At 60.7% G+C, this 131048-nt stretch overlaps 4 protein-coding genes and 1 long non-coding RNA gene across 15 annotated transcripts; 1 reads left to right on the top strand and 4 right to left on the bottom strand.

Moving 5' to 3' along the window:
- Positions 1-12084: 12084 nt before the first annotated feature.
- Positions 12085-37079, bottom strand: SLCO4A1 (solute carrier organic anion transporter family member 4A1). Of its 5 annotated transcripts, none has more exons than XM_057529653.1 (13): positions 36962-37079; positions 24739-25568; positions 23668-23758; positions 22523-22644; positions 22014-22122; positions 19001-19155; positions 17469-17664; positions 16352-16517; positions 16078-16250; positions 15767-15831; positions 15231-15379; positions 14251-14329; positions 12085-13255 (listed from the first exon to the last, which is right to left on the bottom strand). In XM_057529653.1, the coding sequence occupies exons 1-13, from the start codon at positions 37030-37032 to the stop codon at positions 13029-13031; spliced, it is 2433 nt and encodes an 810-aa protein (XP_057385636.1). In that variant the 5' UTR covers positions 37033-37079; the 3' UTR covers positions 12085-13028. The 5 variants fall into 5 exon arrangements, with proteins under 5 accessions (XP_057385636.1, XP_057385637.1, XP_057385639.1 ...); XM_057529654.1 differs by lacking the exon at positions 36962-37079 and adding an exon at positions 35983-36590; XM_057529656.1 differs by lacking the exon at positions 14251-14329.
- On the bottom strand, positions 32066-35963 carry LOC130704916 (uncharacterized). Its single transcript, XM_057529658.1, has 2 exons — positions 33549-35963; positions 32066-32612 (listed from the first exon to the last, which is right to left on the bottom strand). The coding sequence occupies exon 1, from the start codon at positions 34891-34893 to the stop codon at positions 33898-33900; it is 996 nt and encodes a 331-aa protein (XP_057385641.1). The 5' UTR covers positions 34894-35963; the 3' UTR covers positions 32066-32612; positions 33549-33897.
- Positions 37080-38117: 1038 nt separating the features above from the next.
- LOC103020716 (uncharacterized) lies at positions 38118-47049 on the bottom strand. The gene is made up of 6 exons (XR_451270.2): positions 46525-47049; positions 43022-43104; positions 42703-42807; positions 41773-42029; positions 41355-41460; positions 38118-39372 (listed from the first exon to the last, which is right to left on the bottom strand). It is a non-coding gene; the product is annotated as an uncharacterized LOC103020716 (long non-coding RNA).
- A 6235-nt stretch (positions 47050-53284) lies between these two features.
- Positions 53285-100395, bottom strand: LOC103009349 (uncharacterized). 3 transcript variants are annotated; one of them, XM_057530221.1, is made up of 4 exons: positions 100296-100395; positions 56614-56792; positions 55590-55830; positions 53285-54914 (listed from the first exon to the last, which is right to left on the bottom strand). In XM_057530221.1, exons 1-4 carry the CDS (start codon positions 100385-100387, stop codon positions 54764-54766), a joined length of 663 nt encoding a protein of 220 aa, XP_057386204.1. In that variant the 5' UTR covers positions 100388-100395; the 3' UTR covers positions 53285-54763. The 3 variants fall into 3 exon arrangements, 2 of the variants coding, with proteins under 2 accessions (XP_057386204.1, XP_057386205.1); XM_057530222.1 differs by having other exon boundaries at positions 55590-55650; XR_009005560.1 differs by lacking the exons at positions 53285-54914; positions 55590-55830; positions 56614-56792 and adding an exon at positions 64122-64612.
- LOC103020911 (uncharacterized) lies at positions 98204-106024 on the top strand. 5 transcript variants are annotated; one of them, XR_451272.2, is made up of 3 exons: positions 98204-98655; positions 102851-102917; positions 105078-106012. XR_451272.2 is itself a non-coding variant. In XM_057530220.1 (2 exons), the coding sequence occupies exon 1, from the start codon at positions 103152-103154 to the stop codon at positions 104136-104138; it is 987 nt and encodes a 328-aa protein (XP_057386203.1). In that variant the 5' UTR covers positions 102931-103151; the 3' UTR covers positions 104139-104695; positions 105078-106024. The 5 variants fall into 5 exon arrangements, 1 of the variants encoding a protein (XP_057386203.1); XR_009005559.1 differs by lacking the exon at positions 98204-98655 and adding an exon at positions 99101-99920 and having other exon boundaries at positions 105078-106010; XR_451271.2 differs by lacking the exon at positions 98204-98655 and adding an exon at positions 100655-100759.
- Positions 106025-131048: the final 25024 nt, after the last annotated feature.

Genomic DNA, 131048 nt, shown 5'->3' with positions numbered 1-131048 from the left:
TTGAAACTGATGGAATAATCCCCCCCACGTGAGGCCACCACCTTCCCCCCTCATTCCCCTCCCCCTCCACACCTAGGTCAGGCTGCAAGGAGGGTCCCTAATTACTGGCCCAGGAAAGGCATTTTCTTTTTGAGATTTGCTCTTGGGCAAAAGACGACAGCACATCCAATGCAGAAGGACAAACAATTCCATCTGTTCAATTTGCAAAGAAAAGCAGTATTTTGTCAGCTCTCACCCGGGGAAGCTGAGAGTTTATGCCTCTTATAAATTTATCAATTTCTGGTTAAATTTCCCAGAGGTGCTTGTGAATGCACTTGAGACTTAAGCTGAAAGAGTCACATTCAGCTAATACGAGTCTCCTGGCAGCTGCTGGGACCCCGCCGCACACCCTTGTGCCTCTGGCCTTCCTCCGGGGGCTTTGCCAGGCGGTCCCTCTGGTTGAGGCGGGAGGGGCAGCTGTGTGTCCGCATGCCTTTCCTCTGCCTTTGACATTCTCTTCTCCTGGAGGGGGGGTGGCATTTGCATAAACACGACTCCTGACGGTTCCAGCTCATCCTCCAGGGATCCGAAGCCTGTGCCCTTTGTCTATAATCAGGAGTTCTAGTTGCCTAGAAATATTTAAATAGAAAGACATGTCTCCCATTTCCTAATGACTTCATATGAGTTCCGAAATAAAACCTGAGCCATGAACCCTTAGTCATTCCTGCCGTGGAGCTTCGATGGCCCATTCAAGGGGCACCCTCGGAAACGAGCACGTGCTATAAGGGCTGAGAGCAGGTGACCCACTTGCCGGGGGCGGCCCCTGCTCCACGGGAGCCCTGGAGGGAGGAGGGGGTCCCACAGAGGCGCCAGCAGCAGGCCTGGCGGCCTGTGGATTCCGGGGTGCAGTCCCCATGGCAAGTTTGGGACTCTCTTGAGGGATGACGAGGCAGGGCGGGGCCAAGCATCCCTTCTCCCCTCCCCCCTGCAGGTGGGTGTGTCATGGGAATAAGTTCTGGCCAGCAGGTGTGCGGACAGGGGGCGCCCCTCCTGTCAGGCCTGGGTCCTCCTCTGGCTTCCACTGCCTGGCCCAGTGCTCACGGTGGCGGGAACCCAAGACAGAAGCTACGGGAGAGATGCCAGCGCCACTGACTGGTGCTGGACTCCCGCCTCCCTGGGAACCCAGCCTCCCTCACACCATTTCTGGAGTGAAGTGGAGCCTGCAGCTCCCGAGGACGTGGTCTGAGGCCCCGGACCAGCCCCGGCTGTTCCTGCAGGCGTTTTGGAACAATGAGCCCTTTGTGCCCTCCAGCTGGTTAGACTTGGGTCTTGGCCACTTGCCCCCAAAGTGACCTGAGAGGGTCATCTGTGAACTCACCAGATGCCTCCATCATTTAGTCACCTATGGGATGAGGAGGCCTGGAGGTCTGGGGTGGGGGGGACAGGGCCCGGTCTCCTCTCAGGGGGATCTGATCCAGCAGCAGAGGCTGGGCAGGGGCAGCTGTGGTGAGGGCTCCTTGCAGGGACCACACACCGTGGCCCCCGGCGGCTAGCTGTTCCGCCTCGGCTCTTGGGTCAGGAGTGCAGTGGGCTGGCCAAGGTGTCACCTGCTGGGCCCTTGATGGGGGCTCTGGGGAGAATCGCTTTGGCTCACCCTGGTCCTTGTGGCTGTCAGATGGAGGTCCCGTCCTGCTGGCTCTCAGTGGTGCTGCCCGGCCCCTGAGGCTTCCACGCTAAGCCAGCGCAGCACTTTGCAAACCTCTCGTGCTTCCATCCCTCTGCGTCCGGGCAAGTTCTCAGCTCTCAAGGACCCAGGACGGGACAGGCCCACCCATAATCCAGGATGAGCTCTCTCCCATAACCACATCTGCAAAGGCCCCTTTGCCAGGTCTCATTACAAACTCACAGTTCGGGGACCAGGGCCAGAACTTTAGAATTTCGGCTGAGACCTTCAAAGTTCTGTCCCTGGAGGTGCCCCAAGCCCAGAGCACCAGCCAGAAGTGTCTCGGGTTTTCACTCCCCGGGGCAGATTTCATCCCATGACCCACTGGTGCCTTGGCCCTTGAGACAGGATACGCTCTGAGCTGTAAAAGACACTCTGGGCTCCCTGTGGGATCGGGGTGCCCCGCTTGCACGGGGTCTGCTTCTGAAACTGGAGCTTAGACGGCAGCCCTTCAGAGACTGCCAGGCAGCCTTGCTCAGGGCGGGCGAGGCGCACCCTGGACGTTGGGGTGACAGTAGGATGGTGAGGTGATGCTGTTTTGTTGAAATGAATCAAACCTCTGAAGAGGTGGAAGACTTGAAGGGCCCCTGGGCTGAGATAGACCGAAATGCAGATACTTCCCAGATACACCCACCAGCGGAGGGGTGTGGAGGGCAGAGCTGGCCAGCACCCGGCCCAGGGGGCTCAGAGGGGCTTCCTCCGGACCTGCTGATCGTGGGTGGCTGAGGAGTCCCTCTTTGGGCCCCGTCAGGGTCCAGGGCTGCCGTAACCAAGAACCACAGCCTGGGGGGCTGCAATCTCTCAGTGGGTGAACACAGGGTGTGCACGGACCCCCCTTCTCCAGGGGCAGCAGTGATACACCGTCACTCTGCTCGCGGGCGTCCCTGTGGGCACTCGGAGCACAACCCAGCCAGCGAGGGCGAGGGCGGACCTCCTCTGGGGCCCAGTCCTGGGACAGCCCTTTCCTGGGGCAGGGCTGAAGGCTCTGCAGACACACAGTCTGTCCCCCACGTGTGTAATTCTGGGGGAGCGCAATGCCCGCGCACGGAGGGCTGCTTGTTCTCCCCTCGGAAATCTCTTTCAGCGGGGCAGTACCGCGCTGCAATCTGGTTTTTAAAAATATCATCATTGGGGGAAAAAAGAGCATTAACATGTTTGAGGGAAATGTGTTCTAGTGTAAATGAGCAATTAAAATATAATCAGATTATGCATGCAGAACCAACGCAACCTGCTGAAATCACACCCTCTGTCGGGTCCATAAATACACGCGTGCTCGCCTGTGCAAATACGCTGCCTCGTGGCCGTCATCGGAGCTGGGATCTGCTGCCTGCATTGTTCTTTCCATGCACCGTCTCCTTGAATCTGCTCCCTCCCTCCCCTCCCCCTACACACACACACACACACACACACACACACACAGCCGTAGATCGTATATTAAACACACACCCGTATATCATGGTCTTGATGGCTAAGAGAGATGACATGTTATTCTATTTTTCCTTTAAAAAGGGCCGAGGCTGCTGGAAGCCGCCGAGTGAATAATCTTGCAGTCGGCAACCATCCCAGCCCTTGAATCTCAGAGTCTGGTTTCTATAATCTTTTTTTCAAATGCCATTTTGGTTGAAGAGGCTCGTCCTCTGGACGGGAAATCTGTTGCTCCTTTGTTAGTCTTCCAACAGGCCAAACAGCACTGCTTTGCTGGTGACAGCTGGCACTGACTCAGGAGGGGACATCTGTTGGTTTTGCTTGTCCAGACCCACAGTGCCCCCGGCCCCAGGCCGGCCCCCCTGCTGGACCCCAGGGGTCTCTGTTCCTGAGAGCCCACCCTGCATGGCCTTATGTGGGGGCTGGTCCTCTCCTCCCCACGCCTGGGAATCAGAGTCGCCATTCCCACTGCCCCAGGGACACTAGGTGGATGCCCAGAATCGTTCCCGCTTGTTGGGAAGGGCAGGCCCCTGTCACTGCTTGCTAGGCTGGTTCCAGCAGAGCTGGGGATGGAAAGAGGCCCAGAGCCCTGATGACATTGCTCTAACCCTTGATCCTGCCGTACCTGAAGCTTGCCCTGCCCACCCCCGCTTTTTCTCAAGCTGGTTTGACTTGCGTTTCCATCTCCTGCACTCGAGCGTCATGACTGTGGGTGCTTGAGCAAAAATGGACAGGCCAAGCTCTCCACGGGCCCTTCAGACATCACTCTCTGGTTCCAGATCCACTTGACTGCCGAATCCTTCATGTGTGAGGATGGAGAAAGGGCAGCAAAGCATTGAGAGAAAGCCCAAGCTCTCATTTTCTGTAATCAGTTGGAGAATGATGACGGTACCACGCGTGAATAGATTCCCGTCTTCTCTGTAAATTTCAAGGCTGGGTAATGAAGACATTAGTTCCTGGGATGCCTCGGTCTGATGGGAGCCGAGTGAAGATAATTTGCTCCTTCCCGAGACAGCTAATGATTAGCTTTGTGACAGCATGTCGCTGTCTCAGACTGATTTGCCTACACAGTCAGCTACTTACAAAAAACAAGTTTTTGAGAAAACATAGTTCTAGGGCCCTAGCGATGCTTCTTTCAAAATATTCCAGAAGCTCCACCTGGCATCTTCCTAGTCTGAACATTCCCAAGCAGCTGGAGTCCGCTTCCTTCCCGCCTTGTCGGCAGTGGGTTCCCAGCTTTGTCATCCAGGTTTAGGGGGGCCGGGAGGGGGCCTTCGGCTTCTCTGCAGATCTCCTTTGCCTTTTTTTTAAAAAATTTATTTATTTATATTTGGCTGCGTTGGGTCTTCGTTGCCGCATGCGGGCTTTCTCTAGTTGCGGCAGGCGGAGGCTACTCTTCATTGCGGTGGCTTCTTTCGTTGTGGAGCACGGGCTCTAGGGGCGCAGGCTTCAGTAGTTGTGGCGTGTAGGCTCAGTAGTTGTGGCACACGGGCTTAGTTGCTCTGCGGCATATGGGATCTTCCCGGACCAGGGCTTGAACCCGTGTCCCCTGCATTGGCAGGCGGATTCTTAACCACTGTGCCATCAGGGAAGTCCCTCCTTTGCCTTTAAAATAAGAGCCATCAGGGAAATTACCCTGATGCCAACATTTCACTCCATCCTTCACCCTCCGATGGATGGATGAGGGGTCTTTGACTTTGTCAAATCATGTTAAAATAATAATAATTTAGTGGAGACGCCAGGTTGACAGTGGACGAAACCGGATTGTCTGTGAGCCCGTATGGTGGAAGTGGGGGATGACCACACCATTCTCTCTCCATTTCTGCACGTTTGGCAGTTTCACAACAAAGTTAACAAAACCAAGTCTGGATTAAATAAAAATGTGTGTATTGAGTCGCAAGTCTCTGCTTGCAAAGTCTCTGAGCTGGAAATCAGTAGGCTGAGAATAAATCTCAGAGTTAGTCCAGTGAGGTATCTTGCCGCCCTTCCCGTTCCTCTCGCTGGGAAACGAGTGGAAGCGTTTATATTACAGACACGGAGCCAAGTGCGCTAAGGCACACTGTCCCGTGTGGCTGTCTGGCCTTTAGCCGTCTCTATAACCTCTGGAGCATCGTGAGGCTGAGCCACGCCCAGCCCAAATTAGGACGTGAAATGAAGACATTTTTCTTCAGAGGTCCCGAGGTCCTGTTTGGGGGACGTTTCTTGCAGGTGGCACCCTCTCCATCTGCCTTTTCTCTGGGGCTCTGTGTGCCCTGCCTCCCTCCCGCCTCCTCCTGCATCATCCAAATCTGCCCTTGGGGAAGTAGCTGATGCTAATTCAGACTAAAGGGCAAATGACTGCTAAGGCTTCATGTTCCCTCTTTTCCTTTATATCATATCACAGTAGATTTTTTTTTTTAAAGAGAAAATGACAAAGATCTGACTGCGGTGTGACGGCAGCTGAGGGGGCGTGTGCGGGGTCTGAGCTGCGGGGCTCAGGAGTGGGGCTTGGCTTTCAGGCCGCGCTCTGTCCCCTCCCCGAGGCTGGCGGATCAGGCGCCACGCCCCCACCTCCGCCCGCAGAGGCGGCAGTTTTCTTCATTCTGCAGCTTCACGACGTTCAGTCACAACCTGGTTGTTAGACGAGCCCACGGTGGTCCTCGGTAACCAGAGGGCGGTGTCCGCTGCAGGGGGAGAAGGCTTGTTAAGCCAGTGCTTGGAGATGACGCGACCTGGTGAAGAGCTGCTTGGATGTCACCTGTCACCTGAGCCTGGGAGGCTCCTCACGGGGCCAGATTCCTATTGAGACACTCAGCGCCTTTCCCAAGAAACAGTTCGGCGGGGAAGGCCGCTCCGGGGAACATGACCCCTGGGGCAGCCCACCCCCACGCAGCTCTGGTCTGAATTCAGTAGCTCTTGCGCTGGGCAGGTTCTGTCATCAGAGATCAAAGGTGGCCGGGAAGAGAAGGCCCAGCTGCTGCATTGACTGGTCCCACCACCGCATCGTGGAGGAGGGAGGGGGAAGAGGGGGAGGGGGCGGGGGGCGGGGCTTTCCTGGAGGAAGCTTGAGCTCTGTTACTTCCGTAGAAAGCAGCAGGCTTATCCGCAAGTTCGTTGTAAAGCCTTCAGCGTAAGCGATCGCACCTGGGGGTTCCTGGGACGAGAACCCCAGTTTCCTCCACGGGAGGAATTGTCTGCATCTTACTCCTCTGTCTCTGGGCATCAGAAACCAGTGCATTTCCTTCCCAAGGAGAAGGCAAGCAGGCAGTTCACCCTCCAGAGAAAAGCCGGGCGTCGGCGTGTGGATGGGACCTTCCCCGTGGCCTTGGTGAAGCCCCCGCTGGAGGCAAGCGACGCGTAAGGCCCACGATGGGTCTGGCAGCTTCCCGAGTTCACTCCTCCTCAAGACAAAGCAAGACTTCCTGCCCTGCCACGCAGACAGAGAGCAGAAAGGGCTGTGTACAAAGTGGCCCCCGTGGACCATCCCTGGGGAACCAGGCTGGGGAGGCCCCCACCCACCTGCACGGCACCCCTGTTCCCACCCCTCCCCCAGCCCCCACGCCCCCTTCCCCTCCCTCCTCATCCCTCAGCAGCTCCTCCCTCCTCCAACCATCCCATCCTTGCTAAGACTGGAGGGTGGTCACCCGAAACCTGACCTCGTGTTCCGTGTTCTGACCCCCTGCTAGCCCTGTCCTGGCCGGTGCTGCAGGCCTGCAGGTGGCTTATGCATGCTGCCCTCAGAGCTTTCCTGGCGAAGGTGGGAGATAAATACTCGAGGAAATTGCCGTTCTTGTGGTGCCTGCCGTGAGGACGAAGTCATTAGGTGCAAACCAGACCCACGATGGGGCCTTTGGGGCGAGAAACGGAGGCTGTGGGACTAATTAGGCTCCTAAGCAGGGACTCCAGGCACGGTGATGGCCTGGGTAGCCGTGATGAATGGTGGCGGGCTTGGCACTGCTCTCGGGGAGGTGAGTGACTCCCGGGGGTGCTGACAATACAGCCTCCGGGCTTGCCTGCATGCTCGGGGGTTGTGTGGGCGGGGCTGGGGGGTGGACAGAGCAAACACCGGTGGCCTGAACTTGATGACAGCCCCCCCCCGCCTGCGGTGCTCTTTAAATGCTGGGGGCAAAGACCCTCCCCAGCGATTCTAAACCAGCGCACGTGCGGGCAGTGCTTTCTGCCTTTAAAAGTAGGTTCTCACACGGTTCTGGTGGAGGTGGGGTCCCAAAGCCCGAGAAAGGCTGGCACAGTGGACAGACGTCCTGGGGATACCTGAGTTCCTGGGAGAAGCAGCGAGTCCTGGCGGGTGTGTGTGTGACGACTTATGTCCTGTGTCAACCCGACTGGCCACGGGGCGCCCACGTCGTGTGACTGGGGCTCACACCGTCAGCTCCCCTGGTCCTCAGGCCTTCGACTCAGACTGAACTCGACCACCGGCTCTGGCCTCCAGCCTGCAGACGGCGGACGTGGGACTTCACGGCCTGTGGCCGAGAGCCAGCTCCTCGGAACACATTCGTATTCGTGCGTTTATACGCACCCTCTGGGCTCCGTTTCTCGGGGGAACCCGGGCTGGTCGGCTCTCCCTGCCTCAGTGTCCCTGCCTGAGCAGCAAGGACGATGAATATTGTAATTATTTAAAAAACACTTTTACTGCATTTACTATAATCTGGGAACTCGAGTCCTCGTGGGCCCCGGTGAAATTGATACCGTGGTCTCATCCCCGTTTCGGAAGTGGGGAAACCAAGGCACGGAAAGGTCAAATCAAACTCCCAGGACCAACAGAACTGAACCCACAGGTCCGCCCAGGCCCGTTAAACTCATGCTGAGCGGCCAGCCCTGCCTCGAGGGGGTGGAGGGCGGGGTGAGGTGTGCACACGTCACATGCAGCTACTCAATTAAGTAGGAAATTGTTGACTTCATCATCACCACTCTCCGCCGGCCCCCGTCCTGGCCCAGAGTCAAGCCGCCCACTGGGAGCCTCCACGGGAACCAGGGGGACATTGGAGGCCTCGCCTCTTCCCTGCATGGCCAGGGTGGAGGCCGGGCTCCTCCAGCGGCACCTCCCTCCAGCCTATGGCCCAACCCAACGTGACTTGGAATAAATGATCGAGTTCTGAATTAAACACCGCAGAATGTAATTACCGTGGCAGCCAGCTGAGAATAAAATGGATTATACGTATAACAGTCATCAAACAGTTATTGCATGTGCCCGGCTAATGTGCTGCCGATTAAAATAAATCTAAGTGCAAACTCTCATTCAGAGCAATTGCTCTCCAGCTCATCGTTGTGCCCCCAGGAGCTGGCATGGGGAGGAAGTGCCTCAAAGTGCCCCCCAGCATGACTGGTCCTTCAGGGACCACCGACCCCAAGCCTCAGTCCACAAGGGACACAAAGGGTCCTGGACCGACCAGGATGATGGCAGTCGAGCACACTGTGTCCAGGAGCGTCCTCGGGGCTCTGCACAGAATTGATCCATCCTCACCTCGCCTTATGAGGTGGGTCCCCGTATGGGCCCCACTTACAGCTGAGAACACTGAGGCAGGGGTTCGCCATAACTCTCCCAAGGTCAAACCACTTGTACGTGCCAGAGCCCGGGTGCAAACCCAACTCCAGGACCAGGTTTGGAACTCACTTCATGGGACAGCACTTTAGAAGTGAGCGAGCGTCTGTGTGTACATGGTCACGCTTGCACACGCCCACGTGTGTGCCCGCACACCGTCATTCGATGGGGTGAGGCCCCAGATGTCAGCAGATGCCCCAGAGCCCTGCAAACCCATGTAGCGTCCCACCAGCCCCCTGAGGGGGGATCCTCCCCAAACTGGAGGTGGGGAATTATGGGAAGGATGGGCTGGGACCTGGGTCTCAGAAGACCCCACCCCACCCCCAGGGGAGGTGTCCTGTGAAAGGTCTCCTTGCCTGGGGGCTGCGGCAACATGGCCACAACCTGTGAGAACATGGCCCCCCAGGCGCCCCCAGGCCTCACCTGGCTGCTCAGCTGGAGGAATCTCTGGGGGAGGGGGAGGGGGCTGCTCCAGCCCCTGGATCCAGGTGTTTCTGGTTCTCCTGGGGCTCGACCCCAGGATGAGACCGCACCCCAACCTGCAATTTGCTCACTTGTATCTGGGCTAATTTCTGGGTCAATTCACACCTGTACCTTGTAGTTTCAACTGTTGTAGCGATGACCCCCCCCACGGTTCCCTGTGGAAGGACACTGGGTGATTTCCACCTTTTCAATGAGTCTTGCTTCTTCCTCTGGTGGCATTTCAGGAACTGGCATCTGATATCTGTGCCGTATCCCTCCTGGGGAGCTGCCACATCTACCTCCTGCACGGGCGGGACTCAGGCCAGCTGGCCGGCCGGTGGGGTGTGCGGTGCCGCCGCCCCATTGGGAGAGCCACCAATGCCGGCCTGTCCCCCTGCAGCTGCTTCTCCAGAGTCCTGGCCATCGGGCAGCGATAGCCACTGCCTCCTGGGTCCCACTCTTTGTCCTACGGACACTGATGAGCACCAGCTGTATGCAGGCACTGCTGCAGGGGAGCAAACGAGATCCCAGCCTTTAGGGCACTCACATCCCGGCAACAGACGGCACAGCTACTGATGACACCGTGGTTGGAAGGTGTCGGGCACCTTGGAAACTGTTATGGTCGGGGAGCAGGGGTGCCAGAGCGGGGTGTGGGCTGCCATTTCCCCGAGGCCATCAGGTTGGGCCTCATGGCGAAGGAGACGTTTGATCCAAGACTGAGGGGGAGCCGTGGGGATGTCTGGGAAGGTGGAGCTGCCCGTGCAAAGGTGCTGGGGCAGCAATGGGCCTGGCGCGTGTGTGGAGCTGCAAGGAGCCGGTCTGACGAGGACCAGGAGTCGGGTGTGGCCGGAGGGTGGGGCCTGGACCTCAGCGGCCCGTCTCAGAGGGAGTGTGTGACCTGCCTTTGTCGTAAAAGGATCCTCTGGCTACTGGTTTTTGCTCCAGATGGAGGCGCTGGAGATGTGGATCCTCCTTCCCCCCTGAGAATCCGCCTGTCCCTCCTCGGTGTTCACTTCCTCCTCCCGGCCCCGGCCCACAGGAGGAGGTGGGCTTGGAAAGCCTCCCAGCTGGGCTTCTGTCTCGGGCAGTTGTCTCCCCTTCGGAGAGGTCCCCGCGGAGAGCTGAATCTTTGTTCCCAGAGGCTCTGCGGCTCCGAGGGCCTGGCTCCCTCTCTGCCTGTGCCCCTCCCCCCCACCCCCAGGCTGCATCTCCCTCCCCCGCCCATCCCCCAGGCTGCATCACCCCTCCCCCCGCCCATCCCCCAGGCTGCATCTCCCCCCCCCGCCCATCCCCCAGGCTGCATCTCCCTCCCCCGCCCATCCCCCAGGCTGCATCTCCCTCCCCCGCCCATCCCCCAGGCTGCATCTCCCTCCCCCGCCCATCCCCCAGGCTGCATCTCCCCCCTCATCCCTGCTCCCCAGCCCACCAGCCTGACACGTGATGCTTAATTACTACGGGACTCGAGAGCCCAGAGCTCCCTGGGTGTGTTTGATGTTCTGATGCTTTAATATCTGATTCCAGTTCTTGGGGTTTCTCTGCCTTTCATTTCAAATTCTGCTTGTTTGTGTCACTTAAACATTGATGCACGCTGTCAACAAGGAGGGGCTGTTTTGTATACTCTTTGAAACATCCCAACCTGCCCACTAAGCTGTTCACCTCAAATGGGTGAATTACACGCATGTCATTTATATTTCACTAAAGCTGTTTTTTCTTAAATGTCATTTTAAATAAGTTCCCACCCAACTCAGTGGGTGTACACACCACAGACACACCCCTTCCAGGGCAAAGACAGGAGTAAAGGAATCCAGAAGCCTTGGCTCTGCCAGGTGTCCGGGGTCCCGCCCCCCGAGGGGGTGCACCCCAGGCCTGGCTGGTGGGGCTCTCAGGCCTGGTGCAGGGCAGGTGCGTGGGGCAGATGCTCAGTTAATGCTCGGGTGTCATCTGTAAGGCCGCGAGCCTGTCTGTTCCTTGCTTCCTTGCAAATAGAGAGTCAGGATTTGAGGAAGGATTGGTGTCCAGCTCACGTCTCAGAAACATCTCCCAGGGGAGTGGAAGGGAGAGACCCCCATTTTGTTTCGGCCTGCATTTGCGGGGCAGAGGACGCTGGCTGGGGAAGGGACTGGGGTCCACGTGGGCAGGTGGGCTGGTGGGCCTGGATTCCTGTGCCCAGGACACGTCTGTGCTGCCCCCGGTGCCTGCGGCCACAACTGTGGATCCTCTAGGCTCCCTGGTACCCATCTGGGTGGCGCGGGGCTGGGGGCCAGCTCGGAGCTCACAGCCAAAGCTGGTGCTGGGGGACCCCCACCCAGATCCAATTAAGCAGCCCATTCCGTCCACACCCCTGGACTCCGGGGACTTCACAGACCCCCCCAGAGCGGGAGGCAGAGGCGCCTGACGTGCCCCGTGTGATGAGGCCCCAGAACGGGGAAACCACCTTCAGACAGCAGCCACGAGCCAGATCCCTCCTCTTCTGCGTCTTCCAAGAACCGCGATTGCTATCCGCCGGCCCTCAGGAGATGAAGCAGACAGGGTCACGGCCCAGCCTGGTCACGGCTCTGTCACATTTGGACATTTAGGGAAAGAGTAACCCTGTGCCGGGTCTCACCTGCGTGCATACACGTGTTCACACACATGCATGCTGACCGCAGCGCCGGCCACCCTGACCGAATCCCAGAGCTCCACGACAGTGGCGGGAAGTGGGACACTGGCTGAGGACCCAGCCCCCCACCCCCACCAACCTGGGCGCTGGGCCCTGAAGGGAGGAGACTCTTGGGTCACAACTGCGGAGGGGTCATTTCGAGGGGTGGGGGGTCGCCCACCGGGGGAAGCCAGCCAAGCGAGTGCTCACCCCGGGCAGCCCACGGCGAAACAAACTCACAAAAGCCCACTCGGAGGACTTGCAAAACTGCCGAACTTTGCAGATTTGTAGAAATAAAACACACGGGGTAGGAACATATGCTTTAAATATTAAAATATATTTACATACCCACAGTTTTAACTGAGGACACCAACAATAAACGTTCCACGCCAGTCCCGACGCCCTCCGGGTAGAATTCACAAGTGCTTAGCACACCATCAGGTAAAAAACAAATTCTATAAATAAGTGTTTCCTTATGCAAGTTGCTGCCGTCCTGCTGCAGGGCTGTGCAGCCCCAAGGAAAGGAGGTGACAGCAGGATTAGAACACACGCAGGAGAGGGGTCCACGTGGATATGCCCCGGGGACGGCAGCCCACCGGCCTCCTCTGCATCAGGAGGAACACAGGAAGTCAGGGCCAGGCCGCGCGCAGGATGGGGTGGACCCGCGCAGAAGCACCGCCAGCGCCAGCTCGCCTGCGGGGGCGGGTGCTTTGTCCCTTCCGTGGAGCAGCTCCAACAGCGCCAGCATCACCAGCCTTAACGTCTCCAGAGAGAAGAGAGTAAACCGCCGGGCGGCCACCGCTCCAAACATCCGCCGTTCAAAGGAGAGATGAAGGGATGCCGGAAGTGTCTCCCCGAAGTCCACAGGTGGTTTCGCACTTCTCGTAACTACTGACAGAGTTACGTAGGAATCGCACAGGTTGCTTCAGAAGCACCGCTGTTGGTGTTTCCGAGGGATCCTGAGGCCCCAGGGGATGCTATTTGGCTAAGTCCGTGGGAGAGGGCCAGAGTGTGAGCGGACCAGAGGGAGGCAGCCCTGCATCCGGCCGGGAAATGGGCCACTCCTTCCGAGCCAAGAGCTGGTCACCCCACTCCCTCTGGCGAGGTCTGGGGGGCTGGGGCAGGGGTGTCCATTCGGACGTCTTGCATTCTTTCTCCTCGGTGCCTTTGAGGCTCAGTCCCCCCAGACCCAGTGGCAGATTTTTGCAGGGTCCTCAGTGCTGGGTATCAATTGGGGAGGGGTCACCCTTTCCGGGGAGAAATTAGACAGTGTTCCTGGGACATGCCGTGGCAGGCCCGTGCCCCTGGGCAGGTGGGTGGGCCGTCAGATGTCGCTCTGGATCTGGAGGGCTGAGGGGGCTTCCTGAAGGTCCGTGGGGTTGTCGGAGGCTGAGGACTGGCTGGGCAGAGAAGCCTCCAGGCCGTCTGAAGACCCCGACAGGGGCTTGTACAGGAAGCAGGCAGTGGTGAAGAAGATGAAGCCCAGGACCTGGGGAGAAGGGAGCCACTGGACCTCTCCTGAGCCACCTGCCCAGAGGCCCTGGGCACTCCCACTCTGAGCCCCCCGCCCAGCCCCGGGTTTCTCACAAGGTCCTGGGGAGCCAACCCTGCTCTGGCCAGAGGATCCATCCGTTCTGCATAGCCAGTCCCTAGCCTGGACCCCAATATTGTTAGGGGGGAATGAAAAGTATGATTTGACCTAAATACAGAGGCACTGGATGAAGTGGAGGTGCTTGTCGTGGGCTGAACAGGGTCCCCCCAAAAGATGTGTCCAAGTCCTGACCCCCGGAACCTGTGAATGGGACCTTGATTTGGAAATAGGGTCTTTGTAGATGTAATTAAATTAGGGATCTAGAGCTCACTCTGGGTTAGGGTGGACTGCAGATCCAGTGACGGATGTCCAAACAGCGAAAGGGGAGGAAGGTTCAGCACGGTGACACGCAGGGGGCAGCCCCGTGATGACAGAGGCAGAGACGGGGTGAAGAGTCTACAAGCCCAGGGGCCCTAAGGATGGCGGAGCCGCCAGGAGCAGGGAGGGGCACGGGACAGAGTCCCCCCTCAGAGCCCCCAGGGGGGACGGGCACTGCAGACACCTTGATTTTGGACGTCTGGCTTCCAGAACGAGAAAAGGTGAATTTGTTTGAGCCACGTGGTGTGGGGTCTTTTGTCATGGCCGCCCCAGAACCTAAGTCACAGGCGGTCACTCCACCGCAGCCGCCACCTTGAGCCCCCTGGGAATCACGCGCAGCCTGGAAGACGACAGTGTGGGCACGCGTGCTGGCCTCTGTATACGGGTGTATGCGTTCAGCGTGTGAACCCTGGGTTTCCTGGAGCACCGCCCAGGCCGATGGGCCTGAAGCCACAGGAACGAGAGGCTGTTTCCACTCTGTGGCCCCGTGAGCGAGCGGGATAGCACTCAAGGGGGTGCACCCGGCTGCCCCCACCCCCGCTAACATTAGCACTGGCTCTGGGAGCCGATCCTACCCCAGTGCCGAGGCCGCGGGGGGACTATCTGGGCAGACAGCCGTCCCGGGGTCCAGCCTGCTGCTCTGGCCGAGGGACCCTACAACACAGGGAGAAAGAAAAGCCAGGGCCGGCTCTCTGCGCGGGGCGCGTCTATTTGAACTGACCCGTTTGTCCAGAGCCGCGCAAATGCCTTCTCACACTTGGCTATTTTTAAGCTCATCTTCGGGGAGATAAACGCAAGGGTCACTGAGAATCCTCTGTCTCTGAGGCCCCTCCCGAAAAGGCTCTGCCAGTGGGACATTCCCGAGTCCACCCTCCACCCAAAGAACAAATCCGAGACATTCTTATATACCAGCCCTAGGATTTCATTTTATTTGGGAAGTTGTGTGCCTTTTCCTCCAATGGGGGGAAACTCAAAATATAAATACTATGCTTCTCCCCACGTAGCATACGCCAAGAGATACAGCAGGAAGTTTCCATTAACAGCTTGAAAGCAGAGGGTCAGGCTAAGAAGCAGGACGTAACTCAAGACCCACTAAGGATGGAGAAGGAGAAGCGCTGCTTGTGGACCCAGCCAGGCGACCCGGCCCAGAGCAAGCAGGCCTGCCCGGGCTCTTGCAGGGGGAGCAGTTTTGATTTCTCCAAAGCCTTAGCTGACCAGAGCCCAGGGGCAAACCACCAAGCCGGGACGGTGAGGGCCCTGGAGGGCAGGGGGCCTGGAGAGTGAGCCCCTGTGACCTGGGCCTGCTATCCCATTGTTCCCGCCACTGGCATCACATCATCACGGTCCCCAACAACAACAGCTCGAAATGGGGAAGGATCCCACTTCTGGAAACCGGGCTGTAGGATGACGGCCAGTGGGGGTTTAAGCTGTTGGAAGATCCCAGTGGCACGCCCGGACGCCTGAGCTAGTTGGAAAAGACTCTTGGTCCTTTGGAGTAGACTCTGGGACTCCCTCCCCCCACCAGCGCACCTGGGGGCGAGGCCACCCTGCTCACCTTGTACGCCAGCCCTGCGATAAGCAGGTACTGGCTCATGGCCGAGTTCTGGTACACGAAGCAGGAGCCCCGCTGGCCGCACTGGTTCTGCCAGAGCAGGCATGCCTTGTCGATCACCCAGCCGAAGGCGATGGGGCCCGGGATGCCCCCTGTGGAGAGAGGCACACTCAGTACCCGGACACCCCCGGGGGGGCGTCCAGAGACCCAGACCAGGCGGGCTCTAAGGAACGTGACTTCGGCCACTGGTGTTCACGGCGGGTGCAAAGGGGACTTAATGTTCCTTTCTCTGGGGGCTCGCCTCCATGCCGGGAGAGTCCCCACGGTCTTCGACTCTGGTGGAGCCTGTGTGTTAATGAGGAAATGGGGGCCTCTGGGCAAAAGCATGGCCATGGGTCCCTCTAGCGGACTGTTAGGGAATGGAGCCCTTCCCAGAGGTGGGCACAGCCTCGTGCTGGGAGGCACACCAGCCTGGCACGTGCCCTTGTGCGGTGAATGCACACCACAGCTTTGCATGGCTTCCTCACACAGCACAGTACCTAGAGTTCTAACCACGATCCACTGGATCCCTAGTGCGAAGGATCGCTGCCGGTCGCAGACACACCTGCAATGGAAAACCAGCCCATCAACGCCCGGGAAGCGTGGCCAAGTCACACCCCACGCCAGCGGCCGAGTCCTGGCCAAGCCCCGGGCCGCATCCCCAGGTGGCAAGCACCTCACAGAGGCAGTTAGCTCTCTCCTGCCACAGCTTTCCGGGGGCCCGGCACGTACCCCGCAGGGGTCTGCAGAGCTCCGCCTTGGCTGCAAAGGGAAAGGTTCTGGGCCAGAGTGAACCCAGGCCGGGGCTTACCGTAAAGTTGCCGTTAGTGCAGGAATGCTGCTGAGGAAGGTAAAGATAATTACAACGAATATGAAAACCAGAAGGAGGGGCTTTCTCTGACAAGTTGAAGTGCATTTCCCTGCGGTAGCATGGCCAAAACCAGAGGAAAAATTCTGAGGGACACAGCTACAGTCTCGGTACACCTGGGGAGCGCAACAAGAGCGCTGATTACAGGAGGAAGGGCCGGGGGCCCCCCAGCGTCCGGGCGCCACCGACCGCCTGGGCGGCAGCCCCCCACACTCACCTTCTGGCCACCGGGGCCAGGCGAGGCCGCCTCCGGGCACCCCGCGTGGCAGGGCGAGTAGTACATGAGGCCGTCGGGGCCACACACGGGGCTGTAGTGCTCCGGCTGGCAGCCGCAGGCGGCGTTGCAGGCAGCTGTCAGCCCCAGGTGGCCTTCGGGCAGGAGGCTGCAGAGGGGAGAGAGCGACGGTGGGGTGCAGGCCAGCGTGGGGTCTGGTCCCTGAGGGCCCACGTCTGCAGGTCTCCAAACTCGCTGGGTTTGCTGCACCGAGGACCGGGGCTTCCTGCGTCGCCTTGGCTCCTAGAATCGCTGGGTGTGCTCAGAGCGAAGCAAAGCAACCCTGCGCAGCGCACTGCCTGCCTGGCTTGGTTTTGGGTCGGCAGTGCGTCCACAGGGCTCGAAATGCAAAAACTGCTTGAGTGCCAGGTACGAGGCGCCCCACGGCACCGGGCCCTGCTCTGCAGCGCAGGAGGGCGGACGTCCCACAGATCATTTGTCCGCGCCCGCACAGACACACACTCTCCCCCTCTGCGCTCAAGTGGAGCACGCTGTGCACGCCGTTCTGCTCCCTCCTTTTCCCTCTCGACACTACCTTGGAGGCGCCCAAGGACTAGACTCCTCCCTCCTCCACGGTACTAAGCCCTCCGCTCAGCACCAACTCTTGGCTAGTTTGGTTGTTTCCAACCCGGCTGTCCCGACAGTGGTACGATGGCATCCTTGCCCTCGGCGCTCACACTGCCATCTCTGCGGGGAATTCCCGGCCAGCAATCGCTAGGCTGCGTCTACTTCAGTTATTCCCAAATCATCCCCAGCGGGCTGTTCCCCTCACGTCCCCAACGCAGTGACGCACGGGAGCCGAGGCTGGGCCACTTGCCAAGACAACACGCAGAGAGGAGATGGGGCCGGGACTGTCCCGTTTTACAGACAGGACTGGGGCTCAGGTGCCGCGTGTGAGTGACTGGCCATTGGTCCCCGCTGAGGACACCATCCTTACTGTTATGACCGTCTCCAATGACCTCGCCCCAAGCGCCCAACACCCCCTCCTCCCCAGGGACCACTGGTGCCCCCAACAGGTGTGCAGAGGTCTCCCCTCGCCCAGGTGCCACCTGGCCCTTACCTCCCGTTGTAGCTGGCGGTCACGCCCGCCATGGGCACGTTGGGGCAGTGCATGAAGAAGACGAAGAAGGCCAGCATGCTGACCAGGGTGCAGAGCAGGCAGAACTTGAAGATGCCTGAGCCTCGGAGCTTGCACTTGTTCACAAAGAAGCCCCCCAGGAACGTGCCTCCGCCACCTGCCGGCACCACCAGGTACCCTGTGGAGAGGGAGGGGCTCGGTGCCGTCCCGGGGCCACGGGGGTGGGGCCAGCAACCCCCTGGGCCTCGTCTCCGCTTTAGAGATGGGAGCCAGAGGCCCACAGCCATCGGCCCCAATCTGCGTGGCAGCACCGGGCTCTGCACTCAGTGTGAGGACCCTGACCGGTGCTCACAGGGGGCCTCGGAGCCTGGGGACGCCACCCGGCCAGCTGCTCAGAGGCCCAGGGGTGCAGGGGCGGAGCAGGAGAGGGAAGAGGAGAGGTCCCTGGGCCCTGCCCCTCCCACTGGGGAGACCCAAGGACAATCGTGCTCCCCTGGCCCACACGGCCTCTGCGGAGTCTGACCACAAGGGGGTGTTTGGAGAAGCTGGTGGCCGCCGTTTGGTAGGAAGTTGGGCTTCATCGGCAGGTGGCTTCCAGGCCCGCCCTGGGATGGGGTGCCGATGGGAGGGGCGCTCTCCAAGGGTGGAGGAGACCTCAAAGACCCTGGGTGCGGTGAGCCCGTCTCCCCAGATGGAGACCGGCTCTGGGGGCAGAGGGGGGACCCAGAGGACACGGCTGACCCAGGAGGGGTGTCGGCCGCTGTGGGGCAGGGAAGCAGCTGGCGGGGGTGGGGCTCTGGCAGGTGGGGTCACAGCCAAGAGGCCGGCAAGGAGGGGAGTCTGGGGCACTAGTCACTGGGGACCCCCAGTCTGACACCGTCCTCCCTCGGGGGAGGCGCCCGGCCAGGATCGACCCACACACACCTCCTGCCCGGCAGGTTCTCGGTGAGGCTGTGGCTGTCCCCCCCCAAGCCCAGCACTACCCGTGGACAGGGCCAGAAGGAGGGGTCTGAGGAGGACCTTCACTCTGGCCACAGACGCCTCCGGTCGGGCAGGCCCAGGGCTCCAGCCTCAGGGAGACCCCAGGACACCCACCGCCTGGCTCACGGGGACCGCCAGGCCCGAGGGAGTGCGGTGGGATCTGCCACCCAAACCCTCTCCGCAACAAGCCAGGGACGACGCAAAGGCCCAGGCTCTGGGTGGCAAGGGGGGCGGCAGAGAGAACGGGTCAGCAGGCTGTGTTCAGCACTTCCCAAACTGCCCTCAGGAAGGACCATCCTGCCCACCGCGGCGGCAGCCTGTGTAAGTGTGATTAGAGCTGTTGTGTAAAAGCCCAGACACCTGCTCCAGGGTCCCTGCCTGGGGGGACCACACGCCCAGGATGTGCGCCCCGTGTGGGGAGCACTTGCTGCCTGGGGGTTTCTAGAAGAGACTCTCAAAGGCCCCTCAGTCTCTGAGAACCAGTGAAAAAATGGAGGACCCCCACCACCACAAGATTCAGGGAGCGTTCTCACCAAACAAGGTGGCAGCTTCCGAGGCACTGAGGCTGAACTGGGACTCGAGGAACTTGGGGCCAAACGTGGACATGCCAGCGATGAGCGTGGCCTCTGTGGCCCCGGCCAGGCAGAGCAGGATGAACGTGGGGTTCTTCAGGAGGAGCCAGATAGAGCTGGATGGGGGAGGGGAATGGAGACCAGAGAGAAGAGACAGAGGGTCAGAGTGGGCCAGAGCCCTGGCCCTTCCCAACCGAGCACAAAGAGCCTGGTTCTGAGAGGGGGGTGGAGTGGGGTGTGGGAGGGCCGGGGCACCCCAATTTACTCCAGAGAAACCGAGAGTGGGTGTGGGGCTGGGCGGGGGCAGGGGGAGAGGTGGCGCCAGGATCCGGAGCCTGTGGCTTGTTGTGAAAGCCGCTGTCACAGAGGTCGGCTGCAGTGGGGAAAGAGACCCTGAGTGACCGTGACACTGTTGAATCTGCCCCAGGGGCAGCCGGGGGGACCAGCAGAGGGGCCTGAGCCAGGAGCGGGAGGCTGGGGGGGAGGCGGCTGTCACCAAGTCCAGGACTGGGTGGCCCCCAGGAGAGCGGAACGGGGCCTGAGGGGTGGGACCACTTCTCAATCGCCAGCTGGTGAAAAGGAGGGACAGAAATCCCTGAGGGTTTGGACCAAGAGGCCCCTCCAAGGAGACCCTGCGTGGGCTTGGCTGGCTCTCCGACTTCTCTTGGTGTGCACCTGGGGGGCAGTGGCCGGTGTAGTGATGCCAGGGGCCTGAGAAATGGCCCTTGGACCTGGCCTAAGAGTTCCCCCTCGAACGCAGTGCACATGGCTCTACACCCCGCCTGCCTTTCCCGGGCCTGGCCCCTCTCAGCCACTGGATGGCAGGTCCAGGACTCGTGAGTGATGTGGGCTAGGGACAGTTTCCCCTGGAGCCCTGGGTCCATCTCAGGCACCCATGAGCAGGCAAAGCCTGGTGACAAACGACTGTGGTCCGACCCCTATCACAGCGGCTCCGACAACGGCTGCCTTTGCTCACATTCTCTGTGTCTGCAGCTAAGGCCTCCCACCCAGAGAACCAGCTCCCACCGACCCTACGGGTCATCTTCCACCAGGAGGGAGACGCCCGCCCGGCCCAGCCGTCAATGCCGACGCCTCCCTGAGCGTGTCAAAGCAGCACAGACACCTTGACGCTCCAGTGTTCTTCGCTTTGAGGACACAGGCCAACAGTAAATTGGATTCTGCCAAGTAGGAGCAGGCAGGGTGGCCCCAGTTAGCCTTTGCGCCCTGGGAGGGAACTGATGCTAATGAAGTCGCCCCCCGCCCCTGCGGCTTCTCAGGGTAACCTCAGAGCGGCCTCCTTCCCCATCCTGCTTCAGACAGGGACCCAATTCCTTCGAAACTGACTTTCAAACTCAAGGACTGAAAAGGTTTCTTTCTGGTCAACAGCCCAAGTCCCACATCCATGAAGGAAACAAGATGTGGAGGAAATGCCATCCTGGTGGGGCTCTCTGGGACCAGAGAGTGTGTGTGTGTGTGTGTGTGTGTGTGTGTGCGTGTGCGTGCGCGTGTGTTGGGGGGGAGCCCAGGGTGTGGCCAGTCCCTACCCGGTCCTGCCCAGACGTTCCAGGCTTCGGAGATGCTCGCCTGGGCTCAGGAGCAGGTGACTCTCCCCAGAAGTATGTGAACTTCCTTATTTCTTAATCTCAGCCTGCAGGTTTCTTGGCTGAAACTCCCATGTTGAATTTGCTCAGAGAGCTAGTCATGACCTTGACAGAGGGCCCATGTTCCGGTATTTATTTTACTATCAGCAACCGGTTTGGGGAACCAAGCCTGGGCATAAACCTCCTTATCTCGGGCTTCGTCCCCGGGTCCACCGGGGACCAAGCTGTTGACGTCCTCGGTGCCAGTGTGGCTCAGAGGGCGCAGGTGGCCCTGCCCCGGCTGGACGGGGCGAGCCCACCCTTGCCTGGATGATCCCGCCTCCCCGGCCAGCGTGGCCCTGGGCCCGCTCTGCCAGCCTTGGTGGCAGCCTCCTGGGTGGGCGGCTCTTCTGGGGGGTCTAAGCTGGCAACAGGTAGCCGGGGGGTGGTTCCCTGACCCCACGTCACCCTCCCCGTGTTGAAGACAGACGGCGGGGGCTCATTCCCGCCACTAACAGCCTCCACCTGCCACGTGGACATTCGTGGGCTCAGGAAGCTGCGGGGCAGGCGGGCGCTCAGTGAGGCCGAGGACTCGGGCAGGTGACCATCCGAGGGCCGCCTCCCCCTGCCCAGGAGAGCCCCCCGTGGAATGCCCTGATGAGGGGCGCTGGCCGGCCAGGAGCCCCAGCCCCACGCTGTCCCTCTGAGGCCCCGGCAGCCCAGGCTCTCTTTGTCCCAACAGCGTGTGAAGACAGCAAAGTAAGACCAGGTCAAGTACAAGATAAACAAGAGGTCGCTGCCCAAGAGGAGGACGGGGAGCTGGATGGTCCCCTCCTTGGAGCCCTGTGGGCACGTGCAGGTGACTCCCCATGAAATGGTCAGAGAACGGGGTGGAGGGGTGACTCCTGGGGAATGATCTTGGGGGGGAGCGGTCAGTTGCTTCCCTCGGGACCGTGGACAAGCTGGCTGTGGGGCAACCCGCCGAGCGTCAGGGATTCACTCCGTGACCATGAGGCGTCAGGCACAGCCCCCAGAGCCTGCCGTGCGGGAGCGCAGACGGGTCCCTGCGTGCATGTCCCTGGGTCCCCGCAGGCCCGGGAATTGGGGGGTGGGCACCATGAGGCTGAGGCCCCGGCCCTTCCGTCGGAACCGGCCCTTGGCGCCTCCAAGCCAGGAGGCTCTGTCCGCCGCTCCTTAATCTCTTAGCCCAAGTTTTGGAGCCAAGCCCCGAAGATTGTTGGGTCAGAAGGAGGTTTAGGGGCTGTGGGCTCCCCATGTGGCTCTGGAGGGGTCACAGGACTCTCCTAGCTTAGGGTCAAGACCCAGCATGTGTAGGACCCTAAAGGGTCTTCAGGACACACAGACACAGACGAGAGGCCCCCCAAGGTCCTTACAGAGGCAGGTCTCTGATGGTTTTCCCGAAGTCAGGGTTGCTGGTCACCCTGTGGCTGCTGTCTAACTGGTGTGTTTCAGATGCTCTCATGACCACGTAGCGCTGGGAGCCTGGAAGGATGTGAACATCTGTGAGGGGCAGAGACCAAAGGCCCCTATGCCCCTCCTCCTGGGTGTGGGACCAGCCGGTGGACGAGGGCGCCCAGACAGACATCCCGTACGGATGCACCATGGTGACGGGTGGCAGGGATGGGGAGGTGGGAGAGAGCCCACGGGCCCAACCTGGGACCAGAGGGAGACGGAAGGTATTGAAAGGAGTGCCCATCCCCCGTTGAAACAAGCCTCTTCCGTGGTCCCCCAGCGGGCAGAGGCCGCAGGGGTGGAGGCAGCACACAGGCCGGGCCGCCCTGCCAGATGGCAGCACCCGCCCAGAGGATGACGATCCCGGCCCCACCGCTCCTGGCGGGGAGGAGGAGCAGGGCATGGGTGTCCTTCTGCGGGAAGCACCCACCTGGCAGCTGCCGCGGGTAGCCGAGGATGGGCACGGCGATGAGGAAGGCGGCAGCTCCAGTGCCCAGGAAGCCCACCCACCAGGCGCCGACCCACAGCGGGCTCTCGGTGGTCAGCTCCGTCCTGCGGGAAGAGACGCGTGGGGTCAGCATTGTGCTCGCAGTGTCTAGGGCACACATGCTGGGCGACCTCCTGCTTGCTGGTCAGTGAGAGGCGGAGACCAAAGGCTCTGCTTGAGGCCCCCGCCCTGATGCCCCACCACCCCCGGTCTGGGACCAGCGGTGGACGGAGGGCATCGGGATGGACAGGAGGTGGGCATGCACCAGGGGACCCTGCCCAGGTCCACCCCTTCCTCTGGGGCCTGCGAGCCTGCCTCCCGACGGGGCCACAGGGGCTGGGGGCCCAGGAGGGGCAGGGCAGAGGGTGGGTGTCTGGTGCCCTGGCCTCGTGAAGCTCAGGGGGCTTGCCTGCGACCCCCATCTGCACACAAGTGCACCTTTAAATTCAAAGGTACATGGGAAAGAACCCTGGGCTGGGCAGCCAGGTGGGCAGGAGACAAGGGGCTGGCAGAGGCCAGCCGGCTGCCCCCGCATTGTATTCTGGGAAATAAACTGGTGACTGAGCCAGTGCTGTGCTTTCCTGAGTTCTGTGAGTCATTCTAGCAAATTACTAGAAGAGGGGTCCTGGGACCCTCCGATTTGCAGCCAAGTTGGACAGAAGCGTGGGTAACCGGGAGCCACCACCGCGGCTGGCGTCTGAAGGGTGGGTGCTCTCGCTCACCTGTGGGGTCTGAGCTGACTCCGGGAAGTCAGTGTCAGATTGAGGTGAACTGGGGACACCCAGCTGGTGTCTGGAGAGCACTGGAGAATTGTTTGGCGTAGACCCCCCCCCCCAAAAAAGGAACCTCCCGGTGGCGGCAGGAAATCCCCTCTTGGTTCCGCAAAGGGCATTGGAGCAATTGCGGCCTGGTCCCTTCCAGCTTCCGGAGGCCGTCCATCCATGCTGTCCCCTCCCTCAGGCCACACTCTCCAAGCTGCCCAGACTCCCAGGTCCACCAGAGCAAGGTCGGCCTGGACCTCCCCCACCTGGGCCATCATCCTCCTGCACCAAGAGTGGGCGTCTTCTCTGTGGGCCCAGGTCACTCACCGGTGGCCTATTTCGGTGTAAATATTCAGCAGGGCACCTCCGACCAGGTAGCCGGCTGCGGGGCCGAGGATGGCCGCGGTGTAGAAGATGGCTGGAAGGGAAGCAGAGCCGTCAGGGACCTGCTGCACCCTCTGCGCCACCCCTCCGGCCCACCTAAGACAAGCGCCCTTGCATTTCTGCACCTCCACCCCTACCCCCAGGCATGAACTCCTTTAAACTGGGGGTTTGGTTGCACAGTCTCCACTGTGTCTGGTATCGGCTGGTGTCAGCCTTTCAAGGTGTTTTTTAAATATTTCCCTCAAAGCCCCTATAGACACCATTTGGACTCTTTCCCCCTCGAAAAAGCAAAGATCCTAAGACTCATTTTGCAGCATGACGGCGGCACCCATGCAGCGCTGCAGGCTCACCCGGGTCCCAAATGCCCCCCGTCCCTGGAATAGCAACTGCTACGTGACTCGGATGAGCAGAGCCCAAGGTGGACGTAATGAAGCAGAGCAGCGAGCAAATCTGGCTGGGCCGGGGCGTCGGCCGCGGGCTCTCCACTGACCCCGACCCCTTCCCTGGGAGAGCTGACCTCGCAGGAGGGACTCGGAGAGGCGGCTGGCCTGAGGCTGGGAACGCGGAAATCTCACCCCAGATGAACGAGAGGGTCTCGGGGGCAGCTCGAGGCTCGGGCCCGGCCCCCGGGGGCGGCGTGGCAGCACCCAGCTCTGCAGCCCAGCCACCATCCGAGCCCAGCTCGCGGGGTCTTAGTTCCCCGACCAGGGATCAAACCTGGGCCCCCTGCAGCGGAAGCGCAGAGTCCTAACCACAGGACCACGAGGGTCCGCGCGCTCCAGACCCCGTGGGACATGCCAGGGATCGGGCTGAGGCCGGCGAGCACCACCTCCATCACCTGCGGTGTCAGGTGAGACGCAGGCCCGTGCTGACCTGTCACCTCACCTAGGAGCACCTGGGGCCATTTGGAGCCACGTGTGGCCAACAGGGACATGCATGTAGGGGGCTTGGACGGGGCAGGGCTCTGAGCAGACGGCCGGCTGGCGTCACCACCATCACACCCGCCCCACTCACCGATGTAGACAGGCGAGTAGCTGGACTTGACATTCTCGTCCAGGTAGGTGACGCCCAGCGTGTAGAGCGGGGTGGCGCCCATGCCGTGCAGGAACTGGCCCAGCATGAAGACCAGCTGGTAGCTGGACAGGCCAGAGGCGCGGCCCCCGCAGGTCGCGCTGCGGTTGGCCCGGCATGTTCCGACGGCCTCGTCCACCTGCGCCTCGTAGGGGCCGGTGGTGAAGTGGGGCAGTGAGAAGACCAGCGAGCCGGCGCCCATGAGCAGCACGCCCCAGCCCAGCCAGCGAGGCTTGTGGCCGTGGCCTCCGAAGTAGCTAACGAAGGTGAGGCAGAGGCAGGCGGCCACGTCGTAGGAGCTGGCGATGAGGCCGCTCTGGTAGCTGTGCAGGTCGTAGCGCCGCTCGATGGACGTGATCACAGTGTTGATGAAGCCGTTCACCGTCATGCCCTGCAGGAAGGAGGCCGCGCACAGGAACAGCAGGAAGCCCCGGGGCGTGTTGAAGGCCTGCAGGCACGTGGGCGCGAAGGCCCGCCAGCCGCAGGCCTGGTCCGGCCGCCCCGTGGCCACGTAGCGCACCTCCCGGGCCGCCCGGGGCCCGCGCTTCTCAGGCAGCGGCTGGCACAGCGGCTGGCTCAGGGGCGAGCCCAGGGACGCCCGCCTGCTGGGGGGCGTGCAGTCACACTCGCTGTTGGTGGCCAACGGGAGGCCGGGGAAGACCAGCTGCGGCATCGAGACGAAGTGCTTGTCCCCCATCGAGTGCTGCGGCATCTCCGAGGGCATGACAGCGGCGGCAGCGGGAGTGGGTGCGGAATTCCAGCGGCGGTCCGATCTGCGGGAAGAATCCATCTCCAGGAGAACCCTCCCCCGGCCTGTCCCCAGGGCCACCGACGGCTCTGCCTGTCCGCTACCCAGCCTGGTGAGGGCAGCCTTTCTGACCAGCCCCCTCCCCGAATCCAGACCCGCACCTTCAGGGCAGCCCCCGGCCTGAATGAGGCCACAGAGCTGAGAGTGGAGCTGAGACACAGCAGGACTGAGTCAGATGCCATGTGAGCCCCTGGACCACCCCGACCCGCACCTGCCCCACGGCCTTGGCTCGCCGGCCTGAGCTGTGCACTCCGCCAGGGGCAGCTGACCGCTCCCGCCCTCAACTCCAATCCCAGCCTCCATTCTTCCCTGAGCTCACACCCTGCCGGCCTTGTGCTCTTTAGCATGAAAGGGAAATCCAACTCAGCCCAGCATGTGGAGAGTGTGGGAAATGAGGAAGGGGGTACAGGCAGGCCCACCCGGGCCCCCGGGACGGCACCGGGTGGGAGGGTCGGCTGGCGCTGGGCCTCGCCCGTGGCTGGTCTCTCGAGATGCTGAAACCGCTGCAGGTCGCAGCCCCGCAGACAGGTTCAAGGGCCACTGTGCCAGCACTCCACCTTTCTGCAAATTCCCAGCCCTGCCTGTTCCCGTTGCCCTCTCTGGGCCCTCACTTTGACTCCCAGCCCACGGACCAAAAGGAGCTCAGTCGGGGCTGAGAAATGGCTGCATCTCGAGGTTCCCGGGGCTCCCACACACCCCCAACACCCCCAAGCTTTGAGAAAAGGCGCGACCTATTGCCAGGTAAACAGATCCTTCTGGACCCCCCAGGCGGCGACAACCACTCTGCATCTTAAGAGGAAAAATGCTGATTTTCCCAACAGAAGTAAACGGCCAGCACAGGTACAGTCGCTGTGATAGGAAACACCTGATCTTGGTTGTACCCACAGCCCCTGGGCCCCTGTGCGAGGGTCTTCTGCCGAACTCAACACACTTCCATCGGGTTACCTCTCGCTACGGGCTGAACTGTGTCCCCAAAAGAAGATATGCTGGAACCCTAAGCCCCAGCTCCCTGGAATGTGAGTGATTTGGAGGGGGGGGCCTCTAAGGAGGTGACAGGTAAAATGAGATCACGGGGGGAGGGGGCCTGGTCCACTACGACTACTGTCCTTTAAAGGAAGGACTCTGGACCCAGACAGGCACACAGGGAGAACCCGCTGTCGGCCACTCAGGGCCCCGAGGCGGCCTCAGACCCCCCGCTGCGCACGGTGTCAGTGATGTCGGGAGAGGCCGCTGCCCAGAGGGCTGACGTTGCCCCCAGACGTGTCTCAGGTTAGACTTGGTGGACCGAGTCCTTCAGACAGCTAGTCACAGAGCCCCACTCTGCTGGGCCCCGAGCTGGGGACGCGGAGGGGCAGGATGATGGTTCCCCACCCCCGGCCCGAAAAGATACATCCTCCCGACCCTGAGCATGACCTTATTTGGAAAAAGTGTCTTTGCAGATGTGATCGGTGATTTGAGATGAGGTCCTCCTGGCTTGGGGAGGCCCCAGATCCAGCAACAGTGTCCTTATTAGAGAAGCCACGCGATGGCGGAAGCAGAAACTACAGTGACGAGGCCACAAGCCGAGGACGCCTGGGGGAAGCTGGAAGGGGCGGGAAGGACCCTCCCCCGGAGCCTCCAGAGGGAGGGCAGCCCTGCCCCCACCCTGACTTCAGACTCTTGGCCTCCAGAACTGGGCGGGGAATAGAGTTCTGTTCTCTTAAGCCCCCAGTTTGTGGTCCTTCGTTACAGGACACTCACGCAGCCCCCGAGGAGGCCCGGCTTTCAGGAGACCGCAGGCCTGGAGGGAGGTGGAGTCTCACAGACACTCAGAACAGGACGTGAGCCCAGCGGTGAGTGCAGAGGGCGGTACCACCGAGTCTCCTGGGCGGCGGGGCGGGGCGGGAACATCGGGAGTGCCTCTGGGGGAGCTGCGCCGGGCACGGGCCCTGCTGGCAGAGAGCAAAGAGGACTTTCCAGCCATCCTGGCCACAGACAGAGCCTTCAGCCCTTGCGACGGCAGGTTTTTGGCTTCTGAGGGCTGGTTTTCGTTTGTTTGCTTGTTTTGTTTTGTCTTGTTTTTTGTTTTTCGGCCGCGCCACGCGGCATGCGGGATCTTAGTTCCCGACCAAGGATCGAACCTGTGCCCCCTGCAAAGGAGCTCGGAGTCCTAACCACTGGACCGCCAGGTTAGGCCTGTTTTTAAACAAAAGATTGGCTTTATCTTGTGTTAACCTTGCAAACTGGGAAGCAGTCCAGGGTGAGGGGAGTGGGCCGTGGTGGGACCACACCCGGGTCTGGGAGGCAGTTTTGCGTTGGGGGGTCTGGGAGCACCGCCTCTCCCGGTCCCCTCGCACTCTGTGCGTTGAGGCTGGGGCGCCAGGTCTTTCGGCCAGACCTCTGCCTGCTCCTCAGCCGTGCGGTCTTATCTAATTGTAGCCTCAGCCCCGCCTCCTCTCCGGCCTTCCCTGGGGCCAGGCCGTGGGCGCAAATGCCGTAAGACACTGCAGCATCCCACTTCCCGGCGGAGTCTGAGCTCCATGCACAGCCCATCTTACAGGAAAGGGAAGTGGGCCCAGAGGAGTCAGCAGTTTCCCCAAGGCCACACAGCCAACCAGGGCCGGTTAGGACGAGACCATGTGGCCCAGCTTCAGAGCCCACGAGTGCGTTGGCTGTCCTCGCCAATGTCTTATTCAAAGAACCACGACCAACTGTGTGGCATTGACGCACGGGGCCAGCTCTTTGCTCTGGAAACTGGCACTGCCAGGTGATCAGCAGCCAGATCTCGAGGCCGAGTGTGGGCAGGAGTCACTCCCCAGGGCCCGCGACCACACCCAGGGCTGTACCTACAGAGTCACCACCTCCTCCGTGCACCCTGGCACGCCAGGCTCGGTCACGCGGGCTAGGAGGGTGCCCACGGAAGGAGCAAAGTTCCCGCCGCGTGAAGGATCGCCAAGCCTCCTGGAGGGACAGAAAGCCACGCACCTGCTCCCGGGCCGCCGTGGAACAGCGTAGACGGTGACAAGCGTGAGCCCCGAGACGGCACAGCGCTGCTTCCCACCAGCCCCGCGGCTCAGACGGGCTCCCGAAACAGAAACGCGGAAAAAGCTCGGCCTTGCCCAGAGGCGGCTGCGTGTTTGTGCTGTGGGGGTGCATTCCTCCACAATGTGCACACACACACACACCCATCTGTGCACACACCTTCCACACGGAAACACATGAACGCACGCACATAACCAGCAGGGCCCTGGACCCCTTCCCAGCTGGGATGGACCCGAAGGGAAGGCGTCCAAGCGAGCCAAGGGGCAGCGGCTGCTCTGAGAGGTCGGTCCGGAGGCCTGTGGGGGTGGACGGTCAGCACTGGGCTGGGAAATTATTATTGGTGGGTGGGCCTTCCTAGGAGGGACCTGCAGAACCGCCTCCCCCCAGCTCTGAGCTTGTTCAACCGTCCCGCCGATCCCCCGCAAGGAGGAATGCAGGGGCCGGAACGGGAAGGATCGGGCCCCCAGCAGGGCTCAGGAGGCGGCCAGATCGCGGAGCTATTGCGACTAGGAACGGTCATGAAGAAACAGAGTCCTTTCTATTTGAAAATAAAGCCCTTAACAAGACTCCAATGCCAGTGGTGTGTGGCCCAGACAGCTCCACGTCAGCGTAAAGTCTCCCTGAGCTAAGAGCTCTGATCTCTGACATAAACACGTAAAGTCAACCTGCAATCATGCACATCGCTTGCTTGTTGAGTCACAGACTGAAAATCCCATTTTAGACGCCAGCCAGGCGACCGGCGGTGGTCACCACCCGCACGGGATGAGAAGTAAACGGCGTCACTCGGGTGGGCAGCCCCGGGGTCTCCTCCCCGGGTCCGTCAAGAGCGGCTGTGGTGGCCAGGACCCAGCAGCCTGAGTGCAGACCGCGCGCCCCTGCCCCCCTTCGAGGCAGCGCGATGACGGCGTCTGCCCAATCTCTGACTAAGCCCAGACTCTGCTCCCCCTGAAGGCGTTCACCCTTATCAGCAGCGTCTTGATCAGAAAGCAGGCCGGGCCCTCCCATGACGCAGGCGCTGAGGTGTGAGGTGCAGGGGCCGGGAGGGCAGACAGAAACACCTGCGACGTGGAGCCAGCGTGTCTGGAATGTCCCCTCCGTCGGCAGGCAGCGCCGGATCCTGGGTCTGGGGCTGTGTGACACCTGGAATCTCACAGCCACGAGGACGGTCCCACGTTCTCGGGTCTTCAGGGGGAGATTCCTGAGTTCGTACCCAGATCTCACGCGGCTGTGTCCGGGCGACACATGCTGGGCGTGCACGGTGTCAGGAGACAGCTCCAGAAATGGACACAGACGGTCATGTTGACGCCTGCCCCAGACTTAAAGGACGCTTTGCTGTGTGTGCAGCTCGAGGGCTGAATCTCACGGCAAAGGTCTGCTGCATAAACGGGCCTGCAGGAGCCGCCAGCTCCAGCACGAGGGCCTCTCAGCCGGCGTGGTTGAGCCCAGGACGCAGACTCAGCTGTGGACTGTGTGGGCACGGCCAGCTGCTCCGTCTCGGCCTCCCGCTCATCAGCGCCCTCACGACAACGCTGCTGGGGCCTGGGGGTGCGACCCAGGCCACTCAGGGTGATTTCTTTCCTGGACATGCTTGTGAGATGGCCAGAGTTGACCCCCCGCGGGGCTCAGCCAGGAGAAGGTGACTTCACGGCTGGTGACTCCCTGCAGGTGGCCAACCCCCATTAAGGCCAGGCTGGTGGCCCCGAGGCCGTTGCCTTTTGTTTCTCTGTCTCAGGTCCCTGTGGTCAAGCTGGTGGGAGGGTGACAGGGGCTGCAGAGTCCAGTGGCAGCACCACTTAGAGGCCAGCTGGCTCCCCCAAGGAGTGGACACCACAGCTGGGCTTGGGGAGGAAGTCAGGCCTCCCCACTGATTCCTCTTCTGGGCACTGTGAGTGTGTGCACGTGGCCTACGGTTTCTCTCCGCTTGGAAATTGTTTTAGCAAAAAAGTGTATCTGCTTCCCACCTGCTGCTGAGGCCTGATCCAAGGTGTGGCGCCTCTTCCGGGACCTGAATTCTCAGGCTTGGCTGATGGTTGAGCGGGGCCCTGGTGACTGCAGCCAAGCTGGGTGGAGACTGCACCACAGGAAGGACGGGCCAGCTCCCACCAGCATCCCAGGTCCAGTGCACAGGTATCCTCACCTGAGAGACCCCGACGCCACCTAAATGCCGGCCTCTCCTCCCTCCCCTCCGCGGAGCCCATGCCTCAGAGTCTGGAGACCGGTCCATGATCTCAGAGCCTGGAGCCCGGTCCATGATCTCAGAGCCAAGAACAGAATGATTGTAGATTCTACCTGTCAGTTTGGTGGGTCCCAGGGTGCCCAGACATTGGGTAAACATTCCAGGTGCAGCTGTGAGGGCATTTCTGGAATCAATTAGCATTTTTAAAAAAAATTAATTTTATTTATTTATTTTTGTCTGCGTTGGGTCTTCGTTGCTGCGTGCGGGATTTTCTCTAGTTGTGAGCGGGGGCTACTCTTGGTTACGGTGCGCAGGCTTCTCATTGCTGTGGCTTCTCTCGTTGCGGAGCACGGGCTCTAGGCGCACAGGCTTCAGTAGTTGTGGCACGTGGGCTCAGTAGTTGTGGCTCACGGGCTCTAGAGCGCAGGCTCAGTAGTTGTGGAGCACGGGCTTAGTTGCTCCGCGGCATGTGGGATCTTCCCAGACCAGGGCTCAAACCAGTGTCCCCTGCACTGGCAGGCGGATTCTTAACCACTGCGCCACCAGGGAAGCCCTCAATTAGCATTTGAATCGGTATATTTAGAGCCCGTGGGCCTCATCCAATCAGTTGAAGGACTGAATAGAACGGAAAGGCTGATCCTTCCCTGAATTGCCCTGCAGGGCTGCCTTTGAACTGGGACACGGCTTTTCCCTGCCTTCACTCACACGGAAACATCATGGCTCTTTCTGGGTCTTGAGGCTGCTGAATTTCAGACGCCAACCACGACTTCATCTCTGCTGGGTCTGCAGCTTGCCGACCACGTATCTTACAAAGTCACGTGGGCTGAGTTCCTATAATTAGTCTCTTTTTATAGCGACCTATCTGCTATTGGCTGGGTTTCTCCGGAGACCCCTGACTCATGCAGCAGGTAGTCCTGTGCCGACACCTGCTTGTGCGAGGCCTGTGCTGGGCGGCGGGTTTGGGGACCGCGAGACACCGTCCTGTCCACAGGAGCTCACAGCCGCCACACCCAAGGCTGTCCCGAGCCAGCAGCAAACTGTCCCAGCTGCAAATCCAAACAGCACAAGCTGCCGAGAGCCGGTGGCAGCAAGACACACACAGCTTGGAGCCAACAAAGGCCCAGGAGCCGGGCTGCAGGGCAGGGCATCTGACAGGACGCTGCCACCATCACATCGACACCCGTCCCATGGGCCTGGCTCAGCTGAGCCCCCTCCTGCGCACGGCAGACCCGTGAAATCCCCCACCACGGGCGCACCCACGTTAGGGATGTAACTTTCACCCCCGAGCCGGGCACCCTCCCCCCCGGCCCTGTGCTGGACCGCTGCCCTAGGACAAAGTCTCCGGGGTGCTCCAGCCATGTGACCCCCAAACTGGGGCAGCAGGGGGCTGGAGGCCCTGGAGCACCCGCTCAACCCTCAGGCAGGCCCTCCCTGCTGTTCTGCTGCCTTCACTCTCATGGAAAGACGTCTGAGGCCGGGAACAGCTCTGATGAAGCCTTTGACAGCTCTCCTGGCCTTGGAGAACCCCCTCCTTGTACAGAGAAGAGGCTGTCCTCCTCGGCTACGCAGGAGGCGCGCAGCTCTCCCCAGGGAGCCCCCTCTCAAGGGGGAATCTTGTCCCACCCTCCCGGCCTGTCCCTGGCCAGGCGGCAGCAGGCCAGCTGCAGGTGGAGGGGACCGTGGGAGTATGCCCCACTGCCAGAGGCCTTCCTTCCCTGTCCCCTGGGGCGAGTCAGAGCCTGCGGGATTAGGCAGGCTGATCGGCAGGGAGAATAATGTGTACCCGGGGGCCTCAGGCCAGCAGCTCTGCACCTGGGGCTTCAGCTGGGCGAGTGAGGGTGTGTACGCGTGTGCACACGTGTGAGCGTACTTTTGTGTGTGTGCACGGCGATCTTAGCAGGAAACCACAGGTTTCTTCCGACTCCCAAGCTGGCCTGGCCCATCAGCTGAGCCCAGAGGTGTCTGTGCCGAGGAACTCCAGGCCCTCTCCCCCACTTTGCCTCCCCCTCCTCCTCGCAGCCTCACGAGCCCCCCTGACAGCTGTACTGTAGGAGGTCAGTGGCCCCCACTTGGGTGGCTCACCGTAGCTCCATCTGTGAGAACTGAGATCCTGGTGTCAGTCAAGGACTGAGATGGTTTTCATATTCACATGCTTGGCTCTGCCTGCTTCTTTCCTCGGGTCTGATGCAGCCATTTACTTCTCTCCTAGTTGAAGGCTGTCCGCAAAGCGTAGCAGGTGGGAAGGGCGCAGGATTACCCAGAGTAACATATTAAGCCTCAGGTGGCGGCCCCTGGGCCCCTGGGCCTCCTCGGCCTGGGTTCCCGTGGGACAGTCTGGCTGCAGCTGGAGCAAATGCCCCAGGGGGGCCTGAGGCTGAGGGTGAGCCAGGTGGGGCCCGTCCCCACGCCAGGGGTGCTCCCGGGCTCTGTCCTGGCCACGCTGGGAGCTTGGCAGCCAGGGAAGAGCCACAGGCTTCATTTCTCCTCTGCCTCGCGCTCCAGCCAGCAGATGCCTCGACCTGACCGCCCCGAGGCCGCCAGCCACAGTCACACGGCCCCCTCGGCCGTGCTCCTGCCTCCCCGCCTCCCATCCCTGCACCTTCAGTACCCCACGACCCCTGGGACCCTGCAGGCAGCTCTCTCCCTCGCCTCCCAAACTCAACCTGCTCTCTCGTCCTCCGAATGGGTGAGTGGAGGGGGTCTTCAATTCCTGAAGATGAGACTCAAAGCTATTTATGGAGCAAGCACCGGGTGGCAGGACCTGGGCGGCCACCGCAGGGCTGGCGCACCCTAATTTGCATACCTGATGGCCACACACAGGTGAGTGGGCAGGAAGCTGGCTGCTTTGCATGGAGGCCACAATGCAGGACTGTCTGAGGGAGACCAGGAAAGACCCGTCCCTCAGGGAGTGTCCTGCTGTCTCAGCGTGGGTGTCCCTACTTCCACCCTGCCTCCACGGCCCGAGCCCGGCGTGTGGGAGCGTGGGGTGAGCAGACCTGCAGAGGCCCTCACGGGTTTGGGGGTGCCGGGGAAGGTTCCGTCCACATGAGGGGCCTGCCCTGGCGCAGGCTGGACTCTGCCACTCCCAGGTGGCCGCTTAGGCCCTTGGGTCCAAGTACCAGGCCCACGGCACCTGCCGAGAGGCAGGGCCCCGAGCAAGCTGGGGTGGGAAGGGGGCGTTGCCCTCAGCCCAGCGATCCTGAGCCTTCTGTGTTTTGGGTGGAGGGGCAATGCCTCCGGTACTCCCAAGGCTTGCTGGATAAAAAAGCCACGGAGGAAAGGCGGCCCCCGTGGTTAGGGTGCTTGTGTGGTGCCCGGCAGTGTGGGCGGAGAGGGCCTGCTGCAAACCCCCAGCCTGGGAGCCCGCGACTCTGAACCCAGATAAGCGGACCCAGCCTGCCTGGTGCTTGGACCTCAGTGGCCGCACCGGCCGCACCGTGAGTGAGCAGCTCTCGTAAGGGACATGTGGTTTGTGAATGCACCTCCCCACCCCTGGAAATGTGGTCCAAGAGGCTAATTCTGGGTAATGCTGCGGGAAGGGGGCTGCGCCGTGGCCAAGGGCAACAGGGATGTCTGAGGACAGCGGGCTGAAGGCTGAGCCGGGGCAGCGGCAGGAAGAGTCCCCACGAGCAGCCGCAGGAGACACAGCCCGGGCCCCGCGGGCGGCACTCAGGCTGGTCCCCGTCCCCCGCGGCAGGGCCTGGCTAGCCCTGGTCACCTGAGGCCTGAGCTGGGGCCCCCCTCCCGCTGCTGGGGCAGGATCCCGGCAGGCCTGTCCGATTACCTGCCATGGTGAAGACGGGGGTCCTGCCCTGATGTGGACGCCCATGCCCACCACGACCACACCGAGGCCACACAGCAGCTGAATGTCCAGGAACAAAAGCGGCCAAGAGTCCTGAGGATTATTGCATATGTCCCCCCATAAGCGGGCAGTGGGCTCTTTGCCATGCCCGAGGACGGGAGGCTCGGGAGGGAATATCGGCGTGGTCTCTGTCCACTCCCCAGTTGGCAGAGACAACGGAGGAAGCGGGAGTGTGGCCAGGGCGAGTCCTCCGGGTCCCCTGCCGGGCCCTCTGCACTGGCACAGCTCCATCCAGACCGAGAGTACCAGGCTCTGTCCCACTACCTGCTGGCTCTCCAAGTCGAGGTGCTCGGAATCGGGCACTCAAACAGGACTAGATGCCAGCCCCAAGACCTCATTCACGCGGCCCTCATCCTCGTTCACACGGCCCTCATCCTGACCTCCAGGCTCCCAGCCACCTCACCACGGCTGCGGGGAAGGGCGTGGTTGGGATCTGCCCAGCACCTGCTGCAGGGACTACACCCAAGGAACCAGGATTAGGTCATAGCCACCCGGGAGGGAAGCAGCCACGTGAAGAATTTCCAGGCAATATCTGCCAGCCCTGCCCAGCAGCACGGGTCCTGATTCAGGGCAGTCAGGGGTGCGGGGGTCCAACCAAGAGGCCTCTGCCTTCCCTCCCTCCAGCAGCACGTGGGAAAGCTGGGCTGTGGAGGCCCAGAGGCGTCCTCCCTGCATCCCACAGGCCTGGACTATCCTGGCCAAATGCTCTTGTCCCCTTAGGTGCCGCCCATCTTGTGGTGGACAGCAAAAGACACCCTGCCCTGTGTCAGGACCGGCCCTCCTGGGCTTCCTTCTCCCCCAGGAACAGAGCTGTAAAACGTCTGGACTCACACAAATGTGATTCAAACCTCTCCACCATGTTCTGCCTGTGTGACTTTGGACAAGTGCCTCAGTTTACTCATCTGTGGAATGGGAGCGATAGTAGCTCCCTCGTGGGTGGTGGTAAGGATTCAATGAGCTGATGTTCAAAGCACGCAGCACAGGGCCTGCACATTCTAAGTGACCAATAAAGACGCCTGAGGTCATTATGATTACTTGCCGGTGTTAGATTCACCCTCCAACCCGGCTAAAACCAAGTGCTTTCTCTCCTCTGAAGTCCATCTGCCCCAGGCTGCACAGAGAAAACCTCACAGCACCACCATGCTCACGGTTCACCGCCCCACCAGCTCCCTGGAGCCCGTTTCTGATTAGACAGAGGAAACCCAAGTTCCCCAAAGCACCGCGAAAAGCGGCCACTAGGAAGCTGGTTCCTTCACTGTGGAAAACTACTGCAGCTCCTAGCGGCTCCAGACAGAAACAGGCCCCATCACCAAGTCTGACCTTGGCAGCAGGAGCCTCCAGGCACCCACATGGGGGATGGGGCCTGGACCCCACTGCCTGATGGGCTTCTCTCCACCGGATTCCACACCGCCCAGGCTTGCTCCTCCGGGTTGGAAATCTCAGCATCTGCCTAGGTTTTCCCGTCCGGAGCCAAGCGTGCCCACTGGGTGCGGAGGGTGGGCCCCTCGTTTCCATCCTCCCTCAGCCTCGGCCTGCACCCAGGGGCGCCCGGTCTTCCAGTGCCGGCTCTGCGCCGGACGCGGGGACCTCGCGTAGCGGGGCGGGGACAGGGGCGTGGCCCGTATCGCCCAGGCTGGGACCAGTCCCTCGCGCCCACCCAGTAGCTCGGCCCGCGGGGCCGACTCCGCCCGCGCTCCCCTCCCCGAGGTGTCTGGAGCGCGGCTGGCGCGAACAAAGCCCTGCCGCCCGCGAGAAACTTCTGTTCAAGACGATTTCCTCCTTGACTCAGCGGCAGCGGCACCCGCCGCAGGTGGGGGCCCCGCCGCAAGCCTGCAGCTCCGGGAGGCTCATCTGTCCCTGGTGCGACTCTCGTGGCCTGCGCCCGCGTGCGCGCCCGGCCACCTGCCCCGGCCACTAGCCCTGGCCGCTCCCTCCATCCCCGCCTGACCCCAACCACCATCCATCCCCTCCCCCTCGGCCCGCCTCCTCGGAAGCTCCCCGCCTGGGGAGCCGGCAGCTAGAGGGGGCGCATTGTGCAGCCGATTCCCTGGAGGCAGGCGGGCTGTGGGGTGCGGGTCCGCGCTCGGTCCCGCCCTCCCGGCCGCGGAGGGGCTTGGGGCGCACTGCCGGCGCCCCGAGTCCCGCCCCGCGCGGCCTCCCCGATCCCCTGGTCCCCGCCCAACGTCTGAGGGCACCTGCCGCGCTCCTGACATCAGCAGGTCTGGGCCCGGCGCACCTGGGCGGCGCGCCCACGAAGGTGCCCTGACCCTCCGCGGCCCACGCTGCCGCGAGCACTCACCGTCCAGAGGGCCCAGCCGCCGCGCTGCGAACCAAGCTCTGGCTGCCGCTCAGCGCCCACTCCGGCTTCATTCATCCCCTCCCGGGCCCGCCCCGCCGCGGGGAGGAGGCTGCCCGGCCTCACCTACTCCGGCCAATGGCTGTGCCGAGCGGGCTGGGGCCGCCCCCACCCCCCCACCGCGCCCCCGGGCCCGCCCACCGAGAGGTGACAGAGGCCTGAGTGCGCGGCTGGGGAGGGAGCTGGCGAGGGGCGGGGCCCGGGGCTGGAGCAGGGAGGAGGGGGCGCGAGACCCGACGGGGCGAAGGGAGGAGGGGCGGGGGCTGGGACGCCCCTCCATCCCCCAGGTCGCCGCCGCACGGGCGCCGGCGCGCGCCTTCGCTGACTAATCCCTCCCAACCCCAAGAGACCCCGATCTCCGAGCTACAGGCTGGGAAACCGAGAGCCGAGCGGTGAAGCGTGCTCCCCAGGCCGCGCGACTACTCAGTTTCGAACTGACTCGGAATTGAAGCAGGGCGTGTAGGGCCGAGACCTTGGGAGAGGACGTGGGAGGGAGGGAGTTTCCCGCACTACCCCTTCGGCAAGGCCACCTGTGGCCAGGTGGGGGCCCGGGCAGAGGCGCAGGAGTGGTCTGGACCCAGGGCCGGGCTGGGACGCCCACCTGGGAGCAGCCCCTCTGGTGGGCCCCGGCGCCCGTGGGGGTTGGGAATGCGGGTTTGGGGACGTGCCCTGGGCGCATGGTGAGGCCAGCACCTTCCCCTGGGGAATCCACTGTTTTCCGTCTGTTGCCTTTTCAGTAAAACGATCCTCTTTTGACGTCAGCGCTGATGTCAGGAGAGGGGGAGGCACCAGACACACTGCCCTCAACAGGGGGGCCTGTGTGAATCCTCCCAATATTCCTGCTGTGTGACCTCGACAGCGCTTAATTCCTCTGAGCCTCAGTTTCCTCATCTGTGAAAGAGGAGTGATGATGGAGCTTCCTTAAAGGGCTGTTGAAAACATTGAATGAAATAAAACAGGGCCAGAGGTTGGCCCCATGTAAGGGCTCATAAGAGCTGCCAAGAAGTGAAATATTAATAGCTGACCACAACAACACTCCACAATTTTTCCTTTTTATTTTCCTTAAAATCAATTTATTTTAAAAAGAAGCCTACAAAAGTCAACCGTGTGTGTGTGTGTGTGTGTGTGTGTGTGTGTGTGCGTTTGTGTATTTGAATCCTGAGATAAGTTGGGTGAGGGAGAAATGACCAGTGTGACCTGAGCCTGGTAAAGCCCGTGGAACCACAAAGGAGATGCAAGAGGCTGGCCTCTTCCTGTGCGGGGGTGGGGAGCCAGAGCCAGAGAAGGAGGTGCTGGGGCTTATGGGAGAATGTCCCGTTCACACAGTTATTTGTGAAATGCTCTTCCTTCGGTGCTGGGCTTTTGCCCACTCACATCTGGTCCTGGGAGTCCCTGGTGATGTCTGCAGGGCTCCCGGCCGCCTCCATGCCTCCACTCCTGGAAGCTGGGGCGAGGTCCAGTTACTCCTAGAAGACTGGTCTCCGCTCCTGGCACTACCCTTTAAGAGTAGAAAACCAGCAACTGTTGTTCCTGGTTGGAGAAGTTCCCTCCAAGAGGATGAGGAACTGCTGGGGAGTCGGCCGTTCTGCCTGGCAGAGGAGGCTGCTGGGAGTGGACGGGTGCCCGCTCCATGAAGATTTCCCCATGAGGACAGGGAATTGAGCTGCCCTGCAGACCCGGGCTCAGTGTGGAAGCTGCTGGGAGCAGCATTTCCCAGGAGAGCCGAATGGAGATGCCTTTTGTAGGTAGTGAGCTCCCCGTCACGGGAGGTGTGTGAGCAGAACTAGCCGATCTTCTGACGGTGATGCTGTGAAAGCATTTCAAATGTCAGAAGCAGGGTCAGACTTGGTGTTTCCAAACTTCATTTTGGATTTTATTCCTTGAAACCATTATTTACACATTTTGTTCCTCTGAGCAATTTATGTATTTTACTAAAAGAGTGAGTTTAGTTTTTAAAAGGTAAATCTGTGTCATTACCATAGAGAGGTTACCATAAAAAATAGGTAAAAGAGAAAGTGGTATTTGATTTTAGCCAAACACTGCTGCCTGCGAAGGGCCCCTGAGCCTTAGACCTGCTCTTTCCTTGTTTGTAAAGGGACACTGGCGAGTGTCAGACAGGTGCTGGAGATGGGCTGTCACTAAGAAGACGTTTTCTTGGATGTGACCGGCACAGAGGAACGAGAGGGTGGAAGGAGCCAGCTCCCTTTGGGGCATTGCCTCCATTGCCCACAGGCCACAGAGGCCCTCATCCGCCGTGGGGGGAAACACCGGCCCCGAGGCCCCCAAGGAATCTTGTCTTGTTGGACCGTGTCTGCACCGGGGATCCTCCCACAGGACTCGGCTACAGGCACAATCTGAAAGGTAAATCGGGAACAAACATTTCAGGTGTATTAATGCAAAACGCAGATCTCTGGTGCTCAAGGCTAACCCTGAGCTCAGGCACCTTGAGGGGCGCCGGGAACACCTGTGCGCCCTGGGACCACGTGCTGTGCAGCCTGCCACGGGGGCAGCCCTGGATGTCAAGGGGTCCATGATCTAGCTCAGACCCTGGCCACCAGCACTGTGGGGTCGGGAGACTCTCTCCTCGCCTTGGAGGAGCTAGGAGGCGTGGGAGGAGGCCCAAGAGGTCACCCGCAGAGCGCAGCAGCCTTTGAGAACAAGGGCAGCCTGATAAAGTGTCCTGGAACATTCTGAACTCGGTAAGTTCTATCCCGGTGGGGTTTTGTCTGCAGAGGAAGTCATTAAAAGGGAAGGAAAGCACGAACCCAGGTCCCTCTGGCTCCCCTCTGCTGCCTGTCCCGGCAGCTCGAGGGGGCTCAGAACAGGTGCTTCACGTTTTTATGGTCAATCGTTGTCGCCTGGCATAGTGTTTGGCGCCCCTCCCGCCAAGAACTGAAATGGAGGAGCTGGTGCAGACACACCCCCACTCTCCATGGACTTCAGCAGGCTCTGTGGACATCTCACTTTGGGGAAAGTGTGTCTCCTCCTGAGATCAGAAGAGAAGTGAAGAGAGAGAGACAGAATCTTTCTCCATGTCGTTGGAAACAGGAAGCTCCCCCGCTGCCACACGAGACTTGACACCCCAGTCTGGTGGTCTGGCCTGGAAAAGGGGCCATCAGACATGGTATCCGAAAACAACATAGCTTAGCTAGCGTGCTTTATTTGAAGAACACTTAAAATCCTATGTTCACTTCCATTTTGGTGAATTTTGCATATGTATCAGTTGTATCATTTGAAACTGCCAATGTTCTTCCTTTTTTGACTTCCCAAGATGTCCATTTCCACCTAATGACAATTGACACCACATCTCAGAAATGGTGAAAACATGTTGCAACAAAGTAGGCTGATTTCACTGTTTCGCATGAGAAAGAGGATTTTGCTGAAGGTTAAGGAGGTCAGGCTTGGTTACAGACAGTGGCTGTGTGAGCTGTTGTGACCTGTTAGACGCTATGGCCAGGTGAGGATGATTATTCAGTGCGGTCCAGGTGTGGGCTGACAGCTGGCTTACCAAAGAAGAGAATCCTGAGGTCAGAGTGGTCCCAGGAAGAGACTCAGCCCAGAGACGTCCAAACTTCCTGGAAGGCAGGGCTTCATGGGGGATTAAGCTTGTCAAGTGAGAGGAGGGCATGGGCCACTGGGAGGGTCTTTGGTAGCAAGAATCTACGGACGGTCAAACCGTTTTCTGTCCTCAAGGTTGTAATTCCACCCTAGGCGGGGAGAGCCCCTTTGGGGCAGAGCTGATGGCTCTGGACTCTGCATGGCTGCCTGCTGACCTTTCCCTGGGTCACTTTGTCAGCCTCCCGCCCCTCTCACAGTGCTCAGTGCCACGTTGGGGGCGCGCAGGCCCTCCACTCAAGCTGCCACCGTCATGGCAGGATCTCCGTGTTCCAACCGCACTGCTTTGCTAACCTCTGATGTGAACTGAGATGTCGGCCTCGCTGGGCCGGGACACCGTCCAGCTCGGTGCAAACGCCTGCTGGCTGGTCCAGGCAAACTGTGAAGGGCTGACTCGGGGCCACGAACCTCCCCACTGTTCCTCACTCTTTGTGTCTCCCCAGCAAGGTGGCTCTCGGGAGTTTCAATTCCATCTTTGTCTTTTTTAGAGTATCTGCGGCCTTTGAAGGCAGCTGCTGGGGAATCTGATTCCCCTGCACAGGTCCCGGGCATTCTCCCAAAATGCTGGTGGACGGGGAAGGCTCTCCCTGGGGTTACAGATTCACAGATAAATCACATGGAGTAACACGCGTTTACCATCCCAGCCCAGGCTGCCCTTCTGGCGGAGGTGATGGGAGCTTTGGGCCCAGGAGAACAGAGACCCTCGTTCACAAGCACTTACTTGGATGTGGTTTATTCCGCCGGTGATAACTCAGCGTCTGGGCAGGCAGATGCGGGCGGTGTCATGTTCTCTTTAGAAGCCACCAGCTGGAAATTGCTCAGAGAGCCTGGCGTTAGAGATTAGGTTTTGAGTAGAAAAAGATGGAGTCTGGACTTCCCTGCCCTCCCTTAGAGCCCTGAGCCCTAAGGACACCATCTGAGGGCACCCGGGGCACCCTAAGTTCCAGGAAAGGCAGACAGCAGAGTGGGGAGAAGCCCCCCCCCGTGCTGGGGGCACCACGGCACACGCGTTGCCGAAACTGCGGGAAGGGGTGTGCCCGGCCCCCCGGCGCCCGCAGAGCCCAACACTGTCCAGACCCAGGGCCTTGGCTGCCTAGCACTTCCCTATAAAAATCATTTGAATTTCATTGTGGACCCACTTGTGCGGTCTTTCTGCATCTGCTTCCATAAAGAGGCAAGTGTCTTTGCCAGGCAGAGGGCATGGGAACTGCCCAGGCCTTCCCAGTGCCCGCCCTGCCAGTATGAGGGTGGAGGTGCGGTCAGAAGGTCCACCTGGTGGAGACTTCACATTCCGGAAGGACCCCACTTCAGGTGAGTCGCTACATTAGCTTCAAACACAGCTATGTATGCGTCGCGGGGTCCATCATGGCAGAGAGACGCCCACCAAGCCTCCCACCTGTAATGCACAATGTTATTCATCAATCCTATAATTGCCTTGTGACTAGGAAGATTATATTGCATCGAGGGTGTTTTTGTGTTAAAGACAATAAACGCAGACCTTCAAATTATCAACAACTATTTGCAGCGCTGCTTGGGCCTTTCTTCATGTTTTATTTGGGTGGGAATCTCAGCGAACCGTGCTACTGAGACCCCGCCCTTGGCATCTTCACCCCCAAGCTGCTACCTCCCCAGGAGCAAATGCCCTGCTACTCATGACAACCAGCAAAAAAGAGCGTCAGCCCGTGGAAGGGAGGGACAGACCCAGGCCGCCAAGAGGCAGGGGCCTCTGCTTCTCCAGTGGAGCCGGGGTGGACCGTCCTGCTCTCGGCCTCCGGATTCCCCTGTGCCCCTCCTGCCCCGTCCTTCCCTCGTTCGGTGGCCTTGTCCCGTGTCCCCCACTGGCCTGGTGCTGGAGCTCACACCCCCCTGCCTGGCTCCTGGCTCCCTGCCCGGCCTGCCCCACCGCACCCCCTAACCCTGACCCTAACCCTAACCCTAACCCTGACCCTAACCCTGACCCTAACCCTCACCCTCCCAGTGCTCCGCTTGCCGTGTCCACTCCAGCCAGGACCTTCCTCTCGCCACGGCACCCTGCAGGTCGTCCCCCACCCCCATGCCTTGGCACTTACAGTGTTCTTGAAAGCTTCCTCCTTTGTTGACTATGCAAATCTCTACCCCACCTCCTCCAGGAAGTCCTCCAGAACCACTTGTCCTCTCTTCCCTCTTCTTCGCTCCTGGAAGGCAATGTATTGCTGGGCTCTGTAGTTCTGTAAAGAGGCCCCCAGTGTCCCCTCTGCTCAGGATGGCTTTATCAGGGTCCCAGAACTGTGACCTGGGATGGCCCCTTCCTGCTGACCACACTCACTGAGTCACCAGGACTGGCCGAGCCAGGGCGGAGTGGCCTGAGCCCTTGACCCACCTTCCTCCCCCACCCAGGACCTTTCTGACCTCCAGAGGGGCAGCCACGGCCAGATATCCTGGTCGGCCCTGCCCCATCCGGCTGACAGGTGCCCAGGCCCGAGAGCCCCTCCCTGGAAAATGAGAGACAAATTCCCATCTGAGAAGCCGAGCTCCAGGGGCTGCAACGAAGAGGCTGTAGCTGCTGCTGCCCTGGGGCAGTTGCCGGGGTGAGGTGGGGGGCTGGGAGTTTGCTGGGAGGGAGATGCCACCTCTGGGGGCGCTGCCACCCAGGTCCTGACAAGTGCGTGTGTTGTGGCCTTGATGCCGGTGTTGACATGGCTCTGGGGCAGCTGGAAAGGAGGGCCAAGTGTGGCCCCAGGCCGGCAGGGGTGGCAAGGCCGCAGGCGAGCCGGGAGAGCCAGGTGGGCGCTGTGGACGCAGGCAGGGGCGCTGCCAGCCCTGGGCGGGCGGGGTCTGACTCCTCGGAGGGCCCGGGGTGTGCGAGGAGACAGAGCCGCTGCGTCTGGACGAGAGATGGGGCTGGTCAGGCCTGCGGCCGGGAGAAGATCCTCGGGCCGGGCTGACCCTCCTGGGGACCAGCTGAGGCTCTGGGGCTTTGCCTGAGGGTGTGTGGGTCCCCGACTGGCCCTCTCCAAGCCCCGGGGCCTGGCCAAGGCCACTGGAAGGGCTACCGGGGGCGTCAGGAGAGAGGGCCCAGGGGCATAAAAGAGGGGTGGCTCCTGGTCCCCGAGATTCCTTCCGGGGAGGTGTCTGCTGTCTTTGGGGCCCCGGAAGCCTGGCGGCCACCCGGACCCCATCCAGCTTGTACCAGCTTGCTCTGACCTGAACAGGCCAGTCAGTGGGCGAGGCGGGTTCAAGTGAGTTCTCAGCGAGGGTGAACGACATCTAAACCCACTTAGTGGTGAGGAAATCTTTCCAAAACTCTCCATGATTGTGTGGCCCGTGGCCAGCGCCCTGCAGAGGAACTGGGCCCTTTCCCACTTGGGAGAATTCTCATTTTCTCATTCCAGGGTAGAAATGCGATTTTCTGGCTCACTGAGAGGCCTGAATGTTCTATGAAACCCCAGGAACACGCAGACCCAGAGGGGATTTGAAGAGCCGGCTCAATTTCCGGATCCCAGATGACTTGATCACCGCAGGAAGTGGGGTGGCTTGTGGCTCTGCGGGGCCCGAGGGTGCCCGTGTGTGCAGGCCCCGCCAGGCGCCTCTGGGGCTCTGCGAGGCCTGCACAGGCACCCCTGCGTCCCGCCCGTCTTCCCCGCCCCATGGCTCCTCCCTCGCCCGGGCTGGGGCCGGGCCTGTTGGATGCCCTCCACAGCCACACCTCTCATTCCCCCGGAAATGCTTCCCACAGACCCTTCCAGACGCCCCTGGCTGGGCCAGCAGCCCCCCTGAGGTCACCTCTGAACCTGGGCACCTTGGTGACCGTGGCCAGGTCCCCACGTCCTCCTCCTGTGCAGACCCCACCCCCATGCTGCCCCTGTTGCCCTCGGCTCCATCCAGCCCCGAAGCCCCCGACAGGCCCAGCCCATCAGCCGCCACCCCCCAGACCACTCAGGTAGTTTCCCCTGGAGGCCCCCCTCCAGCGGCACCTCCTGGGAACTCATCCCCCCGCCCTCCAAGGCCTCACAAGCCTGGTGTCCTTTGTCACTGCCTCTCTGTGCCCTTGGCCTCAGAGCTGGCGCTGCTGTGGCTCAGGCCAGCGTTTTTCCTCTGTCCACGTGCCCCAAACCCGTGTCCCCACCAGGTGTCCTCCCACTTCTCCTTGCGGAGGCCTGTGGTCCTGGGAGGTGTCCACATGGGTCTCTTCAGTGGTCCCCCAGACGTGGTCATGGCCCAGGACCCCCCTCCTCGGACCCCGACTGGCTCAGTGAATCTGCTCAAGAGAGAGCCCGAGTCCCCTCTGCCCACACCCAGGCTTCGTTCGCTTTTCTTGTTCCCCATTCTGCACCTGGCTCGTCACCTCTGCTTGCCGCTGTCCCCATGGGTCCCCTGGCCAGATCTGTGTGCCTTTGTGCAGCGCTTGCATCCGGGATTCCAGCTCAGGGGCTGTGCTGGCCACCAGTGCAGACAGGCCCCTGCATTTCATCAAGAATATCGACCAGCCTTTCTTCTGCCCGCTGTCTGCACCCCGTGCATTGTCCCAGCCCTGCCCTCCCCAGTGTCCAACTGCCAAGACTCCCCAGAGACCCCAGACCCCTGGGCCAGGACGTCCCACACCCCTCATCAGGCCAGTTCCATTTGCTCCCGCCCCGGCCCTGCTGATCTTCCGCCCCCACCAGGCCTTATTCTCCCCTTGGCTCTCTGTGTGTCTCTCTGTCTCTATCCCTCTTATTTGTCTCGCTCTCTGCCTCCTGTTTGTCCCAGGCATCTTATTTATTGCAAGATCGACATTATAACAACGTTAAAGGATATTTTTAAAGGAGAACAATTCGCTCATGGTTCCACACGCACACAGCGGCTGCGTTCCTGTGTCCACGTTCTCTCCAGTCCTGGCTGGTGACGGCCACTTTCGCATCACACAGCTTGAGAGACACCCTCTCCTAACATTGTGTCCACATTTCCCCACTGCTCCATCCCTGTCACCGGTGTGGTCCCGTCCTCGTGCTGATGGCCACGCCCTGGCGTGGACACGGGGCTGGGGCCCTTCTCCCTGCTTGGCCGCCATGGGGGCCACTTGTGCTCTGTGTTTTGCTTTGTTCCTCGTCTCGGGGACGTCTCTGAGGTCCCTGAGGAGCTGGCACAGGTGACTCCAGAGAGGACTGGTGGTTGTGGTTACCTGCCTCCACCTTGGGGGGAATGACCCGGCAGAGCTGCTAAAACACAGACTGCACGTAACCCCGCCAAGCTCGTGCAGACAGCCCAGTGCCCGTCGGCAGGGGAGCACAGGGTGCGTGATGGGAGAGCAAGGTCCTTGCTACTGCAGGACATCCGTGCTGCGCTGATGCCTCAGAGCGAGGTACCTGGGAGCTGCACCCCTGCGGCCTGGCACCTGTTTTAGCAAAAGGTGGGGGAGGGCACCCACTGTCCACCCTGGGGGGGTGGGCGGGGGTGCTGACTTCCTAGACACCCCTAACCTGGTCCACTGGGGGTGCAGGGCTGGGTCCTCAGTGGGCTCCAGGCACCCCCAGCCCAGCGCACGGGAAACAGCGAGAGAAGGGACCTTGGTGGAGAGCCGGGCCCAGGACACCACATTCTCGAGGCCAGGGCTATTTCCCCACCGCAGCACCGGCTTCCTGGGTGGCCTCCTGCACCCAGCAGTTACCACTCAGCACCTCCCACTCACGCCTGTCCTGAGCCGGTCCAGCGGCGGGCGGCTGGGCGTCTCCCAGCGGGTCCCCCGTCCACACACCACCCACCGAGGGAGGGGGCTGGGCTCCCACCTTCGAGCCCTTGGTCCTCAAACCTGCAGCTCCTCTCCCCCTCCTCCCTCCTCCCTCCCTTGCCCAGCGGTGTCACCGTCCAGCACATCACTAGGCTCTGCCCCAGGTGTGATCTTGCCCCTTTGCTTCCCCCTTTCCGACCCCTACCTTGTTCCTGTTCCGGCCGCTGCATCTCCTACAGCCAGTACGCATTCTGCCGTCTCTCCGGCTGCGATCCAGGCTCCACTGGTGCCCCTTTAAATCCCCTTCCAGAATCCCAGGCCTGGAACCTGCAGAGAAGGTGCCCCCAGCCCACTCTACCCCCTGTGGGGGACCCTTACTGCTTTTGGGTGGGTGGCGGTGCAACTCCCAGGAGAGGGGGCTGTCCCGGCAGCCTGGCAGCCCAGACCAAGTAACCCAGAGAATGGTTTTGGGGAGAAGATCAAGCTGATGGGCTGGGAGCTGCAGCTTTCAGGGTCAAAGACCAGAAAGGCTGGCCGCCTGCCCCCAGGTGTGCTGGGCCTGGGCTGGACACCCTCCTGGGCTCAGCCATTCATGGGGATGGTCCCTTCTCCCGGCTGCTCCCCATGCGCTGGGCTGGGGGTGCCTGGCCCCACGGAGGACCCAGCCCTGAGGAGGACCCGCCCCTCCCTGGCCAAGCCATTCTCTTCCCCTGGAAGCCCCCTCTGCCGCCCGCACCTCCTCAGAGTTGTAGCTGCTCTGATTCAGTCTTTGTTTCCTGCTCTCATCCCTTCCGTGTTTGCAAGTGACACGGGATCCCGGCTCCTGCGTGGGCTGGGGCCACTGGGGGAGGCCAGGGGTAGCTAGGACTTCAATTTCCAGGGAATTTATGTCAGCATTTCTCAAGAGCACACCCACCCCATCCTCTACCCGCTGGGGGCTTTTCAAAAAGTCCGCCTGCATGCATTGCTGGTGGGAATGTAAAATGGTGCAGCCGCTGTGGAAAACAGTCTGGCAATTCTGCAAAAAAAACCCCTAAAAACAGAATTACCGTATGATCCTGCAATTCTACGTCTGCGTATATTATCCCCAAGAGAACTGAAAGCAGGGACTTGAAAAGATGTTTGCACACCCATGTTCAAAGCAGCATTATTCACAACTGCCAAGAGATAGAAGCGAACTAAGTGCCCATTGATGGGTGAAGGATAAACAAAATGTGCCTATCTGCACAATGGAATAGAATTCAGGCTTCAGGAGCCCGTGTGGGGCAGTGGTGCTGGGTGGGGTTCCAGATGGCACGCTCCACGCTTGGCTGAGCAAGGTGGGGGCTGCCCAGCCTGCTTAACTCAGCTGCGAGTGACAAGTGACTCATAGCCGGTTGCCTCAGGTCAGGGAAGTGGAAAAACCCCGAGTGTTTAATAAATATTTTCCTCATCACCTTCATTAATTACGTCTCTACATGGCCTGGGAGGTGTTAATTTCCTTCTGTCCAGGCCTCGCTCACAGTGACAGAAGCACTGTCTGGGGGTGTCCTTGCCTCCTGGGTTCCACTTCTAGGGAGATTCTCCCTTGCTTTGTAGGCAAACTATGGTGATGACAATGGTGGTGATGATGATGGTGATGATGGTGGTGATGATGATGATGATGATGGTGATGGTGATAGTGGTGATGGTGATGATGATGGTGATGGTGATGATGCTGATGGTGATGATGATGGTGATGGTGATGATGGTGATGATGAAGATGGTGATGGTGATGGTGATGGTGATGATGGTGATGGTGATGATGATGATGATGGTGATGGTGATAGTGGTGATGGTGATGGTGATGATGGTGATGATGCTGATGGTGATGATGATGGTGATGGTGATGATGGTGATGATGAAGATGGTGATGATGGTGATGGTGATGATAGTGGTGATGGTGATGGTGATGGTGATGGTGATGATGGTGATGATGATGGTGATGATGGTGGTGATGATGATGATGATGATGGTGATGGTGATAGTGGTGATGGTGATGATGATGGTGATGGTGATGATGCTGATGGTGATGATAGTGGTGATGGTGATGATGATGGTGATGGTGATGGTGACAGTGGTGATGGTGATGATGGTGATGGTGATGATGGTGATGGTGATGATAGTGGTGATGGTGATGATGATGGTGATGGTGATGATGGTGATGATGATGGTGATGGTGATGATGGTGGTGATGGTGATGATGGTGATGATGGTGGTGATGGTGGTGGTGAGGACAGTGATGTATGGAGGTCCTCCTATGCCAGCCCTCCCCCCAGCACATGGTAAAGAGCTTGGACTTTATCTGGAGAATGATGGTGAGCCATTGAGATGTTTTCACTGCTTTGTGACATGATTCTAAGTGTGTTCTTGGGGGATGTCACAGTATGGAGTCAGACTAGTGGGTGCAGGGGACCAGAAGGAACACAAGGAGGTCAGGCAAGAGGTGAGGGGGCAGGAGGGGCGACGAGAAGGCAGCAGATTTGAGAGATGTATTGGAGGTAGAGCCCAGGACTAGCTCTTGGAGCAGATGTGACGGGTAAGGGAGAGAGTCAACCATGAGATGTGGAGGTTGGGAGAGCAGATCTGGACCAAAGTTTCTGAATTCAGCCGCTCAGAGATGCCTGTTGGACACCCAGGGTCAGCAGCTGGACACACTGCTCTGGGTTTCAGGGACAGTCAGGCCTGGATGCAAGAAATGGGACTTCATCTGCGGAAATTAGGTGGTACTTATGTGGGGCTTGGGGCCCCCGGGGTGGAGGTTGGCAGGGAGGAGCCTGGGAAGGAGCCGCCAACAGAGGAGAGGGGCGAGGAGAGGAGGAGGGGGCATCAGCGCCTCCCCCGTGACCCTGACAGCTGCCAGCAGCACCCAAGAAGCCCAAGTGAAGGCTGCTGACCTCTCCCCAGGTGTCCTTCTACCCGGAGATCCCTGCTCCCCGGTCTGAGGTCTCGGTGGGCCCGAGTTATCTGGAGCAAGGAGGGGAGGGCACATAGCAAAGGCCAGGCTGCAGGGAGGAGGGTGGCCTCCTGCTCACAGAGTCACCTGTCACCCCATCCTCCCCTGGGCTCCTCTCCCCGGGCCCCTTGCCCTGGACTCAGGTCTGAGCAGCCCCCCCACCCGGGCACTTCCCACACTGGGCTCAGCTGCTTCACTGTACAAAGCCCTGGGGGCATGGGGCATGGGGACCAGGCCTGGGGGCAGCAAGGGTCCTGTCCGCAAAGCTCCGCCCACCTCCCGCAGGTGAGTTCATGCTGGGGCCTGTGGTCGCTCCCATTTCATGGAGACCCACCTGTCTGCCTTCTGATTTCTGGGGTCTCCTGCCTGGATCGCCCACGGCTGCGCCCTTCCCGTCCTTGGCACTGCTTTCCCGGGCTGACCACACCCCTGGCAGGATAGGCCCAACAAGGAAATTGATCCTGGCAGCTGTCGTCCTGGCGCCGCGGGGGCAGGAAGGCGGCCACAGGGAGGGCTTTTCCGTGTGCTGCTTTGTTCTGTCTTATTCGGAGCAACATTAAGTTACAAACCAAAGGGTGGAAAATAGTGGGAATTTCACTGTGCTTGGCAGCAGAGTGGACTTCTTATGAGGGTGACAGTCAAGGAAAGTGCTCTCGGGGCCCAGTTGCTGCCACAGACGAGGCTCTCAGTGGCCACCCTGATGATGCCCCACTCTGCCTGCTGCATGGGGCTGTGGGTTCCAACCCTTACAGCGCTTTCTCGGCTTCTGTTCTACTTCACAGGCAGTTGCCTGGAAGTGGGGAGACGGTTTATAATGAAAACCAAACTCATAAAATGGGGATTTGCATTTAAGTTTTCTTTGCCCTCATTTCTGGGGAGGAAAGCAAAGGCGGGGGGTCTCCACACAGGTGATTCCGGAAGCACGTGCCAGGGCTCCAGCAACCTGTGTGGACTCCATGGGATTCTATTCAGACCAACCTGTAACTTTCAGTGGCCAACAGGGACTCGGGGACGTGGGGACGTGGGGACACAGTCTGTGCCATCCCCACTTGTCCCTGGCAGACACTCGAGGGTGGAGACAGTGTGGCCCCTCTGGAAGCAAGAGGATGTGATGCCCGCTTCCTCTGTCTGGATGAAGGCCTCGCTCTGTCCCTTCATGCAAGTTCCGGCTTTATCTGGTCTTTCTGGTGAAACTGGCAGAAGTGCCGTTTGGACGGGCATTTCTCTGTTTTTTGTCTCCCCCCCTTTTTTGATAGCGACATATTTAGATAATAATAAATAACTTCCCTTAAAGATATCCAAGTACAGAATTGCAGAAGTTGCTTAGTAGAGGGGGCTCTGTTAGCGGCACTTCCGGGGCTGAGCCCGGTTCAGAGGTGCATCAGTCAACAGACCCTGTTCTGCCGCCGCAACGAGCAGGCCCAAGGTCCAGGGGCTCCGTCCCAGGTGGCCCCAGAGGGGCCAGTGCAGGGACCCAGGTTGTCAGGGGAGGAGGGGCAGGTGAGCCTCACACCTGCTGAGTCCTGAGGGCTCCCACCTGAACCTCACTTTCCACGGGGGCCTCCACCCCCGGTGCGGGGAGGTGACCTCCTGCCACGTGCCCTGAGGCCAGAGAAGGACTTCTGGACAGAGGCGCGGCCTGACACTTGACTTCTTTTCTGTTTGGGTCTGATCCAGGGGTCATCTCGGGGGAGCTGGCAGAGCTCAGGCACACGGCCCCGCCATCTGCACGGTGAGGGGGAGGAACCTGAGTCCGCGGACCCTCCCTTCTCCCCCAGGTGCTCCCACCAAACGGGAACAGGAGCCAGGTACTTCTGTGGCCTCTCTCCCACCTTCGGCCCAGTCCTGAAGCTCCTCCCCCAGACCAATCTGTACCCGTCAAGGCTGCTCACGTGAGGCCAGAGATGCACGTGATTTGAAAAGCGGGGGGCGGCCAGACCATCCTGCCCACACCCCACACGGCGGTCCCCAGGCTGCCTCCGCCACCCACCCTGCCCTGCCCCTTTCCCTGCTGAGTCACGTCCCGCTCCCGCTCAGGGCGGTTGTGACTTCTGGTCGGTCAGAAATGTTTCTGGTTGAGCTGTCAGTGGCTGAATGTCCTTCCTGCCCCTTGAGAGGAAAGTTTCAGCTCTGGAAAATTACCAGGCCAGGAAGCTAGGGAGGTTTCTGCCCTGGGGAAGTTTGAGAGAGAAATTTCCCGACTGGTCTCAGACTGCGAGAAGAGACACTGGCTCCTGGCAACCTTTATTAGAACCACTTTCCTGATCCTCTGGCAGCAGGAAAGCTGTGTCCCAGACTGTCCTCGTGGACACAAGCCAGTTTGTGTCAGAGAAGCGGCTCAGCCGTTTGGAACAGGTGCAAACCCTAAGTTGTGAGTTCAGACACATGGACTCCTTCCGGAAAACATGGCAAACCACAGCGACTGCCTGAAATGATTCCTATGTGCACAGGAGTCCAGGCCCTCCCCCACCCTCCCTGGGCAAACTCCTTTTCAAAGCACCTAGAGGTCAGGTAAATATGGAAAGTGGGTTAAGTACCAGCTAAATCATTAGAGCAGAAAACATAATTGCCAACCAGCCTACTTAAGGCTGGAAGTCCTGGGGTGGGGGGCAGGTCTAGAGCCCACAGAGCTCCCCAACCTGCACAGGTGATGCCGTTCAGGTCTGTAGATGCCACTGATCTGAATATTTGTGTCACCCCTCTCCCTCCTCTCTGATCGAGGAGGGAACGTGACCCCCTCTGATCTCCCTCTGTCCCTGGTTGGGGCACCTGTCCCCCCTGTGTGGGTGTCACACCAGCACACACAGGTAAACCCCGTCAGTCCCAGGGAAGGTTCCTAAACGCTCCAGGGGAGAAGCCACTGGGAAGTTACACACAGCTCCACTCGGGTCCATCCGGGGCCACATAAAACTTGACGGATGGAAACAAGGGCAAACCTGAGCAGCCGACCCTAACCCTAGGCACATGATATGCCCGCATGACGACATCAACCCTTCCGGGTTCCTCCGCGATCCTGTGCCCACGAGGCCGGCGCACAGGCGGCATTGCGGGCCTCAGTCTGTCCATCTGTGCAGTGGGGGAGCCAGCAGGGCTGTAGGAGCTCCGGAGACAAGGCCACAAGCTGCCCAGAGCGGTGTGAGCATCGATTGGGCTGGCCCTGGGGTGGCCATCCCATCACGAGCCCATATTTCAGAAGCACAGATTAGACTGTCCCTTTCCTGCCTAAAGCGTCCACAGCTCCCGGCACCCAGCTCCTCCCCGGGAGGTGGTGAGTCTCGGCTGCTGTGACAGATCACCGAGCCGGACTGGAGCAGCACGCAGACAGCACCTTGCAGCTCTGGGGCCAGAGTCCCGGGTCCCCCGGGTGCGGTGTCCGCGGGATGGAGCTCCTGGAGGCTTTCTCTCCCGTTCCAGCCCTCAGAGGCGCCACGCCCTGTGGCTCGTGGCCCTTTCCTCGCATCACCCCAACCTCTGCTTCTATCGCTGCGTCTCCTCTGGCTCTGACCCTCCGGCCTCCCTCCTCTTGGGACGCTGGAGACCAGTGGGCCACCCAGACCACCAGGCTCATCTTCCATCTCACGGTTCATACCCCTTTGCCAGGTAAGGTAACATATTCGCAGATTCGGGGGTTAGGACGCGGGTGCTGTTGGGGCCAAGAGGCACCCTCCCTCCACTGGTCACCTTGCTGTCCTTCCTCCCTCTTTGTGCCTGCTCCCAGGAGCTTTCAAGCCCTCAGCCTGGCCGTCCTTCTCACTCTGGGGTCTCGGCTGGTGTCCCTTCTGCCAGGGTGGGGCTGGCCCCCCAGGGTCACCCTGCTAGTGCCTGGTCCCTGTGGTTTTTCTGCTGTCGGTGCTGTGCTGGCAGGGGACGCGTCTGCTACCATGCCACCTTGTTCGTCCCTCAGAACACCGATAACATCATCTCACGGCTGCTAACCCAGGTGGGCTGCCTGAAGGTGGGGGCTGGAGACACGGTCTCTGAAACACACGCAGCAGCCACGGAGCACTTTATTCTGATTTTAAGTTAAATTTAAAAATTTAAACTGATACCCATGCAGTTTCTGAAAACTTTTATGTTTGAAACAACTTAAGTAAATGAGTGTCCTTTTCTGACCATAAATTTTATGAAATTTAAGTATAAGCAACGATTTCTGATATTTAGGTTCTGAATTTAGATGTACTGTAAACATAAAACATACACGGGATTTTGAAGACTCACCAGAAAAAAGGGAAAGTAAAATATCTCATTAATAATTCCTTATGTTGATTATATGTTGAAATGATAATTTGGGGGCTATTTAGGGTTAAATTAAAAGATATTATTAAAATTAATTTTACCTGTTTCCTGGAAAATTACATATATGGCTCTATTATATTTTTACTGAACTGTGATGGTCTAGATGCACAAAAGTTTAAAAAACAGAACCTGAAAGTTTAATGCACCACCTAGTGGCAACTTTGAAAGGGCAGCTGGGGGCTGTGAGCATCTCTGCAGGGTGGCGGGAATGTGTGTCTGTGTGTGTGTGTCTGTGTGTCTGTGTGTGTGTGTCTGTGTCTCTGTGTGTCTGTGTCTCTGTGTGTGTGTGTGTGTGTGTCTCTGTGTGTCTGTGTCTGTGTCTCTGTGTGTCTGTGTCTGTGTCTCTGTGTGTCTGTCTGTGTCTCTGTGTGTCTGTGTCTGTGTCTCTGTGTGTCTGTGCCTGTGTCTCTGTGTGTGTGTGTGTGTGTCTCTGTGTGTCTGTGTCTGTGTCTCTGTGTGTCTGTGCCTGTGTCTCTGTGTGTCTGTGTCTGTGTCTCTGTGTGTCTGTGTCTGTGTCTCTGTGTGCCTGTGTCTCTGTGTGTCTGTGTCTGTGTCTCTGTGTGTCTGTGTGTCTGTGTCTCTGTGTGTCTGTGCCTGTGTCTCTGTGTGTCTGTGCCTGTGTCTCTGTGTGTCTGTGTCTGTGTGTCTGTGTGTCTGTGTGGTGCAGGGCACAGTGCCGGCCACACAGGGATGTGAAGCCTGTGGTCTCTGCCTCCAGAGGGCCAGTCTGGGCCACAGTCCCCAGCACAGTGGGCAGAGTGGACGCCCCACTGACCCCTCCTTTGCGGAGCGTGGCCCAGCTCACCGGCTGGGGCCCAGGGGAGCGGTTGGTCTCCATCCAGAAACAGGGCTCAGCACTGGACTCCCGGGAGGGTGGTCCAGGCTGGAAGCTTCCTCTTCTGAGAGCCGCACAGCTGGATCACACAGAGGCTCCTGGGGCCCGAGGGGCGTCCCAGCCCCCAGCCCCTGCGTGTCAGGGGAGGCAGGTCCCTGGGGGGGGGGTGTCAGGAGGGCACATCTGGGTGACAGGTGGTTCCCCTGCAAGGTGGCAGACCTCGCATGGGGCGTTTCCAGGGAGGGGCTGGGCTTTGCTGGTTGCTAGCTGCTCCAGGGCTGCGGTCTTGTCACCCTCCCATCAAGGCCACTTCCTGGGGCTCTGCGGTCCCAGAATTGCTCAGCACCTGCTCCCCTGCACCCCCAGCCCCATGCTCAGGAAGTGGAGGTCACTTGCAATCGGCAGCCGCAGTGGAGACGTTGACAAGTCGGAACTCTTTCTGTGGGAAACTCTCCAGTCTCCTGCAGGACCACGAGTTCCCCGGGCGGGCCTGGGGGAGGTATCAGTGGGGAGCTGACCTGAGCCCGGACCGGGAAGGGGGCCACCAACCCCTCGGGCTCCTGGGTGGCTCCAGGCTGGACCCCAGGTCGGGGGAGGGGCCTGGCAGCCCTGGCCGTGAGGGGGGTGGGGGTCGGATGGGGAGGGGGGAGCGGTGGCCTGACCCATCGGGCTCCAGCAGGGAGTCTGCGTAGCCCAGGCCCTGTTTTCTCAGTGCCCCCGCCAGGGCTGGTGGCAAAGCCAGGCTGAGGCAAGAAGCAGAGGAGCTCGGTGGCGAGCGGGCTGGGGCCGCGGGACCCCCCTAGAGCCGGGCCGTGGTGAGGGCAGGGCCACACCCACTGCGGGACGTCCGTCCTCCTGGCCTGGGTCTGCCACGGTGGCCGTGGCTTTTTCCCCGGGTTGCTCAGCCCGCTGTCCTGTGTCCCCCTCGAGGTCACCTGCCTTGCAAAAGCCGGGAGGTGCCCGTCGGCCTTTCCCACGGCCACTGAGGGTGAGTGGCGGTGCCAGGAGGCAGATAAGAAGGAAGGCGCTCTGACACCCGCTTCTCCTGGTGCCTCCCTGGGGTGGCAGGCGCGATGAAAGCCCAGTGGGCCTGGACAGTAGCTGCTTACGAGGCCGCAGAGAGCTGGACGCCGCCCAGCTGGCCCCCCGCACCTGTGTTTCCTACCTGTGTCCTTCCTTCGTGTTTCGATCTTGTCCGTCAGGCAGCGCCTCCCTGGGACACGGGTCTGAGAAGGCCGATGGTGCAGGAAGGTGATAAGTCAGCCGGCTGCCGTCGGGGGACCCTGGAGCCACCGAGAACACAGGCAGGCCAGCCGGGCATGTCTTGTCACCACCCCCTCCTCCCCTCCTTCCTGGCCCTGAGAGGGGTACAGCCACGAGGAAGCCTGCCCTTGGAGGAGGGGGCTCTGTGAGGAAGGAACAGGTGAACGTGAGAGATGGCAGCCGGCTTCTCCGCACTCACGGCTCAGAGCACACCGGCCGCCCCGGGCCTCGGAGCCAGGTGAGGAAGACCGCCCAGGCCCCCTGGTCCCGCCCCGGCCTCCCCGGCTGCGACGGCCACAGGACAGGGGGTGTCTTTGCTGGTGTCTGTGGGCTGGAGGGGAGGGGCGACCGCTGGTCCTGCTGAGCGAGAACCTGGGGCTGCCGTCCCAGGAGGGGAGTGAATCGGCATCACCTGGGAAGGTGACCTTGCTGGGTGACCTTGGGAGTACTGGCGCCTGAGCCAGATTCCCGCCCGTGGCCGTGTGTCCAGCAGGCATGGCTCTTCCGTGCCCAACAGTCCCTGCCTTTGCTACAGCAGGAAAGGAAGCTACAAAATCCCCCAGGAGGCTTCGTTCTCCCGTTCCCACGTCTGCCCGGCACCCGCAGGGCCTCCGGTGTCCACTCGGATCCCCTCAGGAGGGGGCGTCCTTGACCGAGTCCTCTGGACTCAGATACTGAGTGAACTGATCTGAGCCTCGTCTTGAATCATCAAGGCCACGGCTCCTCCAGGGCAGGCCTGGGCTCGACATTCCCCCAAACAGGAGAAGGAGGGTGACAGGAAGGTGGGTGTGGGGGGCCTAGGGGACTCCACCTCTTCCAGAGCCCTCCCTGGTGCTCACACCTGGTTGCCATCAGACGCGACGCGCAGGGGGCTGTCTGGAGGTGGGGTCTGTCGAGGAGGGCCCTGTGCACAGGTGGGGATTCACCTGCAGGAAGCGCTTGTGTCTGGTCCCCAGCTGGGCGATGGGGGGCAGGGTGTCTGCTGGTCCTTTGGCCTCTGCCTCTTTGTTCTGTCTGCCCAGGTGATGAGGGCCCAGCGGGCTCTGCTTGAATGGAGTCCACTTTCAACTCTTCTTTTGCGAGCGGCTTCTCCTTGGCATTTTCCCTGAGATTTGAATCCACAGAGAGTAGATTCAGGAAAACAAAACCTCCACACTCTTACCAGCTGGCCAGGAGGGAGGCCACCCCACCCAGAGTCCTGCCTGTCTAGGGGTTGGGCAGGACCATGGAAAATAACAGTAACAGCCATACGTGGGAGCCACGGGCCAGGCACTGAGCATGGCCTTTCACATCAAGCCTATGGAACACAGACTGTCTTATCCCCACTTTATAGATGGGATAACTGAGTCTCCCAGGTAAGAAATTTGGTCCAGAGCCCACCACCAGCTAGTGGCAGAGAGAGCTGCCTTTGAACCAGGCCCTGTAGGCTCCAGGGCTCAGGTCCTGAGCCCCTTCCAGCCTGGGGGAAGGCATCCTCAGGATGCGCTCTGCCCTTGGGTCCACGACCAGGGGCTGGACCATCCTCACCTCCAACTCCTTCTGTCCTGCAGGTCCCTCTAACTCTTGGGCCCAGCTCTGGGGTTCTGCTTCTCGACCTTGACCTGCGGCTGTGGTGTCCTTCACATCCCCAGACTGGTCTCCCCTTTGTCTGTAACCCGTGCAATCGCATTTTCTGATCCTTCCAGAAGGCGCAGCCCTGGTAGGAGCCTCCCTTTTCCCTCCAGCGGGCTTCCCTGCCGTCTGGGTCTGCATCACAAAGCATCCCACTGAGGGAGCTGCCCAGCCAGCACAGGAGCTGCACGCCTTGGTGTCAGCCCTGGGCCTGGCATCCCTGGAGGCTCTGCCATCCCTCCTTCAGCTCTGCCCTCCCTCCCTCAGCTCCGCCCTCCCTCCCTCCTCTCCGCCTCTCCACGGCTGCTTCCCAGAGTTTTCTTCACCTTTGGTTTTTGGCAGTTTGATTATGATGTGTCTGGGCGTGGTGTTGTTTGAATTGATCCTGGGTGGGGTCCACTGAACTTCTTGAATCTGCAAAGTTATGTCTTTCACCAAATTGGGGGAGTTTTCAGCCACTACTTCTTTAAATGTTTTTTCCTCTCGACACTCTTTCTCCTCTCCTCTGGGGCCTCCAAGGATGCGACTGTCAGGACTGTTCCTCCCTCCCCCCACTTCTCTGCCTCCCTCCCTGAAGGATTCCTGAATGTTCTCTCCTCTGCGCTGGTCTCCCGGCCACACAGCAGAGATGGAGGCGGAGCTTGGCTTTCTGCACTTGGGGGCTGCTCTTTGGGGAGGGCAGAGGCCGGTCTCCCAAATCCCTGTGCTGGATTAGACGTCAGGGTGCTGGGTGCAAAGGAGAGATTCCTTTCCTTCCTTCTGGCCTGGAGAAAAGGAGAAATGCCCTCTGGTGCTGTGGAGCCAGCCAGCCGGGCCTCTGCGTTGCTGGGACGGAGACTGACTACACGCTAAACACTAACCCCTCCCTCCCCCCTGCCCCAGCCCCTGGCACCCATCATTGTACTTTCTGTCTATGGATTCGACTCCTCTGGGGACCTCCTATAAGTGGCTTATTTCACTTAGCATCATGCCCTCAAGGTTCATCCGTGTTGAAGCTGGTGTCAGAATTCCCTTCCTTTTTAAGGCTGAATAATATTCCATTGCATGGACCACATTTTGTTTGTCCATTCATCCATCAATGGACATCCAGGTTGTTTCTGTCTTTTGGTGATTGTGAATAATGCTGTTACGAAGATGGGTGTGCAAATATCTTTTCAAGACCCTGCTTTCATTCCTTCAGGTAAATACCCAGAAGCAGAGTTGCTGGATAAGATGGTAATTCTTTTTTGTTTATTTATTTGTTTGTTCGGTTGGTTGGTTGGTTGCGCCAGCTCCTTAGCTGCAGCTCACCGGCTCCCCAGTTGTGGAATGTGAACTCTTAGCATGCATGTGGGATCTAGTTCCCTGGCCAGGGATCGAACCCGGGCCCCCTGCACTGGGAGCTCGGAGTCCTAACCACTGCGCCACCAGGGAAGTCCCATCAGACAGTAATTCTATGCTCACTTTTTTGAGGAACTGCCATCCTGTTTTCCAGCTTTCCTGTCTTTTACCTTAAGTGGAATCGTTCAGTACATGTGTGTGTATAGCTTCTTTCATGTGCCATTATATTCATAAGATTCATCCTGGGTGTCACATACAGTGGCAGACTGTTTCTTTGCACTGCTTTATTGTGTGCCGTTGTACAAACACACAACAATTTATCCATTAAATGGCTCATGGACACTAGGCTGTCTCCAGTTTGGGGCTGTTATCAATAGCGCCGCCAGCACATCTTAGCCCGTGCCTGGGGAGACCTGTGCAGAGCTGATGGGTCCAGGGTATGCATGTGCCTTAACTGGATTTTTTTTAAATAAATTTATTTATTTTATTTATGTATTTTTGGCTGCGTTGGGTCTTTGTTGCTGTGCGTGGGCTTTCCCTAGTTGCAGCAAGAGGGGGCTACTCTTCGTCGCAGTGCGCGGGCTTCTCACTGCGGTGGCTTCTCTTGTTGGGGAGCATGGGCTCTAGGCATGCGGGCTTCAGTAGTTGCAGCATGTGGGCTCAGTAGTTGCAGTACTTGGGCCCTAAAGCGCGCGGGCTTCTGTAGTTGCAGTGCGTGGGCCCAACAGTTGCGGCGCACGGGCTTCAGTAGTTGTGGCACGGGGGCTCAGCAGTTGTGGCGCATGGGCTCAGCTGCTCCGCGGCACGTGGGATCTTCCCGGGCCGGGGCTCGAACCCGTGTCCCCTGCATTGGCAGGCGGATTCTCAACCCCTGAGCCACCAGGGAAGCCTGTAACTGGCTTTTCACAAGCCTTATCCATGCAAAATTCCCTGGAAAGGAGTTGTGTCGTGCTTAAATACAGTAACATACCAAGGTTGACAGTCGCCACAGGTAATTCTCAAATACTTCCGAAGAGGATTCTAATCCTGTGACAGCCCCTCTGTGGGGCAGACGCGATGGTTCCCCAGCGTCTTGGGTCAGGATAAACCCTGAGGTGAGGTGGCTTGCCCAGATCCCCCTGCGGGTGAGCAGGGAGCTGGAATGCAGATCCGGCGGCTCCGGTCCCCACGGCTCACACGGCCTTTATTCACCTCTGAAAGGCAGGCGCTCCTTTTCCTCTCCACCACTCACGTTACCTTTTAGAAATTCAGTTTTAATTGCAAGGAAAATATTATGACAGTAGGCCTGCCCCGGCCGCCTGCTGCTTCCCCCTCTGTTATTACAGTAATTGACTTGCTGGATCCGGCTGACCGGAAGGTGCCCGTCTTCCTTGTCTGTGTTTGCCGGTCTCGGGCAAGTGCGTGCCTCTTGGCATTATGACTCCAAATAACTCAATTGGAAGTGATTTCTAGAACAAAATCACTGGGAACAGAAAGATGATTAGTCAGCAGGGTAGCTAGGAAACTAATCCACTTGTCTTGTAATTTCTTCTGATTTGTAGCAAGAAAGTTTATGAAGGTCCTGTGGTCACGTGAGAGCAATGACCAGTATCCACATGCCCTTGACCATCTATTTATTTACTCACTCCTTTCTTATAAAATAGCACACACGTGATGCCTGTCATTTTTTGTAACCCTCTTTACTCCACTTAGCAGTATATAATGGATAACATTCTGTGCCCATAAATATTCTTCTACAGCTTTCTCGGGGGCTACATCCTGTTCTACCATAATTTATCTAACTTATGTAGATTGTTTCCAGCTTTGGGGATTATGTGTAATGACTATTCTTGCCTGCGAATCTTCAGGCAGGAACTTATTTCCTTAGGACATAGTTCCACGAATTTTACTGGGATTTTAGTCCATCTCTGCACCCTCCAAAAACGACATGCCAGTTTATACTTCTACTGGCAGGGCATGAGGATGTCCTTCCTCTGTTCTTTGGCCAGTGTCAGCTTTAAAATTTAAACCATTATTTGCCAGTTTGACAGAAGGCAAATAGACTATCATCAGTGCTTTCATTGCATTTCTTTGATTCAGGCAAAGTCAAGTATTTGCCATGAGCTGATCAGAGCAGTTTGTGAGATGCCTGTTCAGGTCTTTTGCCCATTTTCTGTGCATGTGCTTGTCCTTCAGAAACTTACTGCTTTTTCAGAACATTATTAACCATTTGTCTGTAACATGGATTGAAACGCTTACTCCTGGTTTGCCATTTGCTTTTAATTTTGGTTTATGGTATCTTTAACCATACAGACATTTAAAATTTTCACGTAGTCAAATATATCACTCTTTTCCTTTGTGGTGCTTGGAAGGGCCTCACCGCCCCAGAATAATAAAATGATTCATCTATATGCCCACTCTTTTATCTGTCTGGTGGGCTGGGGTATGTGGTGACGTAAAGCTTCTAAACTATGCTTCAGATGCTTTACTTAAAAATTAGCTGAGGATCTTGCATTAGTGACCGGAGATTGCAGATGGAATATGATTATATAGTTTTTAAATGGGTAGAAGCTGATATTGTCTATAGATCTTCATCAACCCCTCTGAATACAAAGTTTTCCCAGGTCAGTGGACTTGGAGAGAATTGTTTTCCCTTAATCGGTCATCTTCCATCTACTGGGCAGTGACCCCACCCCCTGAAGTCAGGGTCAGTTTCAGAGCCACTGCTGACCCCAGCGAGCACACACAAGGTCTCAGAGAGGAGAGCCCATGAACGCCACAAAAGCACAGAAACAGGGTCCCCCAGATACGGCCAGCGTGGGTGTGGCCAGGTTCCCGCGGGAGACGTGAATGCTTGGGTTGCTTCCGCTGTGTTTGGAGTCAGTGTGCAAGGCACTGGGCCCGGTGGGAGCCCGGGAGGGCCATGGACGTGCCTGTCTGAGGCCCCCCCCAACCCCTGCGCCCGATGGGGCTGCCTGGGAGGGCGTCCCTGCTTCTAACGCCGGGCGATGCAGAAAAGAACCGACTTGTGGAACTTCATAAATCAGGACTAGTTTTGTTCCAAGGATTGAAAATTGATTACGGGTCGTGCGGATCCGGGGGGCCTGACGGCCTCAAGCTCCCTCTTTGCCAGAGTCCTGCGCGTCAGCAGTTTTCCCGGAAAGCAATCCTTTTATGTTTAGCATCCTTGCGACCGATGACTGTAGCGCTGCTGCCTGGACAGACGGGGGATGCAGAAGGCGGGCGCGCTGCTCCCAAAACTCCTGGCCCTTTGCTGACCCCTCGGCGGGAGAGCTGAGGCCTCTGGGCTGGACGCCGCTCAGCCTTCCTGCTCCTCCACGTGAACAGCCTGGGAGGGTGGCCCCCCCCCCTCCGCATTTCTTTGTTCATTTGACCCAGGTTTGCATCGGACATACCCCGGGGGAGTGGCCTTTCAAAACAGTTTACGTGCCTAGTGAACATTGCCCCGTAAAATGACTTGATGCCAATACCTCCCCCTTTGTGAAGCTTTTCCTCTGACCTGCGATGAAGGTTGCTGGTCACTGCCCCTTGAGTCCTCTGAGATGACCAGGGACGGGAGCGCTGTCCGGGCCAGAGGCCCTTGTTCCCAGGGGCAGTCCTGGGACCCCACACCCCGCAGGGACCCTGTGTACGACCAGCAAAGGCTTGCTCTGCCCGTCGGTGGGTGGGCTGTGCTCTGCTTCGGTGTCTCCGTGGGAAGGACTGGCCCTGGCAGCCTGCTGCTTCCAGAAGAACAAGAAACACAGTGGGTAGAGCTTGTGGTTCCACAGCCTCAACCCAGCTGGGTCAGCCCACCCCCAACCAACCCACAGACCCGGGAGTGAGGGGGACATGCCTGGCGCACCTGCCAAGGGATGCTGGTTACACGGTGACAGCTGACCGATGCGGGAAGGGCCTTGGCTGAGCGTGGCTGGGACTCATCCCTCTGACTTCACCCCGAGTGTCCTTGGTGTCTGTGGGCGTCTCTCCTCCCCCCGCCCCCCACCCCGTACAAACCGTCATCTTCTGTCACCTGACACATAACACATCCCCCCGCCACCCCGTCATCCCTCACCCTGCCCCCTCCAATCCAGTCACAAGAGCAGTGATCTTTGAAAGACACAAGCTGCTGAATCATATCACGCCCCCCTCCCCGTCGCCCCAGTTTAAAAGCCCATTAGTGGTTCTCTATTGCGTTAGAAACAGACCAAACCCCTCCCAGTGGCCTGGCCCAGCTTCCCTTCAGCCTCTGACCACACCGACTCCCTGGACTGGGCCGTGCTCCTCCCTCCCAGTTAATCACCACCCATCCTGCCATTCGCAACTAAAAGGCTCCCAGGCCCGCCGGCACGGGCCCCTCGCCCACGTGGACCTGTCCTCGGGGGCTCGGGGACTCGCCCAACTGGGATGTGCGCGCTGGCCCAGCTCCCGCATGCCTGCAGGGGGCCCCCAGTGTCACCTGGCCCAGGCGGTGGGGGGCAGGGCCCTCCCCCCGGTGTTCCAGGGGCCCCCTGGGCGTTTCCAGTGACCTCTTCCCTCTCCTCCCCACTCCACACGCTCCTCTGGGTCCCCTGACAGGGCGGCCACCAGCCGGGACATGGCTTTGGGGGGTGGGGGTCACCCGCCACTGCGGGGAGCCCCTCGGCCCTCGGTGTCTTCTCCCACCCTCCCTGTCCCTGCCGCCCCAGTCTGGTCAACGGTGGGGGGACCCCGACTTCACCCTTTTCCTCCCAGGCTGTTCTCTGCACAGCACCTGATTCATTTAAACATTTCACCTTTATCATGGCCAAAAGGGCCTTAAATCAGTGATTCTCGGCCCCCACTGCACATTCATGAACACGAGATCCACCGTACCCACACTGCTCTGCCCTTGCAGGCCCATCTTGCCAAAATGGAAGCAGCCCCCAGAAAAGACAGAGGCTGCTCCCCTCATCACTCCTCGTAGAACTGAGTCTCCTTGACATCACCAAGGTCACGGGCCAGCCCTGGACCATGGCCAGCCAGTCAGACCTGGGACACGTGGGCTGGGATGGGGCAGGGATGGATCCCCCAGGAGAAACCAGGTCCCCCCACCTCAAGAACGGGGTCCTCCTGCAAATGTCCTCTGCAGCGGGAAAGGAAGTCCCAACCGACCCCATCTCCCTGTGGCCTCGGAGCTGCAGAACTCCGCTGTAAGTGGCCACAGAGCAGGGGGTCAGGGGAGTGTCGTTTTTAGGTTTACAAGACATTTTATTGGCCCATCTCAGATCATCACAGAGTGTGAGATGCAGTGTTTGCACCCCTGCAATAATTTCCAGGCAACAGACAATAAAGCAGAGTGGATTTTAAAATGTGGGCATTGTCGCCTTGGTTTGAAGGTAGGCCCTATATATATATATAAAATTATATATACATAATTATATATATATATAAAATTATATATATATAATATTTTTAATTGAAGTGTAGTTGATTTACAATGTTGTATTAATTACTGCTGTACAGCAAAATGATTCAATTATACATATATATAGCGTCTCATTTATTTAAATACTCTTTTCCATTATGGTTTATCACAGGATATTGAATACAGTTCCCTGTGCTCTACAGCAGGACCTTGTTGTTTATCCACGTTCTATATAAAAGCTCACAGCTGCTGGTGCCAACCTTCCACTCCATCCCTCCCCCACCCCCCCTCCCCCTGGCAACCACCAGTCTGTTCTCTATGTCCATGATTCTGTCTCTGTTTCATAGATATGTTCATTTGTGCCGTATTTTAGATTCCACATATGACTGATATCATATGGTGTTTGTCTTTCTCCTTCTGACGTACTTCACATAGTATGATCATCTCTAGTCACATCCACGTTGCTGCAAACGGCATTATGTCGTTCCTTTTTAGGCCTGAGTCGTGTTGAGCACAGGAAGGGTTTAGCTGCAGTCCGGGCGAGCATCGTTTGGGAGCATGCCGCATACGAGGCCCTTTAATCCGTCGGGATCTTGGTTGGGGGGTGAGTTTGCTAGTCCCCTTGAATGCTATTTAAAGAGGAAACCAAATTACCTAAAATGAGCGCGCCCACAGCGGACACACAGCGGGCCCTCGTACTCCTCAGCGGGTGAATATTGAGCTGAAATGAGCTGGAATTCTGGCTGGGCCACAGCTCGGAGAATCCGCTCGTGACAGGCATGCAGTCGAGGGGTTCCCCAGGCCAGGGCCTCAGTCACCCACAGAAAGTGAGAGCTGGCAGCCAGCTTCCTTGGGCAGGGCCTGGGGACGGGTGGTGAGCTCTGGGGGTACGGGTCTCCCGGGACACGCCCCCAGAGCGTCGGGAGGAGGGTGCTGTGGTTGGGGGGTGCACCCTGCCTGGCCCCGGGGGATGTTCGCCCGGAGTCCCGCATCCCTCCAGCCGTGGAGGCAGCTGGGGCCGTGCTGGGGCCCTGCCAGCCAGCTGAGTAAAACAGCTAATGAATAACACCAGTTAAAACTGGGCCGCTCTCAGCGCTGAGTGCTTCACTGGCCCCCAGCCCAGCACTTCCCAGCTCAGGGTCAACCTGCGGGTCCTCAGAGAGCTGGGGGCCGGAAGAGCCAGCATCGCTCGCCAGGAGTGTGGTCCATTTAGCTGGGCTGCTATTTTTACCCTTTGTTCTCCAGCAAGGGATTTTTCTTGACGGCAGGGACTTCATCAGCCCCTGGCCCTCCCCACTTTCCCCCCTCTCTGACCAGCAGTGTCTTTCTCTCCTTTTGGAATTTCAGATGATGCCACACACTTGCATGAAAGCCAAGTAGGTTAGTCGTTGCATTTAGAGGAAGGTATCGTCCATAAGTGCTCTATTCGTTATTAATGAGATGGTGGCCAAAAGGCGGGAGTGGCAATTTGGATTTTATAAAGTTGCCCGGACAGGTGTGAGGGAGAACATTCCGGAGATGCGTGCTCCCCTGCAATTCCCGAGTGCGAAAAAGTTTAAACATTCTGGGGCCGCCCAGCTCAACTATTCATCAGGTCATAGAGTGACATCAGAGAAGAGTTAATGACAGGACTTCCCTGGTGGTGCAGTGGTTAAGAACCTGCCTGCCAATGCAGGGGACACGGGTTCGAGCCCTGGTCTGGGAAGATCCCACATGCTGTGGAGCAACTAAGCCCATACGCCACAGCTACTGAGCCTGCGAGCCACAACTACTGAAGCCCGCGTGCCCAGAGCCCGTGCTCTGCAACAAGAGAAGCCACTGCAATGAGAAGCCCACGCACCGCAAGGAAGAGCAGCCCCCTCTCGCCGCAACTAGAGAACACCCGCGTGCAGCAAGGAAGACCCAACGCAGCCAAAAAAAAAAAAAAAACTATAAAAAAAAAGAGTTAATGACAAATAACAGTTCACATGATTCCCAACAGCCAGACTGTCTCCACCAGGGGCTCATTCACCTGGAAGAGTGGCCACCAACGAGGGGCCACCTGCAGGCCTGCTGGGTCCTGAAGCTCCTGTGAGCTGTCCCTCGGCCCCACGAGGATGGGCCTGCAGGGCACCCCTCCTCCCACTGTCCCTGCGCGTGGGCCGGCCCTGGCGGAGAACGGCCGGCCGTTGCTGAGGGCCGCAGGAGTGCTGCAGGGTCAGGGGAAGGTGGCATCGGGCCCCAAAGGGGCCCCAGGTGGGGCTCAACTGTAGCTGCCAGAGGTCTGGGGCTTAGGGCTGGTCCAGGTGGCCCCATCTTCCCACTCGGGGCCCCTCCCGCTCAGCCTCTCCCCCTCCCACCCGGCCGCTCCCCTGCTGCCCTGCACAGCTCGAGGGGAGTGGGCACAGTCTCCTTGGAGGGGGTGTAGGGACCACGTCCTCAGACCCCAGCCAGGCTGAGACCCCCACCTGTCATCACACCCCCCCACCCCCCGTCACCGATGCAACAGAAAAGCAGACATCCCAAGGGAGGCCAGTGGATCACCGGGCCGGGCTGGGACGAGACATCTGTGACCGGTGGAGCCCAGCTGGGTGGTGAAGGGCAGGGGAGGGGCCCCACGCTCACAGAGGGCTGAGCACAGCCGGCCGGTGGGCGCCAGGCCACCAGTGTGGTCCCAGTGGCTCCAGACAGGCAAGGAGGCTGGGGGGTTGGGCCTCTCACCGGGGAGCACGGCTGGGAGGGCAGCCGGGAGTGGGTGTGCTTTCTCCCCCAGGTGCTGAGCAGGGAGGCCCTGACCTGAGTCCTGTCCTGGGCGAGCCCTGGGAGTGCTTAGGTAGGTGTGTGGGGGGTGCACCCCTCCCCCCAGGGGTCACAGTAATCAGAGAAGCAACTCCCGCTGTACCCAGGGCTCCAAGGAAGGAGGGCTGCCTGGCGGAGCAGGACAGTCCGCGGGGTCTGGCGGCAGGGCCTGTGGGTGGCTGCACGTAGCTCTGGGCCTTGCCGGCAGCCACTCAAGAGGCGGATGGACTTTTCCAAAGACAGGTCTCTCCCAGCCCCAGGCTCTTCTCCAGCGTTACTCTGACACCCTTCCGTGGAGGGGTGGGGGTCTCTGTCCCCTCTTCTGGAATCCGGTGACCTTGTAACCATGGTGGAAATGACGCCGTTCCACTCCAGAGTCTTGGCCATAGAAGGTGACCCAGGCTGCACTGGTCTCTGCTGGCCGCCAGGTGCAGAAGCTGGCGTCATGTTCAGGGCCCCGGGAGGCGTCCCAGCCAAGGTTCCTGCTGACAGAGACCACGACTGCAGGAGACGCCCCCAGGTGACTGGACCCCCTGGCTCAAGTCTTCCCAGACCTTGAGGAACAAAATCAGGCCATCCCATGGGGCCTGTCCGAATCCTGCCACACAGATTCTGAAAGCAATGGACGGGGTCATCTTACAGCCCAAGTCTGGGCGCCTGTGATGCAGCAGTGACAGGAACCCATGTAGTCAGGCCCTCACTACCCCGGCCTCCCAGCCTCTGCTGGCGGGTCCCGGGAGGGCCCCCAGGGGAGGCAGGCATCACGGTGAACAGGCAGGGTGGGCCCGGGTCCGGCCCAGATGCATCCCCATCTAGGTGTGGCCGGGTGGTGCGGGTTCCCAAGATGCAGCCTCTTCCCCAGCCTCCCGCCGCCCCCCCGAGGTCAGCAGGAAGTGCCACCACCCCCTCCCAGCCCGGCCAATGGAGTGGTCTCAGCTCGGAGCCTCCCCAAGCTAGCACATTCAGGGGCTGCTCTAGCCAAAGGCCATTAAGCTGTCACGGCCCATATGTCTCACGTCCCCCTTCTTGCCCGTTACCGCTGGGCCGGTGTGTGTGAGATGCGTTTCTTCCCGTCTCCTCCTCCTTATTGAGTCACCGCAGTCCAGCCAGACCACCCCCCCCACACACCAGCTCTGAGCTCATCGGCTCTGCCTTCAATTATTCACCCCCAGAGCTGGGGTGTGGGGCGAGAAACTGGGTCTGACAAGGGCTTTGGGTCCCAGGCAGCTTGAGTGGCTCGGAGAACGGTGGGCAGGGGCCAGTGTGGGCTCCAGCCCCTCTGCTCCTAACCCCACGTGTGGCCGGGTGGCTCCCAGGTCCCAGCTCAGACTCGGAGTCCGGCCCTGCCTCCCTTTCCCCACGGCCGAGGCGGGAGGAGGGGCAGCTGCTGCCCAAGTCCAAGAATGTTGGTCGACTTTGATGCAGAAAAAGAAGATGTTGCATCAACGTGCTGACACCACACCCCACCCGACCGGCTGCTGGCCACTCAGCCTCCCCTGCCAGATGCAGGACAGCTGGGCTGGCTGCCCGTGGAGTCCTCACTACCTCCCTGAGCTAACGGCTCCGCCCAGGTGTTGTGACTGGAATATCGAGTGTTGAGCCAGCCAGGCATTCAGAGATGACTCTGCTTAGTTACGACAGACTCGTTATTTTTGCTGGATTCCATTTCCTAGTATCTGTTGAGGATTTTTGCACATTATGGACTGAACCTTTGGGTGCCCCTAAAACTCCCCTGAAACCCATGTGTTGAAGCCTTATCTCCAATGTGATGGTATTTGGAGAGGGGGCTCTGGGAGGTAATTAGGGTTAGGTTAGGTCATGAGGATGTGGCCCTCATGGTAGGATTAGTGGCCCCATGAGCAGAGCCACTCTATCTGCGTGCACACCAAGGATAGGCCCCGTGAGGACGTAGCAAGAAGGCTGCTGACTGCTGGCACAAAGGAGAGCCCTCACCAAAACCAGATTGTGCCGGCACACTGATCTCAGACTTGCAGCCTCCAGACCTGTGAGAAAATGAGTTTCTAGTGTTCAACCACCCAGGCTGTGGTATTTTGTTGAGGCAGCCTAGCTGGCTAAGGCAGTACTGATGTTCATGTGGCCCGGCCTGCCCTCAGGCTGTCCAGGTGAGGTCCAGCATACACTCCAGCACTCAGGCCTGACCTTCCCCAAGGCCTGAGCAGCACCCAGGCCTGACCTTCACCAAGGTCTGACCTGCCCCCAGGCCTGACCAGCACCCAGGCCTGACCAGCACCCGGCCTGACCAGCACCCGGGCCTGACCTGCACCGGGCCTGACCAGCACCCAGCCTGACCAGCACCGGGCCTGACCTGCACCCGGACCGACATGGCCAGAGGCCCCAGAGGCCCCGAGCTGACCTGGGCTGAGCACCCCCACAGCCAGCCCTTCCCCCTGCGGGCCACACAGGGGCTCATGGGGAGCGGTGCTCCCGGGCAGACGCAGCCGGCCTCTGTCCCAGGCTGACCACCTGGCCTGGCGCCGTCTCCCCTCCCGGCTGCTGGAGGGTCACTGTCATTGCCCTATGGAGGTGACTCCAGGGGGCTCATGTCCACCGATTCGGGTGTTAGGAGCCCGCGGGGCGGGGGTTTTGTCCTACTGTGCGCTGGGCCTCCACCTGGCTGGTGGGCTTGAACACCTGCCCTGCAGTCACAGTGAGCGTGGCCCGGGGCGGAGGTCCACGGGAGGTGCGCGACGGCCCGTGTGGGTCCTGGTGCAGCCCTCACACTCCGCAGCTTGTGTGACCCCGAGCCTCGGTTTCCCTCCGTGGGAACCACGTGGGCGCCCTGCCACGGCGACGGCACCACTGCCAACACCCAACACTGTTCATCTGGACTCAGACAGCTAAGTCCCACTGTCTCTTGACCAGGGAACTTCGTGCCAATAACTTGCTGACTTTGCATTTATTGAGCACTTACTGTGTGCCCGCCCTGACCACACACACTGTCCTCCAACTTCCCCTCCCACTCCCCCCATCCAGGCTCCTCCTCTTCTCTCTGCTTCCCAGGGCCGCAGGGCTCAGGCCTCCTCTCCCCGCTGTCCACACCCCTCATGACCTTAGCCAGTCCCAGGGCTTCGTACGTTTCCCCTGAGCTGTCTTAGCCCTTGAAGGCCTGCCTGTCCACGTGGAGTCCAGCGGGGGCCTCAGGCCCGGCGTGCAGGCAGCACCATCCTGCTGCCCATCAGGCCCAGGCTGTCCCAAGGCCCCGCCACCAGTTCCGCCCCCTCGTCCCATCCCTTCTGTGCTTTGTGGCTCCTCCTTCACAATAAGCTCAAGTTTCCCTCAGCCCGAAGGCTTCACCCCTCCATCTCCCTCCCCCCAGCAGCCAAAGGGACCTTGTGAAAATACAGATTAGATCCCGCCGTCTCTGCCCCCACGTCATTCAGAACAAAACCTGCTCCCTACTGGGGTCCACAACGCCCCCCAAGACCTGTCGCAGGCCCTCTCTGCCTGGGCTCCAGCCACATGGGTCTCCCCTCTGGGCGCAGACCGCCCCCCGGCCCGTCTGCCTCAGGGCCATTGCACCTGCTGTCTGCAATGCTCTCCCACAAGGCTGCGCGGCGGCTCAGGTGTGAATCAGACACTTCTTCTGGGAGGGGTCTTTCTTGGCCTTCCGTGCCCCCATCTGCTTATCTCCTATAAAAACCTGACGCTGTCTCAGCTGCTCTTTTCCAGGCACTGCCCCCCGATACCTCCCGCTAGAATGTGAGCCCCTGTGGGCAGCGACCTCCTCTGTCTGGGTCAGAGGTTTCCTGGATCCGTGCTGCCCATCGTGTGGATGAAGAAATGGAGACACACAGCAGGGAGCAGAGGCGTGGGGCTTGACCCCACCTCGGGGGGACCTCGGCCTCGTCCTGTCTTGGGACGTGCTCACATGGGTGCTCTTCCATGCTCCGTCTGCACCACAGGCAGGTCCTGGAGGGAGGCTGCGGCCGTGGGGTCCGTGCCCACAGCCCAGAGAGGTTCCAGGCAGCTGCCAGGCTGGGCAGGGCCTCCCGGGGAAAGGGGGCTGCAGCAGGGGAGGCGATGTCCCCACCCGGGACGCCTGAGGAACCCCAGGGCAGACCCCAGGAGGCAGCCCTCCCAGCCCCGCCAATCCGTCTGCGGGGCCAGAGCAGAAATCGCTGCTTGCCTGGTCCCGGCGAGTGGCTGGGTGGTCTCCAGATCTCGGGGGCTCAGGACGCCCTCGCTAAGCCAGGGGCCGGTCAGAGGAGCTGGGGCCAGGGCAGAAGGAAGCAGCCGTTGTCTCCTGGCCTGGAAGCCCTGCTGCTCCTCCCGGGAGGTGCGTTCTGCTCCTGGAGGCCCTGGGGCCCTGACGTCACCTCTGCAGCGGAGGCTTCGCTCGGCTTGGCGGGAGCGGGCCTGCTGTGCCCGGGAGCCAGCCCTCCGGGCCTCAGCTTCCCCAGCTCTGAAACAGCCAGCGCTCGCTCTCTCCAGGGGCGTGGGGATGACACGGAACCCACGGAGCACATGCGCCCCCCAACCCTCGTCCTGCCTGCCCTTCACTGGCTGCCAGGAGCCGCCCTGCCCGCCTGTCTCAGCCGGCCTGCTGAATTATTCACTCGGCACAGGGCTGGCCCTGGCAGAACGAGGCCGGTGAGGGGGGCCGGGGGCGCTCTCCTGGACCACGTCCCTTCCCTCTGGCGCTCTCTTAAGTCATCTCTGGCTGCAGCTTGGAGCCTCCGCCCACGCTGTTAATGGACCCGCAGCGGAGGCTGCCGCAGCCAGGCCGGCCCCACGCTGGCCCAAGCCCCCCCTCCGCTGCCTGCGGGGGCCACATTCACTGTGCCAGGCCCAGCGCTGCCAACAGGCTCCAGCCAGTGACCAAGCTGACCTCCACCCTCCACTGCCAGCCAGGCAAGCACTCGGGATGGAAACGGGCTCCAAGACTCCCCAGGCTGGAACTGTGCGTGGTTTGCCTTGTTTTCTCAAAAAGTGCTTCCCAGGGCCATGGAAAGGGCACGCTTTGGGCTGTGCCTGTGTGTGCACATATGCGTGTGCGTGTGCGTGTGTATGAAAAGGTTCCTGCATGTGTCACATGTGCAACACTTTGCACTCAGCACAGCTTCCATTGCCCTCTGACTCCCCTGTGTACACGTGTGGGCACTTGCACACATGCACACACGTACAAAGGTCCTGGCCGAGCAGGATGTGGAGTTCGGGCCCTGCGTGCCGCGGGCCTGGTCAGATTTGGTTTCGGGGCTTATCACTGCCATTTCCTGCTGGTTTATCCAGAACCCCCCCCCACGAACATGTGGGCCCCTGTAAACCTTTCGCACCAGCTCTGCTGAGAAGGGCCCCATGAATCTCCAGGCCTGTGCCAGCCCTGTCCTGCCCCCAATAAGCAAGGAGATGATATATAGATGGATGGATGGATGGATGGATAGATAAAGAAATCCCAAGACATGGAAACAATCTAAGGGTCCATCAGTGGATGAATGGATAAAGAAGATGTGGTATATACACCATGGAATACTACTCAGCCATAAAAAAAGAATGAAATCCTGCCATTTGTGACAACATGGATGGACCTTGAAGGTATTATGCTAAGTGAAATAAGGCAGAGAAAGACAAATATCATATGATTTCACTCACATATGGTAACTAAAAATACAAAACAAACAACAAACAAAATGAAACAAAAACAAACTCATAGATACAGAGAACGGATTAGTAGTTACCAGAGGGGAGGGGTTTGGGGGTGGGCTACAGCTGGACTTGTGGTGGTGACCACTTTGTAGTGTATACAGATGTCGAATTATAGTGCTATACAACTGAAACTCATGTAATATTGATAATAAAAGCGCTGGCAGATTAGTAGGAAGTTGGTTATTCATGCCCCAAATGAAAGAGTAATCTCGCCCCCATGTGAATCGCTGCTTGAGAAGATGTTACCCTCGGCAGCTGCAGCGCTTTCTGCCTCGGCCGGCGGGGACATAAAGCCCTGCCTTTGACGTGAGCTGAGCCGGCTGCCTGCCTGGCGTCAGCTTCCAGGAGAACATGGATCCCGGTAGGACCAGCCCAGGCCCGGAGGCCACTCTCCTCGGTGCTGAAAGCGAGCCTCACAGCGGGAGGTGGGGGGCCATGGACATTCTCGAGGCCACCTTGGACAGTTCCGGCCTCTCCCACCCACCCTGGAACATCTCTGGCCAGAGGGGACGGCGTGTGGGGCAGGTGGAGAGCCTCCAGGAGAGAGACACCCCAACCAAAAGGGGCGGGAGTTGGTGGTAGACACTCAGCATCCCCCACCTGGGGGTCCCCCACTCAGGACCGCATCAGAGAGTCCTCGGCGGCGGTCGTGTCTCACCAGCTCCCGCTCACTGCCTTTCCTCCCCTCCTGGTCTCTCCTCCCGGCTCCTTGCTGCATTTGCTGGCATCCCCTCCATACAAACTGTGTGCCCCAGACCTTCGTTCAGGGCCTGCGTCAGGGACCCAGACGAAGACACCAGCGCTCCCCACTTGTGGCAACCCTGGGGAATGTGTCACACCGAGTTTTTCTTGACAGAGGGTCCCCACGTCTGCCCTCCAGCTTCAACAGTGCCAGCGGGGGCCCAGCCTCACGGTCCCGGGATGAAGTCTGCTGGAAGCCGCTTTTCCCACAGTGGGTACCCAGGACCCTTGGTCCCATGGGCGCTCCACGAGCTGCGTGGCCAGAGCCTCAGCACACGGCTTCCCAGAGGTGGCCCACAGGCCAGCAGGGGGGGCTCTGTGACCTTGGTGCCAGGGGCTCCCCCAGTGAACTCGTCCAGGAAACCCTTCTTTCTGCTGACGGCTGTCGACCCCTGTCCCAGAACCCGTGCTTCCTGGTGGCTCGCAGCTCATGGAGGGACTGATCAGACATGCTCTCAGAGTGGCTTTCCTTAGCGCGCTTAAATAGCGTGAAGCCACCAAATTAGATTTCCACACTCGGCCTCAGGCACACGTAGTTCACGCGTCTGTGAGATCCCGGAGCGGCAGTGACGCATCATCCCTGTTCGTGTTTCCAGAGCCACAGGGCAGAGCCCCAGGCAACCCACTAAGTGTTGGTGGCAAGGATGAGCCACGTGTAGTGCCAGGTCCTGCTTGGGTGGCAGCCTCAGGGTAGGGGGGGGACCTGAGGCACCTCCAGCCTCGGGCATCTCTCCACCCGGGTCTGGACCTGAGTGCCGCCCCCTCCAATGTGCTGCTTCTCTGTCATCGTACTTTACAGATGAGGAAACCGAGGCCCAGACAGAGGCAGCAGCTTGCCCAGGTCCCAGCCTCCCGACCCACTCTGCCTCGGAGAGACCAGCTGAGCTGCGCTGAGGGGCGTGGCCAGCGGGAGACACAGCTCCGTGCAGAGCCACCTGCTGCCACCTTGGGCTGGCAACATTCCAGATCCCCGCCGGCCGTGGTCACGCGTGCACTGCACTAGACGCCAGCCGCCACCTTGTCTGTGCGGTGACCCGTCGCCTACAGGGGACATGTGTGAACGGCATGTGTGTTTCAGCGTGTGTGGTGTGTGTTTGTGCGGCCATGTCACACCTGACCCGTGGCGCAGGTGGGCCTCACACTGCAAGTTGGGTCTGAGGGGGGTTCCGCCCACACATCGTGTGCTCAGCTCTGCTGTGTGTCCACGTGAGGCCGGGGAAGGCGGGGCGAGTCCACTGTCATCGCAGAACAAGCCCTCTAGTTGGTGTGGCCAAGACGCGCAGGGGCGTGTTGCTGGTTCTCAGAACATGTTGTACATACCTGTCCCCGGGCTCAGAGGGCACCTCAAATCCGAGGTAGCCAGCAGGTGTGAGGACAACCGGGGAGAATTCACCTGCTCAGAACTCCTACCCGTAATCTGGGTCTCATTTTACACATCCCTTCCTCCAGGAAGTCCTCCCTGACCACTCACCCAAAGCAGGTAATGAGTACCTGCCATGAGCCCCACACCCCACGTGCCCTGCCCCTCACTGGACTCTGCAATGCCTGGCACAGAACCTCCTCAGGTATTTCCTGGGTACATTAAGGTGTGGATGACCGCAGAGCTCGGCAGTACCCAGGCCTGCAGATTCCCTTGGACCAGAACCACAAACCCGTCTGTGACTCATGCCACTGGATCACTGGCCTCCTTGGGAAAGTGGGCGGAAGATCTGACCTAATTCCCAGGAACACTGGACTTCCGCTCCTCTTGGCAGTGGGGTTCAGAAGACCCCCCCATCACCCTGGGGAAGGCAAAGGTGATTTTATGCGTTGATTGGCTGGGCCTCGGGGCCCAGTTCTTTGGTCAAACACCAGTTCAGATGTTGCATGAAGGCATTTTCAGATGTGATCAACACTTAAACCAGCCGACTTCAAGGAAAGTGGGTGACCCTCTGTGACGTGGGTGGGCCGTCCAAGCAGCTGAGGCTGCAAGAGCGAAGACTGATGTCTCCCCCCCAAGGCCCCCTCCTTCTGTGGGCGCACGGCGGGTAGGCGGCCCTTCAGCCGGAGATGCGAGTGGGTGCGTCCAGCCCAGCTGTGGCCCCGCTGGGGAGGGGTGGGGAGGGGCTACCATTTCCCGGCATCGGTTTCAGCGGTTTTACTATTTGCCCATCTTTCCTCTCAGCCCAGAGAGGCAGCGACTGGCACTCAACTCTGGAGCGGGGGGGGGGGGGGGGGGGGGTTGTCTGCCCCCCCGACCTGCGCACACGCCCAGATTCCTGGACAGATATTTTACGGGCAGCCTGGGTCTGTGGGTCTGAATCACAGAACACTCATATATCACACCTGCGCTGGGCTGCAAACCCTGGGGGAAGTACTAATGCTCTCTTTCTAAACAGCCCTGACATGCGGAGCTAATAGCAGTTAAGTGCGAGACCTGCAGCGCCCTTGTGAAGTCCTCCTGGGGTGAGCGTGGAGGCTCTGGGACTCCTCCGCCCCACCGGGGGCTTCGCAAAGGAAGGCTGCTGGGGTCTGGGGGGCGCTCAAACCTGGTTTCTCGGGACCTGGGGTCTGCATCTCCCTCCTCGCCTGAATTTCGTGTTCCAAAATTTTTCAAGGCTCATTTTTAAATAAAAGCAGCCGTTGCAGCTAGTTGAACATCCAGACTGTGAGAAAAGTGCCAATCACCCCTCCCGCCCGCCCCTTGCCCCTCCCCCAAGTCGTCTGCCCAGCAGTTTCTCCAAAGCCTTAGGAGCAGCTCCTTGGTCAAACTCGCTTTAGAGTGAATCCCCTGATGGGACCGCACAGCCTCTCAGCACCACAGGTTCCCCGGCTTTGGGGCTCGGTGCCCACAGACCCCCCGCAACCTTTGCAGCTGCCGCCGAGGTCTTGGTGCAGCTGCACCATCTCCATGCAGGCCTGCAGGGCCTCCCGCTGCAGGATTTTCCTCCTCGAGGGCAGTTCAGGCAGGAACAGCATCTTCGCACAGAGGAGGCCAGGCCTGGGAAGGGGGCTGCACCCCAGTGGCACCCACAGCCCTCTGGGTCCAGGGACCACCAAGGGGTTGGGCTCTCCTGCCCACCTGCCCAGCTCTCCCCACCAGATGCTGAGCAAGGTCTTCCCGCTGACCCTCGGGCAGCCATGAGGACTGACGTCGGGACATATGGTCACTTGGCCACAGTCGCCCAACAGGTCCCATGTGTCACACCGCCTCTGCACCTTGGCTTCTCCTGGAAGGGCTCCTGCCCTCAAACCCATGGCCCACCCAGGACCCCAATGGCCCCCCTCCCCGTCCCACCGCAAACCCCACCTGCACAGTCCTAGTTCCCTGCATGGCTGCTGAGCCCCGTGGGGAGATGCCACCCAAGAGGGGCTGTGTCAGCCCAGCCTGCGTCCCCGAGGCATCCACGAGGCTCGAGGCTCAAGGACGCCACGCGGGGGCACAGCCGGCACTGGGGGCGCCGACAGTGCCCAGCGACCCTTCCCTGGACCACTCTGGACAGGAGCCCTGCCCCGGTGTGGGCCTGGCAGAGCAAACCCTCATCTCCTGGCTGGGATGAGAGCCAGCCTCCAGGGAGAACTCATCGTGCACACATGAGCCCCATCCTACATCCTCCCACCTCCCGGCGTCCTTGATGACCCTGCCCCTCCCCCAGGAAGCACCAAGGGACAAAGGCTCGCTGGGCCCCTCCGGGATCTTGCCGAGATGCCGAGGGGATGCTTTGCTCAGGAGTGAGAGGCCTATTCTGGGGTAAGTTGCCAAAAGGGCATAAAACCACGTTCCACAGCTTTTGTTCTTTGTGACAGCTCCACTCTGAGTCACGCCGCCCCAGAGGAGCCAGCCCCCAAAGGCCAAGGACACGAGCCTGTGCGGGCAGGTGTGAGGCTGCCAAGGGTCCCCACGTGTGCTTGGGAGGCCCCCATCGGGGACAGGCTTCATATGCTCGGGGCCCCCTCCAGATAATCATCCTGGAGCCATCATTACAGGGAGCAGAGAGAAAAAGAGAGAGAGAGAGAGGCAGAGAGAAAGAGGGGGAGGGGCCGCAGGCCCGTGCAGCGGAAGGAGCCGTCTGGCGGGCCCGCGGCGCCAGCCTCTCCAACTGTCGGACGGGACGAGGGACACCTAGTGGTTACGGTCTCTGGTTCTGGAAACTTCTGCCTGTATTTGAAGCCCAGTCTGGCCTGTCCGTGGCTGTGACCTTGGACAAGGCACTGAACTCGCCAGTCTCCCTTCCAGCCCTGTAAAATGGGGCTAATAACAGTGGTCTGGGTGGACGTGTCGCCATGAAGAGGGACTGAGAACACAGTGTCGGGTGGGCTCGGGCACCGGCCTCCACAGTGTTCTCCAAACACCAGCCCCCCAGACCTTGTTTTTAAAACAAGCCTATGCCCCACCCCTCTCGCCCCCTCTCTGGGCCAGGAGGGGATGACGTTAGGGAACATAGCAGTTTCTAGAATTTACTGCCGTGCTTCCCAAGGAAGGAAATTAGGCAAAGCCCTCAGGGGCATGATAAAGCGAGTCCAAGCGCCTGCCTTTGACAGGTGCTGCACTCCTGCCCGGTGTGAACCCTCCTCAAGGTGATCCAACTGCTGTATCCATTCTGCAGATGGCAAAGCGGAGTCACGTGGGCCCAGAGCTCACGCACCCCACCCCCACAGGCCTGACGCAGCAGCAGGGAGCTCGCAGCCAACTGTCGGGGACACCTGTGCAAACGGTCAGCTCAGGGACACGCCTGGCTGTGTCCTTGGGCTCCCCCCCCTGGGAACACCTGGAGGTGGGCCTGCATCACCATGCCATTTGGCGCCGCTTTTCCGGCACCTGCCTGCAGCGGGTGAGGGGGGCACTGTCGGGGGGCGCGCCCACTGCTCTCTGCTGCCCTTCAGCCAGGCTCCAGCGCCCTGGGGCTGTACGCTCTTCCTCCCAGGGCGGGCATCACGGGGAGGGCGTGAGCGAGCAACGCGGACTGGCCACGGCCGCAGTTATTAGCATGTCGTTATTAACTATTAATACATCAATACAATTAATACAGTCCCGCCTGAATAATTCACACATCCGCACTCCATCCGTGGAGGGTGTAGTAGAAGTTTGTCAGGCCTGTTTTCAGGCCAGGGCGTCCCCAAATACCGTGAGTCTCTGTGTTAACACCCTCATTCCAAGTTGTGCCCAGAACCAAGCAAGCATTTTAATTAACTTGCTGAGAGTCTGATTAACGGTGCTTGTCTTCCAGCTCGAGGGTTCATGTGATAGAGCTGGGCCTGTCCTCCTCTGGACAGAGAATCAGTGCCTGGGGCTCAGGGACACACGGAGGGGAGGGGACTGGGGCTCAGGGACACACGGAGGGGAGGGGACGGGACTGGGTGCCGGGTTCCTGCAAGCCCACGTGCGCCCACGGGCGTCCGCAGCTCCCCTGCCCGCCCAGCGCAGGGCTCGCCTGGGGGCCGGCGGTGAGCAGTGCGGCAGGAGCTGTCCGCAGGCAGGTCCTGAAAAGGCTCTGACAACGTGGCACTTTTCTACTGTTCAGTGAAGCGCTGTGCCCACATCCTCTGGCCTGACCCGGCTGGCCTTCTTGGGCAGGTGTCGCTCAGGTGCAGAAGGCAAATTACTACCCAGGGTCCCTCCACGAACCACTGGCCTGTCCTGGAAGTTCGTGTCCCCGAGCCTTCCTCCGTGCCCCGTCCAGTCCCCTGAGCCATCTCTTCCCAAGCAGGGAACTCCTGGTGGGGGCGGAGGACTTTCTGTTTGGGGGTGATGAGGCACATGACGTGCAGATGCTATTTTTATTATTGTGTTAATATTATGAAGAACTGATTGGAAACTGTGCCATCAAGAGCTGACATGTCGTTCACTGAGAGTGGCCGAGGTCACTGCCGTGGATGGGGAGAGACCCACCAGGATGGCTGAAGGTTTGGGGGAGGGCCTCTCGGAGGGGGGACTCTGCGGACCTGGAAGGAGGGGCAGTAGCAAGCCTGGCGTGGAGACCACGGCACCTTCCCCCTAGTGAGAGACTTAGGGTCCAGGGGAATTTGGATGTTCAAGGGAGCACATCCTGTATCCCAGGGGGCTCCCCAGTTCTCTGTGCCCCCAGATTCCCTGCTTGTCAGACTGCACGAGACAGAGCAGGGCTGGGGGTGGAGGTGTGCCCCTCGTGGGCTGCGAAACCCGGGCACTGCGTCTTTGGTCCCTCACCCTCACCGTAAGGAGGAATGCAGGGCAGCCCCGGCTTACAGATGAGGACAGGCTTGGGGACCTTCCCCAAGGTCCCAGACCAGGAATTTGCCGAGGCTTCCACACGCAAGCCCAGGAGGCTTCAGGGCAGCACACGGCCTCCCTCGGGGCTTTGGCCCGTGGGCTCCCGGCTCTGTCCTCCAGTGCAGGGCTGACTCTGCGTTTAGGTTCACCTAAGAGGCCTCTCCTGATCTCCCAGGGGGCTTGGCCCCGCCCCTGCTCTGTTGGCTCCCATCTCCCTCCCTGGCTCTCATCTCCCTCGGGATAGCGGCCACATGGCCAGGGGTCCAGCTTGCAGCTACCAGGGTGGGCGAGGCGGGCGGTGGGTGGCAGCCCCGCCCCACACGAGCTCACCCCAGCTCTCAGGCTCCAATTTGTCTGATTCACGACAAAGTAACGAGGACAGGAGAAACCCGCTCCTTCGGGCAATTTCCCTCGTTACCGGTTCCAGGAATTAACTCTCGGAGGGGATGCTGGCCTCTGCTGCCTGAACAGAGAAGTTCCTCTGACAAACCTGAGCCAGGGACCCAGTGCCCTTCAGTTTTGTGACAAAGGTCAGATGTTCACGGCCCTGGTTTTCCTCAGCAGACGCCAGCTGGCCTGCCTGTCGGCCCTGCCACACCTGCCAACGACTTCAGTCCACCTTTGTGTCTTTGGTGTGCCCAGCAAGGAGAGGGCTGGACCTGGAGTCCCCACTGGGCCCCCTTCCCCTCTGTGCTGGCCAGAGACCCCCTCCTCTCCCTGATGGGCTGAAGCATCCAGCCCCACCCTCGGCAGGTCTTCAACCAGAACTTCGGCCCCCCGTCTTGCTCCCCTGCTCCTGAGCAACCAGCTGGCTGGGGGAACGTGGGCTCTGCCCGCCCCCCATGCCCCTCTGCAGCCGTAAGAGGAAGGGGGATGGGAAGGGGGCACACCAGGTTGGAACAATTACCTTGGCAATGGTGCTACACTAAAACCTCCGGAAAACCTGGTCCAAAGGCAGGGGCAACCCCAGATACCCTCAGAAAGAGTTCAGAGCCCCCCAGACCTGCTCTCCAGGCATTTTCCAAGTTCTGGGGGACACGGAACACCCCCCTCTTCAGCCCAGCCCCTGGGGCCCTCCGGAGAGATGCCCGAGCCAGCCCCCAACACCAGCAGGGTGGCAGGTCAGGAGAAGAAAACAGCCCAGCCAGCGAGAAGATCGGGGAAGCTGCCCTTCGGCTCCTTCGGGAAGAGCAAGTGTGTGGCTATTGATCGGATATTTTCATGTACACGGGGGCACTTAGCCAAAGCGAGGGGCGAGCAGATTCATACACGTCATCATCGGTGTCTCTGCAGCGAGGCTGGGCTTTCATTTAACAGGTGCAAGTGATCCCATCAGTCATTGTGTCCCCTGGTTGGTGCTGGAAGACGCAGAAAGCCTCCATCTAGAAGTTTCCATAGGGTCTGGTCCTGCTCCCCCGAGAAAGCCCATTTCTGGCGGGTGAGCTGAGAAATACAGTCCAGCTTTGTATGGGTGGGAAACGCCTTGTGATCTGTTGTTTGTCATTTGCTTTTCACTCCGATCTTGACTGGGAGCACACGACCCCACCGTCTCCCAGTGAACTTACTGGCGGACCTCACCCACAAGCCGGAGACAAGCCGCCCACCCCGGGTGCCTGTCAGGGCCCCGCACTGCCACTCACCGCCGGGAAAGCGCCCCGTGTCTTCAGACGCTTGACCCCCTCGTGGGAGGTGCGCCCCCCAGGGGCCAGTCTGTGTCCTTCTGTGGGTCCCTCTCACTGTGGACACAACGCAGGCCTGGAAAGCGAACTAAAATCTACAAAAACGAGCCCCTCGACAGCCCTGATATTGTCCATCCTGGTCTCATTATGTTAAGTTTACAAAACCTGTGCTTCTTGTTGACGTCTGCATTCTAGTATTTCTACTTTTACTTATTTTTAGAAATAAAGGCCAAAGCACAGTAAAGCAGCTCGACGGCCACCCACCACTGCACCGGGACAGCTGAGCTGCGGAAGCGACCCCGGCCATCGGCCAGCCCTCCCGTGCCCGCGGCCCTCGGCATGGTGGAGTGGATCCACGTGCGAGGAGCCCGGCTCTGGCCCCCCCACATCCTTCCTCCCCTGTCGCTAGCAGCTCCCTGGTTTTTCTCTGGAGAGCCTGGGCCATTCTGGTGGGTGACCTCCTACCCTGCCCCACCGATGAACCATCAAGCGATCTGGGCCTGGCCAACGAGTAGCCGCCGGGGCCTCTGCGGGTTCCCTCTCTGCGCCCCCCCTTTCTCCCTCAGGTGTTGCTTGCTGCCCTGGTTGGATAGATGAGCCTGGAGCTGTCAGGGGCCACCTGTGCCCCCACCTGGAGAGAGAGGAATGAAGCCCCAGAGGAAAGGGAGCCGAGATGTGGAGAAAGCAGATTTCTGATGACACAGTTTGAGGTTCTGGATCTAGCCCTGTTTTTGGACCCCTGGGCCATGGGAGCCAGTAAATTTTCCTTGGGTTTATATCCCCGGCCGACACAGTTTGGACCACGGGAGAGCGAAGGCAGACGCGTCCCTGTGCCTGCGGTCGGGCCTCGGCCCCCTCCTCCCTGGGGGTCCACGACTCCCAGGCCTCCTGGAAAGGCAGTGTCCACCCCAGGAAACGAAATGCTGCTCGGCCATGGGAAGAAACAGGTGCGCTACAAGGAGTCACAGGAACAGCACGTCGGGAGGCAGACGCCAAGTGCACCAGCACACACCGTGCTGTTTCGTCGTTCAAACGTCTGGAAAAGGCAGACCCGATCTCCGGTGACAGAAAGTGGATCAGTGGGGAAGGGAGACAGGACCCCACGCTTCACAGGCTGCAGGGGAGGCCCCTGCCCCCGAGACAGCAGAGCAGAAGGGTAGTGAGTGGCCCTGGGCCCGGGGAAGGGCAAGTGGGAGCCGGGAGCTTTCCTGGAAGAGGGCCTGGGTCTTCAGGGAAGCAGGGGGCTCGCCAAGGAAAGCCCACACTGACCCCGGCCTGGCCGCCTCACTCTGAGCCTCTCCCAAGAGCTCGCCGTCCCCACCCTCCCCGGCTCCACCACGGGTGCTCTATCCCCTTCGCCCGCAGCCCTCGGGCTGTCCTCGGCCCTCCGCTAAGCCCACCTGCCTGCACCTGCCCACCCTGGGCCGCCTCCTCGCGCTGGGAGTCTGTGTGCGGCGATGGCAATGCGCGTCCACGTGAGCGTGTGCGTCGTGTGTGCCCACACGTCTGCCTGAGCGTGCTGGGGTAAATGTGCGCTCCTGCGTCTGTGTGGCCCCAGCTGTAAATGCTGGGCCTCGGAGCAGAACCAGACCACCGACGTGACAGGAAGCAGCGCACTTCCCCTGGCACTCGGCATGACTGTCGTGTTTGTTTGAAAGTCTGGCAGTGGGAGGACTTCCCCAGGACAGGTAGGGAGAGGGAGGGTGACAAACCGGGTTGAGCCCCCGCCTCTGTCGGGGCAAACCTGGAAGCCGGTGCGGCAGGGTCCATCTGCAGAGGCTGCTGGAATGACAGGGAGGGGCCTTCCGGCCTGTGGACGCTCAGCGCCGCTCTGACCCCACGTGTCCTCGCAGGAAGGACCGGCCACCTTTCCCACCATCCCCCGCTGCCCGCCTTGCACTGAACCATGGGGCCGCTTACCGCGGGAACATCCATGTTGTCAAAGAGAGAGAGAAAGGTGAATCTCTTTCAGACAAGAATTCCCTTTTCTTTACTAGAACGTAACGGACATTTCAGGGCCACCGTGTAAGAAGGAAATATCCAGGCAGGAGCGAGGACCAGGCTTCCCATCCAAAAGCCACAGGCCCCTCCCCGGCACGGACGCCCACCCGCCGGAACGACTGGACACCAAGGAGAAACAACAGGGAGTCAGGAGGGGGGGGTGGCATTCTCTCTCCCTGCGAGCTCAAACTCCAGGATGGAAGAGGAGCCCAGCGATCAAACCCTCGGCCTTTGTAAGGGGTCGGGGTAGCGGCTGTGACGGCTGGCATCCCAGGCTCTGACGTGTGTCATTTTCCTTCTTCGTCAAGAGCTGCCAAAGCTCCTGAGATCACAGGTTCTCCCCAGAAACGTGGAAGGCCAGGTGCCGGGTCCTCCCGTCCCCGACTCCTGGGCAGGTCCCCGGAGGTACCTCTGCCCTCACCTGGAGGACAGCCCTGGCCAGGCACACGGAGCCAAGGGACCCCACAGCCAAGTGCTGGGGACGAGAGACACCAGAGGACGCTGGCAGGCACTCCGGTCAGCAAGGCCTGGGGAGGGGCAGGGCACCGGGGCCGGAGACGGACACGGCGCGGGGGGAAAGAGTGGAGGGGAGCAAGTCCACGAGCGCTCGGACACAGGGGGCCGGAGGGAGGCCGGGAGCCGGGCCGAGGGGCCGAGCGGGCAAGCTGGAATATATTGGAGGCGGTGGAATCCCAGGAGGTCCAGCCAGGGTGGGGAATCGTTGCTGGAGGGAGCCCGCGTGCACGTGCACAGGACGGCAGAGGCCGTGGCGGGGCCGTGCATACCTCCCGTCAGGTATGTTGCTGTGGACACAGCGAACCCCCCGAACCGCCAGCAGGAAGGTGAGCAGAGGAGATAATGACGTGGGGGAGGGGGAGGGCTGGGTCCCATGGGGGCGGGGTCACCTCCCACCGTCACCCAGGCCTCGGCGTCGGCTGCGCCAGGCGTCACCCTCCAGCATGGGCCATTCAGACCCTCTCCCCGGGGATGAGAAAAGATGGAGCCAGAGCCGGCGAAACACAGAGCCTCCACCCCAGCATGGGAGCCCCCGTCCCTGCCGGCCCGCTCTCCCCCGGGGCCTCACCACTGCGCAGCCGAACACCACCCCCCAATGCAGTGAGCGCTCAGCACGGGAGACCACGTGTGGGACCCCAGGGGCGGCCTGGCCGAGGACCCCCAAGAGGAGAGCCAGGCCTGAATGTCGAGCTGGGCGGGGGCTGCTGTGTGACCGTGGGCGAGCCCCTCCCCCTCTCTGATGCCCAGGTGCTCAGCTGGTGGTTGCACCCCACCCGGGTGGACACGGAGCCTGGGGTTATGACAAGAAGACGCAGCGCGAGGCAGGAGGATGTGTGGGTCCTCAGGACGAGCCTGCGTCCCTATGCCGTGCCCCACTTGCTGGGTCCCGGTGCCCTGGAGACCCCTGCTCCAGAGATGGGCACTTGCCTGCCATGGGGGTGGGCTGTGACGGGCGCGGGGCTTCCTGGGGCCTCCTCTTGTTTGCTCACCGAATGTCTACTAGGCAGGGATAACAGCAACAAAACACGGGCCGTTTCTGTGACACGGCGTGGAGCGCGTGTGTCTGTTGCTCACTTATCCATCCAATCTGCCCAGGGTGGCGCCCGCGGCCCAAGGCGGAATCCCAGCCGGCTGCTTTGCCACTGCCTAAAAGCTGAGAGGGGCTTTTACGTTTTTAAGGCTCAAGGAGGGATAAAAATCAAAGGAAGAATAATATTTCACAACCGGTAAAAATGATATGAGATTCAAATTCCGGTGTCCACCCACCCATGACTGTTTGTCCCCACGCTGCCCGAGGCCGCTGGGAGGCTGTCGGCCCTTGGCTGGCCCCTGCTCGGCATGGCGGAGGCTTGGTGGTGTTTTTGGTCATTTAATCCACAGCACCCGTGTGGTCACCCGCGGTCAATGAAGCAGAAGTTGACCTGGGCCAGGACGGCAGCTCTCGGAGTCCCAACCCCGCGCAGCCTGGGTGGGTGGGCCGGGAACCAGCAGCACCCCGTCTCCAGGGATTCGAGCTGAGGGCCGTGCTATGGGTGGGGGTCGGGGCATCGTTGCATTTACAAGTGAGCTGCAGGCGGGAGCGGGGAGGGGCCTGGGGCTCGGGCGCCCGGCCAGCTGGGGCAGCGGCTGGGCTGGACCCGGGGGTGACCCTTGTCTGTCCTGAGGCCCTGCCTGCTGGGGTGGGGACCCTGTGTGGCAGTGATTTTCGGCTGAGGTGCCGTCACCACTGGCAGAGTCAACATGGGTCAGAATCGGAACCACAGGCGCCGCAGGGGAGACGGGCAGCGTGGGCGTGGACGGGAAGGAAGGGACAGGCTGGGCCTGGGGGACCAGGTGTCCCCATCCACGGCCAGCGTCATGTCCCGAGTCAAGCGATGGCTCGTATTCAAAGGGCCTCTGCCAGTTTGGGGGCTTCCTGAACAGGTGTCCGGCCAGCAAATTGGCCCCTGGTCTGGGCGCAGTATCTGCACAAAAGCCTCCCACCAGCACGGGTCCTCCCTTCCTGGGCTGCTGACAGCTCCGGCCACCACGGGAGATGGATGTGAGCTGTATCTAAATCAATTGAAAGCTAATTGATCAGCTTCTGGGGCGGTAGCCAGCTTTGTGGGAGGCGGCAAACTGCAGGCCCGGGGTTTTCCTTTCCTGAGGACGAGGGGTGGCCCCTGAGTCCCCAGCGGGTGCAGGATTCCACACCCAACTGAGAGCTGCTTCAGCAGGAGGGACACGGGAGGCCAAGAGCCCCAGATCCTCAGTTTGGGGGGGGTTCCAAAGCAGGCTCACTAGCGCGGGCCCAGGCCCTGCTTCTCCCGTCCGTCCTGAAGCCCCGTCAGGAGCCCAGTGACCCAGCAGCCGGCCGTCCCAGGACACGGGGCGGCTGAAGTGACACCAGAACACGCGGGCGCCGGGACTCAGCGGGCCGCCCCCCCCCCCAGCCACCACCCTCTGCATCCCTAAGGTCATCAATGCCCAGCACTCCTCCTAGGCCGAGGTTGCTGTGAAGGAGGAAGCAGAGCAAGGCCGGGATGGGCAGGACGTAGGCGCCAGACCCCAGACAACCCCAGACCCCACGCCGTGCAGGCTCCTGGACACACGCTCTCAGGTGACGCTCTGGTGTGAAAACGGACATTTATTTTCACGGTGAACTGGCGAGGACAGCAGGGGCCGGGCAGGCACAGCTCTGCTGCCACGTCACCCTCGAGGGGACGGCGTCTCCGAGGAACCCACCTCAAGGAGGGGCGTCCTGGTTCCCCGGCCGAGCTGGGCCCGTGTGGTCGCGTGTCCTCCCGCCAGGCCAACGGCGCCATCAATGCGCAGCTACAGCTGGTTGAAGGGGACCAAATCCATTGAACAGTTGATTTGGTTCCATTTTACCAGCTTTAGCAAAGCATTTGGGTCCCGGGTCCACGGGAAACAGCGACGTCGACGACGAAGGCGGCTTCCGTGCGACGTCCGGACGAGATGGGGGCCACGGGGTGTCCAGGCTCCACGCCCCCACCCTTCCCTGAGACCACCTGCGCCGAGGGGCCCCCAGGCTCTGCTGGTCGCAGCTGGAGTGGGAGGGGCACGCGAGGGCGGGCGTGTGAGGGTCATGCACACACCCAGACACACACACACCCCGGACACACAGACACACGGACACACACACCCCAGACACACAGACACCAGAAACAGACACACCCAGACACATGGACACACGGACACACACACACACACACAGACACACACACACACCAGACACATGGACACACCCCCCCAGACACACAGGCAACACACATAAGCCCAGAGAGACACACACCAGAAACAGACACACCCAGACACACACACACACAGATACATAAACACACACCCCAAACACACAGAGACACACACCCCAGAAGCACACACGGGGACAGAGAGACACAGACACATGTCCCCAAAACACACACAGCCAGACCCAGCCATGCCCAGACGTAGACACACACACTCACAAACTCGTCTTTACAGACCATTCGCACCCACTCTCAGAAACACACGTAAGCTCACATGCTCACAGACACACACGCTCCCGGCCCCCCCTGCTGGCCCACCAGCACTCCCCGGTCGGGACCAGTGGAGGAAGCCGGGGTGGGGGGCAGAAGCCCCTGTTCCCAGCGCTGACGCCCCTGCCCCCTCGGCACCTCCCTCCCTCCCCTCCCTCCACTGTTCACTCACTGATCCTTCAGCAATCCTGCCTGTCGTCCGGCGCCCACGGCACCACCGCTAGTCTTGGTCCTGGGGCCCAGCTACCAGCATCTGGACCTGCCCTCATGGGTGCACATCCTGGGGGCCGGGATCCCGCAGTCTTGGGCTCTTGTCCCCTGCCCCCCCATCACATCCCCAGCTGCAGCTGAGGCAGGACCGGCCCCTGAGTCCCGCCTTGGGCGCTGGCTGAGCAGGAGCCCGGCTTGCAGGGGCCTCAGTCCAGCCCGGCCCGGAATGGGTGGCTGGGCTCTGCCCCACAGCGGGGGGCTGTGGTTGGACAGGGGCCCGAGCCTTTCAGGGAAGCCAGCCCTGTGTGGAGAAGTGAAGGAAGACGGGGACCCACACAGAGGACCCTCACCAGGGCCCGGGCTCCTGGCCTGGGGACCTACAGCCTGTCAGGGTGTGAGGGTGGTCCCCTCAGCTCCCAGGAGCAGCCCCTGGGTCAGTGTGAGGCCAGCACGGGGCCAGCCCAGGCCACATTTGCCTGATGACCCTCAGTGACTTGGAGGGGAGAGATTCCTCTTTAGAAAATTAGTTGTCCTGCCAGCGCCCAGTTCATCAGGAGTCAAGCAGGGGCGGGGGGTGCCGGGAACGCGATGCCCTGTGTGTGGACCTCCCTCTGAGCACAGACCAGCCCGGCCGGGCGGGGTGACCGCACTCGCCCCTGCAGCCCCCCCTCCGCCCGCTGCCTCTTCCCTGGGGCCCTTTCTGGCCCTGCCTCCTGACACTGTAGCCGCAGATGCTCGGGCGCTGGCGACGGGCGGCACGGCACGGTGCCCACCCTCCAGGGCCACTCCAGGACGCCCAAGACCTCAGCCCCCGCCACGCAGGCCGCCACCTTCCCCTCCTGTCCCTGCCGCGCTGCCCGCTCCCCAGAGCTGAGCTGGGCTGTGCCGCAGGGTCCCCCTCTGTGCGTGGCCCTGGCCTCTCCCCTCGAGACCACCTCCCCAGAGCTCGCGGGGAGCCCAGGGGTGGGTGCCAGGCGCTCTCAGCCTCACGTCCCGTGACAGACGGCAGAGCTCAGCCCCAGAGACAGAGGGGCTGGCTGGACCCCGGCTCTGCAAACACCTCTCTTGGTTTGACTCCAGGAGCACAGAGATGGGGGGCAGCCCTGAGGCTCCCCAGAGCGGCCGCCCGCAGCCCCGGTGAAGACACCGCGCAGCCGCAGCCACCCGGCCACGTGTATCGCCGCTGTCGATGTTCCTAATGAAGCGGAAGATTTGACAAGCAACGGGATCGCCCCGTCGGCCCTGCGCCCTGGCCGCCACGAGGGGAAGAGGAAGAGGGCCGGGCAGCTGCACCCCGTTACCGTCGCCCTGGGTAGGTCCTTCCCGGTCCCACCCAGGCCCCGGCACCAACCTGGGTGCATGACACACACCCCCCCCCCGCATTCCCTGCGCCGGCGCGTCCCTACAGCCCACCATTGCTCTTTGATTTCTCTCCATGTGTCACTGCGTCTGGAGGGATGGCCCCACATGCCAGGCCTTTGCTTCCGCATCAAACTCTCCACTCCCTGGCACTCCCCTTGCACATTTCTCTCCACTTCCGGCCTGGCCGGGTCCCTGCTCGAGGCCGTTGGAAACCAAAGCAGGAGAAGGCAGAACACCAGGCCAGAGACTTGGCCCAGAGCCCCGGTTCTTTTCTACAGGGAGCTGGGAGATTCTGCATCTGCCGAGGAGGACAGCAAACATTTCACCCGTGGGCACCACAGTGAGGGTGCTGGCTGCAAAACCCCGAGTGACCTCGGGTGACGGCTGATGGCCCTGGGGCCAGGGCTGTCTCAGCGAGCTCGCCCCAGCCCCCCACGTGCCTGCATGGTGTGAGCACCGAGGACGCCGCCTGCGGCCCTGTGCAGTCCCAGCTAGGAGGGCACGGGGGCTCGGGTGGCGTCGCCTGCTCCCCGGACTCAGCCCGCCCGTCTCCCCGCCCCCGGGCCACTCTCCTGGGGACAGTGGATGGATGTCCAGCCTCTCCCTCCCCTCGCCCCCCATGCCCTCGTCCAGGGAATGTTCCAGCAATCCTTTGCTGAATACGTGATTACCACACTTGATTGTGCATTTGAAGGGCACACGGGGCTGTGTCCCAGCACAGTGGGGTCCACTGTGAGACGCGCCTGCAGCCCCGGTGCCTGACGGTCCTGCTTCTCTGACAGGCGCCCTGGTTGGTTGTTTCAAGTCACTTTGGCAGACATTTCTGCGTCCCTTCCCCTCTGCATCCGGGGGTCTCTCACCTACCATCAGGGATCCCAACTTCCTTGCAGTATTTTTTCTTTTCTATCTGGAAAATTCCAAATGCTAATGTCCTGCAAGCCCCAAGCTCCCGAGCAGCCCGTGGCTCAGAGACCAGGTGCCCCACGAGCCCAGCCCCCCCCAGGCCCCCACTCCTCCTCCTCAGGCCCTGAACTCACCTCCCCTCACCACGTGGCTGCCTCAGGGCCTCTGACCCTATAGCGCCAGCCACTGCCAAGCCCTCTCGGTGACTTGCAATCACGTCACAAACTCTGCATTCATGTGAGCAATGCCTCTTGCCCAGGGCAGGGCCTGCCCTTGGGCCATGGCTGCAGGGCCTGGCACGGAGACGGCCATGTTCTGGTGAATTCACCACTCGCCGGAGAAGCAGGGCCACGGCTGGAGCTGGCAGGGGTTTCGTCGGCACAGCCCCTCCCACCCCTGCCCTTCTGCCTCTCTTTTTACCAGGGTGTGAAAGAACGAGGCTGCAGCTAATACAGTTTGTGCATTTTATGAACCAAACAATTAAACAGGTTTTAAAACATCTGCTGATGGAATCATTCCACACAGGGAAGTACACTCAGCATTTTCAAGCAGCGACTGATACAAGATGCGGGGAATCGCTGCCGAAAACACCAGCAGCCCCGCTAAAATCAACAGAAAATTAGATGCTATGAAAAATGCGATATGTGTCCAATTAGTTCTAATCGGAGCAAACAGCTCCGACAAAGGCCAGCGCTCCGAGATTTCGCCAAAATTCACTGCCTGCAGGAGGTTCTGGCCCGCGCAGGCCAGCCTTGCCCAGCGGGCCGGTGACACGCCGACACCCCCAGGCCCTGAGCCGTGGCAGCCACCTCATCCAGGAAGTCCTCCTGCATTTGATAAGGCCCCAGACCCAGAATGCAGACTCAACGAGCAGGCACTAAACTCAGCACAGCCTCGCCAAGTGAATTCCACCCCGGGCCACCCCTGCACCCCCAGCGGTCCCCAGGTCTGACCTTGGTGGAGCAGAGGGTGACCTTGGGCTCTGGAGCGCTACACGCCAAGCTGGGAGCCCGTGGGGGCTTCCTTGGCCAGAACCATGCAGCCCTTAGTCGTTGGCACTCCATGCCCTGTCGCCACTGTCACAGCTCAGTAGGGTCCCCTGGCCACTTGCCCCTCAAGGGGGGACGGACAGCTTCTCACCCATGCTGCCCCACAAGCCCTGGCCCAGGACCTCAGAGAACAGCGTCCACTTAGGGCAGAGGATACCCCCAGAGGAAGGTTCACAGTGGACACTATGGCCAATATCCCTCGTGAAGAGGTGGCACATAATTCTGCCCAAGGATGACCAACAGCCCAAACACACCTGAGGCCCAAGACGCTGCCCTCAGAGACCACAGGGCAGGGATGAAGCTCTACCCCCCCCCCCAACCCCAGTCATCACAGAGACCAGTGTCCCAAGACAATGGTCCCCCTCCCCTCCAGCCCCATTCGCACACCCTCGGGGGCGGGAGCGGCTGCCGGCCACAGCACCTCCCTGCCAGGTTCCCTCCCCTCCTGACCTGGGAGGGTGTCACCGACTCATACCTGGATCTGTTTTGTGTTTTTTACTACGGAGTTTTAAAAATTTAAACATCAACAACCTAATATTTTTCGGTGGCAACATTACCTATTAACACTCAGATTCACCACTAAATTAATTTTTAATTCCAGATTTTGGTTAATTACTGAAATAAATGGCAAAGAATGACGGTTAGTCCTGGGAGTGTGAGCAGCCCCGGCCGAAGGAGCCTTCCCGGGGCTTCTGTTGGGGTTGCTGGGACCGTACAGGGGAGTCTCGAGGGAGACCCACAATGAAGAGGCAAAAGGAACCCGCGCCCCCCAAAACCGCCCTGTTTCTTATTATCGCCAGCACTGACCCCAGCCAGATGCCGACCAAGACCCACTCAGCCCAGCTCAATAACTCTTCTGTCTACTCCAAAAAAAAGGTATTATTTCTCAACGCTGATAAAAGTGTAATACAGAGTTGCCGGGGTTTTTAATAAACTTGTCAACAAAAGAGCAGAACAAATCGATGGGCCCCTCCTAGAGATAAATTTCACCTCAAATAGACCCAAAGAGCAGGGGGGACAGGGCGACGGGAGACGGGGGCGGGAGGGGACGCACGATTGTTTTGCTGTCCTTTGCAAAAATGGCAAGATAGATTTTTGTGTCTTATTATCTCAAAGACAGGGCCGGGGTAAAAGCTGGTGTGATCTGAGGAAAGAGAGCAGCTTGGCTGAGAATCAGATGTGAGAGCCCTGAGGTCAGGGAAGGGGGGTGGCAGGTCAGGAGCAAATTGACGGCCGATGTGTCCAGAGGTAAGAAAAAGGCACTCGGCACCACAGGGCCTCGCAGGAGCCCCACTGCATCCCATCCGCCTGCAGAGGTGAACCCGGCACCGCAGGGCTCAGTGTGCAGGGGTGGCCGTGTCACCACACAGATAAACTAGCTGGAGGTCCGGTGCGGTGGCCCACGGGCCTGGGACGAGGTGGAAGGCCCGAGCCGCACACACGAATCTCCTGTGCTATCTGTCCCTAAACTATGCCCGAGTTCTCTGCCCTCCCCCGCAGCTTGGTGAGATCTTCAGGATGGGGAGACGCGGAAGCGTAGTCTGGGCCACGGGACTGGCACCTATGCTTCGAGGGGGACTCAGCAGGCCCTATACTCCCTCACTCAGGGTCATCTGCTCCACCGGCCTTGGGGGGGCAGTTTGAAATTCCACTGTTAGAGATTCACTTTTTGGATTAAAGATGGAGAGAAAGGAAATTCCCCCGGGAAGGGAGAAACAAGCTACTGGCTGTGAGTCTTCTGGGGCATGTTGCCACGTCCAGCACAGGAGGGAATGGCCAGAGACAGATGAGGCGGGACCACAGGGAGTGGGGACTCGGGGTACCCTAGCGGCAGCCTTTACCTGCTGCAGGACTGAGCCCCCTCCGCCCCACACAAAGGCCCCAGCCTGGGCTGGGGTCCTGGCCCTCCTCAGCCCTTCAGTGGGCAAAGGCTCTGCCACGCCCTTGGATGCAGACAGCAGGAGTCTCCAGGTGCCACTGGATTTGATGCCCACAGAGGGGGCAGGTGGCGTGGGGAGGACAAAACACGGGCAGGGGCAGAGCTCAGAGCCTCACCGCCTGTCCTGTCGTTGCCGCCGCAGCTGCGATCCCGGGCACTTCGGTGGCGGGCGGGGTGTGAGGGGGCCGCCCCGGGCCTCCCCCGCCCGGAGTCATCCGAGTTCAGCCTCTGCAACGGGACAGCTGAGAATGTGGACTATTTATACCAGCCACGGTGGACAGGCGGCTGGAGGGACACGCAGTCCGGTCGCCATATGTGGGCATGACCAACGGTGCGCAGGCCTGCCAGGGGGATGGGACCCAGAACCGCATGTCTGTCCTGGGTGTCCTTCAACCTCCAAAAGTCCCCACGAGTACCGGTGACAGGATCCGGGGACAGCTGTCCTCTCCCCGCCCTACTGTTAAAAATACCCGGGTCACCGTCCCTCCGTCCCACAGAGTCCTCCCGCACTGGCTCGCGCACACACCTGCCTCTGGCCCCAGCCGTCCTCACTGGCACCCATCCCACGCTAGAGGGTTGACCCCACGGTGGGGGGCCCCCAGACTCACAACCACCAGGTCCTTTGGGAGCCGCCCTGGATGGGGAGAAGCCAGTGACCCTCCCAGCAGCACTTGTGTAGTGGGCCTTCTCTCCTTTGTTCTCTGGCTGGGCTGGACACGGGGGCCTGGGAGGTGCCCCTGTGCCCAGCGTCGCTGGCCCTCACTGGCATCCAGTCAGACCACCCCCCTTAGCCCGGGAAGCAGAGCTCTCCTGAGAGTCAGCGGGGCCTCTGAAGACCTGGGTGGGTGGGCCCAGGGAGCTGGTGCCTTTGCCGGAGCCGCTGCCTGAGTCTCTCCCGCTAAGGAGCAGCCGCGGGGCTGTCAGAGGCGGCCCTCTCATCCCTGCCCTTGAGATGCACAGCCCTGCATGCCGCCCGCAGCTGCACCTCCGCACTGCAGCACCCTGGGCAGCAGCTCTGCAGCAGCCTGCACTGCTCCGCCCCCCAAGCCCCCACTGCCGGCGGGCCGGGCCTTCCCGGGGTCAGAGAGGCCTGGAACTCGGAGCACTAAAGGCAGTCCCCACTGCGCAGCCAGAAAAACACGGCCCAGGGCAGCCCAGGCGCCGCCCGGCCAGGCCCTGGCCTTGCAGGGCCAGTTGAGAGCGGCCCGGAGCAGAATACGGGCCAGAGCGAACAGCACTAGCTTCTGGGAGCTGCTGATGCTGTGCTGGGGGCCCCTTCCCTTCCCGAAAGTCACACCTGCCTCTTCTCATCCGGGAGGCCGGCTGCTGATAGGACAGTGGGCAAGGCCAGGGTCCCTCAGAAAGCCCCGGGAGCCCCAGGCATGGCCACCCCGAGAAGCAGTGGACGTCAAAGGCAGGAGCAGAGCTGCAGTGGGTAGGAGGCCCTCTGCAACGGGACGTGCAGCCAGCCGCGCGAGGCTGAGTCAGCACAACGTTCACACAGGACCACGGTTAACCTTTATGCTAAGGTGGCAGCAATTAATGCAACATGCCGGCCCCGCCCTCTGGCCCCGCCCACTGGCCCCACCCACTCCCCCGCCTCCCCAGCCTGCAAACAGCTCCAAGCCCATCTCTCCCGCCTAGTCCTGGCCCCCAAATTACTCAGGTTCCCTCATTTTTCATTTAGGACATTTTGGGGGTGGGAAATTTGCCATTCAAGCAGTGTCCACTCTGATGGGCTGGGGCTACGGCAGCTCAAGCATCCGTCCTGCAGGTCAACCTAATCACCTCACTCGCAGTTTGCTCTTCAAAACATTTTTCACGTGGGGCCGACGGCTGTAAAAGAGATCGCTAATACCCCTTCACAGATGCTTTCACCAAGGCCCCCCCCTCTGAAAGCCTCCTGCCATCTAGTGCTTTCTTGCATTTGACGAACCATCAAACCAGAGCCACAAGGTGTTCTTTGGAAGCCGCGCCTCGAGGGACGAGGTACGTGGCCACCTGGCTCCAGAAAAAAAAAGACCCTGTTCTCCGTGCACACCACAGACGAGCTCACGCGAGCACACACGCGCACGCGTGCAGCATGACGGGGCTGGCCCTCCCTCCTGACCCTCACCCCGGACTCAGACCCGCTCTCCCTCCGGTGTGAAAGCGTCACCTGGAGCATGGCTAGAGTTTGCGAGCCATAGCGTAGACACATTTGACTAATTTGGCCCTGAACTGATGAGCTCCACAATTCTCGGACCTACTGTTTGCACCAGTGGAACCTGGGGCGGCCATAGGACTGCCGTGGGCCAGTCCTGGAGTGTGTCCGGGAAACCTGGGAGGCTCCCTGAGGACCTACCCCTCCGCAAGCTCAGAGAAAGGGGCACCGGCCACCTCGCCCAACCTGGGTGTCTCCCCGCAGCCACACAAAGCCACCCGGGTCCCCAGGTTGGCGGGCGAGCCCCATGAGTGTGGGGCTGTCCTGCTTTCACCCATCCAGCTCACCCCAGGCTGGAGTCCCAGAGCCCCCGCGGCAGTGTGTCTGGGGGGGTGCCCTGTCCAGCAAAAGCCCCTCTGGGTGGAGCACAGACACCGTTCCCGCCGGCCTCTCCCCTCCCTCACACAGAAAGGCCCAAAGACCCCACTCAGAAGAATGCCATCCTTGCCTGGGGGACCGTCCCTAGCTCCTCCCCCGGAAAGCCAAGGGTCGGAGCTTCGAATACAGAAAATACAGCCCCGTCAGTGTCGCCGCGAGGCAGCAGGGCCACTGGGCGAGGGGCGCACGTCGGGGAGGGGGCCTGGCAGGGAGGCATCCCAGTGGTGCCCCTTTTTAATTCGGCAGATGAGAGACCTGACGTGATTTACAGCTGAGAAGGCCGCGGCTCTCTCCCTGCAAACTCTCTAGTTTTACTGCTCAGTCAAACCTAATTCCAAAACACTAATGCTTTTATTTAAACACCACATCCTGCAATAAAGCCTTAATGTGCAGCGGGATGTATGCAGCGGAAGCAAGTGCGTGTCTGCGGCTGGCCTCAGTGGCCGTGGCCGGCTACTTCCCTCCCTGTGGCCGGAGCTGGAAGCAAGCAGGGCAGAGATGACCTTCCCGGGGATACCGGGCGCTGACCCCTCTGGGCATGGTGGCCGGGAGGAGAGCAGTGCCCAAGGACAGTTCCACCTCCCTGCTGCGGGGTCAGCGGGGCCAGAGGCGGGGAGACTTGAAAACGGGGTCAGACCCTCAACTACAGTCAACTCCCCAGGAGGTGGCGGCCACATGAGAGCTTGGAAGTGCCCATGCCTCCTTGTCCCCAGCTCCGAGGAAGGGCCTGAGTGGCTCAGGGAACGTGGCTGCTCCCAGACCTTTCCAGCAGCTGGAGGAGGAGGCCTGCTCACTCCCTCCTCCCTGTTCCCCCCCACCCCAAGAGCCAAAGTCCTGCCAAAGGTCAGGGTGCAGGAGGGGCTGGGGCACCTGCCGTGGGCCCGGGCGGCAGTGCCAGGGATGGCAGGGAAGGCGGGATGACACACACTTTGGAAAAATGTCCCCGAGGCCCGTGGAGAGCGTGCCCTGGGCGGGGACGCCGGCCTCATCCCGGCTGCAGACGCCGCCACTCCAGAAGCCAGAAACTGACAGGGCCACCCCATCCCCCAGCCCCCCAGCCCTTGCCAGCTGCCCCCAGGGCCCCCTGCCCTTTGCTTTGCCAGGAAAGGACTCAGACTGTGGAGACAGGCTTCGAGGGCTGGCCACAGCAACTGTCCCCAGTGCCTGGGTGGGCACGGTCCAGCCACGGGACCCACAGGACGTCACCCCAGCCCCTGTCCTGACTGGGACCTGGCTGGCGGCAGGCTAGGTGAGATGGGTCCTGGTCTGCACGATGCCAGCCAGCGTGACCCCGCCATCCTTCACAGAGCAAAGCGCTTTCAGCTGGAGTTGCTAAAATCAGAGAGCAGTGTGAGGCCTGGCGGGGTGCGGGGGGCAGGAGGCAGGCCCAGGTGGGAGCCGCACAGGCGCCCGAGGTGTCCTCGAAATGCCGGGCCGGGGTATCTCAGAGGAGGGAGAGGGGCCTGGGGCCGAGGGGTTGATCCACAGGGTGCTCTGCCTCGCAGGCGGCCCCAGAGCCAAGACCGAGTGTCTTTCCCTCAAAGATCCTCTCGCACGTGGCCGCACAAGCCCCTTCCCTCAGGGCAGCTGGCCCGTCCTTTGGGGAACAGGCTACTTTGCTTGGCCTCTGAGCAGTTTTCTGCCCCCATCACACAAACAGCCCTTTCTTCTGCCAAATGACCCTTCCAGGTGGCAACAAGTGATGCCCAGAGCCCCGCTGCCCTGCCCCCCTGCCCCTGCACGCCCCCCGGGGACCCCACGCCTGCCACGGGCCATGTCCCCTCTGCTGCAGTCAGCACGCTGAATATTTAATGTCTGGCGAACGCTTCCACCTGCTGACACAGGCAAAGTGACAGAACAATACCGGCAGGGGACAGGCTGGCCACCGACGCCCAGGCAGCTTGCCACCGAGGCCCGGCCCGGCCACAGCTGCCGGCCTGTCTGTCCCCCGGGCGACCCCACAGGCGCGCGCTGCCCCCTTCCTCCAGCGAGAGAGTTCCTGACCTGAAATACATACTTCTTTACATTCCATAGCTTAGCAGGTCCATATGGGCACATAAAGAAGTATGTTTCCCAAGCAGGCAGTTCAACGGCTCAGCTGTGGCGCTTGGGGAAGGGTCCCCCTGAGAAGGCTGCACAGAGGCCGTGGGTCTTCCCCCCGACCCAGTCCCTGGAGACAGCCCACCCCACCCCGCGGCCCCCAGCCCCGTCTGACCTCGGCCCTCCCCTCTCTCTCTCTCCCTCTCCCTCTCACACGCACACACACACACACACACACACACACACACACACGTACGTGCACGGTCAGGAAGGGCAGAAGCAGACAATGAACTCCAGAAAGTCTCAAGAATCCCTCCGATCGCCCCTGCAGTTGTTTAGTTTTGCGTCAACGACACAAGAAAGGACCCAGGCGGCCACCTGCCACCCTCACCCCAGGAAGGATGTGTCATTCCCTCCCAGAGACCGTGCCCGAGCCCCCGCCGGCACCCTCCCTCTCCACCTGGGCGTCCCCGTCCTGACCAAGTGCACAGAGACAGCCGCTCAGGAGGACCCCTCCACGAGTGGCCAGGGAGCAGGGTGGCCAGAGCCAACAGGGAGCTCAGCACTGCCGGCCATAAGCGCAGACGACCGAGAAGCAGACAGGCCTTACCTGGGCAGCTGGGCGGCTTCCTGGGCAGGTCCCTGGTGATTCGGCCTCCCAAGAGCCAGCGCCCCTGAGAGCCGGGCTCATGCCCCTGTCTTTGAAGATGTGCATGAGAAGGGCGGTTGCAGGTGGACCTTGCGTCCTCGGAGGGCGGCTGGGAGCTGCTGGGAAGTGGCCCGGGCCGCGGCCAGCTCCCTCGGCGCCTCGGCCTGGCCACAGTGCCGACGCCCAGCCCGGTGAGGGACTGGGGCCGGCTTGGCCGCCCGCCTCCGGCCGCCTGCTCCTCTGCCTCCCTCCCTCCGTCCCCCTCTCTCCTCCACCCTTCCGCTCCCCTCCACTCCTGGCGCGTCACCACCTACAGCGATGCTTGCGCCAGTGGACGGCTCACACGGGCGCCCAGGGCGACCGGTCCTCACCTGGCTCTTTGTGGCCTGTGCCCAGCCTCCGCCAGGCCTGATCAATACCAATTTACAGTCAAACGCAGGGGCTGCCTTCCTGTTAATGAATTTCCCCAGTGCTCACCGCTTCTAATGAACCCGTTAAACAGGGTTTAAGTAAACTTAGCAAGCGGCCAACTAAGCACTTTGGAATACGTAATTGTATCGATACCGTTTTCCACAGCATTTCAAAATTTCCCTGTGATGGAGACGTGGAGACCCCTCCTCCCCACCACCTTCTACGTCCACCACGAAGCCAGGAGTTTGAACACCACGAGAGTCTGTAGCAGAGCAGCGGGTCATTGGGGTCCGGTCCCCATGCAGGAAGGGAAGCCACCCCAGCCCAAGCCTGCGCTGGGAGGACAGAGGAGCCCACAAGGTGTCAGGAGCAGCGTGGGACAGAGGCCTTGCCGTGGTCCAGGTGAGACCCACAGGTGAGGGAGGTAGGACATGGAAGGGGGACGTCACTGACTGCCGGACGCTCGCTGGGGGGGGGCAGCCGACCGGGTGCAGACACAGAGGGTCTGCCTGCTGGGCCCAGGTCCTGTGTGGCTGGGAGCTGACCCCGGCCTGAGGAGGAGGCCCTGGACCCAAGTGGACTTCTAATTCTCCCTCCGTCAGCAAGACGAAGTGTGGAGTGACCCTGCCCGCCCCTCCCCACCGGGCAGCCCAGCCATCCCTGCGTGGGTGGGCCCAGAGAGGGTGTCCAGCGCTGCTGCCACCCAGGGCAGGGCAGTGTCTGCAGAGCCTGCATCGTGCAGAAGCAACTGGGCGATTTCTCAAGTCCCTGGGCTTGGCAGCAGCCCTGGGCACAGCTGGGCTGGAGTTTATATGGGGGGGCTGGGGGGGGAGGCATGATCAGGGCTCCAAGGGGCACCCCCACTAAAAGGGAAGAGCCACCCGGCAGGAAGACACGGAGGAGTGATGTCCCACTTCCGTGGGGCTGCTGCCATTTGTCATCTTCACGGAGCCAAGGATAAATAAAGGGCAACCGAGACAGCTGCTTGGGCCCCCCGACTTCTCCTCAAGCCCCCCAAGGGTGGAGAGCGCCTCGAGAGAACCGTGCATGATAACTGGAGTCTGAAGTCTAAGTTTCCTGGCTGCCCTCTGACCAGTGAGGCCTCAGAGGATGGGAGGCATGGCCAAGGCTCAGGCCCAGGACCACCCCCCCATCCCCACCCCCAGGCGTTCGTATGGATGGTGCCTGGAGGTCAGGGGAAAGTTGGGAGCCCCAAAGGGCAGGAGAGTCACCCCAGGTCCAGCCAGAGCCCCAGCGAGCTTCTATCCACTCAGAAATGAACCGCAGCCACTTTTCAAAAAGTTTCCCACCCTGATAGAAAAGGAGCACCCAGCCACCTCCAAGGGGACCCCACGGGGCAGTGAGCTGGCACCGGGCCCCTGTGCCAAGCCCAGGCCCTTCAGCTGTGAATGCTCCCAGCCCCCAGCCGGGTGGAGGTCAGGGTCTCTCGCAAGAGACCCCCGGGCTGCCCCCCCCTCCAGCCCCAAGTCTCCGCCCACGTGTGCCCCTGCTCCGCCCGCCCAGCACAGGGACCCTCCCCACTCTGACCCGGGCTGTGAGAGCCGCAAACGCCCGGAGTCCCCACCTGGGGCAGGCTCACCGCAGCCCCTGCTCCGGGCGGGACCCCTGCCCCCAGCGCTTCCACGGTTATTGCTGCAAGTTCCAAGGTAAGTTTCGCCTCGTTCCCACCCAAGCTGCGCTTGGCTGCGGGTTAATCGCACCTTCCGCCCAGCCCCCGCGGCCCCCACCCCAGCACCTCGACCCCCGCGCACCCCATCTGGAGGCGCCGCTTCCTTGCAAAATGCCCGCACGTCAAAGTTCTTGCCTCCCGGTTGGACGCGCCCTCCCCGCCCTGCTGGCTGCTGGCTCTGCAGTTTTCCAAATGCGGACGATGCCACGAGCCAAGAGAAAACTCCAGAGCACCCCCGGCTGGGGCCACGCGGCGCCGGCACCACAGCTCCCACCTCGCCGGCGGGCACACCCCCACCGCGGCGGCCGGCAAGTTTGCGGGGGGCCGTCCGGGCGGGCTGAGCGGGACTCACCGCGGAGCCCCTCCAGCCGGGCTGTCGACCGCGGCCGCGGGCTCAGGGTCGCGGCTCCCGGAGAGACGCTGCTGCAGCCGCGGCCGCGCCATCCACCTTCTCCCGGAGCCAATCGCGAATGCAGGGGCGGGGGAGGCCGGCGCTCCCGATGCGTCCGCACTTGGGGGGTGGGGTGGGGGGCAGAAAGAAAGAAGACACCAGGCACCCCCCTCTCTGCACCCTTGCCCTTCCCCCAGCCCTCCTCAGCAGCGAAGACTTAGCAGGGAGGGAGATCTTGAGAGAGAGAGAGAGAGAGAGAGAGAGAGAGAGAGAGAGAGAGAGAGAGGGAGGGAGGGAGGGAGGGAGGGAGGCTCTGCGGAGTTACCGAGAGCGACCTCGCGGCCGCACACCTTGAGCCCTCCCTGCCTGGGCTGTGTCTGCAGGAAGCTCCTGCACCCCTGCACCCCGGCCGGGGTCAGCACAAGGTAGAGGTCAGGTGAACAAAAGGGGAAGGTCCCAGGGGTGTGCAGGCTCACACAGGCAAACGGCCGGCCCGCACGCGAGACCCACACAGGCGGGGGAGGGGAGGGGAGGGGAGGGCTGACCCGAGGGGCCAGAGCAGGCGTGGCCCCCTCCTCGGATCAGGAGCCGGCCTCACCTTTGCAGTCCTTATATACTCGGCCAAGCATCCCAAACACGCGCCCTGGCCAAGTGGCCCCTCGGGCTGTGCTCTCTGACCATATTTAGTCAAGCAGGGGAAAAAATAGCCTGTCAGCTGGGCCGCGGCTGGCCGGCCACCGGGAACAGGGTGGGAGCGCCAACGCCATTGACGGCCGGTCCTGGGCCCAGGCTGCCGGCCTCTTCCCCTCCCGGCCCCTCCCCACGGGCCTCCCACCGGCCGTCCCTGCCCTGCCATCCCCCTGCTATTTTTAGCCCAGCCCAGTACAGAGGCGCCTCGCGGCGGCCCAGCAGACACCTCTCGGGCCACACAGCCTGCTCCTAGGGGTGCCCTGGGGAGACTCGGCCGCTCCCGAGGCCCGCTGCCTCTTCCCCATCCTTGGCCTCCAGCGGGCTGGGCGCCACCGGTGCCCCCTCCGCTTGGCCCTTTAGCCCAGAATTGGGGCCCAAATCAGGTGGTGAGGGAACAGCCAGTTTTCCCGAGGCTCCCGAGCCAGGCCCGCGATGACGACAGGTCCCCTTGGACGGGGAGCCCGGGGACGAGCTGGCCCACCCCACCCTGCCTGCAGCCGGGGCCACGTGTGGGCCACGTGTGAGCGGGACGCCGCGCGGGTCCGAGTGCCGCTTACGCCTGGGCACCCCCCGGCTCACGCCTGCGTGATGTCGTGGCTGTGTGGCGGCACAGCCCACAGGGACCGTCCTCGCGGGGCCAGGACACAGAGGCCGGCCGGCCCCCGCCGTGTGTGGGCCGGGCAGGTCTCCTCGCCCCCCTGGAGTCCCCCAGGACCAGGGCAGGGGACGGCAATAATGGGGGGGACCCACTTCCCCGAAGGCTAGGTGCAGGGTTCACGTGGGGAGGGGGAGGGGTAGTTAGTATCTCTGTTCCCGGAGTGCCCGCCCGGAGTGTGGGCAGCCATTTCACAGCCCTCTGTCCCCTGTGCCGCCTCAAAGGCCTGGCCCAGCCAGGGACGTGGGGTGTCTGTGCCTCTCAGAGCCAGCTCCCCTGTGCCCATCCCCCCATGACAACCCAGGCCAGGCCCCGGAGCGCAGGGTCCCAGCCCTGGGACCGGGTGCGGTGGGGACGCTCTTTGTGGATCACCCCCTGGGATCCAGTCTCTCCCCCCAGAGCGGCCCAGGCTGGGGAAGGGACGGCAGCGCATCCCAGCAGCGCCATGCGGGCCGGGCCGGGAGCGCAGGGGCAGGGGGTGGGGTGCCGCGGTGGGGCCCTGGAGCAGAGCAGGGCTGGCAGGAGTTGGGGGACGGGGGAGGCGGGCCCAGCGCTCTTGGGAAGCTCTAAGCGGCTGGGAGGCCCAGGCAGGCCCTGCTCCCAGGGCCACCGGCCCAGCCAGGGGGCCCTCGGCTCACTCTGGGTGCGGGGCGTGGACGCTGGGAGATTGCAAGCTGCCCCCATCTGAGTGCATTTCTGGGAACCCAAGAGCCACTTGTCCTCCAGCTGACAGTGGGAGAGCAGCCAGTGTGAGGGGCAGCAGTGGAGCTGGCGCTGCACGTGCCCCCTGTACCCGCCGTTCCCCTCCCCACCCCACCTTCTCTCTCCGGGCAGGGGGCGGGCAGGGGAGGGGGACTCACAGAGGTTGAGCAGGGAGGGTCAGGGAGTCCAGGGACCCTTGGCTGGGCCTGAGGTGGGGGCCGGCCTGTCCCTGAGGCCACCCTGTGAGTGACACTCTAGGCCGTGAGGGCAGGGAGAGGGTGTGGAGCAGGTGCTGCCGTAAATCACCTCCATAATCACCTCCTAGTGGCAGCCCAGCCCTTCCAGACCAGGACGGGGCACGGGGCTCCCTTCCCCGGAGAAGGGGTGGTGTGTGTGGATCGACCCAGGGGTCCCCAAGGTCCCAGGACCAAGCCAGATGACAGAGTACTCTGTTCATTTATCCACACAGCCAGCATCTACAGCTATTCCAGAAGCTTCTCTGTGGGTTACCTCTATCTTCAAAGCATCCCTGAGAGGTAGGTATCCTGCTGTGCCCACTTTACTGGGGAGGAGCGGGGCTCAGAGGGGGAGCTGACTTGCCCGAGGTTGCACAGTGGGGGCGAAGCTGGGCAGTGTCCTGCGGTCTGGCCACTGCTCCAGCCCCCTCACTGGGGCAGTAAAGACAGGCCCAGTGTCGCCTGCCTTGTGTGCCGAGCTTTGGATGTCCTCAGGAAGGTGGCGGGTGACGTGATGGCGTTTCCCGCACGAGGATGGATAAGGCAACCCTCCCTCATTCATTCACCAGCAAGGATGTGCAGCTCGCCCGCCGAGACCACGTGGGGCTGGCCGTGCACGTCCGGTGGAACATTCCACCGTGGCCAGATGTGCTGTGCTTCCCGCACGGGCCACCGCGCTGCACGTGGCTGCTGAGCTCTCACGGTGCGGCTGGCGTGGCTGCAGACCTGAACCTTCGATTTGATGTCAGTCAATTAATCTTAGTTTCAGTGGCCACATGTGAGCAGCGGCTACTGTGCTGGGTGGTGGGAGAGAGAGAGGATGGGGAGCGAAGCAGGAGGTCCTGGGCCCACAGAGAGAGCAGTCTGGGGAAGGGATGGGCTTGTAGGTCAGAGGTCAGGGGAGGCCTCCGTCGGGGATGGACAGGGGCCCAAAGGACGTCTGAGGTGCGGCGGCTGAAAATCTGGGGAGGAGCACCCAGGCAGAGGGCGCTGGGAGGACAGAGGACAGGAGGGAGGGCGGACGGACCTACGGTGGGGCTGGGCAGAGGTGTGCTGCTCAGGTGGGAATGCTGCTCGGGTGGGAATGCTGCCGGGGACAGGGTCGAGCCGCCGAGCCCCAGGCCACCAGGGCTGACGCTTCTCAGCGAGGCTGCGGTCCAGCGGGGAGGGGCACTCAGGTCCTGGCCAGACCTTGAGAGTTTGTCCACAAGATGTGCTGACCCAGGGGAGATGGTTACAGAGAAAGAGGGGGGTCAGGTGAGCTGTCCCCTGGAGAATAGGGTGCCTCTCCTGCGAAGGTGGGAGGGGAGGAAAGGGCAGGCGGGGCCTTCGCTTCGTGGGAGGGGCCTCTGCCCGTGGGCTGGAAAAAGCCGGCCCCACCCCCCACGGAGCAGGAGGTACCCGAGCGGCTGTGAGGGGTGCAGGTGCTCCCTTCTCAGAGCCCCTTGCGGGGCTCGGAGGGGCCCCCGCGACCGGCCTGGGGGACCATCTCCCGGTGAGGAGCCCCTGGAACTCGGGTAACCGGAGGCAGGTGTGGTTTCTGGGTCCCTCGCCCAGTGGACCCCTCGCCCCTCACCCCTTGAGCAGAGGTAGGGGAGCCGGGAGCAGCTGCTGGAGAGCAGCGATTTCCTGGAAGCGCTGAGGACAGTAATGGAGCCTGAGCGGCCCCCTGGGGGAAGTGGCTTCTGCCTGAGAGCATTTCCTGAAGCTCCATCCCTGGCGGCACAGGGCGGGGGGCTAGGGCTGGGCAGGCAGCCCTCCCGTGCATCCCACCCCATGTGCCAGCCTGGGAAGAGTGGGGGTGCAGAGCCCAGGAGGCCCCACAGAGCCCGGCTCCAGCCTCACTGAGAGACCCTCGGGGGCCTGGGTGGGACTGGGCAGTGAGAGGCCACTCTGACCTCGGAGCCTCAGCTTCCTCGTCTGTGAAGTGGGACCACAGCCCCTCCCGGGTGGTGAGGAGGCTGAGGTGTGGACAGAGCCCCTGGCCGAGGCTCCAGCCAGGGAAGCCCCCAGACAGCATCACTGTCTCACCCACCAGAGGAGCTACTGGATGGATGGATGGATGACCTCATCAATGGGTCAGTCAATCCCTCGGCCACTGGGCAGCCGGGGCGGTGGGCAGCACATGGGGGGCAGGGGGAATATGGCTGGACCCATGTCAATGTACGTTCAGCTTTGGGGGTGGCGGTGAGGCTGGGGTCTTATTTGGAGCGGGAAAGGGCAAGGCTGGGCCAGTGCCCTGCGAGCCACAGTCAGAGGGTGGAAGCCCCTTCACCCCAGCCTGGGCACCCACCACCCCAGGAGGCATCCAGAGCCATTCGAAGCATCAGTCCCCGGTCAGCGCTGTCCCCTCTGGCAAGACCCTGTTCCTGCTCACTTTGCTCTATCCTGAGTCTTTAAACAAAACAAAATTAATCCTAGGTTTTATTTTAATATTTCACTTGTACTTTCCGGCAACAGCCAACACACTCTCTGCAATGGCCTCTCTCTGCTAAGAGGAGCCCAGCCTACCCATCAGAGCACCTGAGCAGTCAGACGCCTCTCCAGCGAGTCCACGGAAGATGCTTATCGTCACCGGTCACCAGAGCAATGACCACAGTGGGACACCGCCTCATACCACCAGGACAGCTGGAAAAAACAAGAGCCCCAAACCAGAACATAACAAGTGATATTGTTATCAGCGAGGATGTGGCGAAATTTGAACGTCAGGTGTTGCTGGTGAGAATGTAACACAGCGCAGCCACTGTGGAGAATCGTCTGGCAGCTCCTCAAAAAGTCAAACCATCACAACCAGCAATTCTGCTCCTCGGTACGTGCCCCCAAATGAAACAAGGACCCAAACAGATACCCACACGCGAGGGCTCACAGCAGCCAAATGGGGAAACCCAACGCCGGCTGCCAGTGGGCTGACAAACCGCACAGTGAAGGGATTCAGCCACGCTGGCCACAGTGTGGACACATCTAGGAGACACGGTGCTGAGTGAACAGGCCCAGACGCAGAAGGCCGTGTGTCGTGCGATCCCATTACACGAGCCGCCGGGGCAGGAGAAGCCACCGAGACCAAGCAGACAGAAGGAGGGGGAGACCAACCACCCGATGGGAACCGGGCCCCCTTCGCGGGGAGGAGAACGTCCTGGAACCAGAGAGAGGTGGTGCTTGCACGGCGCTGTGACTGTGCTAAATGCCCCGGAACTGTTTGCTTTTAAATAGCTAATTTTATGTTGTGTGCATTTCACCTCGATTAAAAAACAACAGAAAAAGATAAGTGACCTCAGGGTCCAGCCCAACCCCGTCTCCCCACTGACTCCCACCGCCTGGACGCAGGACCACCCAGACCCGGGCACGGCCCCTGGGCTGTGAAGGCTGAGCTCCTGGTCTCTTAGGGACCTGAATGATGAACTCCAACCTTATCTGTCCCAACACCCCGACACCCGGCTCCACTCAGGCCGGGGAGGGGGCGGCAGGAGTGGGGGGAGGGGAGGGGAGGAAGGGGCAGGAGCAGGGAGGAGGGGCGTGGAGGCGGTTGCTGCCCCTCTGGGCTAAGGACGGCCACAGGCACAGACTTCGGGAGGGTGTCACATTGCCCAGTCCCGTGGCTGCTGGAATATTCCCTGTGGGATGGACAGAATAATGCCCCTCCCCAAAGAGGTCCACATCCTGATCCCCGGAGCCTGTGAATGCATCACTTTCTGTGAATGCAGCTTCTCGCCTGCCTGGATGGCGAGACCACAAACCTGGAGGCACAGAGGGGCTCCTATAGCAACTCGGGGGTGTTTGCACTTAGCCGGTCGAGAAGACGTCCGCCCGCAGGACTTCTCAGGGCCTTTCTGGGGGCTCCTGCCCCGTCATGGTCATCACGTGGTTGTCCCAGTCACCGCAGCCACTGCTGAGTGCTGTGGGAAGCCTGGCAGAGGCCTGCTCTGCTCTCCCAGGAGTTTGGGGAGCAGCTCAGAGTGGGAAGGACATGGCCTTGGTGGCCGAGGGACCCAGGGAGTTGGGAGACAGGCCGTGCACAGGAGGGCTCTGGGGGGAGAAGGGGAAGGACCCCAGATGACCACGACCACCGTTCATCCTGCATCTGCAAGCAGAGCCAACTGTTTCCAACCCTGCCCCCAACTCTGCAGCGCACCTCCGAGGGGCCTGAGCCGGCGAGGACACACAGAGCAGACCGGGCGGGAGAGCCCCGTCTGGCTCTCTGGCGGGAAAGCCCTTCTGACTACAGTTCACACGTCCCTCTTCCTTCTGAGCCGAGCAAAGCTCCCATCCTCCACGTGACACGGGAGCTGGCTTCTGACCTACGGGGTGAGGGGAATTGACAGAAACACAGGCATTTAGACCATTGACCTGCAAACCCATTTAGCGCCCAAAACGTTTCCCCTCCATATTGTTGGACGTGGGGACAGAATGTCCACCAGGTGGGCAAGCGTCACTTTACCTGGGCACAGGCTCCGGCGCATTTGGCTAAGTGGACTCTTTGTGCCCAATGCCTGGACACTCCCAGTGCGCCACCCCTTCCCACCCGCTCTGGGCAAACGCAGGGGCGATGGCTGAGGGGCACCTGTTCCCTGCCCCCTGCCCTCCCTGGGGCTCAGACAACTTCTCTCCCCAGGTAGACCTCAGGGCTCTGGGGCTGCCCTGTTGGACGCCCCGGGCCCAGTGGGGCCCAGAGCCCTGGTCATCGCCCAGCGGTGCGGGCAGGGCCCCAGAGCCCCTAATGCCCCGTTCACGCCAGGTTGCTATCTGCTTGCTAAGGCTAGCGGTGGGGGGCACGGGGGGGGTGAGGGGGGCTCCCACCGCTGAGAGCCCAGCCCGGAGCCCTGAGACAAAGGGGGCCTGGAGTGTTGATCCAGCGAGAGCTCAGCCACCGCTAGCTGCGTCCCTCATCTCTGCCCCATAAATATTCATTCTGCCATTGCTATAAAGGTGCTTTAAAGAAAAAAAGCCAAACTCATGTGGAGTCAGGGACTGCCCAGCTGCGAACACGCAGGCCGCCACGCCAAATCCCCCGTGGATGAGCCACACAGCCGCCACCGGGATGGCTTCTCAGGGCCCCCGTGGGCGCTCTCTGGGGTTTTGCTTAATTTGGGACAGGTTTTTTTGTTCCCTGCATGTAACATTTATAAATGTCACAGTGTGCCCAGGATGCTCTGTGCCTGTGGGCGGGGCCTCCCAAGGGGGCGGGGCCTCCCAAGGGGGCGGGCCCTGCCGCTGCGTGGAAGGTGCGCTGTCGCCCTCCCCTCGGGGGACCCTCCTGCCTCCGCTGGGGGCTGGCCTCCTGCACCTCGGCTTCCACACCCCGAGGCCGGAACCCCGCCCGCTCTGCCAGGTTGTTACAGCCCATCTTGACCCCCCCGAAAGAGCACGAGCACGTCTGTGCCGGACTGGATCTCGGATAGAGCCAGAGGTCACCTCGTCTGGCCCCCTGTCACCAGTAGCTGGATGCTTTGCTTAAATGCTTCCGGCGATGGGGTGCTCACTGCTTCAGAGGTGCCCTCCCCGCCTCAAGGGAGCCGGTGACGGCAGGTCACACGACAACGACCCTGACCATCAGTCAGGTTATCGAAGCCCGGCGGGGTAGCAGGCGCAGGGGGAGCTCCTGAACCTGCACACCTGTAGATGCCGCCGTCCCCAGCAGCCGGCCTGCAGGTGGAATCCTCACTCCCTCTGCACCCTGCACGTCAGAGGCCAGACCCGCATCTGGCTGTGGCCGTCCCCCCTTCCCCTGGAGCCCCCCACTGGCCTCTGCCCTGGCGAAGTTTCTCAGCACCTGGAGCAACAGAAGTTCCCAGGCTAGGGCGGGTGCGGCCACGCTCCGGGGCCCCTGAGGGAGCTTTTGCTTCTTGACCGTGCGGGTTCCCTGAGAGCAGGTGTTCAGACAGTGAGAACCGGGGCCCTGAAGAGAGCGTCCCATTTAACAAATGGAACCCTGCTCAGTCCTGATGGATGGCTTAGCCGGATCGTAAAACTCCGGAGGAAGTCAAATTCAGGTTCTCAAAACCTTGGAGATATTCCTTGAATTTATTATGTGACCTGATAAATTATTGAACCCGAGTCCTCGGGGATCTGGAACAGGCCTGGCAGGCGGGCTGTAACACTCCGAGTCCTGAGGGTCGCGGCGCTCGCCTGCTGTGGGCTAAGGTTCCCCGAGAAATGTTCTTCCGGGAACTTGGGCTGGAAATCCAGAATCCCCGCGAAGCTTTCCCGAGGTCAGAGGGCAGCAAAGCCTGAGAGGCCCCCAGCGTGGTCTTTGGGACCCTCTGTCCCCCTCGGCCCAGGGTCTCCGCTGTTTCTCTGGCAACCTCTCCCTGGGGAGCTCCCCCAATTTCCTTTGAAAACAAACCTGTGGGAGGCGGAGTCCCTGCACCATGCCCCCCAGCCCCGCCTGGCGCAAGGAGGGCAGGACCAGGAACGGAATGTGGTGGGGAATCACTCCCAGGCTTAGGGCGTTAATCTACCCACTGCGAGTTCATCAGAGGGAATGTTCTGCCGGGTGAGCCCGCCCTAATCAGGTGAGTCCTTCACAGGGGACAGCATCAGAAACACGTTGTCCTGCTGGTCTCAGGGAAGGAACCGACAGCCAGGTTGTGACCGGCCCATGGGGCCCCGTGGCAGCCCCCAGCCCCCAGCCACAGACAACGCGGAGCTGCAGGAATGAATCCCACCAATGACCTCACCGAGCCTGGAAGAGACCTCAGCCCCGGCCGCACCCGATTTCAGCGCGGGGAGACCCTGCGCAGAGGAGTCACGCCGGGCTCCTGAGCCACGGGGACTGTCGGAGAACAACTGGGTGGTCAGCTCTCCCGCAGAGCGGAAAACTAGCAAAACACCGAATCCCAAACTCAGGACACGGTTCAAGTCACGTCCATTGGCTCCCCTAGGGAACCTGGGCAGGTGGTCTCCGCGTCCTCGGCCCCTTCCGTCTCCCTGGGGCAGCTGGGCCATGTTGAGAAGAATGCTGACGTACGCCTAGGCTGCGTGGGAAGGGCACCACGGGGCACCGATGCCCCGTGGGCGGTAGCACGTGGGCCATATATGCAGGTTCAGCTCCACTGAAGGCTCACAGTTTGAGGGGCCCTATGAGAGCCTGCTATGCCCCGACAGGTGCTTCCTCCCCACGCCCAGCCCCCACCCCCTGGACGAGAAGAGAATAACAGATCCTGTGTGTCACGGGCCCGGCTTTATTCACTGAGATGGCAGATAGTCAGTCCTGCTTTCTGGTCCGGGCAGCAGTGAGCGTCTTGCTCCAGGACAGCAAAACTGGGAACCACAGCTGCTGGGGGGTCCCATCCACGGCGACGTGAGGAGCCCCCGTTACCCTCCCCTCCCCCCATTCATGACTTGGTGCAGGTCCCCCTGGTCCAAGGGGGACCTCTCCTCCGCCAAGATCCTTCATGACCCCCAACTCCTCCCCCAGCCGGCCCTCCACTGAGCTAATCTCACCTAGATTTTTGAGATTGTCAATCAGCAAACTCATGCTGGCGTTGGGGTCATTGCCCGATGGGGCAGAATCCCTGCAGCCACAGGGGGTGAGGCAGGGTCAGCCCAAAGGGCCACCCACGTGGGCGCCCTCTGGGGTTTTGCGATGGGGGGATCTCTGCAGTGCGCTAGGCCCAGGACTAACTGCAGCCCCCCTCTGGGGCCCGCCTGTGTAGGGGGGCTCAGCCCCCGGAGGTCTCCACCCCTGAGGCAGCCTCTCCGAGCCCCAGGAGTGACCTTCGCCAAGGCTGCGAAGCCTGCAGCCAGTTCTGCTGAAGCACCGCGCATTCATGGTTATGAGCTATTTTATTGCCCAGTCAGTAAAAAACCTTCTGATTAGGTCATTGCAGAGGCAGGCGGATGCCAAAAATTATAAATTTCCTTTTGTCCACCACTGACCCCTCCACCTCCACGCTGGCCTCCGTTCTGGTTCCTTCCCCGTGTTTTCATTAATTACTGAGACATGGCAGCCGTGCCAGGCTGCTTCCAGGCCCCAGTGCTCCTTTCTAGAGGCCGGGTGGTGCTGGAGGACATGGGGGTAGTCTCGGCTCTGGGATGGGGAAGCCCCCTGCAGGCCGTGCCTCTGAGTCTGGCCCTTCCAACCAAGGGCGCAGGCACAGGGGAGGGCCCCGGCTGAAGGCTGTGCCCACGGGGGCCAGGGCCCCTCTCCAGGAACCGGGGTCTCCCAGAAGCAGCACCAGCCCCCTTGAAGCAGGTCCTCTGTGCACCTTTACACAGACTGCACTGAGGTGGGGGCCTGTCCATTCACGCGGTCATTCAGGAGACGTTGGCTGGGCCCACACCACGTGCCCTGTCTGCTGAGCGCTGGGGCTCTGACCCTCCTCTGTGAATCGGGTGGGCTCGGCACCCCGCCCCTGGAGAGGGGGCCTGGCATAGGGAATGGTGTAGATTCAGACCCAAGTGCCAGCTCAGACACAGCCCAGGCCTCCCCACCAGAGAGCCCAGCTTAGAATCAGTAGTGACGTGGTACAAGGATGGGAACAGGGCAGGGAGGACTTCCTGGAAGGGGTGGCATCCATCCCCAGGTCAGGGCTCAGGCCCTCTCTCTAGCTCCTGGGTGAGGCCTGGAGACCTCCCTGCAGAGCCAGCCCAGGGGCACTTGTCCAGTCAGGGGCAGAGGCACCCAAGCGGGACACTCTGGGAGGCGGACACCACCACAGACTCCAGCTCCACCTCGGCACCTGTTGGGCAGACTCAGAATAGCCTTTCCCAAGAGGTCAGTTTGGGCTGGGCGATCGGAGGGCTGGGCGGGTTGGAGGGCTCTGGGGGGGGGGCTGGAGGGCAGCTGCTGCAGTCACTTTCCCTTTTAGGCCGAGGGGGCCGTCCTGCCCGGCCTGGTCACGCCCCCCACAGCTGAGCAGCGAGCGTCCAGCAGACAAGCAGGACAGCACTTTGAAAGTCACATGACGTGGGGCACCCTCCTCCACCTCCATCACAGCGGTCCGCTGGGGGGCTGTCCCCCCGGAGCCCAGAGTGCCCTGGCTCCTTCCTGGCATGTTCTAGACCTGCCCGAGAATGGGACTGGCACGTGGTAGGTGCTCAATAAATCTTCGAGGCCCCGTGACGGACGCTGGGGCAGCCCAGTCAGCGATGCCTCCGACACCAGCTCGGCCCGGCTACCCTGCAGGGGTTTCCCCTGCCCCCCCCCCCCCACGTCTTCCCCAGACGCCCTCCCCAGTCTGGCCCCACCAGCTTCCTCGGGGCCCCTCCCTGGGCTGGAGACAAAGATGAGCAAAGAGCCTTCCCGGGGCTGGAGGCCGCTGGGCGGCTGTGAGGGACCGGGGATTCACCCAGCAGCCCTGCCCGGAGCCCGCACCCAGGTCCCCGCCACCCCAGGCAGCACCACTTCTCTAGTAAGTTCTAACGGCGAGCTCGGCTTTCCAGAAGCGTAATTAAGTGTGACGACCTCACTGCTGCCCCCGCCCCACGAGATCAGGTCGGGCTTTTTAATTAGCCCCACCAATAAATATGTCAAAGTCCCCTTAAAAATATATCTGTCTCCCAAGGCCAAGCTGAGTGACGGCGTGAACAGGGGCTTAGAGACCAGGCACCGGTGCCTCAAGCTCCTCATGTCAGTGGCACTGCCTGAGAACGGAGGAGCCCACTGCCCGCCCAGGGCCTAAACGCTCAGCCCCGCCAGGCCCCTGACCATGGCGGGGCGGCCCGGGGGCCCCAGCTTCGCCCAGGACGGTGGGGAAACAGGGGGCTGTGGCCGGCAAGCTTGAAGCACCCGTTTCTGCAGACCCCGTCTTGGCCCAGAAGATGGGGGGCAAGGCAGCAGACCCCCACCCTGGCAGGGCGGCAGGCGTTTGCTTCGTTTGGGCCCCTCGTCCTCCACCCATGTCTTAGGGGACTTCCTGGTGTCCTGGGGGTTTTCTCTCCAAAGAGAATTGCCCCGGGGGCTGTCGGTGGGGGGGGGACGCTCACCCTCTCGGGACTTGTAACCGGCTTTGCACGTCTCTCCAGCCACCCCCCTACTGTCAGTGGGCACCGCAAGGGTCAGAGAGAGACGCGACGCAGAAGTTCCAGAAGTTCACATTCAGAAAGTGACCTGTTAGTCCTGGTTTTCCAGCTCCTGCTGCCTGGGTGGGTGGGGGTGGGATCGGCAGGGAGGCTCTTTAACTTGGAGTCGCCCCTGCGTGGGAGGGATAATTTCAAGAACCCCCTCTACCTCCTAGGAAGGTTCCAGAACCTCCCCTGTGCTTCCCACTGCCTCGCCTGGGTCCGAGCCCAAGTCCAGCAAGTGCCCCCCTGCCCTCTCCAGGGGGCACTGTCCAGGGGTGGCTGCTCGAAGCCCAGGTCCCCTGAGTGCAGGGTTGCCAGGGGCTCAGCCTGACGTGAGCATGGCCCTGGGAAGGGAAGGCTGGGGGTGGAGGTCATGACCTGCCCTGGAGGGGTGCCCAGTTCTGGCGGGACCTTCTCCACCTGCCCTCGGCTCCTTGAGAGCACCCCCAGACCAGGAAGAGAAAGAGGCCGAGGAAGGTAAGTGCCCTGAGCGGGGCTGAGGGACCGGTGGGGGGGGGGGATCAGGAAAGCCCCCTCCCCACCCCCTGCACAGCCCTGGGGAGGGCCCGGGCCCAGAGCCACCAGGGCACCCACACCGCACTCCCCTCTGAGCCCCAGCCGAGACCACGGAACACGGAACATGGGCCGACGTGGAGGAAGGCGGAGGCTCTCACCATTGGTGCAGCCAACATTCATTGAGTGTTTGCTGCATACCTGCCTTTTGTATTCATCACACAACATCTTCACAACAAACCCATGACCCGGTTCTGGTTTCAGGTCAGGAGGGCGGCAAGCTGACTTCCAATGAGAACTGAGGGCCCCCCCGCAGGGCCCCCAGGGCTCTCCGACCCTGCCAACCCCCAGACACACCCCCGCCGCCCCCTCCCGGAGCCCCCAGGTGGACCCTCCGGCTGGCTTCCTGAGCACTAGAGAGCCTGGTATTGACCGCACGCAGACTGGGCATTGATTGGCTGAAAGGCGAAACCTGAAATAGTCCCCGCTGCCGGTAAACGGGATTTTTAGTTGTTTAGGCAGCTGATCTCTGGTGCCTCCCAGGAAGCTGGGCAGCAGGGGATGGGAACGGGAGCTTTGATGTCCACAGCCGCAGGGCAGGCCTGCTGGGGGCCCGCACCGCCCACTCTGTGCAGGGTCCAGCAGGAGGTCTGTGCTCCCGGGAGCCCCGGCGCGGGGCCCCGGCCAGGGTGGCAGGCCTGGGACATGCTGCAGGACATGGCAACAGCTCTGAATCCCAGGGCTGGTCCTGGCTCAGCCGTGTTCTCCGACCCCCTGGGCGAGTCACGTCGGTGCCCCCACTTCCTCATCCGTAAAATAAAATAGCAGCCACGCAGGATGCTTGCCTGGCCGAGGTGACACGTGCACCGCCTGGAGGAGCGTCTGGCTCGGGGTGTTTGTTCAGTTAAAGGCGGCCGTTACTTTGAGCCTAACCCCTAACAAAACTCATTAAAGTCATTAAGGATGTTCTATTAAGAACTGTGTGACTAGATGCATTGAGAGGCCTTGGCAGGTGCTGTTACAGAAACAAGTGCACTTCGGGGGCTTCCCTGGTGGCACAGTGGTTAAGAACCCACCTGCCAATGCAGGGGACACAGGTTCGAGCCCTGGTCCGGGAAGATCCCACATGCCACAGAGCAACTAAGCCCGTGCGCCACAACTACTGAGCCCATGCGCCACAACTACTGAAGCCTGCAGGCCTAGAGCTCGTGCTCTGTAACAAGAGAAGCCACCACAATGAGAAGCCCGCGCGCGGCAACGAAGAGTAGCCCCCGCTCACCACAACTAGAGAAAGCCCGCGCACAGCAACGGAAGACCCAATGCAGCCAAAAATAAATAAATAAATAAATTTATTTTTAAAAAAAAAGGAAAAAAGAAACACGTGCACTTCGGAAGCGTGGGGTCATTGCGATGGTGCGCCCCGACACTCCTAATAGGTCAGAGTGTGCATCTTCTGCAACTCTACGTAATTCCAAATGTGCTGAGTGCTCCCAGGGGTGAGGTGGGCCGGGCTCAGGAACAGCCCCCATCCCGGACATGCAGCCCTGGGGGCTACAAAGACCTATATGAACAACAAAACAATGCAAAGTCGCCAGAGGCTGAGAGAGCAAAGATGGGAGGGGGTCCTATGTGGTTGTAGGCCAGGATGAGAGCTTTGATTTTATTCTAAGGGTACAGGAAGCCCCTGGGAGTATCAGGAAGGGAGAACGATGGGTCCAGGAGGGGAGCCAATGGGAGGCCAGAGCAGGGGCCATGCTGGAGCTGGGAGGGAGGGAGGTGGGCACCGGCTGGGAAGCCTTCACAGCACCTCACTTCCCTACTTGTCCCCACTCACCAAGGCCACCAAGGCCTGGAGCAGGGGCTTCAAACCCCCACGTGCCCACAGAGGTGCCAGGTCTGAACACGGGCGCCTCCCCCTGCCCTGCCCCCAGCACCCTCCCGGTGCCCCCCTGGTGCCACCCCCCCGTGTGCCAGGGAGCAGCTCTGCCTGCACATCTCCAACCCATTAGGGCCCGGCTGACATTTCTCCCAGAAATAATTAACTTGGACATCACAAAGGGCATTTCCAGCAGCCAAGGTCATCCCAGGGCTGGCCGTGGCCTCTCTCTCCGCGGTCCCTCCTCAGCCCACAGCTTGGACGAATGGGGTTTCAGAGACCTGGCTGCCGGCTCGCAGGAGAGAAGAGAAGCTAACGCTGCTTTTCTTGCAGGAATAACTGCTGCTGCCTCGTCAGCTGCAAACCGCCTGGCGGGGGAGGCTGGCAGAGCTGCCTCGGACTCCGAATCCCAAAGGGCCCACGGGGCTGCAGGCATGGGGGCTGCAGGCGTGGGGGCCGCCCAGGGCGCCCTCGCTCGCTGTCAAGGGCTAGTGTCAGCCTCCTGCTCTGTGAGCACAAACTTCTCTGGCACCCCCGTAACCTGAGTGTGGGCCGCGGGGAGCCGGCGGGGAGCGGGGTGACCGGGGCCACATGCCCCCACCTGCAAACGAGTGATAGAGCCTCGCCTTCACAGGCGTCCGAGGTCAGTGAGGTAGTGTGCAGGCTGCCAGGCACACTCGTGTGCTCACTGGGCATGTAACTGTCCTGGGGCCACCGCAACAAAGCCCCACAGACCAGCTCTGTTCCCGAGGCTGCTTCCTTCCGAGGCAGAATCTACCCCAGGCCTCTCTCCAGCTCCTGCTGACATCTTGGCGTCCCTTGGCTTGTAGAAGCATCGCCCTGACCTCTACCTTGATCTTCACATGGTGTCTCCCTGTGAGCGTGTCTGTCCCAATGTGCCCTTTTTATAAGGACACCAGTCATTTGGATTAGGAGACACGCTTCCTCAGAGTGACCTCATCTTAGCTAATTACATCTGCAACAACCCTATTTCCAAATAAGGTCACATTCTGAGGTCCTGAGGGTGAGGACTTCAACATACAGGTTTTTAGGAGACGCAATTCACCCCACAGCACTAGGCCTGAGAGGCTGCTGGGAAAGAAAATCCCCTTCTACACAAAAGCCTGCACACGGGTATTTATAGCAGCTGTATTCATAGTTGCCAAAACTTGGAAGCAACCGAGATGTCCTTCAGCAGGTGATGGACAAATAAACTGTGGTCCATCCAGACAGTGGAACATTATTCAGCCCTGAAAAGAAATGAGCTGTCAAGCCATGAAAAGACATGGAGGAAACTTAAATGCATTTAACTAAGTGAAAGAAGCCAATATGGGGGCTTCCCTGGTGGCGCAGTGGTTAAGAATCCGCCTGCCAATGCAGGGGACACGGTTCGAGCCCTGGTCTGGGAAGATTCCACATGCGGTGGAGCAACTAAGCCCATGCGCCACAACTACTGAGCCTGCATGCTACAACTACTGAAGCCCGCACACCTAGAGTCAGTGCTCCACAACAAGAGAAGCCACTGCAATGAGAAGCCCACGCACCACAATGAAGAGTAGCCCCTGCTCGCCACAACTAGAGAAAAGCCCGTGAGCAATAGCGAAGACCCAACACAGCCAAAAATAAATAAATGAATTTATTAAAAAGTAAAAAAAAAAAGAAGCCAATCTGAAAAAGCTACAGACTGTATGATTCCAACTGTATGACATTCTGGAAAAGACAAAACTATGGAGAGCGTAAAAAAAACAAAAACAAAAACAAGGGTTGGTGTGTGCAGGGGATGAACACAGAGGCAGAGCACAGAGGATTTTCAGGGCAGCGAAACTACTCTGTATGACACTGTAATGGTGGACACATGTTATACGTTTGTGCAGACCCATAGAATGTACAACCCAAGAGTGAGCCCTGACGTAACCTCTGGACCCTGGGTGGAGATGAGGTGTCAATGCAGGTTCGTCAGTTGTAACAAATGCACCATCCGGTGGGCATGTTAGTGATGTGGGCTGTGCATGTGGGGCCGGGGGTATACGGGAAATCTCCGTACTTTCTGCATGCTTCTCCTGGAGAACTAAAACTGCTGTTTTAAAAAATAATCTATTACTTTTTTTAAAAGTTCACCAGAGGGACCCTGGAAATAGGACCACATTTCCATGAGGGTCATAACTAACTGTGCCCTCCCTCCCTCTAATCTGTAACCAGGATGACGGTGTCTGTCCCCACCCCCCGGGAGCCATGCTCCTCTGACCTGGTGGGGCCAGCAGTGAGCTGAGCCGGAGCTCCGAGCCACCAAGAGGCAGAATGGGACGCGGACACAGGTGTGGCCAGGGGTGGCCCCAAGGAAAGGAACTCAGGCCCCCGCCACAGCTGGAAGCCTCTGGAGGGGTGGGGAGGAGGGTGAAGGCCGGCTGGGCCTCTGAGGGTGGATGTTCATGAGAGTCGGGCCTGCAACGGCTGTCCCTACAGCCCCGTCGCCTGCGACTTCTCTCCAGCCTACTGGGCGGGGGGGCTGAGCCTGCAGACTTGGCCGCAGGTCCCAGCGCAGCCCACTCACCCCGTCACCCTCGGCAGCTCCCTTCCTGTCTGGCTTCCCCATCCAGCCCAGCAGTGACCTTTGACCCAAGCAAAGTGATCTGATTAGAAGGCATTCAGAGGGGACACAGCTGTTCCACTGTCCTCTGGGAGGGTTGACACAGAGGCCTGTCGAGGTTTGACAGAAGCCAGGCGGAGGCTCAGGGAATCACCTCGTGGTGTGGTGAGGGCAGCGCTCTGGCGGGGCTGGTCCACCTGCACGTCACAGGTCCCTGCGTCCTGAGAGGGAGGCGGAATCACAGCCCCCCAGACACCCACATCCCGACCCCCAGAACCTGTGAGCATGGCTCCTCCCAGGACGGCAGGGACTCTGCAGGCGTGATGCAGTCAAGGACCGTGATGGGGAGGTTCTCCTGGGCTCCCCAGGTGGTCTGAACACGGGATCACGGAGGTCTTAGAGCAGCCGGAGGAGGAGGACACGTGATGTGGAAAAGAGAGGGACCAGGAGGTGCCAGCTGCCGGCTGTGCAGACGGAGGGAGGGGCCTCCGGACACTGGAACCGACTCTCCCCGGAGCCTCCAGGAGGACCAGCCCCACGGACCCCTCGATTTTAGCCCAGGACACCCGTGTTGGACTTCTGACCCGGAGGACCGTGAGACGACAAATCTGTGTTGTTTTAAGCCGCTGGATTTATGGGGATCTGTTCCGGGCAGCAACAGCACTCTGGTGTACCCTGTAAATTAACCATTGCTTTTGGTACCAGCAAGTGCTGTCCTGCCTCAGCCGTCACCACAAGGACCACAGTCCACTCCCCAGGGGATGGAGGGACGCCGGGAATGCCCCAGTGGCTGCCCCACGGGAGTGATGTTTCTGCTTCCGCAGAGGCCTTCTTCCCATCACAGATCAGCGCCCGGGGAGGCGTCCCGGGCCCTCTTTCATCGCGTCAGAGGCAGCACAGGTGCTGAGATGGGGGCCCCGGCTGGGTGACCAGCTCGTCACCCAGGTGATGGGGTGCAGGGGCCCACGGACCCACCCTGTCTCCATCACTCCCCATTCATCTCTGCCTGAGCCTGCTGGTCCTCGCTACCCCACGTGGCATCCCTGGCTCTGTCCACTCAGGCTGCTGTAACAAAGGCCACAGACTTGAGGGGCGCTTAATCACAACTGATGTTTATTTCTCACAGCCCTGGAGGCTGGAGGCCTGAGATCAGGGTGCCAGCACGGTCGGGTCCTTGTGAGGCCTCTTCCCGGTTGTAAACGGTGGTCTTCTCCCTGGGTCCTCACATGGTGAGCAGGGTGAGGGGGCTCTCTGGGGCCCCTTTTACAAGGGCACTAATCCCATTCATTGGGGCTTCACCCTCACGACCTCATCACCTCCCAAAGGCCCCACCTCCTGGCACCGTTGCCTTGGGGGTTAGGGTTTCAACACAGGAATTTGGGGGGGGGGGGACACACACCTTCGGTCCATAACAGTCCCCTTGAGCTGGGTGAGACTGGCCCACCGGACAGGTAAGAGACCCCTCTGGCAAGCACAATGGTCCATCTGCCCATTGCTGGCAGCCCCTGAGGCTACTCCAGGCAAGCGTAGCCCCGTCTGGCTGCCAGCCCCTTCCCAAGCCAGCCTGGGTTGCATCCTCTCTGCTTTCATCAGTCTGTGCCTTAATCAGCCCCCGTCCCTGAGGCCCCTTCTTTATAGGTGTGCCCACCAGCCCCAACCCCAGCAGGGCTGTGAACTCGCCACCATGACACAAGCAGAGAGCACTGTCTTGCTGAAGGAGACCTCCCTCTCGTGTCCCAGCACAATTTGGGTTGGAAGTTGCCAGACAGAAACTTCATTTTTACTCAACGTTTCTTGCCCAGTTCAGTGTGTAATTGGTTTCCCCTTGGCGATTTAGCAGAGCACACTGCAGCTTATAAAAAAAAAAAAATCTATCTAAAACCAGGAGAGAAAGACTGCAAACCATTCAGCCCTTCTGCCTCTTAAAGGAAAACCATCTCCAACTAAGGGAACGTAGTTTTGGTGATGACTCTTTAGATATGACACCAACCAAAGGCATGGTCCATGAAAGAAAAGATTGGTGAATTGGACCTCCCTGAAATTTTAAATTCTGCTCTGCAAAAGACACAGTTAAGAGAATGAAAAGGCGAGCCACAGTCAGTAGAAAATATTTTCAAAACACACAACTGGTAAAGGATAAACACATCTGTTATTTACAAAGAACTCTTTACACTCAGTAAGAAAACAAACAACCAGATTTACAAGTGGGTTGATGACCTTATGAGACCCCTCACCCAAGAAGATACACAGGTGGAAACAAGCACATGAAAAGATGCTCACATCATATGTCATCAGGGACATTAGAACAATGAGAAGCCACTACCTGCCTCTTAGGACAACCCACATCCAGGACAGACACACACCAGATGCTGGTGGGGATGCGAAATGGTGCAGCCGCTTTGGAAGACAGTTCGATGATTTCTTACAAAACTAAACATACTCTTACCATGTGAACCAGCAATTGTGCTCCTTGATATTTACCCAAAGGAGGTGAAAACTTAGGTCTACACAAAAACCGGCACCTGGATGTTTAGAGCCACTCTATTCATAGTGGCCAAAACTCAGAAGCAACCAAGATGTCCTTCAGCAGGTGACGGATAAATAAACTGCGGTGCATCCGGACAGTGGAATATTATTCAGCCCTGAAAAGAAATGAGCTATCAAGCCACGGAAAGACATGGAGGAACCCATTTGACTGTTGGTAAAAAATGTGTATTTTACTCTTTTCCACAAAGTTTGAATCCTGTTTTATCTCTGATTATAATTAACACCTGTTTCTGCAAGATTAGCAAAATGATGACAATTGATGAAGTTCTGTAATGGGCACGTGGATGTGTATTGCATTATTCTACTTTGTGTTTGAAAATTATCATAATAAAAAGTTAAAAATTAAAAAAAAGAAAAGACATGGAGGAACGTTAAATACATTTAACTAAGTGAAAGAAGCCAATCTGAAAAGGCTACAGACTGTATGATTCCAACTCTATGACACTCTGGAAAAGACAAAACTATGGAGACAGTAAAAAGATCAGGGGTTGCCAGGGGTTGGGGGGAGGGAGGGATGAACAGGCAGAGCACAGGGGGTTTTGAGGGCAGTGAGACTACTCTGTATGACACTATAATGGTGGATACAGGTCATCATACATTTGTCCAAACCCATAGAATGTACAGCACCAAGAGTGAACCCTGATATAAACTGTGGACTTTAGTTAATAATAATCTATGCATACTGGTTCATCATTATAACAAATATATCACACCAGTGCCAGATTTTAATAATAGGGGAGGGATATATGGGAATTTTCTGTACTTTGCACTCAACTTTTCTGTAAACCTAAAACTGCTCCCCCAAAATTGTCTATTAATTTTATTTAAAAGTAAAAAAAAAATTAACTACCGTAGCGATTCACGTTATCTTCTGTATTGAAAATACTGTACATATTTGAGGTCATCATGTGTACACGGTTTGGAATCCAGAAAGCCATGGTTTCAATAAAAAACTTAAATGTGGAGAAGAAACTAATAACAGCCTTGAAGCCCAGCACTGTTCCCAACCCTCCAAGAAAGCCCTGCTTCCTGCCTCAGGCTTGGCTGGCAGCTCTCGCCTCTTGCTGAGCATTTAGGTGATCTGGAAGGAGACCCGCCGACAGGGCTGCTTCAGGGAGGGGGGACCTCTGCGTGCTGGTTCCCCCGACAGTCCTGAACCGGGCGCGCCTGGCCTGTGCGGGCAGCTCTGGGGGAGGGGAGCCTGGGGGGCCGGGGGAGACAGCGTAATTCCAGGGGGCCTCCAAAGAGACCCCCCCCCAGTGCGGGGGGCAGCAGCTCCAAAGAGGCCAGTCGTGGAGTAAATGTGCCCCTCCTGCTCCCCCTCAAGCTCCAGGTCCGAGGATTCCTCCCCCAGGAAGGCTCTGTCACCCCCGCCCGGCTGCCTCCCCTGCTGTGGGTCACCAGCACCCCGTCCTTCCCTTGAGAGTTCCCAGGGCCTTGTCATGCTGCGTTATCCGTGTGGTCACGTCCTGCATGGCCTCCTTCCCGGGCCCTGTGCCCCAGGAGGACAGCGAGGGACCGGCGTTTGCCCACCGCTATCCCCCTCGCACCCGGGGGGCCGGCCTGTCGTAGGTTCCCAGCGAACAAACGGATGGAGGCCTGCGGTCAGGGAGGCCCTGAGGGCAGAGGCTGCTCTAGGCCAGAGGCAGCACGGCCAGCCGCCCTCCCGCTGGGTGACCAGGTGACTCTCGGGTGCTTGCAGGTGCAGGAAGGCGCCACCAGGGCGTCCCGCTGGGATCGGCCAGCACAGCCACCCTAGGACCCTTGATCCCCAAAGCGTTTGAGCGGCCACGACAGGTGGGCCCACATGCGGCCCCGCGCTTCCCGCGCACCCCCGGGACGTGGCCAGAGCGGCCCCCGTGTCCCACAGGGCGGCCTGTCCTGGAGCAGTCGTTCGACATGCCCAGGAGGCTCTGGGAATGCCTCAGCGGCCTCACGTGAGCCCCCAGAATCTCATCCCCAGTGAGGGTGCACGTCCACCCCCGGGGTGGGGGAGACCTGGCGCACAGGGTGCCCCCTCATCCCGAGAACCCCTGAGCACAGCCCCAGCTCTAACTGGAGTCTTGGGCTCCACGGAGGGCCTCAGAGTCTTCAGACAGAACCGCGTGTCCCTGGCCAGACCTGGCGACCACGTGGCCCAGCCTGTCTCCCCAGGTCCTCTGACCGCACCCCCCAGGGCCTCACTGGTGACACCTGCGGGCTTTCATTTGCTCTACGCATGTTTTGGGGATGCTTGATCTCTGCCAGGACCACCACGTGCCCCCCGCAACATACACACACAAGGGGCCACGCTCTCCTGTGAGGAATGCTCCCGTGGCCACTGTGGGCCCAGCCCTGGGCATGGCAGCCCGTTCCCGCTCGTCTGTGCCCCCGTCTGGGGTGGGGAGGCACGCAATTACACCCCGGGGCAGGAAAACCCTGGGGCTAAATGCAAGCAGGGATCCAAGACACCCTCCCCCTCTTCATCTGTGATTCTCTCAGTCACTCAGCAAACGTGTTTGAGCAGCTGCTCTGTGCCCGGCCCTGTGCAGGGTGGGCTGCTCCTGTCCACAGGCAAGTCCAGTCTGACAGGTTCCCGTACCAGAGGCCCGTGGCCAAAGCTGGTCTGTAGACGTGCCCGCTCTGGCCGGCACAGGCCTGAGCTCTCAGGACCCCCCAGTGGGCACCGCTGTGCAGGAACGAGGGGTCATGTCCCCCCAGGTGGGCAGACGCTCCCATTTCTCCACAAGCCCCACTGCTCCCTTACGCCTCACACCAGCCGTCTCACTTGTTCATGCCCCACCGGCCTCTTTGGACTTTGGCGTCTGCAGTGTCTGCTTCAGGGCCCAGCCCAGGGCCTGGGGTGTGGTGGAGGTCAGGGGGACCTGGTTTAGGGCATGACAGCCCCATGGTCTGGCCTGGGAGTTGGAGCAGGTTCCCATGCGTTAGTGCCGGGGACCCAGACCTGTGAAGGAAGGGGTCATGATGGACACCCCAACTCCCCGAATGGTCAGCGGCCATGCTTGACCCTGCCTGGTGGGGCGTCACTTACATGCGGTTCACAGGCCCAGGCTGGGAAGGTGGCAGTGTCCCCGCCTGACAGTCAGCAGAGGGCTGACTCCAGGATGGGGCAAATTTGGGGTTATTGGTTAAATCATGTGGAGAGGTTTTTTCCCTTTGCAGGGATGAGGTAAATATTTAGATTTACTCTTAACTTCAGGGACTAGAGGAGTTCTCAATTTATGGCTGTAATTATATCATTGGCTCAATTAATGCCCACTAAAAATTTTATGCCACATGTGACATTAACATAGCACCTCTGAAATAAATGGCCAGGCCCACAGCATAAGAAATTCTGGCATTTACGAGGTTTACTGTTTAATAGATCGTTCTAAACTGCCTTTTATTCTCATCTGACTCTGCCTGGGGAAGCAGTACTGCAGGCTCCGAGACCCCAGGCCCTGGGACCTGAGTGGGGCCCCTCAGGTTCCCCGGGGCGGCGCCTACTCACCCAGCTGCCCCCAGCTGCCCCCAGCGCAGCCCCCAGCATCAGCCCGCGCCCACACTGCCCCAGGGCCACTCCGGGGCTGCCCTTCGGGCTTGTACAAGGGGAGTGTTTTCTGAGGCCCTGCAGACTTTTGCTCATTCCCACCGACTCACACTGGTTTGTTTCCTCCCTCTTCCTCTCTCTTCTGAACGGAGCTGAAATGAACAGTCTGACTTGGAGGAGAGGTGGCCTCGTGGACACGATGCTTCTGGAAGGCCGGGTCCCACCAGCCCACCTGGGGGATGTAGCCTTGGGGCCAGGAGGGGTCCCCTCTGAACAAACATCTCCCTCAGGGACACAGTCCCAGGACAGTGGCTCATAGTACCGTTTGAGAATCAGCAGGCCTGGTCGAGCCCCAGCTCTGCCACCTCCGTTGGGGCGACCGTGGACACGTGGCTGACCCGCTCGGAGCCTTTATGATTTGGGGACGGTGACACCAGGTCAGGGCTGCAGCGAGGCGGCCTGCCACAGGTAAAGCCCATCACACCTGAAACGTTTTGTACCCACCTCCCCTCTGAGGCCTGCTGCCTGGCTCCCCAGGTAGGGGGCGAATGTCTGCAGCTCCCCCCAACCCCGGGCAAGGCAGCTGGGCTCGGGAGTCCCTGCCCAGTGCTCAGGACCCTGGGTGGGGGCAGTAGAAGCGCTCCTGCCCTCCCCACTCCCAGGGAAGCTCTCTCTGCTCTCCACAGCCTGAGGCCTCCAAGCAGAGGCCCAAGTGGGAGGGGTCACGATGCCGGGGCAGCCCAAGGCCCCCCAGTGAAGGGAGAGCTGGAGTCGGGGGTGAGGAGTCTGGATGGGAGGAGCCTGGTAACAGCGGGGGCACCAGGAGAGAGGCCTGGGGAGAGGCTGGCCTCCAGTAGGGACGGGCCGCGTCCCTCCGCCGGCGCCCAGAGCTGTGTCACTATTATTATTAAGGCCATCATTGCTCTTATTAGGTTTTTATTTTAATTTTCTTCGAAGACAATATATACACGTTTGTTTTGTTTTAAATCTGACAGTCCAGAGGCTACACTGCAAAAATGAGTCTCCCTTTCACCCACAGAGGCCCTTGGCCCGCACCAAGACCAGCCTCCCGCAGAGCCTGTAGGTGTGCACCCACGACAGACGGGTCCCTTCCTCTGTGCTTTCCGTTCCACGAGCCACACCCATTGCTGCTCAGGAAGCCGGGCCTTGGGGTGGCTTGGGGTCTGTTCAAAACGTGACGTCACAAAATGACAGGTCTTCCTGGAACCAGATCAGAACATATCTGCCTTCCCAGCAAAATTAGTTGCATCAGAGCCTTTGGGGTTCTGAAGAAAGCTCTAATCCGATCCCTAAAGTCACCCAGGGGCTCAGAAGGCTGGAGGGGATCGTGGCCCCCCGACAAGCCCAGCGCCAGCCTGCACCCCCTCCCGCAGCCTCGTGGGACCAGAGACAGGGCGGCCCCTCACCTGGGAGGGGCCAGTCCTGGGTTCCACGCTCCAGGAAGCAGGTCCTCTCGGGCCACCACCACTGCCCCAGGCTCTGGGGGACCCAGGCCCTGAGCCCTCCGCCCCAGCCGGGGCCCCGGCCCCAGGCACGATTTCAGAGTTATATTAAGGAGTGACAGCGGCTCGGGGATGGGTGTCTGTAACCAGATAAGACCAGCAGGACACAGTTGTCAGAGGAGCCGGATTTATCCTGCCCCGGTCAGCTGATGGGTTCCAGTTACAGCCCCGGCAGCTGCAGGGGTTGATCGGGGCGCGATTTTCCTGGAGAAAGGCACTTACCACACGCAGGTTGAAAATAGCCACGAGCAGAGCACCGAGGGGCCGGGGCCGGAGAGCAACCCTTACGGTCCCGCCCCGACAGGACAGGCCCTGGCCCGGCCACTCCCAGACCCGGGTGGGAGGGACGCACGCACTCCTGCTGACCGGGGCTGTGTGGTCACATCACCACCGGCCGGTGCGCAAAAGGGGCTCAAATGGCCGCAGCCTTTGGGAGAAGGCAGCGCCCGAGCGGGGAGGGGAAGGGGTGGCCGCCCAGGGCCCCCTCCCAGGCTCGCACACCGGCCACCCCCCTGCTTCGGGAGCCGCCTCCCCGCACCCGCCTCTCTGCTCTCCGCCTCAAGCTCCCAGCAAGCGGGAACCCGGGCCTCCCCGCTCTCCAGCAGACCAACCCCGCGTGTCCTCTGGCTACTTCCCGGCTCTGCTCCAGGGCTGGCCAGCCTGCCCATGGGCAGTGGGAAGGGGCGGCTTTTTTGGGAAGTCTGTGCTGTGGGTGCTGGCCCTGGTGAGGAGGGAGGAGCAGGGCGCCTGGTCACAGCTATTTAAAGGCCAGGAATGGACAGGTGCGGAGGCCGGGGCAGGAGGGGGGATGTCTGTGTCAGGTGTGAGGGAGGGGCTGGCATGCAAGGCTCCCCCCCAGGGCGGGAGGCACCCCAGGGGCTCCCGGGCACCCCCTGCACACTCCCCATTGGGGCCAGGGTGGTCCCGCTGTGTGCTGTGGCAGGAAGGGAGAAACCTCAGCGCCCACTGGTGAGGAGGCCCCGGGGTTGGGGGGCAGCAACCAGGACGGCCTGTCCCCTCCCGGCTCAGCACCCGCACGGGAAGCCAAGTCAGGCCTGCAGCGCGAGCTGGCCCAGGCTGGCCTGGAGGCCCAGAGGCAGTCTTCAGGCCCCCGAAAAGGCCAGAAACACTTGCCCCCAGGGTCAGGAATGCAAGCCTTTTATGTCGTTCCTAGTTGGGCTTCAGCCTTCCCGCTAAATCATCATCATCCTCGTGACGGTCAGAGGTCCACTCAGACCCTCCTGGGTCAGGCCATGTTCCCGCCACACTCGCTGTAAGACCCTGGGCAAGTTCGTTTATCTGAGCCTCAGTTTCCTCATCTTTAAAATGGGAGGATGGTGGCAGCCCTGCCCAACAGGTACACCGTAAACAGTGGCCACTGCAGAGCCCCTGGGAAGACAGAGCAGCCTGGCCTAAGTCTCACTAATATGTAAACGACTGCCACAATCCCCCACTCTCCGGAAAGGGCCCCGGGGAGGCAGGCGAGGGAGGGAGGACAGAAAGGCTAAAGGGAGGGACTCTGCCCCGGGCACTGTGGGTCTCACCCCTGCCCCACCACAACTCCATCGGGCTCCCCAGACCCACTCTAGCCTGACTCAGGCCTGGTTGGGCTGGGGAAGCGGAAGAGGCTGAGGGTCCCACCCCAGGACCCCCACCCAGGTGCTCAGCACCTAGGCTCTGCGGTGGTGACAGAGCACAGCTGGGCTCCACCAGGGTCCGCTAATGGAGGTTTCATCCTGCAGCGGAGGGGAGGCGGCTCCGAAAGCACCCTCGGCCGGTGGGGCTCCTCTGGGGGTGGGGAGCAGAGCAGAGCCCGCCAGCCAGCAGGGCAGTGTCTCCACCCAGCTCCACACTGGACAGTTCGGGACTCGCTTGCGTTTGCAATTGGCTCCTTCTGCAAAGAGGAAGTTGCCTTGTGCCTCTTGCCCATCGATTCCATTTCTGAGCTGATCGAATGCGGAGCCCAGGCTGGCGTCCGGAAGCCACCGGGCCATTGGGCCCCCGGGTGTGTAACGGGCAGTGGGCGGAGCTTAGCCTCCACATCTCACCCAAAGGCTGGCCCCACTGAGATGGGGCCCCGCCTGCCCCTCCTGTCCCCAGAAACCACAGCCACTAAGTCACATCCACACCCCTCACTAGGCAGGGCCCACCCCGGGAGCCCCCATGGCCCTGGCCAAGAGGGCAGGGCAGGGGTCCTGGCAGCCCCCCGACTCCCTCCTCAGTGCCGTGTTCCCAGCTGTTTGTGGGGTGGCCCGGAGAGCCCTGAGGACCTGCTGTCCCCATCGTCCCGAGGGGCGGCCGCTGCAGCATCCACGTGCCCTCCAGGAGGCCTGAGCGCTTCCGCAGCCCCTGCACCTCCCGTTCTGCTGCCATCGGTCTAAGGCTGCCCGGGCAGGGATGGGCTGGGGCTGGACCTGCAGGCCAGCTGGCCAAGGGGGCCAGGATGGGGGGAGGAGCAGAGGGCCCCTGACCCCTGTGAGCACCAGGAAGCCGTCCCCAGCACCTCCGAGCTCTGAGGGGCACGGCCCAGCCGGTCCCGCAAGGAGGTGGCTCGTTCACCTGGGAGCGGGGACCCCTGACAGAGGCGAGGGCTCACCTTAGCCACGGAGGGGGGTCAGGAGGCTGTGTTTGGAGGAAAGAGCAAGGGTCTGGGTGAAGAGAGGAGAAGGGGGGACACAGAGAGACCGAGGGGGGGGGCGGGAGGGCATGGAAGGGGAGATAGAGCAAGAAAGCGAGCTCGGAAAAGAAGAAAGGATGACAGGAGACTAGACGTCAGCACCTCGGAGGCAGGAGCGAGTGAGGAGGACGGGGGGACGACGAGGGACGACAGGGGTGGGCACCCCGGGGGGGGCTTGTTGCTCCTCCTTGGTGCGGTTAAATCGCCCGACTCCCGGGACAGACACTCGGCTCGGCCAGCATCACCAGGCCACGTGGCCATGTGCCCACCCGCGGCCCCGGGAACAGAGCCCAGAGCAGCTGGGGCGGGCGGGGGAGCCCCACATTTCACAGGAGGCACGGCCCCGCATGGGGCGGGGTGTGGGAAGTGTGCCCAAGGTCACCGGGCAGAGGGGTCCCAGATCCTGGGAGGCCACTGGCCTCATGGCTGGGGGGTGGGGGAGCAACAGGGGAGGGGGCTGAGCAGACAGTAGCCAGCCTGCCTCGCCGCGCAGAGCCGCTCAGCCGGCTGCTATGACACAGCCAGCAGCGCACCACCCCGGGGAGAGCCCCGGGCCGGGCCCACTCCCCACCTGCTGGGGGCAGGGCCCGTGGCCACCCCCTCCAGGAGAGCAGGCGAGCCTACACCTGTGCACCCCCGTCCCCCAGCATCTCCTCAAAGGCAGGGCACACGTGCACACACGGGGACTTTGCAGCAGCCCGTCACAGCCGTGCAAGCTGCACGCTGCTCCGTAAAGGACGGGCCAGCAGGAGTACGGGGGGAGCTCGAGCCAGGAGATGGGGGCGGGCAGCCCGGAGGGGCCCAGCACCACTGGTGGCTGGAGAGGAGAGGACCAGGGGGACACGCGGGGGGTCTGGGCTGTGGTGGAGCTCGAGGCGGCCAGAGCAACCACGATGCAAAGAGGGAGCAGATACGTGTCCAGTGTCCCCGTCACCTGTCACCACCTGGCCGGCCTGAGAAGCCACCCTCTGCCTACACCCCCAAAGCCTTGGTAGAAATGGGCTGCCACCCACGGTGCTCTGGGAAACTGAGGAAGGGTCCACGTCCACCTCTGGGGGGTTCAGTAGGGGAAGGGGAGGGGGCTCGGGCTGTGAGCTAAGCTGGGAAGTCTGATCAGAGAGACATGGGGCTGGCGGGCCCCCCACTGCACCTGCTCTGCCCCAGCCTGTACCACCTGCCTGAGGCCCTCAGATCAGCACACAACCTGGCAAGTCAGAGACAAGCCCCCGGGGCCCTTCCAGAAAGAGCGGATGAAAACGCCAGCAGGAACGGAACTCCTGCTGGACACATCGTCGGAAAGTGGAAACGAGGAACCTCCCAAAAGGAGAGGCAAAGTCATGGCTGGAAATCAGGGGGGAAGGTGAGGGAGCCAGAGTCTCGACGTGGCCAGCAGGGGTGTGAGGCTGGCGGGAGGGCGGTGCCCCTTTACGGGCCGCAGGTCCCGGAGGCCGCCCTGGCCACGCAGCGCCCGCTCGCCCAGCTCTGGGAGGAACACGTCCAGCCTCCGGGCCCAGCCAGGCGGGCCCCGCCTCCAGCCCTACCCGACCCGAACCCGCAGGGCTAGCTCTGGTCTCAGTTCGGCCTCTCTCTTCTTACCAGGCCCCTGCAAGTCCTCCCGCTAGGCCAGGAGCAGGGAGGCCCAGCGACGGGAGGCCCCAGGCCGAGGACACACCTCAGTGTCCCCAGACTTGGCTCGGGGACCCATGGGTGGAAACGCAGCACTGAGGGGCCAGTGGAGGGAGTAAGGGTGGGCCTGTCCTTAGCAGTGGTCAGGGTCCCCCCAGGAGCTTTTCGCCAATGGAGGGCTCACCTGGCATGCCCGCTCTGGCCTCCCCTAGTGGCTTGCTGGACGACTGTGTCCAGAACGATTCTGAGGCTGCGTCTGGGCTCAGCAGTAGAGAGTGGAGATTGATTGGTGATGTCTGACGAGGGCATAGGAAGAGCGCAGGGGCGTGAGTGCTGGCATCCGCCATCTCCGCACTAACAGGTGTCTCATCATTCCCAAACTGAGCTGAGCAAGTGTTAGGAGGGCATGGGAGCAGAGCCCTCTTCCTCTGACAGGCAGCGTCCTCGGCCTGCAGTAGCTCTGCCTTCATTCCGTTGGGGTCACACACTCCCAAGGACCCGTTCCTCTTCTTCCATTTAGACAATGGCTTCTCCATTGATTGGCTGAGAACCAGGCCATCAGCAGAACGCTTTCCCATCGAAGCTGTCCCCTCCCACCATCAGATCCCAGTGCTTCTAATAGAACATCAGAATGCACCGTCCAAGAGCACGCCCTTGACCCCCACCTTCCATGGCTCGGGAGCCTTTCTTGGGCATTTTTATAAAAATAACACGCGTGCAAATACAAATAAAATGGACTGCGGCTGTTGAAGCTGACGTGGAGGAGGAGAGGACCAGGGCCCTCACCTGCGTGTTCTTACCCCCACCTTCCCCACGGTTCAGAGCTCCCAAGTGAGGGCCATGCAGAGTGACCCGCACTTACCTCCCACTGGACAGATGGGGAAACTGAGGCCTGGACAGGGAGCAGGGATGGGGACGGGGGAGGAGACGGAGGGATGGAGGGAGGAAGGGCAAGGACGCCCATACCCCTTCCCCCCGCCCCTCCCCCCGCCCCTCCCCCTCACTGCCAGGTGGACCACAGAGATTCATGGCCCTTCTTGTTCTACGAGCCCCGTTCCGCAGTCAGGATGGCTCATCAGACAACTTTCAAAAATCACCACTCATAGGACTTCCCTGGAGGACCAGTGGTTAAGACTCTGCGCTTCCAATGCAAGGGGCGCGGGTTTGATCCCTCGTCGGGGAACTAAGATCCCACATGCTGCACAGTGCAGCCAAAAAAACAAAAAAAAAAGATCACCACTCATAAATTTCCAGGTAAACTACATTGCTTTTAAAAAATAGTATTAATGTAGGGGGGAAGAAAAGACATACATGTAATTTCTCCCGATTTATTCTTTCCGGTCATGCTAGCGGTACAATCTCACCTCCAAGTCTAAACCCAGTCCCGGCCTCTCTCAGCCATTTGTGGGACCAGAGCCTCCCAGGGCAGCACCCCTCCTGGCCGGTGGCCGCACGGGGTCCGCGCTGGGGCAGGGAGCCGGGGCCAGCAGGCCTCAAGGCCACAGAAACGGACTCGAACGCAGCCCCGCTGCCCCGGGCTGGGCTCCTGTC

This window comes from Balaenoptera acutorostrata, chromosome 15, assembly GCF_949987535.1.
Source record: "Balaenoptera acutorostrata chromosome 15, mBalAcu1.1, whole genome shotgun sequence".
Taxonomy (NCBI): domain Eukaryota; kingdom Metazoa; phylum Chordata; class Mammalia; order Artiodactyla; family Balaenopteridae; genus Balaenoptera; species Balaenoptera acutorostrata.
Note: the sequence above shows the minus strand (reverse complement) of the source record. Positions and strands in the feature narration are given on the sequence as shown.

Bases quoted from the DNA above. Each gene is read 5' to 3' on its own strand.
- LOC130704916 (XM_057529658.1), bottom strand. From the start codon at position 34,893: ATGGAGCTGTGCCAGTGCAGAGGGCCCGGCAGGGGACCCGGAGGACTC.
- SLCO4A1 (XM_057529653.1), bottom strand. From the start codon at position 37,032: ATGAAGCCGGAGTGGGCGCTGAGCGGCAGCCAGAGCTTGGTTCGCAGC. The intron at 22,123-22,522 runs GTGGGTGCTTCC...ACATCCTTCCAG, and splicing joins CTACCCGCGGCAGCTGCCAG to GCTCCCAGCGCTACGTGGTC. The intron at 16,251-16,351 runs GTGAGTGTGGGG...TGCGCTCCCCAG, and splicing joins CTGGCCCCGGTGGCCAGAAG to GTGTACCGAGACTGTAGCTG.
- LOC103009349 (XM_057530221.1), bottom strand. From the start codon at position 100,387: ATGGCGCGGCCGCGGCTGCAGCAGCGTCTCTCCGGGAGCCGCGACCCT. The intron at 56,793-100,295 runs GTGAGTCCCGCT...TTCAAATCTCAG, and splicing joins CCGGCTGGAGGGGCTCCGCG to GGAAAATGCCAAGGAGAAGC. The intron at 54,915-55,589 runs GTAGGAAACACA...TACCTCCCCCAG, and splicing joins AACACGAAGGAAGGACACAG to GCCCGCCCGGGGAACTCGTG.
- LOC103020911 (XM_057530220.1), top strand. From the start codon at position 103,152: ATGGATAAGGCAACCCTCCCTCATTCATTCACCAGCAAGGATGTGCAG.